A 143699-nucleotide genomic window follows, 5' to 3' on the forward strand; every position below is an offset into this window, starting at 1 on the left:
TCTTCAAAAAAATCGGCATCCCAACAAGCAGCATTGCACCGAGAAATTTTCTGGCTGCTTAAATGCACTTCTATTTTTCCCTTCTTTTTTATTCATTTAAGAATTTAAGAAATCTTTCCCCCCGTTTTCCACTGGTTTTGCCTTCGTACCATCTTCTTAAAGTGTCCGTCGTCTTGAGCTATGCTTGTTTATTATTATTTATTACTATTATTAGTTAGCAAGCAGGAATACAATAAAAACATTGCTATGAATCGCACCTCTTAAAATTTATGTAGTCAATTCCAGCACTAAAAAAAAAAGATTGCAAGGTAGCATAAAATGACTGAAAAGCCAGACAGGAAGAAAAACAGGTCACGTTGGAGGAAAACATTGACCTCCCAATCAAGTTGCTGAAAGACACAGATTTAACATTGTGGCTATTTTTTTAAGTGCTGGTAAGATATAACCCCAGTATTGCAGCCAAGCCAGTATTTCAACCATCTTGTGATTCACCAACAGAAGCTGAACTCACCTAACACGCTAAGCCAGGGGCCCCCAAACCTGGCCACCCTAAGACTTGTGGACTTCACATCCCAGAATTCTCCAGCCAGGTAGAGTATAACCCTGTAAATACCACCTGACTGGCCCCACTCCCATCTATTATCTGCCTCCTGAATCCCAGCTGATCAGGAGGGGACTTTGCAAGAATCTTCCCTTGGAGCTGGGAGAGAATGTAGACTTTGCAGTATCCTTTCCCTCCCTCGCCCACCAAGCCATGCCACACCCACAAAGTTGGTAGTTAAAAAAAATTGAAACCCACCACTGGATGGAATAATGACAGATGTCAATGTAGAGTGTTTGCAAAATGTTTTAGGGTGAACATGTTGTCTTTCAAGCCAAGGGCCAGAAGCTGAATCAAATGTATGGGCAAAATATATACAGTTCCAAGAAATAAAGGGGACGCTCAAAGAACACCTCCTAGATCTGAATAAATGAAATATTCTCATTGAATACTTTGGTCTGTACAAAGTTGAATGTGCACAACAGCAGGTGAATTTGAGTGGACAATTTGATTTACTTGGAGTTACATTGTGTTGTGGGTCCCCTTTATTTTTTTAGCAGTGTACTTTTCAAGCATTAGGCCCCCGTTCTGGTCTCTGTATGGCATGCCATAACCTTAAGGTAAATTAAATAAGATTATCAGTGGTGACATTAGATGATAAACATGCATAACAGATGGGGAGGGGAGCATATTTCAGCTCCTGCTCAGTTGAAGGTGTTTTTCGAACATGGACAAGAAGAAGATGGAGAAAATGCAGCCTCTGGAAACTACGAAGTATTTTTCTTCCCCCGACTCCCAGGCCCATCATCCCCGCCCTCTGCCTTCCCCTCAGGCGCGCCCCCATTTCCCACCTTTCCTACAATCCTGACACTTGTCCGAAATTCATGAGGAAGGGGGGCTGCCCTCTGCGAAAGGGAGCAAACTCCGGGCACACCCCATTGGTCCGCTGGAGGGGGAACGTCACGGCTGGCTTGGGGAAGGTGGCGACGGCGAAGGAAGTGACGTCAAGGAGCCTTACCTCTCTCCTTCACCTCCGGGGTTGGGCAGCAGGCGAGGAGACTGGCGGAAGGAGATCCGGATGTGTCCGAGGTGCGGGGGTTGGGATGGAGTTCTTCCCGGGTCCCATGCTCCCCAGCCGCCGTCTTCCTGCAGGGGAAAAAGCGGATGCCAGGAAGGGACAGGGAGAGGATCAGTGCGGGGGAGGGGGGGCTGGGGCTTGCTGGCGGCCAGCTAGAGTAAAAGCCGGGCGAGGAGGAAGAGGCAGGATTCGCACCTGGCTCTCCGAGGGCCCGATCCTGTCCCGGAGAGAGGGGGGTAGTGAAAGCAAGCGGGGCGGCCTCTCCAGCTGCCTCCTTTTGGGCTCTGCCTTGGGATGAGCCTTTTAGGGCTCCGGGCATGATGGGAGAAAGTGGCTCAGTGGCTGAATTCTGTTTTCTAATTCTTGGCCTTTGTTTTTCTTTCTAACTCAGATACAGAAACTGGGTCACGGCAATTTTTTCTCTCCAGGGGATTTGAAAAAGAGAGACAGCATAATAACTTGCAGGGGTTAGTCCTGCTGCACTCGAAATGGTCCTGGGAAGAAAATGGTATCTGTAGACCCACAACAGTCCTTGGACGCGTTTGGAGTGGCTCTGTTGGACAGAGAAAGGATGGACATCCCACCTTTTCCAAAGGAGCAAAACAGAAAAGGCCCTTCAGCTGCTCAACCCTGGAACTTCATCCGATACCTGGAAGCTGAGGGGCCCCGAGGACTTTGCAGCCGACTCCACAACTTTTGCAGAGGATGGCTGAGACCAGAAAAGTGCACCAAAGCCCAAATGCTGGACCTGGTGGTTCTGGAGCATCTCCTGTTCCTTCTGCCACCAGAGATGGAGAACTGGGTGCGGGAGTGTGGAGCAGAGACCAGCTCCCAGGCGGTGGCCCTGGTGGAAGGTCTCCTCCTGAGCCAGGTGGAAGAGCAGAAGGAGCAGGTCCAGTTGCAGGTGAGAAATCTTGGGGAGCTCAGAAGGGAACAGAGAATGCGTTTGAATACTTCACCCCTCCTTCCCAGACTTTTCTGGTGTTCATGATATACTGCAACTCACCAATTCTTGTAGGACATTGTTCTATTGTTTTCTCACTCAACGTCATGGAGCTTTGAGGTTTTATTCCGATTATAAGAATCCGCTTTATTTCGTGTGAAGTACATTAATTCTGCTGCTTTTTTCCTTCCTCCTATTTGAAGTGCTTTACTATGGAGACCAGAGATCCTGAAGGAAAGAAGCTTTATGGCTTTTATGAAGGAGATCAAACAGCGGTTGGACCTCCAAATCAAGTAAGAAGGGGGGAAATTATTACATTTGTATTCTCTCTTCAGGAAGTGGAGCTGGTGTGCCCAGTGCTCTCTATTTTCCTCTCTTGTCCGGCCAGGATTATTTTTCTTCCACAACATGGAGAACAGAATAGCAGGTTCATGTTCCTGGAGTAAACAATACAAGATCAAACTTTCCTGCTTTGTAAAGGCTGAGAAATTACTTTCCCAGGGAATTTTCTCACTGTTGATTTCAGTTTGTTAGTGTTTTGAGTGGTCCACCACCAGCTCACTTACTCATAGATACTGAGGAGGATGAACCGGGTCCATCTTGGTACCCGAGGCCAGTGTCCTTGACAGCTGTGTCAGATAGTGTGAGGGGGGATTGGAACCTGGGGAACCACCAGAGACTGTAGAAACCTAAATGATGGTAATGCCTGACTCAGAGGAGGAGGGGGACATTGGGGACCAGAAGGCCCTATTAGATGTCAGGTTGAGAAGGTCATGAAGCAGAGAGGAATATCTTTATGGGAAAAGTTCTAGAAGGTGAAATCTCTTTGGAAGAAAGTCTAGACATTGGGTACCTTGACCAGACCCAGACAGTATATAGGTGAGAATTTATGAGTAATATGGTATAGAGAATCAACGTTTGTAATGGTGGAGATCCTTGATCCAGGGTTCTAGAAATGCTGTGTTGGCAAACTGCTGTTATCCCTTTAAGTTCATTGTGCGGAGATGCAGCTGTCTCATGAAAACCGGAAGATTCTTGAGTGTGTATTTAAAAGACATTAGAGCTAAATTGAATTTGGCTCTCAGCCACAGCCCAACGTTATCTGTTAGCCAATTGGACCCGGAACACCACAAACATGGACAAAAATACTGCCCTTATTTTGTACAAATCATTCTTAAATATAGTGAGTTTTTTCTTTGAATTCTCTGCAAGTGGGTGCTTTTGTTCCGATCCGAGTAGGCCCAAGCAGAACATTTAGATGGGGCCCAATCTGTCGATTTTTCTATACCTTGATCTTATCTTCTGGAATGTTGTTGTGTTGTTTGTTCCTGACTGGGACAGTCAATCAGAACATGGTTCATCAATGAATCTTGTCTGATGAATTAGTCAGCCAATCAAAGTGAAGTGTTGACTGAGCATGTCCAGAAACTTAGGAAAGAACATGTGGTATTATAGAAATCTTTTTGTTATGCTTATAAAAGGTTGTTTGAATAAGCAAAATGCAGTCGTTTATGAAGCCTCTGGTTTATTTTGCTACACACAATGCAATAGCTTATTCCTGTTGATTTGGTCTTGTCTGCAAATTTGATGAGTCCCCCTTCAATCCTTTTGTTTCAATCATTGATGAAGATGGACAGATCTTGCTAATCCTCCTGTTCTGTTCTTTTTTCCGGGTTCAGGAGAGTCTCGTGTCCTTCGAGGAGGTGGCTGTGTATTTTTCTGAGGAGGAATGGTCTCAGCTGGACCCTGACCAGAAAGCGCTGCATTCGGAAGTCATGCTTGAAAACCATAGGAACGTGGTCTCTCTTGGTAAGATTTTCCCAGTCGCCAATCAGAGAGTTCAAGAAGACAGATTATAGTTAATTTTTTTAATTATAGAACCACCATTACGGGAGATCATCATCTATGAGGGAGAAGAAAACGATTCGGTCTTCTCATGCTCCAAGGAATGAAAGAGTCAATGTCTCTTTTCTTAGATGCTTTCTGTACCATTTCTTATCTGTATTTTTCCATTTTTATTTGAACGTATGCGTGCGGACTAAAACGGAGGATATGTACTTTTATGTGTGTTTCGGAAGTTATGTAAGAGGACTGTGTTGTCATTTGTCCCTTGAAACCTCCCAAATTGTGTGAGAACAGAACTTTCACACCCACGCCACGGAAGAGCATTCTCCCAATCCAATTCAAGAACAAAGGCTTCGTGCAATGTCACTCAGAGCATCCTAGAGTACAGGTAGTCTTTGTGTTACCACAGTTCAATTAGCGACCATTCCAAGTTGTGGCGAGCCCTCCCCCAAGTACTTGAGACCCAGTTCCAAAACTACAAGTGTTGCAGCACCACAGCCATTGTTCACACTTACTAATTGCTGGGACTTAATGTACTCCGAGTCTTCGGAGAGGAGCGGCATACAAGTCTAATTAATTATTATTATTATTATTATTATTATTATTATTATTATTATTATTATATCACACCGTCTTAGGTGCTTGGGAAGCGCCCAACTGGTGATGAAATACAAAATCCAGCATAATAGTGATCTCGTTTGCTGTGTTGTATTGACATTATCATCATTATTATTATTATCATTATTATTATTATTTTTACAACCATTAGACGCACTGTCCCTCCCCCACAAAAAAGTTGGTGGAAATGTCTTTGTGTCTTATAGAGTGAACAGGGGCTCCCAAATCCTCCCCGGATCTGGATTTTGTCCTTCCTGGCATCAAGAAAGTTGAAAATGGAACAGGCAGATGATTTCAGAGGCAAAAAAAATATTTATTTTATTTTATTTTATTTATTAGATTTGTATGCCGCCCCTCTCCGGAGACTCGGAGCGGCCCATTTATGGTCTGCAGTGTGCTTCTGGATACCAGGGAGGACAAAAATGGGATGCCGAGAAGGCAACCCCCTTTTTTCTTGTTTTCCTTCTCCAAAACTAAGTGCGTTTGAAAAATGTGGCATTTACGACAATGTGGCGAATCATCAGTTCCGTTGCCTACTTTGGTGCATTTACAGAAAAAAAGAGGCCTGAAATAGTGAAAGACACCTAAGATCAGCAGTGAGAAATGTAGCACGATTGATTTTAAGTGATCTCGCACTACCATGCTTTAGGCCTCTGTTCTCTGCTAACCAAGGCCTGCACGAGACCCTGGACAAAATGCTTTGCTAAGAGATTGTTTTGTCTTAGGTCTAGTACAATCCTCAATGTTTAAAAGAACGCAGGCCTAAAGTACTATAGTGTGAGATCATGCTAGATTATTAGCCAGCGATCTTGCACTACCGGTCTCGTGTGATATTGCACCAAATAATTTTAAAGCCTCCGTTCTCTGGGAACTGACTCCTGAACAAAATTCCTGCACAATTAATCAGTGAAACAACTAGCCTCTAGGAGTTATAGATGCTCCAACACTGGAAGTTTTAAGAAGATGTTCTATACCATTTCAGATATAACCATTTGCCTGAAGTGGTAAAAGGGTTGTCTGCCTAAAAGATCTCCAAGTCTGCCTACTTCAAGATCTCCAAGATCTCTTCCAACTCCTTTAATCAATTATTTTCTTTAAATCAAAAATAGACTGAGTGAAATTTGCATATATATAGATAATTGTAAAGAAAGAGGTATTTTATAGATTTTTTTCAAAGCTTTCTCAACTCATGAATATAGAAATCATGCCCATATTACACCTCTGTAAGCATGCACACATACAACCTGATGGCATTTCAGAGAAATTCAGAAGGAAATTCACTTGACATTTTGTACACTTTGATCTTTATCATTTTCATTTCCCTTTTGCTTTGAAGGTAATAATGGGCCCGAGAATCAAGATTCCTGTGAACTGTTCCAAGTGATCAATGCTAAAGATGGAACCAAGAAGTTTGGAATTCGAATGGAATTCAAAAGCCATGAGAGAAACCAGTCAAAGAATTGGAATCAGAAAACCTCATCTTCCACTGATTTTCCAATGCAAGACTTTCTTGCTCAACCAGAGGAACCATATAACTTCTTTATATCTCAAAAAGTGATTGACACAAAAGCGAAGCCTTATAAATGTTTGGAATGTGGAGAATGTTTTAGAACATGGAGGCACCTTACTTCCCATGAAAGAATCCACACTGGGGAGAATCTGTACAAATGCATGGAGACTGGTAAGGTGCTCAAAAAACTCAGTAATACTCTTTCCCATAAAAGGATCCACTCGGGAGTGAAACCATACAAATGCATAGAGTGTGGCAAGACCTTTGCTTATACCAAAAGTCTTATTATCCATAAAAGGGCCCACACAGGGGAGAAGCCGTACAAATGCCTACAGTGTGGCAAGACCTTTCCTTATAGCAGTAGTCTTATTTACCATAAAAGGATCCACACAGGGGAGAAACCATATAAATGCATGGAATGTGGAAAGATGTTTGCTTATAGGAATTCATTTACATTACATGAAAGGATCCACACTGGGGAGAAACCATATAAATGCATGGAGTGTGGAAAGACCTTTGCTCAAAGGAATAAACTTACTTTACATGAAAGGATCCACACAGGGGAGAAACCGTATAAATGCATGGGGTGTGGAAAGACCTTTGCTCATAGGAATACACTTACTTCACATGAAAGGATCCACACAGGGGAGAAACCGTATAAATGCATGGACTGTGATAAGACTTTTGCTACAAGAGATGGTCTTATTTCCCATAAGTGGATCCATACAGGGGAGAAACCCTATAAATGCATGCAGTGTGGAAAGACTTTTACAAATAAAGGTAGTCTTACTTACCATAAGATGATCCACACCGGGAAGAAACCATATGAATGCATGGAGTGTGGAAAGACCTTTGCTCAAAGAGCTACTCTTACTTCCCATACGAGGATCCACACGGGGGAGAAACCATTTAAATGCATGGAGTGTGGAAAGACTTTTACTGAAAAACGCAGACTTATTTCCCATAAAATAATCCACATGGGGGAGAAACCGTATAAATGCATGGAGTGCGGAAAGACATTTACTGAAAAAAGAAATCTTACTTCCCATAAGATGATCCACATGGGGGGGGAACCGTATAAATGCATGGAGTGTGGAAAGACCTTTGCTTATGCCAATAGTCTTATTTATCATAAAAGGACCCATACACGGGAGAAACCGTATAAATGCATGGAATGTGGAAAGTCCTTTGCTAATAGGTTTTCACTTAGTTCACATGAAAGGATCCACACAGGGGAGAAACCGTATAAATGCATGGAATGTGGAAAGTCCTTTGCTCATAGGTTTTCACTTACTTCACATGAAAGGATCCACACAGGGGAGAAACCGTATAAATGCATGGACTGTGGAAAGACATTTGCTAGAAGAGCTACTCTTACTTCCCATAAGATGATCCACACAGGGGAGAAACCGTATAAATGCATGGAGTGCGGAAAGACCTTTGCTAAAAGATCTAGTCTTACTTCCCATAAGAGGATCCACACAGGGGAGAAACCATATAACTGCATGGAGTGCGGAAAGACCTTTGCTCAAAGAGCCAATCTTACTTCCCATCAGAGGATCCACACGGAAGAAGCTGTATAAATGCAGGGAGTGTGGAGAGATCTTTGCTGAAAAATGTAATCTTGTTCCTAAGATGATCTACACGGGGGAGAAACCATATAAATGCATGGAATGTAGGAAGAGTTTTACTCAGAATTGTGATCTATCTTATCATTAAAGTATCCATGCTTGGGATAAACTATATAGCAATAGCAATTCCATTATAACATATACCAGTCCACAATGTTTTACAAAACTCTTGAGCAGTTTACCAAGTCAGCATATGGTCTTCAGCAATGTGGGTCATTTTAGCGACTTCAGAAGATTAAAGACTGAATCAACCATGAGCTAATGAGGATCGAACTCCTGGCTGTGGGCAATTAGCAATCACCACTGACCCATCATGTCTATAGGTTTGTATGTGTATGCATATTGTGCCTTTCTGATCCAAATGAGAGAATGTTGAATCCAATAAAATGAAATTTTAATTTGGAAAAAAGTAAAGATTTTACACCTGGGCAGGAAAAACATAATACGAAACCTGGCTGAACAAGTTGTCCAAGCCCAAAATTTCAAGCCTTGTAGCATAAGGTATTCTGTTGCTAGCAGAGGAATGGAGGACTCTAATGAAATATCTTTGGGCTCTCTCAATTGTATTAATGTCTGATATGCAGTTCACGTTCCAGACAGATGAGCTGTATTCGAGAATTGATCTAGCAAATATTTTGTGTGCTCTAGTTAGCAGTACCATGTTACCAGAGAAGAAGCTATGCAAGATTAGGTTAACTACTCGTAATACTTTTTTTTGGGGCAATATTGTTATAGTGGGCTATGGCACTAAGGTCATTAGAGATGAGTACTCCAACATCCTTGACAGAGTGAGGTTCGTTTACAAGAGTGCCCATCCAGTTTTCCTTTTTGTAAAAGAAGGGAAGATGGGATGAGAGCAAGGAAGGAAAAATGAGGAAAGAGAGAAAGGAGAAGGGCTGGAGGGAGGAAGAAAGGAAGGATAATAAGAATATGAGAAGGTCAGAGTCCAACCCCCTGCTTAGGCGGGAAACTATTCCATTTCAAGCAGGTGGCTGTCCAATAGTTTTCCCTCGATTTTCGCGGGTTCGAACTTCGGGAATTGCCTATAACACGTTTTTTCAAAAAATATTAATTAAAAAAATACTTCGTGGGTTTTTTTCTATACCACAGTTTTTCCTGCCCGATGACATCATAAGTTATCGCCAAACTAATAATTTTTGCAAATAACAAAAAAAATAATTATTGTTAATAAATATTTATGTTTATAAATATCAGGATCACTAAGTGTCTTATTCAACGGTGAATACCAGTAATAATGATTGAGTAAATGGTTGTTAAGGGAATGGGAAATGGTAATTTAGGGGTTTAAAATGTTAAGGGATGGCTTGTGATACTGTCCATAGCCAAATATGCTGTATTCACTTCCGCATCTCTACTTCGCGGAAATTCGACTTTCGCTGGCAGTCTCGGAACGCATCCCCCGCGAAAATCGATGGAACACTGTATCTTCTTAAGAACTTCCAGTGTTGAAGAATTCACTACTGTTCTAACTGTTGAGATATTTCTCCTTAGTTTTAAGTTGCTTCTCTTCTTGATTAGTTTCCACCCATTGCTTCTTGTTCTAATCTCACGTGTTTTCGAGAATAATAATTTATTAGATTTGTATGCCGCCCCTCTCCGAAGAATAGCTTGACTCCCTCTTCTTTATGGCAACTCTTGAGATATTAGAAAGCTGCTATCATGTCACCCCTGGTCCTTCTTTTCATTAATGACTGACGGCCACCTAATATCTTCACTTCTGCAGATTCTCAAAGATTTCTGAGGCCGCTATTGAGTACTTCTCTTCACTAGAGTCTAGACTAATCATGCCCACTTACTGCAACAGTTCTTTGTATGTTTTAGCCTCCGATCCCTTAATCCTCTTTGTTGCTCTTTTTTACATCGCGGTGACCAATTTTTACAAAAAAGTAAACCCATTTACCTGATTGTGGCTTCCCTTCCAGTGCCGCCTTCCTCCCTTTTCAGGCCAGAGTTGTCGCAATAACCTTAAGACATGAGTTGTATTTGCCCAGAGAGCCTCCTGGTGCTTGTCTTCTGACCAGTGTCTATTTCTGACAGGATTTGGGCCCTTTTGTGGCCTCGTATATCCCCCCCAGCCTTCAGGGTGGTTGTTCTTGAGGGAAATGACTTCAAATCCTCCACAGAGGTATATCTCCATCTCCACAAACCTTTCCTGGACAAGAAGGAAAAGATGGAGAAATTGCAGCCTCTGGAAACTACAAAGCTTTTTTTTTTCCTTTTTCCCGGCTGACAGCCATGGTGAGGGCCCTTTCTTCCCCTGACTCCCATGCCCATCATCCCCGCCCTCTCCCTTCCCCTCAGGCGCGCCTCTTTCCCACCTTTTCTACAATCCTGGCACTTTGCCCAAAATTCATGAGGGAGGGGGCGCATCTACCAATCGAATGGGAGCTCCAGGCGCTCCCCATTGGTCCGCTGGAGACCGAACGTCACGGCTGACTTAGAAAAGGAGGCGGAGGCGAAGGAAGTGACGTCACTGGATCTTGCCTCTCTAGGATGCCACACTCGCTCTCGTTAGCCTCTCGGAAGGCAGGCGTAGAGGCTGGCGGAGGGTATCGGAACGTGCTCCGGTTGAGGGGGTGGGGGTCTTTTCCCAGATCCCATGCTTCCCAGCCGCTGTCTCCCTGCAGGGGTAAGTGGGAATGGCGAGGGGGGGCATCCAGGGAGGGGCGGGGGGCCAGCAAGAGGAGAGAAACCGGGCGAGGTGGAAGAGGCAGGATTCGCACCAGGCTCTCCGAGGGCCCGATCCTGTCCCCGGGGTGCGGTGGGGCAGCCCCTCCAGCTGCCTTTTTTCGGGCCCTGCGCTGTGATGAGCCTCTTAGGGCTCCGGGCAGGTTGGGAGAAAGTGGCTGAATTCTGTTTTCTAATTCTTGGCCTTTGTTTTTCTTTCCATCTCAGATACAGAAAGTGGAAGCTGTTTGTGGTCTTCATCTGGAGACCCATAGGAGTCCTTGCACCCGTTTGGAGTTGCTCTGCATGGCAGAGTATGGAGACCCCACCTCTTGCAAAGGAGCGAAACGGAAAAGGCCCTGCAGCTGCTCAGCCTAGGAAGGGTGGGGAGATCTGGAGAAGACCAGGGCAGAAGATCCTGGAGGAGGAAACCATCCTCCCTTCCGAGGTTCAACCCTGGAACTTCATCCGATACCGGGAAGCTGAGGGACCACGAGGACTTTGCAGCCGACTCCACGGCTTTTGCAGAGGATGGTTGAGACCAGAAAAGCTCACCAAAGCCCAAATGCTGGACCTGGTGGTTCTGGAGCATCTCCTGTTCCTTCTGCCACCAGAGATGGAGGGCTGGGTGCGGGAGTGTGGAGCAGAGACCAGCTCCCAGGCGGTGGCCCTGGTGGAAGGTCTCCTCCTGAGCCAGGCGGAGGAGCAGAAGGAGCAGGTCCAGTTGCAGGTGAGAAATCTTGGGGAGCTCAGAAGGGAATAGAGAATGTGTTTGAATACTTCACCCCTCCTTCCCAAACGTTTATGGTGTTCATAATATATATCAATTCACCAATTCGTGTAAGACAGTGTTCTATTGATTTCTCACTCAATTTCACGGATGCATATTGGGCTTTGAGGTTGTGTTCTAAATATAAGAATCTGCTTTATTTCATGTGACATACGTTAATTCTGCTCCTTTTTTCATTCCTCCTATTTGAAGTGTTGCACTGAGGATACCAGAGATCCTCAAGGAAAGAAGAACCCATCAAATCCCCCTCAGGAGCCATTTTTCTGGAGGATCCCTTGGGAAGATGAAAGTCAAGACACCTCAGAAGGTATTGGAAGATTCTCCGATTACCCAATCTTCTTATCTTCGCCCTCTCTTCTGTTCTATAGAATATCTCCTCCTATTTTGTTAATTTTGCATTTTGAAATTGTTTATTCCTAACAGAGAAACAAAGAATGAAGCTCTCTGGTTTTTATGAAGGTGATCAAACAGCGGTTGGATCTCCAAATCAAGTAAGAAAGGGAAAAAATACGAGATTTGTATTCCTCCTTCATGAAGTGGAGCGGGTGTGCAGAGTGCTCTCTCCTTCTATTTTCCTCTCTTGTTTGGCCAGGATAGTTATGGAATTATTCCACCACAAGGAGAACAGAATAGCAGGTTGAAGTTCCTGGAGAAAACAAGAGAACATCAAACTTTCCCGCTTTGCAAAGGCTGAGAAATGACTTTTCCAGGGAATTTTCTCTTATTTGTGGCTCGGACTACCAGATCAATCAATGATAGTGGGAGCGATAAATCAGTTGATCCAGAAGTGGGATTACTTTACTGAAAGGCACTGAAGGTTTTGCAGAATCAATGAATTTGATAAAACCTCCCCAAATATTTCTTCACTGAAAGCAATTTTCAGTTTTGCCCATATTCTCATCTAAAATTGATGAGATGAAATAAAATGACCCGGATTGTGGGGGCAATAGCCTAGCTCTGTTAAAAAAGTGCTATTGCTAACGTGTTGTAAGCCGCCCTGAGTCTAAAGAGAAGGGCGCCATAAAAATTGAATGAATGAATGAATAAATAAAATGTGAATATTCTAAAGTGGTACTAACACTTAATGTCATCTCAACACTATCCCTCTTAGTGTGGCCTAGGCTGTTGTTGTTTTGCAACGGTAGCATTCTGCTGACTCATGTTGTTCACTAGGATTCCAAGATCCTTGCTGCATTAACTACTATCACCTATTCTATGCCAATGCATTTTGTTTTTCTTTCCTAAATGTAGAACCTTACATATCTCACTGTTGATTTCATTTTGTTACTGTTGTGAGTGGTCCACGACCTGATCAGTTAGTCATAGATTCTGAGGAGGGTGAACTGGGTCCATTTTGGTACCCGAGGCCACTGTTCTTGACAACTGAGTCAGAGAGTGAGAGTGAGGGAAAATTGGAACCTGAGAAACCTGCGGAACTATCAGAGACTGTAGAAACCCCAATGACTTAGAGGAGGAGGGGGACATTGGGGACCAGGAGCCCCTATTAGATGTCACGGTAAGAAGGTGACGGAGGAATATCTATGGGAAAAGTTCGAGAAGGTGAAATCTCTATGGAAAAAAGTCTAGACATGAGATATCTCTAGGAAATAGTTGACCACACCCATACAGTATATAAGTGAGGATTTATGGGTAAAGAGACATGGAGAACCAATGTTTGTAATGGATGTCCTAGATCTGGAGTTCCAGAAAGGCTTTGCTGGCAAACTGCTGTTATCCCTTTAAGTTCATTGTGCAGAGATGCAGCTATCTGGTGAAAACGTGAAGATTCGTGAGTATGTATTTAAAAAATATTACACCCCTGAAGAATGTCAATTTGGTCTTGTCTGCAAATTTGATGGGTTCCCCTTCGATCCTCTTGTCTAAATCATTGATGAAGATGAAGAGATCTTGCGAATCCTCCTGTTCTGTTCTTTTTTCCGTGTTCAGGAGAGTCTTGTGTCTTTCGAGGAGGTAGCTGTGTATTTCTCCGGGGAGGAATGGTCTCAGCTGGACCCTGACCAGAAAGCGCTGCATTCGGAAGTCATGCTTGAAAACTATAGGAATGTGGTCTCTCTTGGTAAGATTTTCCTAGTCACCAATCAGAGTTCAAGACGACAGATTATAGTTAATTTTTTTAATTATAAAACCACCATTACGGGAGATCATCGTCTATGACGGAGAAGAAAACGATTCAGAATGAAATTCACTTGACTTTCTACACTTTGATCTTTATCATTTTCATTTCCCTTTTGCTTTGAAGGTAATAATGGGCCCGAGAATCAAGATTCCTGTGAACTGTTCCAAGTGATCAATGCTAAAGATGGAACCAAGAAATTTGAAATTCGAATGGAATTCGAAAGCCATGAGAGAAACCAGTCAAAGAATTGGAATCAGAAAACCTCATCTTCCACTGATGTTCCAATGCAAGACTTTCTTGCTCAACCAGAGGAACCATATAACTTCTTTACATCTCAAAAAGTGATTGACACAAAAGCGAAGCCTTATAAATGTTTGGAATGTGGAGAATGTTTTAGAACATGGAGGCACCTTACTTCCCATGAAAGAATCCACACTGGGGAGAATCTGTACAAATGCATGGAGAGTGGTAAGGTGCTCAAAAAACTCAGTAATACTCTTTCCCATAAAAGGATCCACTCGGGAGTGAAACCATACAAATGCATAGAGTGTGGCAAGACCTTTGCTTATACCAAAAGTCTTATTATCCATAAAAGGGCCCACACAGGGGAGAAGCCGTACAAATGCATACAGTGTGGCAAGACCTTTGCTTATAGCAATAGTCTTATTTACCATAAAAGGATCCACACAGGGGAGAAACCATATAAATGCATGGAATGTGGAAAGATGTTTGCTTATAGGAATTCATTTACTTTACATGAAAGGATGCACACTGGGGAGAAACCATATAAATGCATGGAGTGTGGAAAGACCTTTGCTCAAAGGAATAAACTTACTTTACATGAAAGGATCCACACAGGGGAGAAACCATATAAATGCATGGAATGTGGAAAGACCTTTGCTCATAGGAATGCATTTACTTTACATGAAAGGGTCCACACAGGGGAGAAACCATATAAATGCATGGAGTGTGGAAAGACTTTTGCTCAGAGGGGTACACTTATTTCACATGAAAGGATCCACACTGGGGAGAAACCGTATAAATGCATCGAGTGTGGAAAGACTTTTACAAAAAAAGGTAGTCTTACTTCCCATAAGATGATCCACACCGAGGAGAAACCATATGAATGCATGGAGTGTGGAAAGACCTTTGCTCAAAGAGCTACTCTTACTTCCCATACGAGGATCCACACGGGGGAGAAACCATTTAAATGCATGGAGTGTGGAAAGACCTTCACTGAAAAACGTAGTCTTATTTCCCATAAAATAATCCACATGGGGGAGAAACCGTATAAATGCATGGAGTGCGGAAAGACATTTACTGAAAAAAACAATCTTACTTCCCATAAGATGATCCACACGGGGGTGAAACCGTATAAATGCATGGAGTGTGGAAAAACCTTTGCTTATGGCAATAGTCTTATTTACCATAAAAGGACCCATACAGGGGAGAAACCATATAAATGCATGGAATGTGGAAAGTCCTTTGCTCATAGGTTTTCACTTACTTCACATGAAAGGATCCACACAGGGGAGAAACCGTATAAATGCATGGACTGTGGAAAGATGTTTGCTAGAAGAGCTAATCTTAATTCCCATAAGATGATCCATACAGGGGAGAAACCGTATAAATGCATGGAGTGCGGAAAGACCTTTGCTAAAAGATCTAATCTTACTTCCCATAAGATGATCCACACAGGGGAGAAACCGTATAAATGCATGGAGTGCGGAAAGACCTTTTCTCAAAGAGGAAATCTTGCTTCCCATAAGATGATCCACACAGGGGAGAAGCCATATAAATGCATGGAGTGTGGAAAGACCTTTGCTGATAGGAATAAACTTACTTTACATGAAAGAATCCACACGGGGGAGAAACCATATAAATGCATGGATTGTGAAAAGACCTTTGCTCAAAGAGCTCAGCTTACTTCCCATAAGAGGATCCACACAGGGGAGAAACCATATAAATGCATGAAGTGTGGAAAGACCTTTGCTCAGAGGGGTACACTTACTTCACATGCAAGGATCCACACAAGAGAGAAACCATATAAATGCATGGAATGTGGAAAGACCTTTGCTCAAAGAGCCCGTCTTACTTCCCATCAGAGAATCCACACGGAAGAAGCTGTATAAATGCAGGGAGTGTGGAGAGATCTTTGCTGAAAAATGTAATCTTGTTCCTCATAAGATGATCTACAAGGGGGAGAAACCATATAAATGCATGGAATGTAGGAAGTTTTACTCAGAATTGTGATCTATCTTATGATTAAAGTAGCCATGCTTGGGAGAGACTATATAGCAATAGCAATTCCATTATAACATATACCAGTCCACAATGTTTTACCAATCTCTTGAGCAGTTTACCAAGTCAGCATATGGTCTTCAGCAATGTGGGTCATTTTAGTGACTTCAGAAGATTAAAGACTGAATCAACCATGAGCCAATGAGGATCGAACTCCTGGCTGTGGGCAATTAGCAATCACCACCGTCCCACCATGTCTATAGGTTTGTATGTGTATGCATATTGTGCCTTTCTGATCCAAATGAGAGAATGTTGAATCCAATAAAATGAAACTTTAATTTGGAAAAAAGGAAAAGATGTTACACCTGGGCAGGAAAAACATAATATGAATCCTGGCTGAAAAAGTTGTCCAAGCCCAAAATTTCAAGCCTTGTAGCATAATGTATTCTGTTGCTAGCAGAGGAATGGAGGACTCTAATGAAATATCTCTGGGTTCTCTCAATTGTATTAATGTCTGACATGCAGTTCACGTTCCAGACAGATGAGCTGTATTCGAGAATTGATCTAGCAAATATTTTGTGTGCTCTAGTTAGCAGTATCATGTTACCAGAGAAGAAGCTATGCAAGATTAGGTTAACTACTCTTAAAACTTGTTATAGTGGGCTATGGCACTTTGGTCATTAGAGATGAGCACTCCAACGTCCTTGACAGAGTGAGAATCCTCTACAAGAGTGTGCCCATCCAGTTTCCCTTTTTGCATTTGGGAATGTAAAGGAGAGACAGGAAAGAGGAAAGAGAAAAAGAAGGAAAGATGAGATGAGAGCAATGAAGGAAAAATAAGGAAAGATGGACAGAAAGGAGAATGGGGAGGGAAGGAAGGAAGGAATTTGCCCCAACAATCTGGGTCTTCAATGAAGTAGAAACCCCTGTTGTAGATGATTCAGAAAGAGAAATCCCATTGAAATCACCTTTAACTCTGAGGAAATGCAGGTTATAAATGTAACCCACAAGATACAAATGAGCAACAAGGGTAAAAATGTGTTCACTATCTTCTCTAGAATCATGCAGAGAATCATTAGAGATAAGTATTCCAAAGTCCTTGATATAGTGAGGATAGTCTAAAAGGTCGTGTGAATGCAGTTTTCCCTTTTGCATTTGAGCAAGGGATAGAGAAGGAGGAAAGACAAAAGTAGGGAAGATAGGATGAGAGCAAGGAAGGAAAAATGAGGAAAGAGAGAAAGGAGAAGGGATGGAGGGAGGAAGAAAGGATGGATAATAAGAATATGGGAGGGTCTTGCATGGTGATGAGGAAATCTTTTCTGCCCGTGATGAATGCATTTACATATTTTATTCACAGCTTTGAAGCTTTCCAGAATGTTCTTTCACTTCCTGTACTTTGCAGCTCCAGACAATATTACTAGGCTCATATGGAGCCTAGCAACAATGGAACTTTTTAATATCGTGAGCTTCTGGTTTGCCAGTATATTGTTTATTATTGTACATTTTAGTGTGCCCAAGCAAAGAAATGGCAAAGAAAGTACTCACTTTTTAAAAAGTTAAGGCATCTTTCAAATGTTTGAATGGGTTTTCCCATTCGACATAATTGCCATACATTTATGATTGTAATTCTCTTATTTTGTGGCAGGCTTCTGTTGCTTCCATTGCCTTGATCTGTTTTAATTAAAATGAAAAATTTTGCAGGTGGAGGTTTGAAAAGTCAAATTTATTGAGGCCTATATCTGCCATTTCTTAAAAAGTTGTTCACTGTAAAGTTGTAGACGTGTAAAACTGTACATTTGTTTCTTTTACAAGTAATTCTCTTGGTTTGGGAAAATGAAGCAGCATCCTTATGAATTCAGGGGAGCTGAAAATACGGTCCAATTACCCCCTTTAAGATATTTGGAGCTTTAAGTGCCAAGAGCCTCACTAAGCAAGTTCAATGGCCTGGGTGTGTGGCCACTATAATTATAACTACTGTTTTACCTGCTAATCAGTTGGAATTGTAATTTCTGACAATAAACCTCTTTTGAGGGGAGCTATTCTCCCAAGATTGCAGTATTGGTTCTCAAAAAAAAAAAGAATATGGGAGGGTCAGAGTCCAACCTCTGCTTAGGCAGGAAACCCTATTCCATTTCAAGCAGGTGGCTGTCCAATATCTTCTTAAGAACTTCCAGCGTTGAAGAATTCGCTACTGTTCTAACTGCCAAGACGTTTCTCCTTAGTTCTAAGTTGCTTCTCTTCTTGATTAGTTTCCACCCATTTCTTTGTGTTCTAATCTCACGTGTTTTCGAGAATAATAATAATAATAATAATTTATTAGATTTGTATGCCACCCCTCTCCGAAGAATAGCTTGACTCCCTCTTCTTTATGGCAACTCTTGAGATATTAGAAAGCTGCTATCATGTCACCCCTGGTCCTTCTTTTCATTAATGACTGATGGCCACTTAATATCTTCACTTCTGCAGATTCTCAAAGGTTTCTGAGGCCGCTATTGAGTACTTCTCTTCACTAGACTAATCATGCCCACTTGTTGCAACAGTTCTTTGTATGTTTTAGCCTCCGATCCCTTAATCCTCTTTGTTGCTCTTTTTTACATCGCGGTGACCAATTTTTTTTAAAAAGTAAACCCATTTACCTGATTGTGGCTTCCCTTCCAGTGCCGCCTTCCTCCCTTTTCAGGCCAGAGTTGTCGCAATAACCTCAAGACATGAGATGCGTTTCCCCAGAGAGCCTCCTGGTCCTTGTCTTCTGACCAGTGTCTATTTCTGACAGGATTTGGGCCCTTTTGTGGCCTCGTATATCCCCCCCCCCCAGCCTTCAGGGTGGCTGTTCTTGAGGGAAATGACTTCAAATCCTCCACAGAGGTTTATCTCCATCTCCACAAACGATTTATAGAGGAAGATGGAAAAACTGCAGCCTCTGTAAACCACAAAGCTTTTGTTTTTTCGTGCTGTGGTGAGGGCCCTTTCTTCCCCTGACTCCCATGCCCATCATCCCCGCCCTCTCCCTTCCCCTCAGGCGCGCCTCTCTTTCCCGCCTTTTCTACAATCCTGGCACTTTGCCCAAAATTCATGAGGGAGGGGGCGCCATCTACCAATCGAATGGGAGAAACTCCAGCCACTCCCCATTGGTCCATTGGAGGCCGAACGTCACGGCTGACTTAGAAAAGGAGGCGGCGGCGAAGGAAGTGACGTCACTGGGTCTTGCCTCTCTAGGAAGCCATACTCGCTTTCGTTAGCCTCTGGGACTAGGCAGGAGGCGTAGAGGCTGGCGGAGGGCATCGGAGCATGTTCCAGGTGAGGGGGGGGGGTTGTCTTTTCCCAGGTCCCATGCTTCCCAGCCGCCGTCTCCCTGCAGGGGTAAGTGGGGATGGCGAGTGGGGACATCCAGGGAGGGGCGGGGGGCCAGCAAGAGGAGAGAGACCGGGCGAGCTGTAAGAGGCAGGATTCGCACCAGGCTCTCCGAGAGCCCGATCCTGTCCCCGGGGTGGGCGGGGGAGGGAAGGGTGGCGGCCTCTCCAGCTGCCTCCTTCTGGGCCCTGCGCTGGGATGAGCCTCTTAGGGCTCAGGACAAGCTGGGAGAAAGTGGCTCAGTGGCTGAATTCTGTTTTCTAATTCTTGGCCTTTGTTTCTCTTTCCATCTCAGATACAGAAAGTGGAAGCCGTTTGTGGTCTTCATCTGGAGACCCGCAAGAGTCCTTGCACCCATTTGGAGTTGCTCTGCAGGACAGAGAGAAGATGGAGACCCCACCTCTTGCAAAGGAGCGAAACGGAAAAGGCCCTGCAGCTGCTCAGCCTAGGAAGATCTGGAGAGGACCAGGGCAGAAGATCCTGGATGAGGAAACCATCCTCCCTTCCGAGGTTCAACCGTGGAACTTCATCCAATACCGGGAAGCTGAGGGGCCCCGAGGACTTTGCAGCCAAATCCATGACTTTTGCAGAGGATGGTTGAGACCAGAAAAGCTCACCAAAGCCCAAATGCTGGACCTGGTGGTTCTGGAGCATCTCCTGTTCCTTCTGCCTGCAGAGATGGAGGGCTGGGTGCGGGAGTGTGGAGCAGAGACCAGCTCCCAGGCGGTGGCCCTGGCGGAAGGTCTCCTCCTGAGCCAGGCGGAGGAACAGAAGGAGCAGGTCCAGTTGCAGGTGAGAAATCTTGGGGGGCTCAGAAGGGAATAGAGAATGTGTTTGAATACTTCACCCCTCCTTCCCAGACTTTTATGGTGTTCATAATATATCCCAGTTCACCAATTCTTCTAGGACATTGTTCTCTTGTAATCTCACGGATGGATATTGGGGGCTTTGAGGTTGTGTTCCGAACATAAGAATCCGCTTTATTTCATGTGACATATGTTAATTCTGCTGCTTTTTTCCTTCCACCTATTTGAAGTGTTTTACTATGGAGACCAGAGATCCTGAAGGAAAGAAGAACCCATCAAATCCCCCTCAAGAGCCACTTTTCTGGAGGGTCCTTTGGGAAGATCAAAGTCAAGACACCTCAAAAGGTATTGGAAGATTCTCCGATTAACCAATCTTCTTATCTTCGCCCTCTCTTCTCTTCTATAGAATCTCTCCTCCTATTTTGTTAATTATGCACTTTGAACTTATTTATACCTTACAGAGAAACAAAGAATGAAGCTCTCTGGTTTTTATGAAGGTGATCAAACAGCGGTTGGATTTCCAAATCAAGTAAGAAAGGGAAAAAATACGAGATTTGTATTCCTCCTTCATGAAGTGGAGCGGGTGTGCAGAGTGCTCTCTCCTTCTATTTTCCTCTCTTGTTTGGCCAGGATTGTTATGGAATTATTCCACCACAAGGAGAACAGAATAGCAGGTTGAAGTTCCTGGAGAAAACAAGAGAACATCAAACTTTCCCGCTTTGCAAAGGCTGAGAAATGACTTTTCCAGGGAATTTTCTCTTATTTGTGGCTCGGACTACCAGATCAATCAATGATAGTGGGAGCGATAAATCAGTTAATCCAGAAGTCGGATTACTTTACTGAAAGGCACTGAAGGTTTTTCAGAATCAATGAATTTGATAAAACCTCCCCAAATATTTCTTCACTGAAAGCAATTTTCAGTTTTGCCCATATTCTCATCTAAAATTGATGAGATGAAATAAAATGATCCGGATTGTGGGGGCAATAGCCTAGCTCTGTTAAAAAAGTGCTATTGCTAACGTGTTGTAAGCCGCCCTGAGTCTAAGGAGAAGGGCGCCATAAAAATTGAATGGATGGATGGATGGATAGATAGATTAGAGAGATAGATAGTATAGATAGTATAGATAGATAGATGATAGATAGATAGTATAGATAGATTATAGATAACAGATAGATAGATAGATAGATAGATAGATAGATAGATAGATAGATAGATAGATAGATAGATAGATAGATAGATAGATAGATAGATAAAATGTGGATATTCTAAAGTGGTACTAACACTTAATGTCATCTCAACACTATCCCTGTTAATGTGGCCTATGTTGTTGTTGTTGTTGTTGTTTTGCAACGGTAGCATTCTGCTGACTCATGTTGTTCCATAAGATTCCAAGATCCTTGTTGCATTAACTACTATCAGCTATTCTGTGCCTATGTTTCTATGCACTTGGTTTTTCTTTCCTAAATGTAGAACCTTACATATCTCACTGTTGATTTCATTTTGTTAGCGTTGTGAGTGGTCCACGGCCAGATCAGTTACTCATAGGTTCTGAGGAGGATGAACCGGGTCCATCTTGGTACCCGAGGCCAGTGTCCTTGACAGCTGTGTCAGAGAGTAAAGGTGAAGGGAGAATTGGAACCTGAGAAACCTGCAGAACTATCAGAGACTGTAGAAACCCCAATGACTTAGAGGAGGAGGGGGACATTGGGGACCAGGAGCCCCTATTAGATGTCACAGTAAGAAGGTGACGGAGGAATATCTTTATGGGAAAAGTTCGAGAAGGTGAAATCTCTATGGAAAAAAGTCTAGACATGAAATATCTCTAGGAAATAGTTGACCACACCCAGACAGTATATAAGTGAGGATTTATGGGTAAAGAGACATGGAGAATCAATGTTTGTAATGGATGTCCTAGATCCGAGGTTCCAGAAAGGCTTTGCTGGCAAACTGCTGTTATCCCTTTAAGTTCATTGTGCAGAGATGCAGCTATCTGATGAAAACCTGAAGATTCGTGAGTATGTGTTTAAAAAACATTACACCCCTGAAGAATGTTGATTTGGTCTTGTCTGCAAATTTGATGAGTTCCCCTTTGATCCTCTTGTTTAAATAATTGATGAAGATGGAGAGATGTTGTGAATCCTCCTGTTCTGTTCTTTTTTCCATGTTTAGGAGAGTCTAGTGTCCTTCGAGGAGGTGGCTGTGTATTTCTCTGGGGAGGAATGGTCTCAGCTGGACCCTGACCAGAAAGCGCTGCATTCGGAAGTCATGCTTGAAAACCGTAGGAACGTGGTCTCTCTTGGTAAGATTTTCCTAGTCACCAATCAGAGAGTCCAAGAATTAATTTAATTAATTCGACTTCTATGCCACCCAATCCCGTAGGACTCAGGGCAGCTTACAATAAAAAAAACAATACAATAATACAATGAAAAGTCAAACAACAATAGTAATTAAAACCCCATAACCCTAACAACCCATTAAAAAACTCTAAATCAATCTAACAACGAAACATAATTCGGCCCAGGTTTTAACAGCTTTTTGAAAAGCCAGTAGAGTGGGAGCAGTGCAAATATCAGGGGGCAGTTGGTTCCATAGAGCTGGGGCCGCAACAGAAAAGGCCCTCCCTTGCGGTACTGCCAACCTACATTGTTTAGTCAATGGGACCTGAAGGAGGCTGATTCTGTGTGATCTAATTCGCCTCTGGGAGGTATGTGGTAGGACGTAGTTCCTTAAATAGTCAGGTCCTAAGAAATGTAGGGCTTTATAAGTAATAACCAACACCTTGAATTGTGACCGGAAACTAATTGGTAGCCAGTGCAGCACGCGGTGTGTTGGTGTTATGTGGGCATTAAGTATCTATCATCTTTATTTAATGGCTGTCTAATTATTCCTAAAAGGAATAATTCTGGTTTTAAGGGAATTGTTTTTCTGTATAATTTGATCAAGGTATTTTTTAATCTTTACCCAAAAGGTTCTAGCTTTGGGGCACGTCCACCAGATGGGGTAGTAGGTCCCTATTTTTTGTTTGCCTTTCCAACAGAAAGGAGATGAAGTTGGAAACATTTTTGATAGCCGGGCTGGAGAAAGGTGCCAGCGGTAAAACATCTTGTACATGTTCTCTGTAAAGTTAGTTGCTATAGTTAATTTGTAATTCTGCGTCCAGATTTTATCCCATTCTGATAGATTTATCGTGTAACCAAAGTTTTGGGACCAAACCACCATATTTCCTTTAACCTGTTCTTCAAAGAGGTCATATTGTAAAATAAATTAATAAAAGCTTGAGATTATCTGGACCGAGAATAATTTTGTCTAAAATATTCACTTTTTGCAAGGTTTGCGTCGTTCTGTTTTGCGATATCTAGATTTGATTTGGAAGGATTGTAACCAGTTCAGATTAATACCTTTAAGATGTAGGGTCTCTTTGGAAGAAAGGAAATTCCTTGATCTTTTTCTCTAACCTTGTTATCATTTTCATTTCCCTTTTCCTTTGAAGGTAACAATGGGCCCAAGAATCAAGATTCCTGTGATCTGTTCCAAGTGATCAATGCTAAAGATGGAACTGAGAAAATTGGAATTCGAATGGAATTTGAAAGCCATGCGAGAAACCAATCAAAGAATTGGAATCAGGAAAGTTCATCTTCCATTGATGTTCCAGTGCAAGACTTTCTTGCCCAACAAGAGGAACCATATAACCTCCTTATATCTCAAAAAGTGACTGACTCAAAAGCGAAGCCTTATAAATGTTTGGAATGTGGAGAAAGTTTTAGAACATGGAGGCAACTTACTTCCCATGAAAGAATCCACACTGGGGAGAATCTGTACAAATGCATGGAGTGTGGTAACGTGTTCAAAAAACGCAGTAATCTTCTTTCCCATAAAAGGATCCACTCGGGAGTGAAACCATACAAATGCATAGATTGCGGAAAGACCTTTGCTTATAGCAGTAGTCTTATTTCCCATAAAAGAGTCCACACTGGGGAGAAACCATATAAATGCATGGAGTGTGGAAAGACCTTTTCTCATACATCTAATCTTAAGTCCCATAAGATGATCCACATGGGGGAGAAACCGTATAAATGCATGGAGTGTGGAAAAACCTTTGCTCATAGAGCTTATCTTTCTTCCCATAAGATGATCCACACAGGGGAGAAACCATACAAATGTATAGAGTGTGGAAAGACCTTTACTGAAAAAAGTAATCTTATTTCCCATAAGATGATCCACACTGGGGAGAAACCGTATAAATGCATGGAGTGTGGAAAGACCTTTGCTCACAGATCTAATCTTACTTCCCATAAGGTGATCCACACAGGGGAGAAACCGTATAAATGCATGGAGTGTGGAAAGACCTTTGCTCATAGGAATACACTTACTTTACATGAAAGGATCCACACAGGGGAAAAACCGTATAAATGCATGGAATGTGGAAAGACCTTTGCTGATAGGAATACACTTATTTTACATGAAAGGATCCACACAGGAGAGAAACCGTATAAATGCATGGAATGTGGAAAGATGTTTGCTTATAGAGCTATGCTTGCTTCCCATAAGAGGATCCACACTGGTGAGAAGCCGCATAAATGCATGGAATGTGGAAAGACCTTTACTGGAAAACATCATCTTATTTCCCATAAGATGATCCACACGGGGGAGAAACCATATAAATGCATGGAATGTGGAAAGAGTTTTACCCAGAATTGTCATCTTACTTCTCATAAAAGAATTCACTTAGGAGTGAAACCGTATAAATGCATAGAGTGTGGAAAGACCTTTGCTCATAGGAATACACTTACTTTACATGAAAGGATCCACACTGGGGAGAAACTCTATAAATGCATGGAATGCGGAAAGACCTTTACTGAAAAACGTAGTCTTATTTGCCATAAGAGCATCCACACAGGGGAGAAGCCATATAAATGCATGGAATGTGGAAAGGCCTTTGCTCATAGGAATTCACTTACTTCGCATGAAAGGATTCACACAGGGGAGAAGCCATATAAATGCATGGAGTGTGGAAAGACCTTTGCTCAAAGAGCTCAGCTTACTTCCCATAAGATGATCCACACGGGGGAGAAACCGTATAAATGCATGGAGTGCGGAAAGACCTTTGCTCAAAGAGGTAATCTTATTTCCCATAAGAGGATCCACACGGGGGAGAAACCGTTTAAATGTATGAAGTGTGGAAAGACATTTGCTCATAAGGGTACACTTACTTCACATGAAAGGATCTACACAGGGGAGAAGCCATATAAATGCATGGAGTGTGGAAAGACCTTTGCTCATAGAAGTACACTTACTTCACATGAAAGAATCCACACAAGAGAGAAACCATATAAATGCATGGAGTGTGGCAAGACCTTTGCTCAAAGAGCCCATCTTATTTCCCATCAGGAGATCCATACGGGAGAAGCCGTATAAATGCAGGGAGTGTGGAAAGACCTTTGCTGGAATACGTAGTCTTATTTCCCACACATGGAATACGGCATCCAGTTTTGTCCCTCATATTAACAAAAAAAAAATATTAGACTTTGGAGAAAGTGCAAAGAAGAACAGCTAAGATTATTAAAGGCCTGAGGACTAAAACCTCCAACCGTCATGAACGGTTGGAGGATTTGGGTTTGACTAGTCTCCAGAAGAGAAGGATTAGGACTGACATGATAGCAGAATTCCACACACTCTCACAAAGAGGAGGGGGTGAATTTATTTTCCAGAGTACCAGGAGAAGAAACAATATATACAAAATAATCAAGGAGAGAAGCAACCTCAAAAATAACGAGAATCTTGTACTGAAGAAAATTATCCAGTGGAACAACTTTTCTTCAGACATTGTGATTGTTTCATCACTGGATGTGTTTTATTTTAAGAGACTGGATAGTCACTTGTCTGAAAGAGATCCTATAGGAATATCAATAGATCCTGAAGTGGTCTGTTTGAACCCAAAGTGCACATGGACTTCCAGCCGCTGATGCTTGAGACTTCAGGCACCAGGGCTCCATCAATTCCTAGATGGACAGAAGGAGAATGTTGAGTTGCGGGGCGGGGCGGTGGGCAGGGGTTCTTTTTAAAAAAGCACCCAACTTCTTTCGATTCACTAGTGGATCCAGAAGTGAATTAAAATCTCTCTCCAGCAACTCCTAACTCATGAAATTGGAGCCCCAACCTCCGGAACCGCCTGCTACCGCACTAATCCCAGCGGCCGATAAGGTCCCGCAGAGTTGGCCTTCTCCAGGTCCCGTCGACTAAACAATGTCGTCTGGCGGGCCCCGGGGGAAGAGCCTTCTCTGTGGTGGCCCCGGCCCTCTGGAATCAACTCCCCCCGGAGATTAGAACTGCTCCCCCCCTCCTTGTCTTCCGTAAACTATTTAAGACCCACCTATACCGCCAGGCATGGGGGATTTGAGACACCTTTCCCCCAGGCTTATTATAATTTATGTTTGGTATGTATGTGCTGTTTGTTTTTTAATTATGATAGGGTTTTTAGTTATTTTTAATATTAGATTTGTGCCATTATAATATTGTTTTTATCGTTGTTGTGAGCCGCCCCGAGTCTTCGGAGAGGGGCGGCATACAAATCTAATAAATTCAAATTCAAAATGTTATCAGTTTTTAATCAAAAATTTGGTTAATTTTGAGTTAGCCCATAGAAATGATTCTTGCCATCTGTTTGTTTACCTACTGAAATTAATCTATACATGTTGAAGATGTTTTCAATAAAAAGACAAATTGAAACATTTCAATTTCCACTTAATGCTCTGTCCTTTTTCTTGCTGAAATATTTTTTCTCATCCAGAATTTGCATTTTTTTAATGCAAATAGTCACGATTTTCACTATGTAAAGGCACTGCCTTTTTTTTTAGCTATTCCACAAAGATCTTTAATGTTCCTAGATGTAAAGGGGTGGGGGAGAACTCATATCGGAAATGTTGTTTATTTATTTATTGGATTTGTATGCCACCCCTCTCCGTAGACTCGGGGCGGCTAACAACAATAACTAAAAAACAGCATGTAAATCCAATACTAAAACAACTAAAAAACCCTTATTGTAAAACCAAACATCCATACGTGCAAACATACCATACATGAATTGTAAAGGCCTAGGGGGAAAGAATATCTCAGTTCCCCCATGCCTGACGGCAGAGGTGGGTTTTTAGGAGCTTACGAAAGGCAAGGAGGGTGGGGGCAATTCTAATCTCCGGGGGGAGTTGGTTCCAGAGGGCCGGGGCCGCCACAGAGAAGGCTTTTCCCCTGGGCCCCGCCAAACGACATTGTTTTGTTGACGGGATCCGGAGAAGATCCACACTGTGGGACCTAACCGGTCGCTGGGATTCGTGCGGCAGAAGGCGGTCTCGTAGATAACCTGGTCCGGTGCCATGAAGGGCTTTACAGGTGATGACCAACACTTTGTTGTTCATTGTCTGGGTGGCAACCCGATTAGATCCTGGCTTTAAATTACAAATTGAATGTCCTTCAGCATTATAGAATTAACACTTATTAAAAACAATCCTTCAACAAAGCAGGACATTGTTAGCAAAGTACTCTGTGATGAAGAGACCCTTTAAAGGACCTTTTTGGGCTTCTCACCCAGAGACCACCATCCCTCAATCCATGCAAGAGCTGTGCCAGTTGTGGCATATTTGATGACGGGGAAGATCAAACCAATAAAATGAAATTCAACACGGAGAAATGCAAAAATACACATACGAACTGGGCGAAACCAGACTTAGTACCAGTGACTGTGAGAGGGATCTTGGAGTTTTGGTGCACAGCCAACTAAATATGAGCCAACAGTGTGAACCTTTTCAATTACAAGGTTCAGTTACAGTGCTACCCCACCTTCAGGATTACCCAAGACAGGCCACTAGATGGCAGTGCTTCCCCCCACCAAAATATCAAATCCATCTGGTTGTTTGTTTGTTTATTTATTTATTTATCATTTAGATTTGTATGCCGCCCCTCTCCGCAGACTCGGGGCGGCTCACAACAGAATAAAACAATTCATGACAAATCTAAATTATACTTTAAATTATTTTAAAAAACCCATTTACTAAGCAAACATACATAAAAACATACCATGCATAAATTGTATATGCCCGGGGGAGATGTCTCAGTTCCCCCATGCTTGATGACAAAGGTGGGTTTTAAGGAGCTTACAAAAGGCAAGGAGAGCAGGGGCAGTTGTAATCTCTGGGGGGAGTTGGTTCCAGAGAGTCGGGGCCGCCACAGAGAAGGCTCTTCCCCTGGGGCCCGCCAACCGACATTGTTTAGTTGATGGGACCAGGAGAAGGCCCACTCTATGGGACCTAGTCGGTCGGTGGGATTCATGCGGCAGTAGGCGGTCTCGGAGATATTCTGGTCCAATGCCATGAAGGGCTTTAAAGGTCATAACCAACCGGAAATTGATCGGCAACCAATGCAGACTGCGGAGTGTTGGTGAAACATGGACATACCTAGGGAAGCCCATGACTGCTCTCGCAATGTTGCAAATTTGGGCCAAGACTCCCTTTAAAAAGCAGGGAGGAATGATTAAAAATAACAATAAATTAGAGTAAAGCAATATTTAAATGGGTTGAGAGCTTCGTTTCACAATTTTGCGGTCTTCTTCATAATTTTTGTGGATTTCAACTCCAAGAATTCTGGGAGTTGAAATCCACGCAAGTTAAAATTGCTGAAATTTAGAAACGCAACGCAATGGGTGGATAGAATTAGCGGGATTCTCTTGTACGGTCTCTGGGTTTGTAATTTTGGGGTCTTCCTCTTCCTTCCCCTCTCCCTTAATCTACAATTAAGTAGACACAAAAAGCCCCGCCTTGTGAGAACCTAAACAATTAAAACACATGGGGTTTTTTTTTTTAATTCTTCTATGTGCAATGTTAAACGCCAGCCTTACTTCCTGTGACAGAAACAGAATTGCCCACAGAACAATTAAAACATCTGGAGGAGGAAGACGAGCAGGAATTCCAAAAAGCAAAGTTTGAAATCTCCATCCGGGGGGGGGGGGGGTGTTTCCTCACCCGGGACATTTTCCCTCTGGCCTGACGGATTCGCTGAATTGAAGGAAATGACACCAGCATGGATGTTCTCTGACGGATGCGCTCAAGAGGCGGGCATGCCCCAAATGCTGCAACCTGCTCTGGGGCTCACATACAGGTAGTGCTTCTCACTTTACAATTTCTGCTGTAGAATGCTTGGCTGCATAGCTAGAGGTATAACAAGCAGGAAGAGGGAGATTGAGTTCCTGCTGGCGAGACCCCATTTGGAAGCCAAATTTGTAAACCAGAAAGCAAGATTTATATTTTCAGAATGAAATTAAACTTGAAGGGCCTCTGGGTTTGTTTGTTTTTTTTAATGTACGTTGTTTTGGATTTTCTGGAGGGGTGTCAAATGAGTGTCTTCTTTATTTGGAAATAGATCATGAGTTCAAGTCCCACCTTGGGCATGAAAGCCATTGCTGAGTGACTTTGGGCCAGTCCCCCCCCCCCCCTCTCTCAGCCCAATCCAGGGTTGGTTTGTTTGTGTTGGGGAAAATAAGAGGAGGGAGGAGTATTCGGAGAGGGGCGGCATACAAATCTAAGTACGTAATAAATAAATAAATTAGGTATATTTGTCACTTTGAGTTACTTGTGCAGTAATAAAAATGGGATTAACATCTATATTAAAAAAATCTATCAATAAAAAAACAACCAATTGGAAATGAGGAATTGGAATAAGTGTCAATGGTTGTTATCACACAGAAGCAGCTAAATGAAACAGAGCAACAATGCAATTTTCCAATCTGAAGCCCTTTATGCGTTTTGGATTTTAATTTTCAGCTTTTTCTCTCCAGCCTGGGGAAATCTGAAAACCTCTGTTCTAGAAAAACCAGAAGGCATCAGGCTGGCAAAGGTCTGGAGTGGATAAAAGCAGGCTCAGCAAGTCACGAGTGTAAGGCAGAATCTCTACACGGCATCACCTTGAGGCTCGACTACTGTAATGCTCTCTACATGGGGCGACCTTTGAAAAGTGTTGGGAAACTTCAGATCGTGCAGAATGCAGCTGTGAGAGCAATCATGGGCTTTCCCAAATATGCCCATGTTACACCAACACTCCGCAGTCTGCATTGGTTGCCAATCAGTTTCCAATCACAATTCAAAGTGTTGGTTATGACCTATAAAGCCCTTCATGGCACCGGACCAGACTATCTCAGGGACCGCCTTCTGCTGCACGAATCCCAGCGACCAGTTAGGTCCCACAGAGTGCGTCTCCTCCGGGTCCTGTCAACTAAAGAATGTCGCTTGGCGGGACCCAGGGGAAGAGCCTTCTCTGTGGCGGCCCCGGCCCTTTGGAACCATTTCCCCCCAAAGATTAGAATTGCCCCCACCCTCCTTGCCTTTCGTAAGCTGCTTAAAACGTCAGGCATGGGGGAATTGAGACCCTCTTACCCCTAGGCCTTTACAATTCTATGCATGGTATGTATGTATGTATGTATGTTTGGTTTTTTTATATTAATGGGCTTTTAATTATTTCTAACATCAGACTACTATTGTACACTGCTTTATTGTTGCTGTTAGCCGCCCCGAGTCTCCGGAGAGGGGCGGCATACAAATCCAATAAATAAATAAATAACCCCTTGCAGCTTACCTGTATGATTATACCTGTATAACACCTAGCTTTCACTGCTGCAAAACTGCTTAGTAGTTAATGGAGAAAAATTTACTTTCCTGCTACTTAGAAAACAGGCACCAAAGAAATAGGCATGCCCTTTTTCCACATCATTTATTTCTGAAGCATCATCACATTTTACCAGAGAAGAGGGAGGATAGGTAACAACACACACCCTTCCAGACACATTCAGAGAAACCTTTGCGCGTTTTCTGGTTTTGAGAGAGAGAGAAAGAGATTGGAGTAAGATTCCTGCATACACTGAACTAAGTAGCATGCTACAAAACAAAAAATAAGCTGGACTACAATGCACGTGAAGAAGATCTTGTATTTTTAACGTTGGTCCTCTTCCCTCCAAGCTGGTCGGTCTTCTCACCAAAGGAAAGCCCAGAGATTTTGTCTTGGGCCACACAAGACTGAGATGAAGGAGCTTAAAGAGGCAGGGAAGAAGAATTCTTGAGGAAGAACCACTTCCGATCTTAGTTTTTGTTGGCAGCGAAAAAATACAACAATGTTGACTCGAATGAGAACGGAGCATAGCCATTGCGTTTGTTCAATGCAGTCAGTCCATGGCTGGCGGATAAACGATAAGGGATGGAGGACCGGGCGGACAAGCTGGGCCATTATCGCAGGTTCTCAAAAACGAGCTTTTAAGGAAAGAACTGGAGTTTATCTCCAAATTTTTGCCTTTTATTTCTTGGCTTAATTCCAGACCATGGGTCTTCTTTCGGACTTCTCTCTCTCCCTTTAAGAGTAAAAAAAACAACAACACCTAGAAACTGCAGAGAAAACAGAAGAAGAGGAGAAAGGTGGATTAGAAGGTGGACTGGAGTTTTGTGAAGGTATCATTGAAGAGTTAAGGCCAACCCAACTAAGCTCCATGAAGACATTGTGCCTTGAGAGAGAAGTTAGCCCTAGTAGTCACACTTGCTAGCAGATATGAACTGTTAACCCTGCTTTGAAAACTCCTGCACCATCTCCTAGATGGGAGGTCTCCAACCTTGGCAAATTGAAGAGTTGTGGACCTCAACTCCCAACTTTTAAGACTTGTGGACTTTAACTCTCAGAATTTCCATGCTGGCTGGGGAATTCTGCGACTTGAAATCCACAACTCTTAGGGTATATTTTTTGTTATTTGTTTCTCCGACCTGAAAAACATACATACATAAAAACACATGTACCCCAATACCTAATAATATGCTTATACAAAATTAACAACACATACAAAAACTTATTTTCATTTCATCCTTCATTATTCTGTCCTTCTAACAACCAAAGTTAAAAGATCTCTTATTAAAAAAAAGATAATAAAACATTCCAGATCTTATTGTTAATTCATCAATAATCGCTTCATCAATCTAACTTTGAAGTCACCTGCACCATCTCCTAGACCAGAGGTCTCCAACCTTGACAACTTTAAAGAGTTGTGCACCTCAACTCCCAACTTTTAAGAGTTGTGGACTTCAACTCCCAGAATTTCCATGCTGGCTGGGGAATTCTGGGAGTTGAAGTCCACAACTCTTAAAAGTTATCAGGGTTGGAATTCCCTACCCACCCACCCCGCTCTACACGTTCTCCTCCTTCACTTCTACTATCACCCGATCCCCACCCATTGGGAGCCAGGACCGTTAACAGTCTTGTTTGGGTTATTTTTTAGGTAGTGGTAACATGTCATCGATAAGGATGGGTGGGGTGGGGACTGTTTTTAATATACAGTAGTCCCTCGCTATACCGCGCTTCACCTACTGCGGCTTCACTTCATCGCGGGTTTCTGAGGAAGTCGATCGGCAGATTTAAACAGCCCGCCGAACTCGATCGGCAGGTTTTTCCAAAAAAAATATATATCTAAAATTGTAAATACTGTATTTAAATACTGTATCTAAAGTAAATACTGTGTGGGAAGGGTTTATAAACACTTAAAACAATGAAAACTTACCAAACAGTTACAATATAAATACTTAAATAATTACTATCAGTCGATAAATTCCCCATCGCGGATTTCACCTATCGCGGCCGGGTCTGGAACGTAACACCAGCGATAGGTGAGGGACTACTGTAGTGGGAACTATAGTTTTAATTAATTAGATTTGTATAGACATTGTTTTTTATTCTACCCTGTGAGCCATCCAGAGTCTTCGGAGAAGGGCGGCATACAAGAATAATAATAATAATAATAATAATAATAATAATAATAATAATAATAATAATAATAATAGAAACATAGAAACATAGAAGTCTGACGGCAGAAAAAGACCTCATGGTCCATCTAGTCTGCCCTTATACTATTTCCTGTATTTTATCTTACAATGGATATATGTTTATCCCAGGCATGTTTAAATTCAGTTACTGTGGATTTATCTACCACATCTGCTGGAAGTTTGTTCCAAGGATCTACTACTCTTTCAGTAAAATAATATTTTCTCATGTTACTTTTGATCTTTCCCCCAACTAACTTCAGATTGTGTCCCCTTGTTCTTGTGTTCACTTTCCTATTAAAAACACTTCCCTCCTGAACCTTATTTAACCCTTTAACGTATTTAAATGTTTCGATCATGTCCCCCCTTTTCCTTCTGTCCTCCAGACTATACAGATTGAGTTCATGAAGTCTTTCCTGATACGTTTTATGCTTAAGACCTTCCACCATTCTTGTAGCCCGTCTTTGGACCCGTTCAATTTTGTCAATATCTTTTTGTAGGTGAGGTCTCCAGAACTGGACACAGTATTCCAAATGGGGTCTCACCAGCGCTCTATATAAGGGGATCACAATCTCCCTCTTCCTGCTTGTTATACCTCTATTTATTATAATAATAATAATAAATAATAATAATAAATAATAATAAATAATAATAATAATAAAGTAAGGAAGCAAGAGAAGAGGTTGTTTGGGGACCTATTTTTGTGGTTGTCATTTCTAGTAGTAGTTGAAACCACTTTTTTCCCCCCAAGAAGGAAGACCTGCTTGCCTTTGGATGCCCCAAGGAATGTTCTTAAGTCTCCCAGGAGTCATCAATGGGGCGTCTGAAACCTTGGACAGGCCTCAGGAGAAACCAGGAAGGAAAACGTGTGGCCCGGAGCCTCGGCTGCCCATCCCGAGCCCGTCTAAACGGAACTTCACCAGAAGAGCCCTTCACTCCTCCACTCGAAACCGAACACCCTACGAAAGCAGACTATCAATCCTGGGTCTAGAAAGCCTAGAACTACATCGCCTAAAACACAATCTAAGTATTGCCCACAAGATCATATGCTGCAACGTTCTACCGGTCAATGACTATTTCAGCTTCAATCGCAACAACACAAGAGCACGCAACAGATTCAAGCTTAATATTAACCGCTCCAAACTTGACTGTAAAAAATATGACTTCAGCAACCGAGTTGTCGAAGCGTGGAACTCATTACCTGACCCAGTAGTGTCAACCCCTAACCCCCAACATTTCTCCCTTAGACTATCCACGATTGACCACTCCAGGTTCCTTAGAGGTCAGTAAGGGGCGTGCATAAGTGCACCAGTGTGCCTTCCGTCCCCTGTCCAATTGTCTCTCCTTATCTCATTTATCTTTTCTTCCTTTCAAATATGTTCACCTATACTTTTATATCTTTTCTTCTATTCTTTTCTTTATTTATATTATTACATATCTATTCTCTTCAATGTGTATTATGTATTGGACAAAATAAATAAATAAAATAAATAAAAACTGACACGTTCTGTCACAGCACAAATCCCTCAAGTCTGCCTTGGCAGCTTCCGGGCAGCATAGCCACCACCGTCGCCAGCATCCCCCTGCTTTGTCAAAAGGACAAGGCTACCAATTGGCTGTGGAAAAATCCCAGGCTGGCATCCACAAGCTTTTTCCCTTCGACAAAAGAGCAGCAGAAGTGCGGCTGACGCAGCATCCCTGCGGGGAGAGCGGGCTTGGCTTGCTTGTTCCATCTGGCTGCTCCCTGGAAGGACGGGCGAGAGGCTTTCCGCCAACGCCCGTCCAGGGATAATGGGCAGCGTGCAATTAACAGCACTCGGCGGAGATGACCAAAGGCTGGGCACAGAAAGGTTGGGCTCCTCTGGCTTCTCCAGCGCGGGTGGACCTGGACTGAAAAGGGCATTTTATTTCTTCCCACCACCCCACCCGGCCACCGACTGGCAATTCACAATGGAGAAGGCAGGAATTGAGCCGGATGGATGGAGAGGGAAGTTGGGAGGGGAGGGGAGGAGATGGAGCGGAGAGGAAAGGGGAAGAGAAGGGGGAGGGGAAGAAAGGAAATGGGAGGGGAAAAAGGGGAAGGAGAGGGGAGGGGAGGAAAGGAAATATGAGGGGAGGGGAGAGAAGGAAAGGAAATGGGAGGGGAAAAGGGGAAGGAAATGGGAGGGGGGGAGGGAAGGAAAGGAAAGGGGAGGGGGAAAGGGGAGGGGAGGAAAGGGAATATGAGGGGTGGGAAGGGAAAGAAAGGATTTAGACTTTTTAGATTTAATTGGATTTGTATGCCACCCCACTATGAGGACTCGGGGCAGTTCACTGCATGTACAGAAAAACAGGAAACAACAATAACAATCCAATTTATAACTTGAAAACAATCTTAAAATTCTAATTTTTCTAGAACGTACATTGTTTGGAATAAACATTACTGAAACTAAAGCATGGAGGGAGGATTGCTTCTCTGTGTGAAGCAGTGCTAAGAGTCCACACAGCTGCACATGGCTTTGTACCTTCTGGGCCCAGAGTTCCAGATGTCCTGACCAGGGACTAGAGACTCACCGAGTGATTAACGCTCAAGATGGTTTACCACCTCCCGGACGGTGGCTATCAGAGTCTTATTCTCCTGCGGGTTGGCCAGGATGAGGTGGTGCAGCCGGTTCATGTAGGAATCAATGGTGTCTAAGGTGGGGATGTCTCCGCTCCCTGGAAAACAGAAACAGAAGACCAGCCACTCGGCCACCGCCTTCCCAAGGAACGGAGGCGGCCTGCAGGCCAGCTAAGCAGCAGATACGGTGCCTAAAACACGATTTGAGTATTGCCCACAAGATCATATGCTGCAACGTCCTACTGGTCCATGACTACTTCAGCTTCAACCGCAACAACACAAGAGCACGCAACAGATTCAAACTTAATACGAACCGCTCCAAACTTGACTGTAAAAAATATGATTTCAACAATCGAGTTATGGAAGCGTGGAACTCATTGCCGGACTCAATTGTGTCAACCCCTAACCCCCATCACTTCTCCCTTAGACTCTCCACGATTGACCTCTCCAGGTTCCTAAGAGGCCAGTAAGGGGCGTACATAAGTGCACGGGTGGGCCTTTCGTCCCCTGTCCAATTGTCTTTCCTTTCTCTCACTTGTCATATATATTCTCTTCCTTTCATATATCCTCTCCCCTAAGTTCACTTTTACCCTTATATATATTACTACATCTCTATTTTTCTTCCTATGTATTTGTGTATTGGACAAATGAATAAATAAAAATAAAATTAATAAATAAATGAAGACCCAGATTGCTGGAGGCAAATATGCTGATTCTGTAAACTGCTTAGCGAGGGCTGTAAAGCACAATGAAGCGGTATATAAGTCTAAGGGCTATTCCTTCCTCCCTCCCTCCCTCTCCCTCCCCCTTCCCACCCAGTGGCTAGAATGCAGCATTGCAGGCTAACTCTGCCGGCTGCAAGTAGTTCAATTCTCACAGCTCAAAGTTGACTCAGCCTTCCGTCCGCATGAGGTCAGCAAAATGAAGACCCAGATTGTTGGGTAAGGGCGATTGTTCACCTGGTAAGGGGACCCCGGCAAAGCTACTGGCTAGAGCCTGTCGTAAGGTTTCCAAGTGCTGCTGCAACACGGTGTTGCGGCTGCGCTCGTGGATCACGTCCACCTCCAGCTTCTCCACCGCGGTCCTCATACTCTCCACGTGTTTCTGGAGGGCCGCGTTCCTTTCCTCAAACTCCATGTTGGACTTGCGGAGCTGGCGCAGCTCGGCTTCTCGCGCTGACAAGAGAGAAGGGTGTTAGGTAACCACGGTATCGAAAACTCAGGAGATTTGGCCCAAGCAAGGGAAAGGTTTGGTCCCACAGGTCATTCCCCTCGTTTCTCGTCTCTCGATCGCCCACGGAGCCACAGGATCGGTTCAAAGACAAGACAAGACAAAGGGATGAATCAAATTAAGAGTTGTCGTTATTAAGAAGGGAAAGATTTGCCCTCGCCAGTCTTTCTCTGACATCTGGGAGGAGGATGTTTATCTGTGTCTTGCCCGAGGGAGCCAGCGTTGTCCAAAGACACTTCCATGTTATCTTCCCACCAAAGTGGTACCTATTCATCTACTCACATTTGCATGGTTTCAAAACCGAAGGGAATTTCTGCAGAGCGACTGAGAAATGCCAACAGTTTCAAATGAAATAAATGGAACTATTTCATCTTAAACCAGGTTTCCCAACCTTGGCAACTTTATTTATTTATTTAATTTATTTATTAGATTTGTATGCCGCCCCTCTCCGTAGACTCTTTAAAGGTGGCTGGACTTCAACTCCCAGAATTCCCTGGCCAGCCAGTTGAAGTCCATTTATTTTAAACTTGTCAACATTGGGAAAGCCAGTCTTAAATTCTTCCTACTATCAGGAACAGTTGCAGAACCTCAATGATACAATCTAGAACAGGGTGGGGAACGACGGGCCCTTTATGACTTGCGGGCTTCAAATTCCTGGCTCAAGAATTCTGGGAGTTGAAGTCCACAAGTCATAAACGGGACACCGTTCCCCACCTGGACTACAAGCTTTATATCAAATTCTCCCAAGAAGTTCTCTTTCAGGTCTTCAAAAGGTAGAGGAAGAAGACTTGGGGTTTGGCTCAGATGAGTCATTTTTGAAATTCTATTGAGGATAAAATTACTTTTAAATTAATTTTAGCAAGCAATCAAGAACTTATTATAAGAAAATGTTCAGAGGTGGTCCTACATGCCCTTATCATTTGATTAGATTAAATGAAGGGTGGTTCCCCCCCCCCTAAGCTGTGTTGGAGGAGTTATAATCAAACAGTGACGTATTATCGACTTTGATCAAAGGGTTTCTAGGGAAACTGAGGGAGGGGAGGAGAATCACATAGTAGATTAATGCTAGTGTAATTTCGCTGCCCATCTTTCCTGGCAAAATGGCAAACATTAAAGATGCATATTTCATTTTTCATTTCATTTTATTGGATTTGTATGCCGCCCCTTTCCGTAGACTCGGGGCGGCTGGCAACAATGATAAAACAACATGTGACAATCCAATAATAATTAAAAAAACAACTAAAAACCCTTATTATAAAACCAAACATACACACAGACATACCATGCATAACTTGTAATGGCCTAGGGGGAAGGAATATCTCAACTCCCCCATGCCTGGCGGTATAAGTGAGTCTTGAGTAGTTTACGAAAGACAGGGAGGGTGGGGGCAGTTCTAATCTCCGGGGGGAGTTGGTTCCAGAGGGCCGGGGCCACCACAGAGAAGGCTCTTCCCCTGGGCTCCGCCAAATGACATTGTTTAGTCGACGGGACCCGGAGAAGGCCAACTCTGTGGGACCTTATCGGTTGCTGGGATTCGTGCGGTAGCAGGCGGTTCCGGAGGTAAAGTGAATACATTCCACGAAGGAACTTTTCCTGCAGTGAACTGAAGAAAATCTGTGCTTCCTGGATTTAAGAGTGTGTAATTCCTAGGCCTGCACAACTATCGTGTGAGCTCAGGAATTGGCGCAGCTGTTCTAAGAGAGACACGATGAGGGTGACACAAGACTTCTGGCAAATGCATTATCTTAATTCAGCTGTGGTTAGCTGCAAGATTTACTGTAATAAAGCAACAGAAAAAAACATGTCTTCCTTTTTAAAAAATGAAGTCATCTTATAGGTTTTAACCCAGGGGTGTCTCCAACCTTGGACTTCCATAAGTCTTAAAAGTTATCAAGGTTGGACACATACACGACCCCCGTTTAAACATTTGTGTGCTCTTGACCCAAGGGCAGTATTTCCTGGGCAGTTAACCTGTCTACTTCCACAGAGCTGCAAAGCCCGAACAAATATATATTTCCCTGGTCCTGAAAAGATATTGGCAGCATTGCTCTATCGCATGCCAAAACTTTGAGATCACACAAAATGTGAAGTGTACGTTTTATGTATGTTTTGTCTTTTAAAAAAAATTCGTTTAATAAATAAAAAAACTTTTTAATAATTTTTTTTAAAAAAGAGAATGTGAGTTTTCACTTCATTCTGCTCACCTTTACTGTGGTTTAAAAACTCCTCGGTAAATATTGGGATGTCGAACACTGATCTCTCCTTTGTATCCGGTTCCTTCTGCAACCAGACAAAGTTGCATCTTAAAAACTCACAATTTGAAATAACTCTGAAGACCATTAAGGACATTATGATAATTTACAGAATAAAAGAGTTGGAAGGGACCTTCTAAGGTCATCTAGTCCAACCCCCCACCCAAGCAGGAGACCCTACACCATTTCTGACAGGTGGCAGTCCAATGTCTTCTCAAAAGCCTCCAGTGATAATGCTCCCACAACTTATGAAGGCAACTTCTGTACCAGTGATTGATTGTTCTCACTGTCAGAACTTTTCCCCCCTTATTTCCAGGTTGAGTTTCTCCTTGTTCAGTTTCCATCCGTTGTTCCTTGTCTGGACAATAGCTTGACCCCTTCCTCCTTTCTGTGGCAGCCCCTCAAATACTGCTATTATGTCTCCCCTGGTCTTTCTCTTCACTAGAATAGCCATGCCCAGTTCCTGCAACCATTCGTTGTATGTTTTAGCTCCCAGTCCCCTAATTAACCTGGTGTATATATGTTTATATGCATATTTTTTTAAATTTACATTTTTCTACGTTTGTATAGCGTGTAATGGAGTGGGAGTGACCCTTTGAGAGCTGTATGCAATGAAATTTCATTTTAGTGTATGATGTTGTAGTATATGTTGTAAGCCGCCCTGAGTCCATGGAGAGAGGCGGCATATAAATCCAATTATTTATTTTATTTTATTTATTAGATTTGTATGCCGCCCCTCTCCGAAGACTCGGGGCGGCTCACAACAGCAATAAAAACAATATAACAGTGGAACAACTCTAATATTAAAAACATATAAAACCCTATCATTACTTAAAAACCAAACATAAAACAAAGTATAAAAAAGCCCGGGGGAAAAGTGTCTCAACTCCCCCATGCCGGGCGGTATAAGTGAGCCTTAAGTAATTTACGAAAGACAGGAAGGGTGGGGGCAGTTCTAATCTCCAGGGGGAGTTGGTTCCAGTGGGCGGGGGCTGCCACAGAGAAGGCTCTTCCCCTGGGGCCCGCCAAACGACATTATTTAGTCGATGGGACCTGGAGAAGGCCAACTCTGTGGGACCTAACTGGTCGCTGGGATTCGTGCGGTAGCAGGCGGTTCCGGAGGTAATGCAAGCCATCAATAATAATAATGATGATGTTTAATGTACATTTAAAGTGACAATAAAGTCATTCGAAGTCAAAATCTCCCTTCTAACACGCAGGTACTGAATGCACTCATCGCCAAAGAAAATACTTCCACAAATGTCCAGCTAGGTTACCCCAGCTGTGAAGATTGCAAACAGCCCCCTCTCCAGAGAATTGGAGACCCTATTCAAACAAACCCACCCGACACAGAGTTTTGAGGACAGAGTTGCTAACTAAATCAGGGACGAGGGGAAAAGACTGAACTACAAGCCCAAGTGTGCACAGGGTTCAGGAAAACAGCTTGACAAAACCCCCAAATATTTCTGTTTTTCCAATTCTCGGAATCTCCGGTCAGGAATCTTGGCTTGCGGAGCTGGCCCTGGCAATTCCTCTGTTACCTTTGCTGTAACAACCGCAGTCAAAACACAGTTGTGCAAGAAGGAAAGAGATTGGAAAGGACTTTTAAACAGCTAAAAGCACTCTGGCTGCCAGCGAGATGGATCAAGCAGGGGGTGAAGTCTTTTGTTTGGTTTGGACTCTGGCCTTTTTTTAGATTGAACACTTCAGGTTTTGAACGAAGCGTCCAATGTGACTGGGAGCCAAGCTAAGGGCTTTAAGACCCCGCAAGGGAGTTTTGGCAGCTCAATCTCAGGGCTTCACACGGGGTCTTGTAAGAGGGAGACAAGCTTCCATGCAACACTTCAAAGCTCTCGTAGTGTTGGTGGACTGAGTCACGCAAGGCAAGCCATTCATCGCCTCCTAACCAATGGAGGACGCAGCTAGAGACTGAGTCACAAGGGGAGGCTGAGCGAAAGGAAAAACAAGCCAACCCTTCCAAAATTAGAGGAAGTGGAAAACTTCCTGTCTGAGGTCCACAATCTGTCAATCATAACCATGCTGACCCAAAGTGGTCTCTGAGGTAGGTTGTTTTCTTGCAGTCGTTTCATTAGCCAGCTAGGTAATATTATCAGTGCTAGAAGAGAGTTTGGGGGGGGGGGGGAGAAGGAAAGAAGGAAGGAAGGAAGAAAGAAGAGGAGGAAGGAAGGAAGGAAGAAGGGAAGGAAGGAAGGAAGGAAGGAAGGAAGGAAGGAAGAAGAAATAATATTTGGGGGACCCAGGAGGAAGAAGAGGAAGAAGAAGAAGAAAAGAGAAGAAAGGAGAGGAGAGGGAGAAGGAGGAGAAGGATAAAGAAAGAAAGAAAGAAAGAAGAAGAAAAGAGAAGAAAGAAGAGAGGAGGAGGAGGAGAAAGAAAGAAAGAAGAAGAAGAAAAGAGAAGAAAGAAGAGAGGAGGAGGAGAAGAAGGAGAAAGGAAGGAAGGAAGGAGAAGAAGAAGAAGAAGAAGAAGAAGAAGAAGAAGAAGAAGAAGAAGAAGAAGAAGAAGAAGAAGAAGCAGCAGCAGCAGCAACAACAACAACAACAGCAACAACAACATCTGCCTTTCCTGGGCCCTTGGGAATAGGTGGACCAAATGCTAAATCCAGCCTAGACATCTGGTTGACTGTACAATGAACCAAGATCAATAAATTTTAATACCCATAAATATAAAACTGGATGCTGTCTCCAAAGGGCATGCGAGAGCCCTCGGATGTTGGAACTCTGCTATCACACCACCCCTAGTCCTTCTTTTCCTTAAATGAGACACAACTTACCCAATTCCTGGAATGGAGTGGAAAAACATTGGGGAAGGGCTCATTTTGCAAAAGCTCGCAACAACGCACAACATCAAAACCCAGGAATGAAAATGATTGACTTGGCCCTCTCCTTTCCATTTCTGTTTCAGGAACCGTCTCAAAAGTAATGAAAGGTCCAGAAGAAAACAACCAAGCTCGGAGATAACTACGGACTCTCAATCCGGACAGTATCAGCAGAGCTTTCAGAAAGCTTTTTAAAGGAAGAAAACAGCGGAACAAAAAATATTTTCTTCCGTTAAGTGTATTCTGACGTTATGCTGGCGATGGAAACAGACCAATTCGCTTTTGGAGAACGGCTGTTAAGTTGGGAGAACCAACTCCAGCTAGATAAAGGAACAGCTATCAACACTTGATGTGTCTCTTTAATATACTTTAAAAAATGGAATTAACGGAATCGAGAACACCAAACAAGATTCTTAAATCTTAGGAATAAATGTGGAATATATGGAAAATATTTACTGACCCCTCACATCCTGGACACAAATTGTTTCAACTCCTACCCTCAAAACGTCGCTACAGAGCCCTGCACACCAAGACAACTAGACACAAGAACAGTTTTTTCCCGAACGCCATCACTCTGCTAAACAAATAATTCCCTCAACACTGTCAGACTTTCTACTAAATCTGCACTTCTATTCTACTAGTTTTTCTCATCATTCCTATCACCCTTTTCCTCCCATGTTGACTGTATGACTGTAACTTGTTGCTTATATCCTAAGATTTTTATTAATATTGCTTCTTCATTGCTTATTTGACCCCTATGACAATCATTAAGTGTCATACCACATGATTCTTGACAAATGTATATTTTATTTTATGTACGTTGAGAGCATCTGCACCAAGACAAATTCCTTGTGTGTCCAATCACACTTGGTCAAAAAAAATTGCTATTCTATTCTATTCTATTGGAATGCGTTGCTAGAACCCTGCTGTTTCATTTTGCTCTGTGAAGATTATTATTTGGCCCAACAGCTGGCTGCAATGCTCCTGGGTTGATTTAGGACTGTTATGAGTGAATACACTCCCAAACCAGGAATGTAAATGCAGATTCCATTTTAAATAGATACGCAACTGCCTCTAAGGCACACCCAGCACTTTCAAAACCGATCAGAAGGATTATAGTAATGTACTAGAAAATGCAATGCTGGTATAAAACAGTGAAAAGTGAGAAGCTTTTAAACACTTGAGCCAGGAGTTCGAAGAGGATGAGCCCACCACCGATATCACCAGAAATTTGCTACTGGTTCAGGCAAACCAGTTTGAACTGGGAGGAACCCATCTCTGTATTATAGTCAAAACAAAATACAGTGGTACCTCTACCTACAAACGCCTCTGCTTATGAACTTTTCTAGATAAGAATCGGGTGTTCAAGAATTTTTTGCCTCTTCTCAAGAACCATTTTCCACTTACAAACCCGAGCCTCCGAAACTGTAACCGGAAAAAGCAGAGAGAAACCTCCGTGGTGCCTCTCTAGGAATCTCCTGGGAGGAAACAGGGCCAGAAAAGGCAGGGAGAAGTCTCCATGGGGCCTCTCTAGGAATCTCCTGGGAGGAAACAGGGCCAGAAAGGGCAGAGAGAAGTCTCCGTGGGGCCTCTCTAGGAATCTCTTGGGAGGAAACAATGCTGGAAAAGGCAGGGAGAAGCCTCTGTGGTGCCTCTCTAGGAATCTCCTGGGAGGAAATAGGCCCAGAAAAGGCAGGGAGAAGCTTCTGTGGGGCCTCTCTAGCAATCTCCTGGGAGGAAACAGAGCCTCCATCCTCCCAGTGGTTTCCCCAGTCGCACGCATTATTTGCTTTTACATTGATTCCTATGGGAAAAATTGCTTCTTCTTACAAACTTTTCTACTTAAGAACCTGGTCAAGGAACGAATTAAGTTTGCAAGTAGAGGGACCGCTGTACTTTCTCTTTGGAACCAAGTACATTCCTGCAGAGGTTCGGAAGGAGGGGAGTGATGTCACCTAGCAACTGGATTATATCCTGATTGGACCATGTGACGGGTCGTTTGGGAAAGTGCCACGATGGCGCAGTGATTAGAGGGCAGTACTGCAGGCTACTTCTGCTGATCACCGGCTGGCAGCAATTTGGCAGATCGAATCTCACCACTGGCTCAAGGTTGACTCAGCCTTCCATCCTTCCGAGGTGGGTCAAATGGGAACCCAGATCGTTGGGGGCAAGAGGCTGATTCTGTAAACTCCTTAGAGAGGGCTGGAAAGCATTGTGAAGCGGTATATAAGTCTGAATGCTATTGCTAAAGTGAACAACATTTACTTTTAATTAGGTGAAAACTGCAGGAATGTTCAGAGTTGGGTTTCACCAACGTGTGCCAATATGACACAACCAATACACTTATTCTTTGAGGAATCTACCCGCCTCGGAGTTTTGTTTGCTACGGGTGTGTTACTTGGAACCCTGACAAATACTTAATGAGAAAATCAGCTCCAGATATTATCATAAATAACAAGGTATTTACCTGAAGGTCGTGGGCAGCTGGGCGTGTTCCTTCTGAAAGAGACAGACAAGGAGTAAATTTGCAATGTGGTTACAACGACTGCAGCGTCCCAGGATCATGGGATCACCATTTGCGACTTTCCCAGCCACTACTGACACGCAAAGTCAATGGAATGTTTTGCTTTAGAGCTGCAGTAATTCGCTTTTAATGTCCATAGCAAAAAACCCCAACAACCCATAAAATCAGGGGTGACTCGGGGGTGAATCTACCCGTCCCGAGTCTACGGAGAGGGGCGGCATACAAATCTAATAAATAATAATAATTTAATCATGCTACTCTCTGGAGTTCTGATCCCAATTGCAGTTGTTAACTTAAGGTGGTGCTGTAATTGTTGAATGTATGCATGAGTAGATGTAGGTAAATTAAAAAATACAAGCAGAAGATCACCGTGTTTCCCCGAAAATAAGACCTCCCTGAAAATATTTAAATGCACGCACAGCCGGTCCCCGCCATTTTGCTCCGCGCACCCCAAAATAAGACCTGCCCAAAAATAAGGCCAAGTGGTTATTTGGGGGCTCAATACATATATATATATATATAAGATAGGGTCTTATTTCTGAGGAAACACAGTACTCTCTGAAACTGTGATTGAAATACAGTGTTCCCCCGATTTTCGCGTTCCGAGACCGCCCGCAAAAGTCGAATTTCCGCGAAGTAGAGATGTGGAAGTAAATACACTATGAACAGTATTCCAAACCTTCCCTTAACACTTTAAACCCCTAAATTGCAATTTCCCATTCCCTTAGCAACTATTTAGATTACTACTCACCATGTTTATTTATTAAAGTTTATTAAAAAAAATATTTATTAAAGGTGGACGAAAGTTTGGCGATGACATATGACGTCATCGGGCGGGAAAAACCATGGTATAGGGAAAAAACCCCGCAAAGTATTTTTTTAATTAATATTTTTGAAAAACCGTGGTATAGACTTTTCGCGAAGTTCGAACCCGCGAACATCGAGGGAACACTGTACTACTCAGAAGAAATTCCAACTGCTTCTGCAGTCAAGGAAGAGGAACACAATTCACCCAGGTACCTTGGAAGCCTCCTGCCACCCAACTCAACCTCTTAGCACAGTGATGGTGAACCTATGGCATGGGTGCCACAGGTGGCACGCGGAGCCATATTAGCTGGCACGCAAGTCGTTGCCCTAGCTAAGCTCCAACGTGCATGTGTGGGCCAGCCAGCTGATTTTTGGCTCACACAGAGGCTCTGGGAGTGCGTTTTTGGCTTCCAGAGAGCCTCGGGGGGGGGGGGGGAGGCGTTTACACGTACCCCCGGCTCCAGGGAAGCCTTTGGAGCCTGAGGAGGGTGAAACATGAGCCTACTGGGATCACCAGAAGTTGGGAAACAGGTCATTTGTGGCCTCCGGAGGGCCTCTGGGGACTGGGGGGAGCTGTTTTTGCCCTCCCCAGGCATTAAATTATGGGTGTGGGCACTCACACATGCACAATAGCACCCAAGGAAAAAAAGGTTCGCCATCACTGTCTTAGCAGGTCAGCAGCAGGGGTGGGCTCCAAAAATTTTAGCAAAGGGTTCTCTGCTCGGTTGCTGGGTGGGTGGGGCCATAGTGGGTGTGGCCTAGTCAGCTTCCTGTATCATGGCGGAGGTGGTGGTGGAGACGTTTTAGCCCTCCCTAAGCTGCAGAGCTCCAGGAGGGTGAAAACGGCCTCCCCAGACTCTGGAAGCCCTCTGTTTCCAGCCTTGCCAAGCTCCAGAGGGCCCGTTTCTGGCCTAACTTCTAATAGGCCCAATTTTGCCCTCTGGAGCCTCCACGCGTGCCCTACACTTGCCTGCATCTCACTCATGCCCTCATCACCTCGAGGCTCGACTACTGTAACGCTCTCTACATGGGGCTACCTTTGAAGAGTGTTCGGAAACTTCAGATCGTGCAGAACGCAGCTGCGAGGGCAATCATGGGCTTCCCTAAATACGCCCATGTCACACCAACATTCCGCAGTCTGCATTGGTTGCCGATCAGTTTCTGGTCACAATTCAAAGTGTTGGTTATGACCTATAAAGCCCTTCATGGCACCGGACCAGAATATCTCCGGGACCGCCTTCTGCCGCACGAATCCCAGCGACCGGTTAGGTCCCACAGAGTGGGTCTTCTCCGGGTCCCGTCGACTAAACAATGTCATTTGGCGGGACCCAGGAGAAGAGCCTTCTCTGTGGCGGCCCCGGCCCTCTGGAACCAGCTCCCCCTGGATATCAGAGTTGCCCCCACCCTCCTTGCCTTTCGCAAGCTCCTTAAAACCCACCTCTGTTGTCAGGCTTGGGGGAATTGAGATATTCCCTTCCCCCTAGGCTTATAGAATTTATACATGGTATGCTTGTTTGTATGATTGGTCTCTTAAATTGGGGTTTTTTAGATTATTTTTTAATATTAGATTTGTTACATTGTCTTTTTTTATTGTTGTTAGCCGCCCAGAGGCTTCGGAGAGGGGCGGCATACAAATCTAATAAATAAATAAATAAATATTTCCAAGGTGGGTCAAACAAGGATCTAGATTGTTGGGGGAAAGAGGCTGACTCTTTGTAAACAGCTTAGAGGAGGCTGGAAAAGCACTGTGAAGAGGTATAGAAGTCTAAGTGCTATTGCTATAAAAGGAGCCTGTCTGTTACTTCTAGAGGTCGTACCTTGCCGATGTGTTTTGCCTTTCTGTCTGTCCTGGGTCTTCCTGCTAAAGACCTTGTACGCTTCCGTCTTCTGGTACTGCTCCAACTCCTTCATGTAGCGCTCCTTATCTCTGTCGGCTTCCTCAAGGTAGTGCTGCAACGACAGAACAATCGCGCCACTGTTCTTGGCCAACAAGGTGGAGAAGCCAGAGAGTTGAAATTCAGCCGCCATCTCTGGTTGCCCCAAGAATGTAAAGTGGAGCTGAATACCAAGAGCTGGCAAAGCTAAAAAGCAGCCGAGTTCCTTCTCGGTACCGTCCGTACTTTCATCTCAAACTAGAATTGGACATTTTCTTCATAGTTGGGTCAGTTGTGACCCACTCAGCTTCAGGATGTGGACCGTGCCTAACATTTCCCTGCATGCATAAAGCAATCCTACATGTTTCCCAGTGAATGGCCACGAGTAACTCAACAGCAGATCCATCTAGGTATGAAGTGTCTGGACCTCTGGCTTTACTACGGGTTTAAACTACAGAAATCTTGGGAAAGAGGGAGAGGAAGGGAGATATAAAGGATGGATGGATGGATGGATAATTGTAACTATGAAAGACGGTATCTATGGATTGGGAGGGTGGGAAGAAGGGAGGGAGGAGGATATAGGTGATGGATGGATGGATGGATGGACGGACAGACAGAGACAGATAGACAGAAATAGATAATAGACAGAAGGTAGATAGATAGATAGATAGATAGATAGATAGATAGATAGATAGATAGATAGATAGATGATAGATAGATGATAGATAGATGATAAATAGATAGATAGATAGATAGATAGATAGATATAGATAGATAGATAGATGATAGATAGACAGACAGACAGACAGACAGACAGATTAAAAATAGATAGATAATAGGGACAGACAGATTAAAAACAGATAATAGACAGAAGACAGACAGACAGACAGACAGACAGACAGACAAGGTGTTGGTATAAATGGAGATCAAAAGACACTTATTGCAGGTTTAATTGTATGTCTATCCTCCTGCCTCTGGATGGGATGGATCGAGCACAAAAGTTGAGCTTCCCGATCAGGGATGTGTTTGAATCTGGTTCTAAAGGAATCCTATCAAAGTTTGCCTGGAGCTGCCTGTCACTTTTTCCTTAATGAATGGATCTGGGCTGGAACACTCTTCAAAGGGAGCTGTTAACTGGCAGAAAACTTCAAAAAGAGACGGGAGCCTGCAGAGAGGGGGTGGGGCCCCTGTCGGATTCAAAGCCCCCTCTCCCCACGCCCCCCCCCCCGTCCTTTTTCAGTTCGTATCCTGCTGCTGTCTGCCCCTCCTCGGTGTTAGAAGGGAATGGAGTTTGTAGGAGAGGAGGAGTAAAACCACGGGGTTCCTTGATGATCTCCGAGCTTGGTGGTTGCAAGTGAGGATGCAATCAAATGCCACATAAAAAGGGCTCCCCAACCTTGGCCCCCTTTAAGACTGGCAGACTGAGAGGGCTGGGGAATTCTGGGAGTTGAAGTCCATCAGTCTTAAAGGGGCCAATGGTTGAGTGAGCCTCGCCATAAGGTGTCAGAAGCAGGAAGAGGGAGATTATGATCCTGCTGTATAGAGCGCTGGTGAGACCACATTTGGAATACTGTGTTCAGTTCTGGAGACCTCACCTACAAAAAGATATTGACAAAATTGAACAGGTCCAAAGACGGGCTACAAGAATGGTGGAAGGTCTTAAGCATAAAACGTATCAAGAAAGACTTCATGGACTCAATCTGTAGAGTCTGGAGGACAGAAGGGAAAGGGGGGACACGATCGAAACATTTAAATATGTTAAAGGGTTAAATAAAGTCCAGGAGAGGTGTTTTTAATAGGAAAGTGAACACAAGGACAAGGGGACACAATCTGAGATTAGTTGGGGGAAAGATCAAAAATATTATTTTACTGAAAGAGCAGTAGATGCTTGAAACAAACTTCCAGCAGACGTGGTGGGTAAATCCACAGTCACTGAATTTAAACATGACTGGGATAAACATATATCCATTGTAAGATAAAACACAGGGAATAGTATAAGGGCAAACTAGATGGACCATGAGGTCTTTTTCTGCGGTCAATCTTTTGGATTCTATGTTTCTAAAAAATTCCCTAAGATGGGAAGGCGAACAGAGCGTTACCCGTTTCTCCTCCGGAGGGAGCTTGCTCCATTCGTTGCCCAACATCCGGGTGATTTCAGGGAACGGGACTTCAGGTCTCTTAGCACGAAGCTGCTCCCGCCGCTCGTTCATAAACCTCACGTAGCCCGTCAGGGGGGACTTGGGGGCGTTGCTGTCCCTCAAAGGCTTCTTCCTCTTCCTCCCTTTAGACCAGCTTCCTCGCTTGGCTCTCTGGTTGTAGAGGAGACAATTCAAAACCCATCGCATTGTTTTGTTTTGGGTCTGTTTTTTTTAAAAAGACATTATCATCTCTTGTGTTTTGATAAATCTGCAGGTAGTCCTTCACATGACTGCCAACAGAACCCCAAATATCCATCCATCCATCCATCCATCCATCCATCCATCCATCCATTTATCGGTTGGTCTGTCAGTCTGTCGGTCTGTCTCTCTCTCTCTCTATCATCTATCTATCTATTTGTCTATCTATCTATCCTATCCTATCTATCTATCTATCTATCTAATCTATCCTATCTATCTATCTATCTATCTATCTATCTATCTATCTATCTATCTATCTATCTATCTATCTATCTATCTATCTATCTATTGGATTTATATGCTGCCCCTCTCCAAGCACTCGGGGCAGCTTACAACACATAATAAAACAATGTAAAACATATTAATCCAATTAATTAAATTAATCCAATTAATGAACTAAATACCCAAAGAACCATAAAACAATCATTTCACCCAATCAGCTTTCTCTCCACACATTCATTGGCCACGGCGCAAGAATCTAATGGCCCCAAGCCTGGCGGCATAAGTGAGTCTTAAGTCTCTTGTGAAAGGCGAGGAGGATGGGGGCAGTGCGAATCCCTGGGGGGAGCTGATTCCAGAGGACCGGGGCCCCCACAGAGAAGGCTCTTCATGCGGCAGAAGGCGGTCCCGCAAGTAATCTGGTCCGATGCCATGTAGGGCTTTATAGGTCATTACCAACACTTTGAATTGTGTCCAGTTACGTGAATCACTGCGGTTGTCAAGTTAGTAAACCCCGGTTGTTAAGTGAAGCTGATTTCCCCATTGACCTTGCTTGCCAATGGTCGCAAAATGGGGTCACATGACACCCCCCCCCCCCCTCACTGGGATGCTGCAACCATAATAAATGCTCACAGTCACTCATGCCCTCATCACCTCGAGGCTCGACTACTGCAACGCTCTCTACATGGGGCTATCTTTGAAAAGGGTTCGGAAACTTCAGGTCGTGCAGAATGCAGCTGCGAGAGCAATCATGGGCTTTCCCAAATATGCCCATGTCACACCAACACTCCGCAGTCTGCATTGGTTGCCAATCAGTTTCCGGTCACAATTCAAAGTGTTGGTTATGACCTATAAAGCCCTTCATGGCATCGGACCAGAATATCTCCAGGACCGCCTTCTGCTGCACAAATCCCAGCGACCAGTTAGGTCCCACAGATTTGGCCTTCTCCGGGTCCCGTCATCTAAACAATGCCGCTTGGTGGGACCCAGGGGAAGAGCCTTCTCTGTGGCGGCCCCGGCCCTCTGGAACCAATTCCCCCCAGAGATTAGAATTGCCCCCACCATCCTTGCCTTTCGTAAGCTACTTAAAACCCACCTCTGCCGTCAGGCATGGGGGAATTGAGATACTTTCCCCCTAGGCCTTTACTATTTTATGCATGGTATGTCTGTATGTATGTTTGGTTTTTTATATTAATGGGTTTTTAATCATTTTTAGTATTGGATTATTAGTGTACACTGTCTTATTATTGCTGTTAGCCGCCCTGAGTCTCCGGAGAGGGGCAGCATACAAATCCAATAAATAATAATAATAATAATAATAATAATAATAATAATAATAATAATAAAATGTGAGTCAGTTGCCCACTGTTTGAATTTTGATCCCATGACCGGGGAGGGGGCTACATTTGAAAAAAATGGCCCCATGTCCCTGTTTTCAGGCCTGTTGGAAGGTCAAATGATCACTAAACGGACCATTGTAAGTTGAGGACTAGCTGTGCAGAAGGCTTTCATTCCCCTGTGTCGAAAGACGAGCTTCCGTTCCAGCTCAATCATCGGAACCTGCTGGAGGCGGATGGGGGGGGGGGGGGTGTTGGTTATATTTTTGAATGACAGCCCACTACCGAACCCCTTGCAAGGGGCAGGATTGCTGCAATTAAAATATAAATAAAAAACGATCCCCCCCACACACACACACCCCCCGCTTGGAGGAGAAACTATGAATGGAGAGAACCGGCAGGCGGAGGAGGAGATCTTTCACAGCCGCGTTTCCGCTCACCTCCTCCTCCGTCCTCAGCTCGCTATTTTCAGCCGTATGAAATGCCTCGTTGCGCAACAGTTGGCTTTGCAAGACGTCTTCGGCGAAACCTGGGTGGCTGGCAGACTGGGAGGCGCTGCCGCAGAACGATGCTTCCGAATGGTTTACCCTGAACGGGGGGAAAAAAGAGAGAAAGAAAGACTCCGATTAGGGGCGTACATAAGTGCACTGATGTGCCTTTCGTCCCCTGTCCAATTGTCTTTCCTCTCTTCCACCTATATATTCTCTTCCTTTCATATATCCTCTCCTCTAGGTTCACTCTCACCCTCATTTATATTATCACATGTCTATCTTTCTTCCTATGTATTTGTGTACTGGACAAATGAATAAATAAAAATAAATAAATAAATCACTGGAGATACTCCCACCCTCGTTGCTGCAAAACTCCCAAGCTACTCGGGGGCGCAAATGCACCCCACCCGCTCCGCTCTCGGCCCCCAAAATGTCATAACGGAGAAATGTTCAGAGGCAGGCAAGGCAAAGGGAGGCTGATAAAATACTTCAGAAGAGAAGGATTCAGGGGTCGTGATTTCTGACAGTCTCAAAATGGGTGAACAGTGCAGTGAGGCGGTAGGGAAAGCAAGTAGGATGCTTGGCTGCATAGCTAGAGGTATAACAAGCATGAAGAGGGAGATTGTGATCCCCTTATATAGAGCGCTGGTGAGACCCCATTTGGAATAATAGTGTTCAGTTCTGGAGACCTCACCTACAAAAAGAGATTGACAAAATTGAACGGGTCCAAAGAGGGGCTACAAGAATGGTGGAAGGTCTTAAGCATAAAACGTACCAGGAAAGACTTCATGAACTCCATCTGTATAGTGTGGAGGACAGAAGGGAAAGGGGGGACATGATCGAAACATTTAACTACGTCAAAGGGTTAAATAAGGTCCAGGAGGGAAGTGTTTTTAATAGGAAAGTGAACACAAAAACAAGGGGACACAAGTTAGTTGGGGGAAAGATCAAAAGCAACGTGAGAAAATATTATTTGACTGAAAGAGTAGTAGATGCTTGGAACAAACTTCCAGCAGACCTGGTTGGTAAATCCACAGTGACTGAATTTAAACATGCCTGGGATAAACATAGATCCATCCTAAGATAAAATACAGAAAATAGTATAAGGGCAGACAAGATGGACCATGAGGTCTTTTTCTGCTGTCAGACTTCTATGTTTCTATGATAAGAATTTCTAAACAGTTTCCCTTGCTTGTTGCAAAGGATAAGGAGGGTTCCTGACCTTCAACAGGGTGTGTTATCGGGGAAAATAAATTATTTGTAAGAAGAGCAGAAGCTCCCTGTCTCCTCCGTGTTATAAAGGGCTGAAGGCTTCACAGGAGGAAAGAAAAATATTGTTCAGTAGGTTTCAGGCAACATTTCTAAGCGGGTTTGCGATGCTAACTTTGATCTGCACTGCTTTCATTCATTGTCACACCACCGCTGGCTGGCTGTTGCACTGGGGAAGCGGGTGGGAGGGGAGGGAGGATTTTTCTCTTAAAAACAAAGCAACCTTGGAGTGATAGGAAACACCACAGTGTGTTCCGCAGCCGTTCTGGGCCTGGCGTAATAAATTGCTGGCCGCGGCACATTTGTCTGCCTCAAAACAGCTCGCAGGAAAAACGTGTGCAATGCAGCTGCCATGGCTCAAGGCTTGGGCGTTCTCTACCTTCCCCCTCACCCCCCCAAATCAGGTCAGAGGGAGAGGAAGGTAGGCGACAACATGCCGAATTAAATCCTTTTTTAAAAAAAATTCCTTCCCCACAAATCCTGAAAGGCCTGAACTGAAACGAAGCATTCGGAGAGAATAGCCAATAAAGAATAGCCTATAAAGCCCTGCATGGTATCGGACCAGAATATCTCCGGGACCGCCTTCTGCCGCACGAATCCCAGCAACCGGTTAGGTCCCACAGAGTTGGCCTTCTCCGGGTCTCGTCGAATAAACAATGTCATCTGGCGGGACCTAGGAGAAGAGCCTTCTCTGTGGCGGCCCCGACCCTCTGGAACCAGCTCCCCCAGATATCAAAGTTACCCCCACCCTCCTTGCCTTTCACAAGATCCTTAAAACCCACCTCTGTTGTCAGGCATGGGGGAACTGAGATATTCCCTTCCCCCTAGGCTTATAAAAATTTATGCATAGTATATCTGTATGTATGATTGGTTCTTTAAATTGGGGTTTTTTAGATTATTTTAATATTAGATTTGTTTTCATTGTATTTCTTATTGTTGTTAGCCGCCCCGAGTCTTCGGAGAGGAGCGGCATACAAATCTAATAAATAATAATAATAATAATAATAATAATAATAGCCAAACTCAATTTATGCCACTGTAATCATTCATTCATTCATTCATTCATTCATTCATTCATTCATTCATTCATTCATTCATATGATTATTTATTTATTTATTTGTTGGTTGATTGATTGATTGATTGGATTTCTATGCCACACATTTCTATGTCACAATAAGAGTAGGGAGAGATCTAGTCCTGTGATGGCGAACCCATGGCACATGTGCCACAGGCGGCACGTGGACCCATGTCGGACGGCACATGAGGCATTGCCCTAGGTCAGCTCCAGCGCATATGCGCATGCTGGCCAGCTTATTTTTGGCCTTGAGGAAAGCCATTTTTGCCCTTGCCTTGAAGCCTCCAGAGTGCGAAAAATGGATAAACCAGAAGTTCAGAAAAATGGACTTCCTGTTTGCCCTTAGGGCCGTTTTTTGCACTAGCTCAGGAATGCAGGCTCAGGAATTATGGGAGTTGAAGTCCACATGTCATAGAAGAGCCAACTTTGCCTGGCTTTGCCCTAAACATCTCTGTTGCTTTTTTCCACACTCTTTCAAATCCCACACGCTTACTTTGCATCGGCATCCGTCAGTCTCGATGCATGATGCATGGTATCATGCTCTGGATTCCCCAGGCTTACTTTACTGCACATGAAAAACGTAAAGGCGGTAAGAACTGGAAGACTATTTTTATCACCTATGCGATGTGCTCCTCAAGTTGGGAAAAGAGATGAGAGGGAGAGAGAGAGAAAGAAAATGGTGACACATGCCTTCATCTAAAGTTAGATAATACGCTACTCACCCAGATGGCACATCAATGTCCTCCTTTGAACCATCGTCTTCTTGAATACGTGACGGAGGGGAGGAGTTGCTCATCGGATTCTCCATTTTCTGTTACAAAAGGAGATGGAGAGGCAATTGTCTATTAGCATCTCTGGAGATTCTCCATCATCCATCCAGGCCTTGGTTGCCCCGAAGGTGCTTTTCAAAGAGGCAGCTGGGCCTTTTTTTTGTGTGCCTCTACCTACAAATTGTTTTTATTATTGTTGTGAGCCGCCCCGAGTCTTCGGAGAGGGGCGGCATACAAATCTAATAAATTGAATTGAATTGAATTGAAACGCTTCTACTTACAAACGTTTCTAGATAAGAACTGGGTGTTCAAGATTTTTTTGCCTCTTCTCAAGAACCATTTCCCACTTACAAACGTGAGCCTCCGAAACTGTAACCGGAAAAGGTAGGAGAAGCCTCCGTGAGATCTGTAATTGCCATGCTTATATATCATCATTTATACAGGCATCCGAAATACCCTCAAATGTCAATCCTCTGGTTATTATGAAAAGCATAAAGAAGGGTTAACAAAAACAAAAGGTAAAGAAAAATGAATAATTGTGTAATGTGCTGCAATCGATAGCAAAAACAACAAAAGCAAATGTCAATTTTACATCTGCGAAAAAGAAGCAGATGGAATGGGTCAGACATTTATTTGACCGCTTCCTATTTCTGTTCTGTTGGAGTCTCTTGAAAATGACCTCTTCGTTGAGCCTGAATAATAATAATAATATATTGTATATTATTGTATATTGTTCATGATTGTTGTTAGCCGCCCCAAGTTTTCGGAGAGGGGCGGCATATAAATCCAATAAAACTTGAAACTTGAATAATAATAATAATAATAATAATAATAATAATAATTATTATTATTATTATTATTATTATTATTATTTATTGGATTTGTATGCCGCCCTTCTCCGCAGACTCGGAGCAGCTAACAACAATACTAAACACAACATGTACAATCCAATAATAAAAAACAACTAAAAACCCCTATTATAAAATCAAACATACACACAAACATACCATGCATGACTTGTAATGGCCTAGGGGGAAGAGCTATCTCAACTCCCCCATGCCTGGTGGTATAAATGAGTCTTGAGTAGTTTACGAAAGACAGGGAGGTTGGGGGCAGTTCTAATCTCCGGGGGGAGTTGGTTCCAGGGGGCTGGGGCCGCCACAGAGAAGGCTCTTCCCCTGGGGCCCGCCAAACGACATTGTTTAGTCGACAGGACCCGGAGAAGGCCAACTCTGTGGGACCTTATCGGTCGCTGGGATTCGTGCGGTAGCAAGCGGTTCCGGAGGTAATCTGGTCCAATGCCATGTAGGGCTTTAAAGGTCATGACCAACACTTTGAATTGTGACCGGAAACTGATCGGCAGCCAATGAATGAAAAGGGAGCAGGTTTGCTTTCAAGCACATTTTGATGCAGCTGACCTCCAGGTGGGCTGCGGGAAAATGCTTTTTTAACCTTCTTTTATTCCAGTAAATGACACTGAAGGCCGGCAGAGGCTCAAGTGGGGGATAAAGGCATCGTTTAAGCGCTCCAACCCTGGCAGCTTTAAGACCGGTGGACTTCAACTCCCAGAATTCTTCAGCCAGCAAAGCTAATCACCATTGAACATGTGGATAGATTATCTGTTTTCCAATTCTGGGCCAAATCCCAGCCCAATTTTTATTTACTGTCCGAAGAAGGGAGTTGTGAGGCCTTGTGCTAATGAACCAACAACCACAACATCTGCCTGGGATGCAGAGAAGCAATTTGTGCCTTTCCACCCCAACCTCGTTCAAGAGAAGAGAGAGCAATGCTTAGTAGCTACTTTCAGGCTTGGTTTAGTTCCCAAGAGTCAGAAGGATGGGGAAAAAAAGCATAATAAGGTCCTGATGTTTTTGTTTTGTTTCCTTGTTTTGTTTTCCCATTTTATGTATCCTGCTTTGAAAGAAATTTGGCAAGGGGCTCTCTTTTTCCCCCCTTCCCCTTCCCTGAATACAATGCTAGGCTTGCCAATGAACAGGACGGCAGACTGTAAGGATAGTTCAGTTGTCAAAATATACCAGCGCTTTAGCTCTTAAAGTCAAACCTCCTAGTTTACACTACAGTACAGTGATACCTTGTCTTACAAACTTAATTGGTTCCGGGACGAGGTTCTTAAGGTGAAAAGTTTGTAAGACAAAACAATGTTTCCCATAGGAATCAATGGAAAAGCGATTAATGCGTGCAAGCCCATAATTCACCCCTTTTGCCAGCCGAAGCGCCCGTTTTTGCACTGCTGGGAGTCCCCTAAGGCTCCCCTCCATGGGAAACCCCACCTCTGGGCTTCTGTGTTTTTGCAATGCTGCAGGGGAATCCCAGCATTGCACAAATGAGCGCTTCGCCGGCAACGGAAGTCCAGAGGTGGGGTTTCCCAGCGAAGGGAGCATCAGTGAAATCGCAGCATCGCAAAAACACCGAAGTCCTTGAAACCCCACCTCCAGACTTCTGTTGCCAGCGAAGCGCCCGTTTTTGCACTGCTGGGATTCCCCTGCAGCATCACAAAAACACAGAAGTCCGGAGGTGGGGTTTCCCATGGAGGGGAGCCTCAGGGGAATCCCAGCAGCACAAAAACGGGCGCTTCGCTGGCAACAGAAGTCTGGAGGTGGGGCATCCCAGCGGCGGCGGTGGGTTTGTAAGGTGAAAATAGTTTGTAAGAAGAGGCAAAAAAATCTTAAACCCCAGGTTTGTATCTTGAAAAGTTTGTATGACGGGGCGTTTGTAAGACGAGGTATCACTGTATTTACATTTCCCGGCTGGTTTTAAGTCAGGATGCTTTTGCACAGACAAATTTATCAACCTTTTACTGAAGACAAAGTCATCGTCTTGAGCTGTTTGGATCACTTACAGGTACTTACAGAGGCACAGAACCAAGAACTACAGGGAGTTACAGAGGCATAGAATTGAGATCATGTGAAGTACAGTGATACCTCGCCTTACAAACGCCTCGTCATACAACCTTTTCAAGATATACTGTCCTATATGTTATATTCCACAGGCTTCTCTTCTTTTCCCCCCATTGGCCTTCAGACTTGACAAGCAACCTTGCAAGGTCGACCTTGCTTTCAATTCCGCGTGGGAAGCAGCTGGACACCAGGGTTACCACCGGGCAAAAGAGGCCATATAAACACAGGAAGTTAGAAGAATGCAATCCTCTTTCTTGCTTTAAAGGTTTGTTTTATTTAATCCATATGGCTTGGACACTCAACATCGAGGTCAAATATTTCTGAACGTGGAGAAGTTATTCAACTCTCCCAACCGGCAGGATAAGGGAGGGGGAGGCAGAGCGGGTTCCCACTGGAAGCAGCTGGGAAAAAGGATTTTTTTTTTTAAAAAAAAATGTGCATAGGATGCGCGGGGTCAGAGGTTGTTCCGCTGACTTCAAAAACCATTCCTGCCTTTATGGGCCCTTGCAGCTGTGCTCCCAACCCACGGGCTGGGTGGTTTTAAAGAACCTCCGAGGCCTCTAAAACATAGAAACATAGAAGTCTGACGGCAGAAAAAGCCCTCATGGTCCATGTAGTCTGCCCTTATACTATTTCCTGTATTTTATCTTACAATGGATCTATGTTTATCCCAGGCATGTTTAAATTCAGTTACTGTGGATTTACCAACCACGTCTGCTGGGAGTTTGTTCCAAGGATCTACTACTCTTTCAGTAAAATAATATTTTCTCATGTTGCCTTTGATCTTTCCCCCGACTAACTTCAGATTGTGCCCCCTTGTTCTTGTGTTCACTTTCCTATTAAAAACACTTCCCTCCTGAACCTTATTTAACCCTTTAACATATTTAAATGTTTCGATCATGTCCCCCCTTTTCCTTCTGTCCTCCAGACTCTACAGGTTGAGTTCATTCAACAATTCACAGAAACGCCAAAGATGTTTATTCCTGCATCAGGTCACTATCTCCGTCCCCCCCCCCCCCCCCGGGTGCCTGGCGTTGAGTTCCCCTCTTCAATTTTGAGCCCTCTGGGGTCAGGTGAGTAAGTGATGGGACCGGTTTTATCCAGATATTTCCTTCCGGTGTGGATGAGAACAATCCTTGAGCAGGATGCTGAGAGAGGAAATAGCCCCTTTGTCCTTCCTTGCTCGGGTTTGCTAGGACCCTGCAGGTCAAAAAGCAGTTCCAACGTTCACTGAATTTGTAAAGTCATCAAAAAAGAGATGATTTCTTTTACCTGAAGGATATAGTATATTATATTATTTTATATATATATATGTACGTGTGTATGTATGTATGTATTTACTTACTTACTAACCTACTTACTTATTTTATTTATTTATTTATTTGTTTGTTTATTTGTTTATTTGTTTGTTTGTTTGTTTGTTTATTTATTATTTATTATTTATTTATTTATTTATTTATTATTTATTATTTATTTATTGTTTGTTTGTTTGTTTGTTTGTTTGTTGGATTTGTATGCCGCCCCTCTCCGCAGACTCGGGGCGGCGAACAGCAACAATAAGACAGTGTACAATAATAATCCAATACTAAAAATGATTAAAACCCATTAATATAAAAACCAAACATACATACAGACATACTATGCATAAAATTGTAAAGGCCTAGGGGGAAAGAGTATCTCAATTCCCCCATGCCTGATGGCAGAGTGGGTTTTAAGTAGATTACGAAAGGCAAGGAGGATGGGGGCAATTCTAATCTCTGGGGGGAGTTGGTTCCAGAGGGCCGGGGCCGCCACAGAGAAGGCTTTGGGAGTTGAAGGCCACAAGTCTTAAAGTTGCCAAGTTGGAAGACCTCTGGCTTAGACAAATGGTTGTCATACGACAGGCCTGGCCACGCCCACAGAACTGGTAGTAAAAAAAATTGAATTTCACCACTGCTAAGGATAGAATTGTCATCTTTTTTCTCAGTTTCTTCCGCTTCCAGAAATGATCTGCCAGCCTTCCCAGAATCAAGAACGTCTATTTTTATCCCCTGGCAAATATTTTCGAGTTGGAGAACATGGAGCATCTTAACCTTGGAAGGTGCCAGCGTTTAAATGCTGTTTGTGGTCTGTGGACATGAGGCTTTACTGGAAAGGGGTGACCCTGGGCCTGCTCTTTTTGACTCCCCACCCAAAGGGCGAACAAGAGGATGTGTGCATTTCAAACCCAAGGGACATTTGCACAAAAGGGACAGCAGAACCTGGCTGGCTGGAGGATTTTTCAATCCTTTTATCAGCCAATACAACAAACACAGTTCGCTTTTTCTGTGTAACAAAGAATAGTAATAGTGTGATTGAAGCAGGAGGAGAGGCTCCTTTTGGGCAGAGACGAAGATTGTAGGTTTATGTCTTTGAAGGTGTAAACAAAAACTATAGAGAAAGAGAGAGAGAGACAAAAGAAAGACAGAGAGAGAGAGATGATAGATGATAAAGATAAGATGGATGGCTGGATGGAGGTACGGTAGGTAGGTAAGTAGGTCAGTAAATATATATATGATAGGTAGGTAGGTAGATAGATAGATGGACGGACGGACAGACAGATGATGGAGGTAGGTAGGTAGATATATAAGATAGATAAATAGATAGATAGATAGATAGATAGATAGATAGATAGATAGATAGATAGATAGATAGATAGATAGATAGATGCTGGAGGGAGGGAGATAGATATATATGAGAGAGAGAGATGATAGATGAGAGAAAGAGATAATAGATAGATGATAGAGGGAGAGAGGGAAGTAGAGCGATATAAGAGGAGAGAGGGGGGGAGAGGGAGAGATGAGAGATATAGATAGAGCCTAAAGGTGGGAATGATTGAGGGCAAAAGAAGAAGGGGATAACAGAATGAGATGGATGGATGGAGTCACTGAAGCAGTGGACATGAGCTTAAATGGATTCGAGGGATGGTAGAGGACAGGATGGTCGGGAGGAATGATTTATTTGATTTTGCACAGGATTTAATAGAAACTTTACATGGGATTTGAAAGAGGAATTGGTTTGGTTTCAGCTTCGTACCCTAGGTAAAACTGGACGTGATAGATTATAAGCCTCAGCTTAGCCGTATGAGATAATTATGAACCAATTAATGAATTATGACTTATGCCAATGTGGAGTCGTTCTTCAAAAGGGGTTCAGAGCTGCTTTAATTTTTGATGTACATGTTTCACATTCAAGTAAAGCCTTAGAAGAGCCGACTGCAGACGTCTAATTACGTTCACTAAAATGTCTAAGGAAAAACCCTTTGCCTTTTTTTTTATGATGCTGATCAAAAACATAATTGTTGATTTTTATATTCCTTCAAAGAGCTCGAAATTCTTCTGTAAAGGCAGAAATATGCCCCACTGATTTGCCTGGGCTGCTTGCCATTAAATGTTCAAAATTCATTTCCTGTAACCTACTTTCCTCAACAGTTGGGCCCTCCCCTTATCCACAAGCACAATCACCCCCTCCCCTCCCTTTCCCACCTATACAGGTTGCCACCTGCACTCAAAACCCAACCGCTCTGCCACTAGACAGGTCATAAATAAATATCACCGATAGTCCTTGATTTGCAACTAGAATTTCTGTCATACAGTCACAATGGTTTTAAGCTGAGGCATCCCACAGACCCAATTTTATGAGCGCTGCAGTTGTTAACGGGATGTTGTGGTCATTGTGGGTCAAACACAGAAACACAGAAGATTGACGGCAGAAAAAGACCTCCTGGTCCATCCCGTCTGCCCTTATTATACTACTGTATTTTATCTTAGGATGGATATATGTTTATCCCGGGCATTTTTAAATTAAGTGACTGTGGATTTACCAACCACCTCTGCTGGAAGTTTGTTCCAAGCATCTACTTACTCTTTCAGTCAAATAATATTTTCTCATGTTGCTTCTGATCCTTCCCCCAACTAACCTCAGATTGTGCCCCCTTGTTCTTGTGTTCACTTTCCTATTGAAAACACTTCCCCCCTGAACCTCATTTAACCCTTGAACATATTTCAATGTCTCAATCGTGTCCCGCCTTTCCCTTCTGTCCTCCAGACTAGACAGATTGAATTCATGAAGTCTATTCTGATAAGTTTGATGCTTAAGACCTTCCACCCTTTTTGTAGCCCGTCTTTGGACCCGTTCAATTTTGTCAATATCTTTTTGTAGGTGAGGTCTCCAGAACTGAACACAGTCCTCCAAATGGGGTCTCCCCAGCGCTCTATACAGCGGGATCACCATCTCCCTCTTCCTGCTTGTTATACCTCTAGCTATGCAGCCAAGCATCCAAAATCAAGTTGTTGGCCAACACTTTTATACACAGACTTCCTTTCTCTTGGCTGTGGAATCATGCTGAGCTAGCTGACTCATAAACTGACACAGCCACGGCTGACTTGCTTCCAGAACTTGTGGGCGCCCCAACACTGGAGGTTTTTTAAGAAGAGACTGGACACACCCTTTGTCTGAAATGAGCACGGGGGCACGGGGTTCGACTAAATGACCTCCAAGGCCCCTTCCAACTCTGTTCTTCTGGAAAGCCAGCCAGTCTACCTCACTCATGCAGCTGTCACGCAGGCAAACTTGATTGCGTTGTCATGGGGGAATTTTTTTTTTTGCAACCCTTTATTTTTTATTTATTTATTTATTTATTTACAGTGTTCCCTCGATTTTCGCGGGTTCGAACTTCGCGAATAGCCTATACCACAGTTTTTCAAAAAATATTAATTAAAAAATACTTCGCGGTTTTTTCCCCATACCACGGTTTTTCCCACCTGATGATGTCATATGTCATTGCCGAACTAATAATTTTTGCAAATAAATAAACAAAAAATAATAATTATTGTTAATAAATAATTATGTTTATAAATATCAGGATCACTAAGTGTCTTATTCAATGGTGAGTACCAGTAATAATGGTGAGTAAATGGTTGCTAAGGGAATGGGAAATGGTAATTTAGGGGTTTAAAGTGTTAAGGGATGGCTTGTGATACTGCCCATAGCCAAAAATGGTGTGTTTACTTCCGCATCTCTACTTCGCGGAAATTGGACTTTTGCAGGCGGTCTCGGAACGCATCCCCCGCGGAAATCGAGGGAACACTGTACTGGATTTGTATGCCGCTGCTCTCCGTAGACTCGGGGCGGCTAACAACAGTAATAAAAACAGCATATAACAATCCAATATTAAAACAGTTAAAAACCCCTATTGTAAAACCAAACATACATACAGACATACCATGCATAGAATTGTAAAGGCCTAGGGGGAAAGAGCATCTCAGTTCCCCCATGCCTGGCGGCAGAGGTGGGCTTTAAGTAGCTTACGAAAGGCAAGAAGGGTGGGAGCAATTCTAATCTCTGGGGGGAGTTGGTTCCAGAGAGCCGGGGCCACCACAGAGAAGGCTCTTCCCCTGAGTCCCGCCAAGCGACATTGTTTTTAACCATCCTTTGAAGTTCCGGCTTTAAAATCCAGTTTCTAAGGAGCTCCCCATGCCGGTACATCTGACAGGATTCGCTGCTGGGAAAAAGAACGTGTGGCGATGCGGCTTTTGCATTTTTTGCCAGGAATGAATGTCGGAAAAGCAACAGCCAGAATATTCTGGCTGAAGGCTGCACTGTATGAGGAGCGGAAAAGAGAGGGAGGGAGAGGAGAGTGCAGAACACTAATTGTGCCTATGTTCACAACTAGGACAACTACCGCAAACGACGTTTACTTGGCTGGGAGAAAGCAAGGGGACACAGGAAGCCGCAGAAAGGCACAAAAGAATCCGATTATGTGAAACAAAAGCTGCGCAGATGGAAATGTCCACCTTTCTGTCGAATGAAAAGCCTTTTGACGGTTCTTTCCCCCCCCCCTCCCTCCCCCAGTTAAATGGGCCAGTAAACTCAGACAATGTTCACCGGTTAATTACCGCGCTCGAAGGTGAGAGAAGAGCGGCCGAACATTTCAGCTTCATTATATCCAAGTTAAATCAACTCGTGTTCAAAGCGGACAACTTGGCAATGAAAGGCGTTAAAAGCCATTTGGACGACACAGACTGCCAAACAATGGAATATGAATTGGTCGAGAAATCAATTTGCTATAATGTCCAAAACGACTTGGGGGGGAGGGAGGCAAACTGTCGGCCTTTGTATTCCAGTAGCTAACATTGTCACTTCTGCATGTGCATGGGGAAGAATTTAAAATGGTTTGCTTCTGGAAATGCCTATTTCATTCATTCATTCATTCATTCATTCATTCATTCATTCATTCATTCGATTTTTATGCCACCCTTCTCCTTAGACTCAGGGCGGCTTACCACATGATTTAATTAGACTTCTATGCTGCCCAATCCCGAAGGACTCAGGGCGGCTTACAACTATATAAATTACAGACAACCATGAAAAGAAGTTGAGAAAAAAACAATCTAAGTTCTAAGCCCTAATTAAACCTCGTAGTAGAACAACTCAACAGCACGCCTACTTGCCATTCATACAGATTCATACACGTGGTCAAGCTAGTGGTTGATTTAGGGTCCCCAGGCCTGTCGGCATAGCCAGGTCTTCGTGGCCTTACGAAAAGCAGTACATTGGGGGGGGGGGGAGTTGGTTCCATAGAGCCGGGGCGGCAGCAGAGAAGGCCCTCCTCTACATTCCCGCCAACCTGCATTGTTTAGCCGACGGGACCTGGAGGAGGCCGACTCTGTGTGCCCTTATTGGCCTCTGGGAGGTATGTGGCAAGAGGCGGTCCCCTTATACTATTTCCTGTATTTTATCTTACAATTGATATATGTTTATCCCAGGCATCTTTAAATTCAGTTCTTGTGGATTTACCAATCACGTCTGCTGGAAGTTTGTTCCAAGCATCTACTACTCTTTCAGTCAAATAATATTTTCTCACATTGCTTTTGATCTTTCCCCCAACTAACTTCAGATTGTTCTTGTGTTCACTTTCCTATTAAAAACACTTCCCTCCTGAACCTTATTTAACCCTTTAACATATTTAAATGTTTCGATCCTGTCCCCCCTTTTCATTCTGTCCTCCAGACTATACAGATTGAGTTCATGAAGTCTTTCCTGATACGTTTTAGGCTTAAGACCTTCCACCATTCTTGTAGCCCGTCTTTGGACCCCTTCAATTTTGTCAATATCTTTTTGTAGGTGAGGTCTCCAGAACTGAACACAGTATTATTCCAAATGTGGTCTCACCAGTGCTCTATACAGAGGGATCACAATCTCCCTCTTCCTGCTTGTTATACCTCTAGCTATGCAGCCAGGTCTCCAGAACAGCCTTCCACTCATTTCTTCCTTCCAGCTTTGGTTGATTCTTCCCAGCCATGGGAACTCCCTTGCTTATCATCTACAACATGTCTAGCTCCTTTGCATGACGTTAAAACCAAAAACAGACCTCTCTTCTCCATGAGAAAAAACAGCCAACGACACAACAAAGTCAACCTCAACATTCCACCCACGGTATTTATTTTTCCATGAAGGACACAGCTCTTCCCATCAGCTCTTACTCTTCCCTGAGGTTTGGTCCGCTGAAGGAATCCTTCCCAGGGATTTGCTCCCTAGTTAAGGTCCCCTTAGGAGGACATCTACTGTCCTTCCAGGTCTAGTCAAGTCCTTAGTTTAGGAGGTTCAAACAGGCACAATGTCAAGGGTTGAAGACACTATCGCTGGGAAGAACGTATGTAATTTTAACCCAGAAATTCTTAACCTTGAATATATGATTATGTTTAAGTTAAGACGCAATATACGGTTCATCTGTTATTTCGCAGACGTCTTCATGGAGTCAGGCAATCACTGGTCGGGCATGAATGCACGGGTGGTTGGAGCGCAGGCTGGGGGTAGGGAGTCGCACGTGCATTGCATTATGGGTTATAAGTGCAGGGAGGCCTACTAGGCCCAAAACAGGGCGCAGGGCTGCTGCACAGCTCCCCCATTACCTCTTTTTGCTCCCAGGAGGCTGCAGGGAGGCTTACTAGGCCCCAAAAAAGGACATGGGGGTGCAGCACAGCTTCCCCATGGCCCGGTTTTGCTCCCAGGAGGCTGCAGGGAGGCCTATTAGGCCCAAAAAAAGGGCATGGGGGTGCGGCACAGCTTCCCCATGGCCCGTTTTTGCTCCCAGAGGCTGCAATGAGGCTTACTAGGCCCAAAAAAAGGACATGGAGGTGCAGCATGGCTTCCCTGTGGCCAGCTTTTGCTCCCAGGAGGCTGCAGTGAGGCCTACTAGGCCCAAAAAAAGGACATGGGGTGCGGTACAGCTTCCCCACAGCCCGCTTTTGTTCCCAGGAGGCTGCAGTGAGGCCTATTAGGCCCAAAACAGGATGTGGGGCAGTGTTAAGGGTTTGTTGCACATGCACAAGGGGCACAGCATTCAGGGGGGCTCATACACACATTGCATTGTGGGTAAGGGGGCGCACGCTTTCGGCACGTGATAACAAAAAGGTTAGCCACCACTGGTTTAAGATATTCCTTATGGAGGCATCTGGCAAGTTTGTGGTGGTAGCCGAAGCGGCAGGACAGACCAACATGTGCTTCGAACTCCTAAGTGGAAGGCGAGATCTGCATTGGTACAAATGAGTATTGTATAAACCAAGGCCTGTGAAAAAAAAGAATGCTAGTTCATACCTATACCCTTTTTATGTTGATTATACATTATGTTCAAGGTGAGGTATTCATAAAGAGATTCGGGGAGGTGGGGGGAAAGCGAAGCACTGCTAACATCAGAGAATTTTGGTGAAACAAGAAAACTAATAATCTTTGGGTCCGTGACTCACCAAAGTCAATGTGAGCTCAAGTGGTTCTGCCTCCCACCATCTCTTTAATCGTCACACTCCACATTCTGGCAAGATTAAAATCTGTTCTCTCCATTCATAAACAGAGCTTCTGGCATCTGAGTCACTCAAATTAGGAACTTCAAAAGGTTATTTCGCACAATTTAGTTTGTGCTTGTTTTAACGTTCCAGCAAAACTTTTAGGAAACCATCAATTTCCTAAACTTTAAGAATTTCAATCTTGTTTTCTTGGATAAATCGGAGACTCAATTCAATTCAATTCCATTTATTCTATTTATAAGCCGCCCATCTCCAAAATGGACTATGGGCGGCATACAACAATAAAAACAGTTTACAATGAATAACACCCCAAAATAAAATAAAAAATTCATCCATCAATCATTCATTACTTCGGGCCAAAGCTGTATGTTGTTGCTTGGAGAGGGGCGGCATACAAATCCAATATATAAATAAATAATAAATAATTTGTGTTACAACTGCAGTGATTCAATTAACAATTGAGGGAAGAAAGCTCGTAAAATTAACAAATGTTTCACTTAGCGACAAAATTTTGGGGCTCAATTGTGGTTGTAGGTTGAGGACTGTCTAGCTAAATGACCGGCCAGTTTTCCTTCCCTTCCCTTCACACACAGAACAGGTTCACACATCACTCAAAGCTACTATGCAGTTTATCAGTGTGAGACAATGCTGGGTAAGGCGCCACTTTATGGTTATGATGTAGTTTGGTAGGGGCTTAACATAAGTGTGCCCTCAATTATGTGGTTTGTAATCCATACTGCATGGTTTAGCGTGATGCAGGAATCCAGCCAATTGTGGTTTATTCAACAATTCAATAATTCGAGGCTTAGTATGGTGTTTATATGCAGGCACTGCATTTAAACAAGCTCGGAAGACTGGAAAGACAGCGTTCTATTTACTCTTTATGTAATCAAGTCAGTAAAAAAAATAGAATGCGTAGTTGTAAAATTATTAAGGTGAAACACAAGAAGCCACAGGAATAAATGTTTTGAGTATTTGGGGAAGTGAGATAATTAAAGCAGGCAACTGAGACTGAAGTGTTAAAGAGAATTCCCATTTTAACATCCATTCTGAAAGTTCAAAAGCAATAACTAAAACAGAGATTACAATTTCTGGGGAGGGGAAAGAACACATTTCACAAGTTTTTATATGGCTCTAACAACAAATATCACCACAGTTGGTTTCAGGACAGTTCCTTTCCAGACGGCAGCCAGACGTCCATATGGTCAAATGATCATCCCTAACCCATAAAATCATAAACTCGTAAGAATTCTGAATAAACTTCTTGTTGCTATGCAGTAGCAGGTTTGCAATTTCCCAGAGTGGATGGGTTGCCAAACCATGCACTTGGGGAAAAGGACTCCTCAATCTGAGTATTGCATTGGCAGGATTTAGGGGTAGTGATTTCTGACAGTCTCAAAATGGGTGAGCACTGTGGTTGGGCAGTAGGGAAAGCAAGTAGGATGCTTGGATGCATAGCTAGAGGTATAACAAGCAGGAAGAGGGAGATTGTGATCCCGCTATATAGAGTGCTGGTGAAACCACATTTGGAATACTGTGTTCAGTTCTGGAGACCTCACCTACAAAAAGATATTGACAAAATTGAACGGGTCCAAAGACGGGCTACAAGAATGGTGGAAGGTCTTAAGCATAAAAAGTATCAGGAAAGACTTCATGAACTCCATCTGTATAGTCTGGAGGACAGAAGGAAAAAGATCAAAACATTTAAATATGTTAAAGGGTTAAATAAGGTCCAGGAGGGAAGTGTTTTTAATAGGAAAGTGAACCCAAGAACAAGGGGACACAATCTGAAGTTAGTTAGGGGAAAGATCAAAGGCAACATGAGAAAATATTATTTTCCTGAAAGAGTAGCAGATCCTTGGAACAAACTTCCAGCAGACATGGTTGGTAAATCCACAGTAACTGAATTTAAACATGCCTGGGATAAACATATATCCATTGTAAGATAAAATACAGGAAATAGTATAAGGGCAGACTAGATGGACCATGAGGTCTTTTTCTGCCGTCAGTCTTCTATGTTTCTATGAGTATGAATTACTAATCAGCATTAAACAGCTATGCTTTTTTTAAATGGAAGTATGTCTCTCTGCAAAGTCACCACAAAAATTACTGGAAAAAGACACACAATGGGATTCATTATTACAATATTCTATTGAATATCATCATACAGTAGCATATATTACTCCTTCTTCAACTATTCTTCAGCTCAATCGCTCGCTCTCCTATTGGCAATGGACAGTAATCCTCAAATATCTGCGTCTAGTTACTAGAGAATAGAATTTCCAGTTTATTTATGCTAAATTAATCTTAATACTGCTAAAAATATACTGTAGCACAGGAGTCCTCCAACCTGGAGAACTTCAATTCCCAGAATTCCCCAACCAGCTGGCTGGAGAATTCTGGGAGTTGAAGTCCGCCAGGCTTAAAGTTGCCACGGTTGGAGACCCTTGCTATAACATATGGTCGGACGGTAGGGAAAGCAAGTAGGATGCTTGGCTGCATAGCTAGAGGTATAACAAGCAGGAAGAGGGAGATTGTAATCCCCTTATATAGAGCGCTGGTGAGACCACATTTGGAATACTGTGTTCAGTTCTGGAGACCTCACCTACAAAAAGATATTGACAAAATTGAAGGGGTCCAAAGACGGGCTACAAGAATGGTGGAAGGTCTTAAGCACAAAACGTATCAGGAAAGACTTCATGAACTCCATCTGTCTAGTCTGGAGGACAGAAGGGAAAGGGGGGACATGATCGAAACATTTAAATATGTTAAAGGGTTAAATAAGGTTCAGGAGGGAAGTGTTTTTAATAAGAAAGTGAACACAAGAACAAGGGGGCACAATCTGAAGTTAATTGGGGGAAAGATCAAGAGCAACATGAGAAAATATTATTTTACTGAAAGAGTAGTAGATCCTTGGAACAAACTTCCAGCAGACGTGATTGGTAAATCCACAGTAACTGAATTTAAACAGGCCTGGGATAAACATACTGTATATCCATCCTAAGATAAAATACAGGAAATAGTATAAGGGCAAACTAGATGGACCATGAGGTCTTTTTCTGCCATCAGTCTTCTATGTTTCTATACATACTAAAGCAATGTTTAAGCGTTTGCAGTTTTGCATTATTGCGACATCATCTTTTTAAAATAATAATAATACTTTAGATGTATTCTTTATTTGCTCTTCAGACTCACAGCAGTGTGTTTAAGCCCTGGGAACAAGCTCAAAATGCCCATGTACTCAGTTACACTCTGTATGCTTTGAAACCATCATAAACATATCCTCATAGAGTTCCCTCAGTAATTGCTTCTCTGGAATAAGCTCTTAGAACAGAATTTCGGGAACTTAACAAGAACTGTTACATAAGCTCTGAGCAAAAAAGAAACCTAATGCCGAACTTTAAAATGCTCAGTGGCAAATTAAATAAATGAAATTTAAATTCAAAAAGTCCCCTTTGCATTAAAGATAAGTGCTCTAATATTTCAAAATGTACTTTTGCGCATAAAAAAGGTTTGACACATAAAAGGGGTTTTGGAAACAAAACCAGACTTCACCGACAAAGTTACCTGAAATAATTAAGATACCTTTTGAACTACCTATTAATTTTATTTCTAAGCTTAGCTTGTGCACCAAACATTGCAAAGCTCACCTTGACAGGGCTTCCGCTCACAATTCTCTTTCTTGGAAAGAATAGTAGACAGCGGTCTCTTTCCTCAACCGTTGCCAAAGGCTAGTGGACAGATTTTAGCCCTTTGCAAATTAATTTCCAGCCATTACTATTACATACATTCTATGAATAAACAAATCTTACATATCATAGCATTAAAGCAATGACAACGGCATCATATCTTCCAATATAAGTAGACCTTGTTAAAGATGTACATGTGGCCATTCCCACATTTTTCAGAAGTTTGTTTGTTTATTTATTTGTTTATTTATTTGTTTGTTTATTTATTTATTAGATTTGTATGCCGCCCCTCTCTGTAGACTCGGGGCGGCTCACAACATATAATAAAACAATTCACAACAAATCTAATAAATTTTTTTAAAAATTAAAAACCCATTATTAAACCAGACATACACACAGACAGTTGAAGGAATAGTCTTCATTTTTCACACACCCGAATTCCCCGTTTGTTCAGAATTTATTTTTAAAGCCGAACGCAACACTGGAATAGTTGGAAATATGATGCATACTTTTAATTGTCTGTGTATATCATTATCTTTATAAATAGTTATAACAGATTATTTGCATTTGGAAGGTTAGCAATGAGCTCATTTGAGAGAAGGGCAGAAAGTTCCAGTCCAACACCCTATTATGACACAGATTTTTTCTTCAAAACAATGTTCTGAGATGGGATTGCATTATCTGCCTCCACCCAAGCAAGTTTAAAACATCCCATAAAATCAGCTCACGATCTGCAGTTTTCTCCTGAATAGCCTTTACAGCAGAAGTCTTCAAACTTGGCAATTTTAAGACTTGTGGACTTCAATTCCCAGAATTCCCCAGCCAGAGTAGCTGGCTGGAGAATTCTGGGAGTTGAAGTCCGGAAATCTTAAAGTTGCCAAGGTTGGGTGCTGGCTGAGGAATTCTGGGAGTTGAAGTCCCCAAGTCTTAAAGTTGCCATGTTTGGGCACCCCTGCCTTAGAGGTAGTCCTCGACTTACAACAATTCATCTAGTGACTACAATGTAACTGTAAAAAGTGACTTATGAGCATTATTCACACTTATGACCATTGCAGAATCCCTCCCCCCGGTCACATGGTTTACATTCGGCCGCCTGACAATTGACTCCCATTTACGACTATTGCAGTGTCCCATTGTCATGTGAACAAAGCCCTTTTGCGACCTTCTGGCAAGCAAAGTCAATAGAGAAGGCGGATTCGCTTAACAACAGGGTTACTAATTCGGGAATTGCAGTGATTCATTTAACAACTGTGGTGAGAAAAGTTGCAAAATAAGGCAAAGAACAAATTTCTCACTTAGCAACCTGGATTTTGGGTTCAACTGGGGGTCGTATATTGAAGACTACTTATATCCACTTTTTACTTAAAGGAGCTCAATTCTGCTTGCATTATATTCTTTTAATCACCATATTTTTTAATTCTATCGTCACAATTCAAAGTGTTGGTTATGACCTTTAAAGCCCTTCATGGCACTGGACCAGAATATCTCCGAGACCGCCTTCTGCCACACGAATCCCAGCGACCGATTAGGTCCCACAGAGTGGGCCTTCTCCGGGTCCCGTCAACTAAACAATGTTGGTTGGCGGGCCCCAGGGGAAGAGCCTTCTCTGTGGCGGCCCTGACTCTCTGGAACCAACTCCCCTCAGAGATTAGAACTGCCCCTACTCTCCCTGCCTTTCGTAAACTCCTTAAAACCCACCTTTGTCGTCAGGCATGGGAGAACTGAATCACCTCCCCCGGGCATGTACAATTTATGCATGGTATGTTTGTGTGTATGTTTGTTTAGTAAATGGGGTTTTTTAAATATTTTAAATTATATTTAGATTTGTCATGAATTGTTGTATCCTGCTGTGAGCCGCCCCGTCTGCGGAGAGGGGCGGCATACAAATCTAAATAATAAATAAATAAATAAGCATGTCAATCACCAAATAGACAGACCCACTCAATGTTGAGGCAAAACCATGACAATCCCCCTCCTCTCAAATGACAAACATATATTTCAAAGTGGTGGCTGCAAAAACCAAAACTTTCTTATTTTTATCCATTGCAGCGAAAGTGGAAAAACTCCAAAGAAGTTACATGTTGATAAAAGACCGAGCGAGATTGGTTTCCTTAACGTGGGCTAGTTTTGACAACAACACATTTGCCTTGTAAATATAACACTGAATAATCATGTTACAATCCCAGATTCTTCTAAATCAGTGACGGCAAACCTATGGCACGCGTGACACAAGTGGCGCACGGAGCCATATCGGTGGGCGTGTGAGCTGAGGTCAGGCGTGCATGCGTACGACGGCCAGCTGAGTTTTGGGCCTTCTGGGCCCACTGGGAGTCAGGAAAGAGGCTGTTTCCAGCACCTGGAGGCGGGCCCCAGGGGAAGAGCCTTCTCCGTGGCGGCCCCGGCCCTCTGGAACCAACTCCCCCTGGAGATTAGAACTGCCCCCACCCTCCCTGTCTTTCGTAAACTACTCAAGACTCATTTATACCGCCAGGCATGGTGGAGTTGGGATAGCCCTTCCCTCTAGGCCATTACAAGTTATGCATGGTATGTTTGCGTGTATGTTTGGTTTTATAATAGGGGTTTTTAGTTGTTTTTTATTATTGGATTGTACATGTTGTTTTTATTATTGTTGTTAGCCGCCCCGAGTCTACGGAGAGGGGCGGCATACAAATCCAATAAATTATTATTATTATTATCATTATTATTATTATTATTATTATTATTATTATTATTATTATTATTATTATTAGGAAGGCCCATTTTTCGTTCTTTCTAGGAGCCTTGGGAGAGTGAAAACAGCCTCCCTCCCCCAGGCCCTCCGGAGGCCAGAAATGGACCATTTGCCAAATCCTCCTTGGAAAACAGGCCATTTTGGGCCTCAAGAGGGCCTTGGGGGGGAGAGGCTGTTTTCACCCTCCCAAGGCTCCTAGAAAGACCGTGGAGCTTGGGCAGAGTGCAAAAACAGGCATGCCATTGTGTTCCAGGAGTGGGGTGGGCACACGTGCATGCATGGCCCCCCCCCATGGAATTATGGGTGTGGGCACAAACACAGCGTCCCCCCCTTTTGGCATGTGAACCAAAATAGGTTCACCACCACCGTTCGAAATCTTACACGTAAGACGGCCTTCTTTAAAGCTTTTCTAAAACTGGAGATTTTAACCGTTGAGCTCAGCCGAGATTTTCTGGTAGGTAGGAAAACCAGTGTACTGACGGGAGGAAGAATGGCAGGAAGTAGGATCTCACTCCTTTCGCCAGAACTTTTAAAAGACTTCCCAGGCGGCAGCGTCCTTCCAAATTATACCAAGATAGCTGCCAGAGGATGCTGACTAACGAGATGCTAAATAATGGGAAATGAGTAAAAACAAGCTGTAGGGCATCTTGAAGCTTCCAGGGTTGAGATGCACTGTTGTACTACAACAAGGTCCCGGAGAGGAACAGAATAATAGAAACATAGAAACATAGAAGACTGACGGCAGAAAAAGACCTCATGGTCCATCTAGTCTGCCCTTATACTATTTATTTCCTGTATTTTATCTTACGATGGATATATGTTTATCCCAGGCATGTTTAAATTCAGTTACTGTGGATTTACCAACCACGTCTGCTGGAAGTTTGTTCCAAGGATCTACTACTCTTTCAGTGAAATAATATTTTCTCACGTTGCTTTTGATCTTTCCCCCAACTAACTTCAGATTGTGTCCCCTTGTTCTTGTGTTCACTTTCCTATTAAAAATATTTCCCTCCTGAACCTTATTTAACCCTTTAACATATTTAAATGTTTCGATCATGTCCCCCCTTTTCCTTCTGTCCTCCAGACTCTACAGATTGAGTTCGTGAAGTCTTTCCTGATACGTTTTATGCTTAAGACCTTCCACCATTCTTGCAGCCCGTCTTTGGACCCGTGAAACCAGTGAATAAGAGGAATCTATGCCTCTAGTTCAGTGATGGCGAACCTTTTTTTCCTCAGATGCCGAAAGAGCATGCGCATTCACTCTCGCGCATGCCTAAGTGCCCACACCTATAATTCAATGCCTCGGGAAGGCGGAAACAGCTTCCTCGGAGGTCCTCTGGAGGCCGGAAATAGCCTGTTTCCCAACTTCTGGTGGGCCCAGAATGCTCGTGTTTCACCCAGAGCCTCTGTGTGAGCCAAAAATCAACTGGCCGGCACACATGCACATTGGAGCTGAGCTAGGGCAACCCATATCATAGGTTCACCATCACTGCTCTAGTTCTTTTACCCGAGTGTACATGTTCACATACTGGTAGCCCTGAACTTACAACCATTTGTTTAGTGGATGTTCAAATTTACGATAGCCCTGAAAAAGTGATTCACCATCCAACCACCGCATCATATCCGAGTCTCCGGAGAGGGGCGGCATACAAATCCAATAAATAAAATAAATAAATAACAAATAAATATCTATGAGATAAAAATGTGGGCATTTCACAGTTGTTCATATATCAGAAGATGGTTGCGGCTGGGTTGGGTCCCTTGACCACCGTTTGTGTCCTTCTCAGCCAGCTGCCGACGAGCAAAGGCTATGGGGGAAGCCAAATTTGCCTAATGACCACTTGGTTCACTAAATAACTTCAATGATCCCAATGACCAACACTGTGTGGGAAAATGGTCACAATACGGCTCATTTCACAACCGCCTCACGTTAACCACACAGATTCCGGTTCCAATTCTGGTCATAAGTTGAGAATTGCCCCCACTGGGCTAAATCAAGCTTGATTTATTCAGTAAACAATCTAAACAGCTGCCTTGAGTTCACCTAGCTTACTCAGCAAAAAACAAGTACACAATATTTATTATACACAGTGTGATGTGTGGAACGTGTTTGTCAAAGGAGTGCCAAGGTGCTTTGGCTCTAGGGGAACTCAATTATTTTTGCCAGTGTTGACTTCTGTCGGAGTTTCTGGCTACATTACTTGGAATATGCCTTTGCTCAACAGTCTAACTTGGATTAATATTTACATTAGAACTTCTAAAGTACTGTAAAGAATTCCTCAAATCGCTAAACACAGATCATCATCCTTCTGTTTGCAGAAGCATGTTATTTAAAATAATTCTTCCTGTGAAATTAAACTAAATTCATAGGAGGATTCTCATAATACAATATTAATCCCCGATTTGCTTTATACGGGCCTGAAGCTTTCTCGTAAAACATTTCAAGATCACCACTGCAGGACAAAGTATAAGGAGAACAGGGAGTCTGGGGGGGGGGATAATTTTGAAATTCCCTGACATTTCCCTGTAACTTGCGATCTAATTAAGGCGTGGCCGTAGATAATGTCATACCAAACGGCTAAGCTATGGAGAAAAATCGGTAGCTGAGGAAGCAAGTTGTTGCCACAGTTATGCTCATTTTCGCTTGACAGTGCCAGGCGGTGCGATCTGTTGTTTTTTTTAACATGATTTCCCCCTGACTTTTAAACATTTTAATACAGTTTTTTTCCCCCTGATTTATTCCATTTTTTCCACAAATTTCCTGATATTTCTCAATTCAATTCATTAGATTTGTATGCCGCCCCTCTCCGAAGACTCGGGTTGGCTCACAACAATAATAAAAACAGTATAATAATGGAACAAATCTAATAATAAAATTATATTAAAAACCCCAACAATTTAAAAACCATAAAACACATACATACCAAACATAAAATATAAGAAAGCCTGGGGGAGATATCTTAATTTCCCCATGCCTGGCGATATAGGTGGGTCTTGAGTAACTTGCGAAAGACAAGGAGGGTGGGGGCCGTTCTAATCTCCGGGGAGAGTTGATTCCAGAGGGCCGGGGCCACCACAGAGAAGGCTCTTCCCCTGGGGCCCGCCAAATGACATTGTTTGGTCGATGGGACCCGGAGAAGGCCAACTCTGTGGGACCTCATCGGCCACTGGAATTCGTGCAGTAGAATGCGGTTCCGGAGGTATTCTGGTCCAATGCCATGAAGGGCTTTAAAGGTCATGACCAAAACTTTGAATTGTGACCGGAAACCGATCGGCAGCCAGTGCAGGCCACGGAGTGTTGTAGAAACGTGAGTGAATCTAGGAAGCCCCATGATAGCTCTCGCGGCCGCATTGTGCACGATCTGAAGTTTCCGAACACTTTTCAAAGGTAGCCCCGCCAATTTCACTGATAATCCCCATTATTAGTGTCCGCACGCGATTTCGCTACCTGCGCAGGTGCAGAAGCAGAATTGCACTGGACTACGCTAGCACTCAGAGCCATGGGGGCGAGCACAGGTCACCCGTTCCACCTTAGCAGCCCACCTCTGATGTTATTACATAAATAGGACGTTGCTTGAACCCCCCCCCCCTCTGTTTTGTACAGAGAGCACAGACAGATCTTGGCCCCAGCATCTTCAAAGAGAAAAGGGTGAGATCTGTAGAACTCTCCGAAAGAGCTAATTAGAATTGCCCCCACCCTCCCTGTCTTTCCTAAACTACTCAAGACTCACTTATACCGCCAGGCATGGGGGAGTTGAGATATTCCTTCCCCCTAAACCATTACAAGTTATGTATGGTATGTTTGTGTGTATGTTTGGTTTTATAATAAGGGTTTTTAGGTGTTTATTATTGGATTGTTACATGCTGTTTTTATCATTGTTGTTAGCTGCCCCGAGTCTACGGAGAGAGGCGACATACAAATCCAATAAATTATTATTATTATTAATGCCAGGTGACACACGGGAAATGCTGTTTACAAAACTAACTTTCTCTAAGATACAAATGGGCTGGACCACACCGCCAAAGAAGCTAGTTATTGTGTATGTTTAGATGGCAAAACCCAGAGATTAACAAGCAATAGATCCAAGGGAGATTTGCAAGGATTTGTAAATCAGCACAGATTAGGGCAGATTGCTGTGTGTGCAGGCTGCTGAAATGATAATGGAAGTTGGAAAAACTGGGAGGTGAGTTTGTCCACGTAGGGCTGACTTCAGCTCAGCCACGATGCCCGAAACAAACGCCTGGGTTCAGAATTGCTCTCCTATATTTCCTATACCTTTCTTCTATTCCTATACTGTATCTCTTCTTCTACTCTTTCATTGATATGTTATATTACTATATATTATTTCTTAGATATATTTTACTATGAGTATCTCCTCTATAACCTTCATCATGTATTTTACTATGTGTATATAGATATATACCCACTAAAACCCTCATTGTGTGTTGGACAAAATAAATAAATAAATAAAATAAATAAATAAATTAGTAAAAGAAAAAAGAAAAGTCTATAGGCCCTGGCATTCAGGAGTCTACTCAAAAGCAAAGTAAATTTTGTGAGCCTAAAACTTACCCACTTTTGAGATGACTTACAACATTCCAGGGATAGGAGGTCAGCTAGGAACAGTACAAAAATCAGCTGTGGCAAGCATCTAATTTATTATCTCACACTATGCTGAAGATTAAATGCTACCATAAAAGGCATTTTATGCGCATTTATGGTGGTCACTCTTTGCATAACGCAAAACAGCCAGAGATGCAATGAGTAATAACGCCATGTGCTTTGAAACAGGAAGGAGGCTTCGCAGCTTAGTTACTTATTATTTTTATTTAAAACATGAATGTCTTCTTCATGTCAAGTCATATTAATTAGCTATTGAGCTGGTATTCCCATGCACGATTCCTCCCAAGTAAGTCACATTACATTCAATAGTTTTACTCTCAAGCATTTGGGTAATAATAGCCAAAAGCAGCATTTCCCTTTGGCCATTGAGAACAAACCAATTGCAATGGGGGATACTTGTCTAATGAGAAAATTTTAATATATGAGAGAATTTGGCCTTTCCAATATTCCAATGATTATCTCAGGGGCCGCCTTCTGCTGCAAGAATCCCAGCGACCAGTTAGGTCCCACAGAGTGGATCTTCTCCGGGTCCCGTCAACTAAAGAATGTCGCTTGGTGGGACCCAGGGGAAGAGTCTTCTCTGTGGCAGCCCCGGCCCTCTGGAACCAACTCCCCCCGGAGATTAGAATTGCCCCCACCCTCCTTGCCTTTCGTAAGCTGCTTAAAACCCACCTCTGCCATCAGGCATGGGGGAATTGAGACCCTCTTCCCCATAGGCCTTTACAATTCTATGCATGGTATGTATGTATGTATGTTTGGTTTTTTATATTAATGGGTTTTTAATTGTTTCTAACATCAGACTACTATTGTACACTGCTTTATTGTTGCTGTTAGCCGCCCCAAGTCTCCGGAGAGGGGCGGCATACAAATCTAATAAATAAATAAATAAATAAATAAATAAATAATTTTCAGGGAATTGCAAATTGGGCTCATAACACTGCAAGGAGCAAAGAAAAATGCCGTGATTATCATTCTGGCAGGTTCTCCCCAAGTTATAGATTCTCTCATTCCTTAAAGATTGAGCAAATCCAAGAACTCTCAGAAGAAAAAGTACAAGCAGCTGCATATACTTGTTTTTCCATCAGACCATCTGGAAAAGAAATCACCCAGAGAATGCAAAAAGTATGTTTAAGTGCTTTACCTTAGGAAAAACTACTGCCCAACAACAGAATTCCTTTCCCAAGAATTCCTTTTCTAAGATTGGTGATAAAAATGAGAGAAGACTGCTTATTCACCCTACAAAAACATGGCTTTTCTCTTGTTTGCTTCCTAAATCACAGCACCGAAGGGAAAAGTGATATCCAAATAGCTTACAATCATAAACATATCAACTGGTAAATTACGTCCTGATCAGTATTATTAGAATTATAAATTGTAAAATACATTTCTCTGGTTCCTATTACTTCCTGTTCACTGTTTAAGAATTTGCTTTATGGAAAGCATTATACACGTCTTTGAATAAATCATTAATATACTGTAAACCACTTGGATGAAATGAATTCCTATTATGTTCAACAAATAGCTTGCAACTAGGACAAATGCAAATATATTGCATAACAGAATTCTGGAAAGAGCATTCATTTCACAACTTGATACTTGGCAAATGGCACGCAGAGAGCCACAACATTTAAGAAACACAGGTAGTCCTCAACGTATGATCACAACTGGGCCAAAATTTAGGTTCCTTGCATTCGCTGGCTGGGGAATTCTGGGAGTTGAAGTCCAGATCTCTTCAAGTGGCCAAGGTTGGGAAACACTGCCTTAGAGAGAATTTGTTAAGTGAATTTTGTTTCATGCCTTCTTGCCACATTTGCTAAGTGAATCACTGCAGTTGTTAAAGTTACTAACATGTTTGTTTAATGAATCTGGCTTCCCCATTGTCTTTGCTTGTCAGAAGGTTGGAAAAGTGGTTCACATAACCCCCTTGGGCAACCGTTTTGTATATGAACCGGTCGCCAAGCATCCAAAATTTGATGCTGCAGTGGTTGTGTTAAAAAATAGCGTCACGTTTTTCAGTGCTATGGTAACTTTGAACAGTCACTAAATGAACTGTTGTTAAGTTGAAGACTACCTATATTACAGGTAATACTGGGACACCGATTAGCAGACAATACAGATAGTTTCTGAGTAGTCTCTAGAGCAGTGATAATGAACCTTTTTTCCCTTGGGTGCCAAAAGCGCAAGCATGCGTGCGCTATTGCGCATGTGTGAGTGCCCACACTCATTACCCAATGTCTGGGAAGGGCAAAAATGGCCTCTCCCATTTATTTATTTATTTATTAATCAGATTTGTATGCCGCCCCTCTCCGCAGACTCGGGGCAGCTCACAGCAATAATAATACAATGTAAACAAATCTAATATTTAAGTTAATTTAAAACCTCAATTTAAAACCAATCATACATACTAACATACCATGCATAAATGTTATAAGCCTAGGGGCAGGGAAAGTCTCAATTCCCCCATGCCTGACGACAGAGGTGGGTTTTAAGGAGCTTACGAAAGGCACAGAGGGTGGGGGCAACTCTGATATCTGGGGGGAGTTGGTTCCAAAGGGTCAGGGCCGCCACAGAGAAGGCTCTTCCCCTGGGTCGCGCCAAACGACATTGTTTAGTCGACGGGACCCGGAGAAGGCCAACTCTGTGGGACCTAACTGGTCGCTGGGATTTGTGCGGCAGAAGGCAGTCCCAGAGATATTCTGGTCCGGTGCCATGAAGGGCTTTATAGGTCATAACCGGGGGCCCTCTGGAGGCTGCAAGCAGTCAATTTCCCGACTTCTGGTGAGTCTGATAAGCCCATTTTTCGCCCACCCCTCCACCTAGAGGTCCCTTGGAAGCCAATAAGGCCCACCCAGAGCCTCTGCATAAGCCAAAAATCAACTTGCCGGTGGGGCAACAGCTCATGTGGCAACAGATATGGCTCCGCATGCCATCTGTGGCTCATGTGCCATAGGTTCGCCATCACAGCTCTAGAGCATACACAAATCCGCCAAACCAGCTCTATAAAGTGAGCACTCAGTGAGCACATCCGCCAAGCCAGCTCCAAATAAATAAATAATCTTCCAAAAAGCAGAGAGAGAAGTTACTTTAAGACGTGCTCCTGCATTGTCTGCAAAGGACGCGTATATTTATAATGCAAGAAGCTGCATCAGTCATTAAAAAGCACAAAGTCGAGATGCCACATGACATGATTATTTTGAAAGTATTTGAACATTATCTTTCTACGGTATCTTACCGGGACATGGAATGCATGCAAAGGATGTTCCAACTTAATTAGGCCAAAACACAAATATCCAAACAATTTAAAACACCAAGTGGTAAGAACACAGAGGGCAACTTCAGGAAAACTCTACCCACAATTAAGGCAACAAGAGTTCCACCCTAGGCATTCATTAAATAGAAACACTGTGATTTAAAGCTGGGGAAACAAACGGAGGTGATAGAATGTCAAATTTCTTTCTTGTTAAAGTTACTGGTTAATGTCTTATATAATTAATGAACTAAACAGAGTTGCTGGGAGGGGTGCAAAGCATACAATTCATACATAATAATAATAATAAGACCAACTCCTCTTTCAAGGTAGAACAGCCCCTTGATAGCTTTCCTACCAGGACAGAGTGGCAACCACAGGATAGCATGCAACCCACAGTCTGTTTCCGGCAGCCCTCAGAGGCCTTTTTTATTTTGTGATTTTGACACTCTGAGAGGGAAAACAGTTGGGCTGTCTGTATAAAAAAATAAAAATAAAGAAATCACTCCAAAATTCTTCTCCAGCCAGGTACGTTCACCCATTCTGGATCCTCAAGTCTCCCCAAAAAGTAGAGCACAGACTTTGCTAAGTTCATATCTTATCTCTTATCTATCTATCTATCTATCTATCTATCTATCTATCTATCTATCTATCTATCTATCTATCCATCCATCCATCCATCCATCTATATATTCTATCTATCTATCCAGGCATCCACCCACCTATCTTCTCTATGAATCTACTGTATCAATTTATCTATAGATCTATCTATCTACCTACTCCCCTTACCTTCTATATCCACCTTTCATCTATGTACCTATCATATATCCATCCATCCATTTATCTCTATTAAATTGATGTAGACCCCTCCCCCATCTCATGAAAGTGACTCTTCACTTTGCTGGGCTTGTTCTAAACATTAAAAAAAAAAAACACTGAAGGGAGTAAGGCCCCAAGGAAAGAAGAGCAAAAGAAAGAAAAGGGGAGGGGGGGATCATAACAGATGATGGTGATGATGATAGTAGTAGTAATAATAATAACAACAACAACAATAATAATAAACAACGTGCCCTTTTAACAAAGGCCATAACAGCGAGCCATATGCAACTAACAAAGACAGACAGTAGGCAATACACACACTTAACTAGAAGATATCTAATAAAACCACAAACCTAGAGTTGCATTCTCTATTATGTGCTTCTCCCAAGAGAGAGAGCTATTTTGGGGGGGCTCTCCCACCTGATGTGGACCCCCTCCCCGGAAGCAGCCTCTGGGAAGGAGGGAGGGCTCTGGATGAGGAGGGGGCAGCCAGGGTGCGGGGGGGGGGAAAGACACAAGATAATAAATGATGGTAGAAAAGGAATCCGCGGGGTTTTGAGAGGGGGAGCGGAATGGCAGCCCCCCCCCAATGGATGTGCTTTGTTCAAAAGGCGGGAAAGGGAAGAATCAGGGGGAAGGAGCCCCCTCCCCAAGATTCCTGTCAGCATTCTCCTCAGGCATTCTCCTCAGGTGGAAGGGGGGGCTGCACATTTCCTCCTTCTCTCTCTCCCCCCCCCCCGGAAACTGACCTGTTGCAGAAGGGCGGGACGGGGAGGGGGCTCCCTTAGAGACTCCTGCCCCCTTCACCCCCACTCAGGCGCCTCCATCCTCTCTTTCTCTTTCTCTTCCCCCCCCCCCCCCCCCCTCAGACACTCGGCCCTCTCGCCGCCCCCTTGGATCCCTCCGCCTCTCCTCCCTCGTGTATCTCCCGGGAGGGGGGAAATAACCCAGCTCCTCGTCTTGACGAGTTCTGAGAGGATTGTTACAACCTCCCCCCACAAAAAAAATAAAGGAATTCTAATCCAAAAAACAACGGTGGGATTATTTTTCCGGCCCGAGGCGGAAGGATCTCTCGCGCTGGAGTGGAAAGATACGCAGAGCATGCCGGGGATCGTAGTTCTCGGATTGGCGTGGTTGATATTTTTGGTGGTGTGTTTTTTTTCACCCCCTTTTCCTCCGCGCTTACCCGACTCCGAAGCAGGCAGAGGAGCTGATTGGTTGTGAAGGGAAGGCGCGCCCCTCTCCTCGCCTGGAGAAGAAGAGAGATTGGGCGACACGTGCGACGCTCGCATTAACGTCCCCCCCCCACGCACACACCCGGCGCTGTCCGCCTCCCTAAGCCCCGCCCATCCACTCACCCACCCTCCCACCCACCCTCCTCCGGGCGCGAGCCGAAGGAGTTGGCGGCGCGCGCAGCCCGGTGCGAGTGGGCGTGGCCTCGCTGGAGCTCTGCCTCCTTGGCAGGCTGCCGGTTCTTCGCCCGCCAGCGAGCGAGTGAGCGAGGGAGGCAACCAGCCAGCGGCCGCCGAGTCCCTCCGGCGGGGAAGGAACGGCGGCGGAGCGCCGGGCGCCCGCGGAGAGCCGTCCCTCCGCCTCCCCGGACCCGTGCAGGTCGGTCTGCATGCTTTTCTCCTCACTTTGCGAAAAGTTTTACCTCAGGCGTGAGGGGAGAGACAGGCCCGTGAGGGGAGAGGAGCCGCTTTGTGTCGCTCCGGGACGGACGGGGGATATTTTTTTTTTTTGCGGGGGGGGGGTCTTTGTCGAATGGGGCGAAGGAAGGACGGGAGCCCCCCTTCTTTTTTTTTGCTCCCCCGGGACCTTCCCGCTCCGCGGCGGGGGTGTCTTGAGGGGGAAAGGGGGGCGCAGCGAGCGCGGCTTCCTGGCGGAGGGGAGGGGGAGGGGGCCCAGGGGGGGCGAGGGAGGGAAACGAGCAACAACCTCCCCCCTCCGAATGGCCTTGAGACAAATTTGGCGCTTCTCCCCATCCCGTTTCTTTGGATGGAAAGTTTGGGGCTGGACGGTGAAGGGGGGGGCAGAAACACAGGGCGGTGGTTTCTTACTGTTTCCTTCGCTATCTTCTTTATTTTATTTATAGAAACATAGAATATTGACGGCAGAAAAAGACCTCCTGGTCCATCTCGTCTGCCCTTATACTATTTCTTGTATTTTATCTTAGGATGGATCTATGTTTATCCCAGGCATGTTTAGATTCAGTGACTGTGGATTGACCAACCACGTCTGCTGGAAGTTTGTTCCAAGCATCTACTACTCTTTCAGTCAAATAATATTTTCTCACGTTGCTTCTGATCTTTTCTCCCCAACTAACCTCAAATTGTGCCCCCTTGTTCTTGGGTTCACTTTCCTATTGCAAACACTTTCCTCCTGAACCTTATTGAATTTATTTTACTTTTTTGAAATTAATGAATTATTAAACTGCACAACTTTTTAAAAACGTATTTATCTTCTCTATAGAGTTTATATCTGTATTTATTGTCTGTAGGTTGTAAGATCTTTGGGTTGAACGGGCTTCATCCTTGCTATGAAGTTCTGGGACTGCCTCTTAATTGTTCTTTAAGAAGGGGGTTTTTTTAATTAAAAAAATCATATGCTTTTGACAACAGAGGATGCCTTGATTTCCCAAGGATGGAAGCTGTTATGGTACCGATAGATAAAGGAGACATATTTGTAGCTCAGAGTTGAACTGTGGGGTCCTTGGTTTTCTCTGAGCTGGGTAGATTTCTTGCAGACTTTTCATGAGTAGACTAGGTAACAACATCAGTGTAAGAACTGAGGAGGGTTGTGCAGAAGAAGAAGGGTGGGGGCAAAGGACTGGGGGGTCCTTGGTTCTCTCTGAGCTTGGTTGTTTCCTTCCAGATGTTTCTTTATCCAAACCAGGTAACATCAGTGCTAGTAAGGAAAAAGCTTTGCTCTCTGTTTAACATTGACAGGGCAAGCAACTAAACTGAGAGCAAACTCTTCTCCCTCCCAGCACTGAAGATATGCTACCTAGTTTGGGTAACGAAGCATCTGTAAACAACCAAGTTCAGAGAGCACCAAGCACTCCTCATCTGTTATGGTTCTGGAGACTGCAGCATACCTCCCTAAGGGACCAAAAGGGAAGCCAGGATTCTTTTAGAGAAGCAAGGATTTGTGTTTTTGTTCAACATTTTACTATTTTACACTCAGAATTTGGGGAAAGAAAGCAAGGTAGAGCTAGCATTTGGAGAAACATTAGATTCCTCTTCCACTTAACTGTATAATTTTTTATTTGTATCCCATCTTTCTTTGTTTTTACAAATAACTCAAGGCAGTGAACATATCCAACACATCTTCATCCTATTTCCCCACAAGAACAACCCTATGGGATGGGGTGGAGTGGGCTGAGAAACTGACTGGCCCAAGGTCATACAAATCCCACCTTAGCTTCCATGGCTAAAGTGGGATTAGAAGTCACGGGTCCTGTTTCTAGCCTATGCCTTAACCACTACATCAATCTGGAATCTGGTGATCTTACTCAGTTATGTATTTAATATATAGCAAACAACTATTAGTCTTAGTCCCCCCCTTTAATAAGATAATATCAATCTGATATGGTTAATGAATACTGTACACATTTTGCCGATGTTCAAAGTGCTTCAAAGTTATGTAAATATTAAATATTTAATTTTATAGAGAATAGAAGTATATAATTCTTAGTTATACAAGAGTTGAAAATGTGAATGCAAAACTTAGAATTTTTCTTCTCCAGAGACATTCTTCTTTAAGAGCTCCCTCCTTCCCCTAGCAGTTTCCATTGTGCTTTCTAGGATCAAATAGAAATACTCTTTGTATTATATTATTATTGAATATATGCACAAAGCAATTGTGCTTTGTTTTTTAAGGCTTTATTAATTATTTATAGAAAGCTGACTGGTTCTCACATGTCTTTTCTGCTTGTTTTGAATTATTTTATAGTGAAATGCATTGCATTATAAGAGCATAGAAGTTATAATTGATGGACAATGAGAACTAAGGAAACAAGGTTTTTGTGCAGCTCTTTATATCTGCTTAACTCATTTTCATAATTTTGACCATAGGAATTTTCAGAAAGTAATAGATGTTTCTATTGGCTTAAAAAGGTGAATGTTTTCCAAAACAAGCATAATTTAAATGCTCCACAAAGCTAAAACAATTGTATTGAGCTAGTCTTATTTTGAAAATCTGAAAAACCCTTTTTAAATGCATATGACAAATTCCATTACATTTGAAAGGCTCAATATAGTTCATTATTAAATGTTGCACCAATAGATTGTTTCTGCTGAAAATACGAAAAACTTTTTAAAACAGAAAACTGCTAATGACTTAAACAGACCAAAAACAGTCTTGGTAAAAGTTTGATGCTCTTTTCAGTTCTCAAATATATTAGAAAAGATTGACCCACAAAGTAGAATTGTATGTAATTTCCATTCATTTTATGGTAAGTCGTATTAGAGACGTATCTAAATATGCTGTTTTCTCAAAATATTTATTTACTATAGTGAATTTTTTTTTGAATGAGATAATTTACTGCTTACTTAGAATGACATCTTTTTGAAATATTAGGATGAATTGTTTAATTATATTTTGTGGATCTTGTTATTAAGATTCCCTCATATTAATATTTTTTTATATTGAGTACTATAGGTTTCTTGATACGTAACTTTTAAGAAAGTTCAGTCCAGTGTAGGTTTAATTTAATTGAGTTAGGGTTAGGGTTAGCTTTATCTAAAAGTTAATATTTAAAGGACTGAATTATACATCTTTATTTCAGTTAAAGGTTCTGTATGGAACCTTTAGTAACATTGAGTATAACCTGAATACTGTTTTAAAAGCTGAGTAATTCATCACAAATAACTTTATTTCATGTTACTATTGAAAAATTACATTTTTAATAATGCTTAACTCTGCGTATAATATAACCAGTTAAGCACATAAAACAACTTATATCCACTTTATTTCAATGGTGCACATTCTTAAGTTTCTTTAATTGAAATTAGTGTACTGTATAGTCTGTACAGTACTATTATTGCACTTATACTTTCATAAAGATACATCATTTGCTTGCAGAATTGGGACAAAAGTAGAAGATATGTTAAGCGTATTAGAAGCAAAGTGTGCTACATTTTATCTAAAGTATAATACTGTACTGCCAAATGAGAAAAAACAATACTGTAGTTGCTTCTCTTCATAATCTTGTTTGGAAATTATAGCATAATACAGTTCCATTGTTTCTTTAACATAAAATGTTAGTAAAGATCTCTCTTTGAAACTGTCAAGATAGTTTATTTTAAACAAAACATTAAGTAATTAATTTTCCATTGATGCATCTACATTTATAAATGTACATAATTTAAAGTGCTGTTGTCCAACGTTTTATGCCAGTATCTGCATAGAATTTCTTCTAAAGTTTATGTATCTCTGCTCAAAGAAATAAATAGGATACTCTATTATAAGAAATGTTTTTCTGTAGCTTTTAAAACATCCGTTCTTACCATTAAACACTGTTAGTAACAGTTGCCATGCAAATGTTCTGTTGGAGCATTGCGGATTTAAGGTGAAAATTTTGAATGGTTAGATGCAGTCTTCTTAAGAGATGTGTGGTAAGTTACTGCCCCATCCTTTGTTGCTGAAGCTATGTTTATGTAATAAATAAAACAATGATTTCTTATCTCTTTAAAGCTTTTAGAAAGGATACTTGCATAACATTCAGTATGATGCAGTTCATGATATAATGCTGAAGATGTAGAATATTTATATGCAAACATTGTTTCTTGCATTCAGATAGGATTGCATTTTTCTTTACATTTTGTAAGGCAAACAAATTTGTTGACCTTTACCATGAAAACAATACACAGTGTCACTATGGAATAGAGAAAATAATATACTGATATGTTTTTAATGATAAGCAGCATAAGATCTTTGTCACAATATCTTCAATATTTGCTTATTTATTAAAAGAGTATGTCCTGTCTATTGTTACTAAATAAATGTTAATATGACTTCCCTGATTCAGATGTTTTAGCCAACTCAGAAATGCACAATTATGATAGAATAAAATGATAAAATTCTAATAAGGGAGGAATGTATGGGAGCTAAGAAGCACCTCTATTCCACACATAATTTTTTGTCAGTGCTATATTACCTGTAGACAGATTTTTATCCAGTCATTTTTAAATGCAGACTGAAATATAAGGCCTGGGCCTATAAGCACTGAGTATATGTAGAGACTCACTTTGTAGTTAATGTGGTCATTATAATGGATACTTTATTCTTGGCTGCAATGGTTTTTAGTGTTTACAGTATATTTTAATTCTTTTAAAATTTTTGTCTGCTGCCCATGTCTTTTCGTAAGATGGACAGCAGTATTAAACATTTATGCATTATGTATACTAGATACATCAGGCAAAGTTGATAAAGTGAATATGTAACAAATGTAAAATATACTTTCAATAAAGAATAGATAAGGAATACTGTGTTATAATTCACCCCAAGATGTCATTGATAGTTGTTATTATTTTTCATTTCAAATGAACTACCAAAAATTAATTGGAAATAACCTATTAAAATTTAAGAAATAGAGCTAGTGCAGTCTCTTACAAGTCACAAAATCACAGTACTGCTGCATTTTGGAGCATTCCAATTTCAACATAAAGTAGATTATTAATGCAACAATTAGGCCTGACTTATTGATGACTATATATACAAATGTTCCACATCCAGCCTGTTCCCAATGAAAGCTTGTGGCTCTTCTGGGGATATTTCAGTGATATCCTTGCTGCTCCTCCTGAGCTAAGCATAGTTATTGTTTTTAGGCCACTATCACACAAACCCAAATAAATGAATGACTTATTGGTAATCATGTTCTGAAGTTGCCCATCCCGGTCTAACTTGCTGTTAAAATATCATTTCAGACAAAGTTTGAAATTTTCATCCAAAATGAACTTAAAAGATTCAGTACTTAAGAGTATATTATTTAACATTGTAGAAGAAAATTATAATGATAATACTGTACTTCTGCATATTAATCAAAATTTTCTTGTTTTATCTGCACAGGGGAGGAAAATATCTTGGTGACCTATGAATAAAAAAAGACAATTGCTACAAAGGATTTATGATAATCCCTGAAATTCAGAGGCCAACTAAAAACTAGTGCTAATATATGCACAATTTTGTGCCACATATTCAGGTATAGTTAAGACTATTGTTTATTTATTTGTCTAGAATGTCAGTGTTCTACTACATAATTTTAATATTTGGCTCAGAAACAAAATAGGGAAACAATTCAATACAATAACTACTTGATTTCCGGATAAATCATTTATAAATATATTTAAAACCTTCCCATCATGGTATTGTATATAAATGCCAAAACCAGCTTTAGAGAATCCTGAAGTTCCAGAGAGATGATTCAGGATTGGAGCTTCATTGAAAATTAGAATGGACTAGTTTCAGTCCCACTTGCTTCATGCCAGAGAAATGAAAGTAATTCAGATTACGGCTTTTATTCCCATTGTTTTGTTATTCAACAAAAAAATTATAAGGAATGGGAAGAGAAAAGGAGCTGTAAAGATAGGAAATCCCTTGTGCTTTCTATAGTACTAATAGTATTGTTATGAGTGCTAATATTATTGTTATGAGCCTTTCTGTGCTTGGTGTTATTTTACACCATTCATTAAACTGAGAATGCAAATATTGCTACAAAATAGTATTAAAATTATGACACTGCATAAAAGAGTAGGTCACGCTTACATTGGGTTTTTTTTTCACAGATCCTACACAGTGTTTCATTATTTTAAATAAATTATTCATGGGCAGCTAAATGCTCCTTCATAAACATGAACTTAACGTTAATGGAATATAAATTCCCACAGCTTTATATCCATTACTAATAGAGCCAGGGTTAATGAATCTCTTACTGCTAATAAGAGGTACTGATTTGTATGGTTGTTGTAGGAGTTGCTTAGTGGAAATCTTCTGTTTTTGTCTTTTACCCTTGGAACTAGTACAAGTAGTCCTCACTTATCTAATGCAATTGGGACTGGCTAAGTGATGTGATCATTAAGTAAAAGTCATGTGACTTTCTAGCTGTAGTCATTAAATGAATCACAGTGGGTCATGAGGCATATAATTTCATAAAAAGGTATATGTAATGCTATCTTTTACCTATGTTTTATTATCTTTAAAACAACCAGGATACATTGTAGACAACTCTGGCAATAGCTATATAATGCTTGTAAAAATGATGTTGGATCATTTAATCCTCCTATAAAGCTTTTAGAAAACACATGTTGAAGGGATGTAGCTGTTGCTGGCTGACATATTTGGATTTTGTCCAGACTAGGTGAATTCTACTAAAACAAAGGAAATGATTTCAGACAATTCTCTTGGCTGAGCAAGGCTACTGTAAAAATAGTTGCTAACTATCATTTAAGTGCTAGATGATACTGCATGGGAAGATTTCCTCCTAGCATGGGAAGGGTCAGGAGTACCATTTGGGCAGCACTTTCTCAGATGATTAAAAAATCTACAATTTGGACAGGAAATGGTAAAAAGCCGCTATTTAAGTTTTCTTCTTTTTGAGAACTACTGTCGGGTATTGTATGAAAATACTTTGGTTTAGATGCATTTTACGAGTTGGGTTCTATGGTTGCAATGACATTTTTCCCACTTGACTCATAGTGAGAAACTAAACTTCTAAATCTATATTTGGTAATAATATATACTTTTATCAGAATGGATAAAAGCATAAAAAGTTTAAGAGTGATGAATTTTGTCTATCATCAGATCCAGCTGTACTTAATAAGTAGGAAATTGAAAAATATGCAAAATAGACTAGAGGAGAAAGAATTTCTATACTGTATAGGCTAAAATTTGGTGTAGCTATTTTAAATATGAACTTGTTATATGACAGTGTAGATTTTGTTTTAAGTACATTGTTTTTTAAGAGTACTACTTTTTAATTTGACAATTTTGGAATGAGTGCATATACATAATTTACACATTATGTTTTATAAATCTTTTGAGCAAAGTAGCTCCCAACCTCTGCAACAAACTTAGATTGTATTATTTATATATTGATGAGGTTATAATAAATTTAAGATATACTTCAGAAATATTTTAAATGGCATTAAGTATAGCAATCTCAGGAACACCCAACAGATGGTCTCCACTTACCAAGTGCCTCTTCCAGTAACTGTTCAGAGTTAGTGCTGAAATGTTTTACAACAAATGCCCACCTTCACAGTGCCCCTCAGTCACATGATTGCCATTGCAGTCAGTATAAATTGTCCTGTGCTTGACCCATCGTTCTTTTTTCTCCCCTGACGGGTAGAGAGATGGAGAGGAAGAGATTACAAGAGAGCAAGCAAGCACACCACAGGGAATACACCAGACTGATGGCACTGGCATATTGCTTTCGTATTTCCCCAGTGGGTGCCTGCTTACTCTTCTTGTAATCCCTTCCTCTCCAAAAAATGTAAATACAAACATTAATTCCCTCCTTGCTGATTTTCCCAGGATGTGTGTGCATTCCAAAGGGAGAGTATGTGCATGTGGATGATTTCCTACTTAGCAACTGTTTTGTTTAATGACAACTGCTGTTTCCAGTTGTTGCTAACTGAGGACTACTTGTGTTTAAAAAAAGATGATGGACTGTAGGAGTGCCTGAGAATGATTCATAATCATGAGAACAAGTACAATCTTCCCGTCTGGGCTCCATCCTTCCCTGTCCCTTCCAGTCTACTACCCTTTAGCAATAGCATTTAGATGTACAGTATATACTGTTTCATAGTGTTTTTACAGCCCTCTCTAAGCGGTTTACAGAACCAGCATATTGCCCCCGACAATCTGGGTTTTCATTTTACCCACCTTGGAAGAATGGAAGGCTGAATCAACCTTGAGCCGGTGGTGAGATTTGAACTGCTAAACTACAGCTAGCAGTTAGCTGAAGTAGCCAGCAGTGCTGCACTCTAAGCACTGCACCACCCCGGCTCTACTTCTCTTTAAGTAGAATGTAAGCATTTAGATATGATTGATAAGTAAATGCCATTTGACTGAAGAATAAAAGCAGCTAAGAAATGTCTTCAGACAATTATAGCATATGATTAATACTTTTCCTGGGTTTTCTTGACTTATCAGCATCAAAAATGTCAACAAGTATAAATGTTACAGCAAGTATTTGTTAAGCCTGGCATCTGCTACTCACTTCTGGTTTCCCTTCAGATACTCTGTCGCTGATGCTTTTTTAAACTTTTGCTTTTAAGGCTCTGGAGTTTGCTCTCTGGTTAATTCATCTGCCATTGATTCAGTTTCCAATAAAGATGAAAAGATATTCTAGAGCTGACAAAAGCACAGTTTCCATTTCCAACTCTTTCATAAACAATATAAAAATATAAATGGAAACAGTAAAACGATGCTAACATAATTTGTATCTAGTTACTATAGCAACTAGACTCACAGACACGGAAAAACAGCCCACAATATATAGTCTGACATTATATAGGATTTGTATTGACTCCTTTTTTAATTAGGAAACATTTAATAGCACATTAAACATAGGTTAGGCATGTGAGTTCTAGGAGAGTAAAGAGATTAAAATAACTGAAGAAGCAAAGTTGCTGAAGTTCTGAAAGAATTAGCAGGATCAGTGATCACAAGTAGAGAAATATAACTTTGGTGATCACAATTAGGATAATATCATAAAAGGAAAGAAGAATTGGATGAGGCAATGTAGAATGATTTAAACTCAGAAGAGTATGAATCTGAATTTTAAACCTTACATTTTATGGCATGCAGCATGCTGGTTGCTATTAGAAACTGCTTTGTCTATTATTATTTCATATAGAGCAAGGATTCTTTGGGGGAAAGCAATGAGAGCAATTGTGACATTTATAGAAATGTTGGTTTCTGGCTATGACTTTTGGAGTCTGACTGTGGCTTTCATGTCCTCAGCATTCTGATGAGATTTTATTCCAGATTGAGATGGCTTTTTCCAGGAGCAATATATAAATATTGGGATGTATTAGACCCTGGAGCAAGGCAGAAATTTAAGATTCCCCTTATAAAATTATGAGAGATGTTGCTGTGTCAGTCGTTAGAAAAGAAATTTAAGATGATTCTGAATATATATTTAATAGTCATCATAATAAACCTTAGATGTGACTCCAGGAGAGCATGATGAGACTGTATAAGAAAAATGCTTCTCAAACAAGGCAAATATACAAATGTACTAGAACAAAATAGCTGTGGGAACATCTTGATCCGTTGAGAGGTTTTGGAATGTTCAACAGCAATAGATTGCAAGACAAATTGCATTAAGATATGCTAACTGAAATCAAATGTGTTTTCCCTTATATAATGAAATATTCACATGGAACCAGGACTTTTGTTATTTGTGTGTACTTGTGCTGCTTTTTCTAAAATGCAAGTTTTTTTTCCTAGATTCCAAATCTTATCTGATCATTCTATAATTTTGCTCTGATAATGAACCATGGCTTCTTTTTTTCACTAGAAATGCTGATGAAAGGCCGGGTTCTTTGTAAGAGCCTTTTATTGCTCTGAATAGTGATTAGCTAGCTGTACCGAGAGCTGTCAGGGATGAAGTTGAATGCCTGCAGAGCATTCTGGAACATGCCAGTACTAAGAAACTCCTCCCAAACCGTGGAAGTAAAAAAATATTCATTTTCTTCAGTTGAATGAAAACAAAATTAAGATTGGTATTGGCCTGAAATATCTATTGATAGAAATTGATGAGATAATCTTGCACTGTCAGATGCCATCAGCACACACTTGTCTATATTGCTCACTCGATGAATCAAGTGTTCCTTTAAAGGCAGGCTTTTGCAGCAGAGTGCATTAAAAACACATGTCTAATAGGTGCATTCATTTTAATAGGCTCATTCATTGAGCTACTCTGATTAATTAGTGCATGTCGCCATCTGGTATTTACTGAGACCATTCATTTTTAGAATACTGAAATTGCAGGGAATGTTGCACACCAATTACGTTCCTTTTAACTGGATTGTGTTAGTATATAGTATTAGTATAATATAGGAGGTTTTCTTTGTGCTGCAGCCAACATGCCTCTGAAGGAACCTGTCAGCCTGAAATTTAGAACAGAGAACTAGTCCCTTAAAATGCATGGTGGATAGAAGGCGGCACCGTGTATATTGTTTCTTGGACCAATGCACAATCCCAAGAGAACCAAACATAAGAAATTGTATAAAGATATGCGGCCAAGGTTTTCCTTGATGTTATGATTATCGAAAGAGTAGCCTGATATTCTTTGCTTTGTCTTCCTCTGTAACATAAAACAAGTCTCAGCCAGCCTTTCCCTGCAGTGGGATGTAAGACAATGTGATATAGGTACAATGCGCCACATTCAAAATAATTTATAAAATAATGCTATAAAAGATCAAAGGGAAGTATTAAAATTAAGGATAACTTTCTTTTGTTCTTGTATAACCTTTAGATTATAACATCCGTAGGTTTCAGAGTAAATTGCAACTGTCATACTTGCTCTGTTTCAGGTCTTGGTAATTGGCAATTGCATTTACAACTGTTGCAGCATCCTGCTGTCGCATGGTTGCATTTTGTGACTGTGTTGTTGTTTTCCAGCAAAAAGGACCCATTGTTAAGCTTAAGACCACACTATTCACTTAACGTTTACAAGATTTGTTTAATCACAACATCAAAAAAACAGTTATAAGACTGAGTTCGAATACATGATAAGTCAGCTTGCAATCAAAATTCCAGACTCAGTTGTGATTGTAGCTCAAGAATTACGTGTATCACTCTTTAAACAAAGGCAGAAATTCATTAAGCAAATTTTTTAAATATTATAAGATGCCTTTCAATGAAATATTATGCAAAGCTCTTTTAGTTATGTTACAGCTCCCCCTGGTGTTCAGTAAAAATGCTTGCCTGTCTTTAATTAACTTGACATGTAGATCATTATTCTTATAGATCATTATTCTTGTTGACTGTGTATTAACATGAGATGAAAATTTTCCTTTGTACTTTTACTGTATTTGAAAACATAACTGGCTACCTATAAAAACATTTAACTGTTTTATCTTATAACATTATTGTGGAATAGATGAAGCTTAAATGTAGTTCCTATTTTGTCAGTAAAAAGATCAACTAATGAAGTTGAGAAGATCAGCTTCTTGAGTGGCAGTCTGTACATTCACTTCTCACTGATTTTTAATGTCTTTCTTTTACTTTCCTAGGATGAACCAGATTTGATTATGCAAGCAAGACAGCATTAAATAATAAGGAATGATCTTACCACGCACTGAACAATCTTTAACCTCAGAAAATGTCTGCTTGCAATGCCTTCACTGAACATGTGTGGAAACCTGGTGAATGTAAAAATTGCTTCAAGCCAAAAAATTTGCATCAGCTGCCTCCAGGCCCTGAAAAAGCTGCAGTCTCAAATTCAAATATAAAAACCAATGCAATTCACAGCAACCACCATAATAAGAATACAGGAAATTTTCGGCCACCTGTGGCAAAAAAACCCACCATCGCTGTGAAGCCCACCATGGTGACAATAGATGGACAAAGTATTTGTGGTGAAATCGCCTCACAAGATGTTTGTGAGAACAAACCAGCTCTCGTAGGTTGGAATCAAAATATAACTGTTTTGAAGAAAAAGCCACTGAATAATAACAATAATAATGAAGAGGAAGAAGAAGAGGAGGTTGAAAATTACAGTCATATTCATAGATCTTTTGGAAATAATGATGATACAGATAAAGTTCCAAGCAACAATAATGGACTCACTGATGTATTGAAGGAAATTGCTGGCTTAGGTGATTCAACTTTCCTAACAAGAAATGAAATTAATTCAAGAGAAGTATTTTTGGGACGAATAAATACGTGTTATAAGAAGTCGTTAGAAAGAAAGATCCCTCCAAGTTGCCTGATGGGTGGAACAAAGTCACAAAATAAGCATGTTGTATTAAGTGGAACTACTGCTGTAATAAGCAGTGACGGTGGTCGTTTTTGCTACCCTGAATTCTCCAGTGGAGACGAAAGTGAGGATGACCTGTTTTTTGGCAGCATCCATGATGATCATGAAAGCTGGGATGAAAGTGATGAAGAGTTGTTAGCAATGGAAATTCGCATGAGGGGACAGCCACGTTTTGCTAACTTCAGGGCAAACACGCTGTCACCTGTTCGATTTTGTGTTGACAAGAAATGGAATACAGTGCCTTTAAGGCATAAGTCTCTTCAGAGATTTTGTGCAGTAGACTACGATGACAGCTATGATGAAATTTTGAATGGCTACGGAGATGACCCTGTAATTCTTTTTGGACCAGAAGGTGTGCAGAGCATGGTTTCATCCGATTCGATGTCCCCTGATTCTTCTCTGACTGAAGAATCTCATTCTGGAACGGCCAGCAGTTCTTCCCAAAAGCTTTGCAACGGTAGAGTGTCTCCTCACAGTCCTAAAGGTAGCATATTAATGGAAGGAAGAGGTGATAACAGGTTTTCTGATGATCAGCAACTTAAAGTTTCAATTAAAAACACTCAAAACGCTGCCCAGATTGTAGAGACCCACAAAGCTGTGCTTGCTGTTAGGCTAGAAGAAAAAGATAGCAAGATTGCTATCCCCAGTGATAACCAAGAATGGAAAAGTTCCTTAAATATGCCAGTTCAGACAGCTACAAATTTGATCCCCCTGGAAGAACAAGCAAAGCCTTACAGGGTAGTAAATATGGAACAACCAGTGTGCAAACCTTATACGATAGTGGATGTATCAGCAGCCATGACACATGAAAATATAGAGAATCGGGCAAAAAAACTGGATACCAGATACATTCAGTCTAATCCAAATTCACCAGATGCCCTCAGTACAAATGCTATGTCTCATTCTGTGTCATGTGGGCAAGTCACTCCTAATCTTAAAAAATCCAACACTGCCAGATACCAGGAAGTTTGGACTTCCAATACAAGTCCTCGACAAAAAATCCCCAAAGTGGAATTAACTGCCAATGTTCCAGGGCCTTCTGTTCCTGTAAGGAGAGATATCCATAAATCTGCTCCCACTTCGCCTACATCAACACACATTTCTACGAAAACAATCCCGGTCAAATCCCCTAATTTGTCTGAAATAAAATTCAACAGCTACAATAATGCCGGCATGCCCCCCTTCCCGATTATTATTCATGATGAGCCAACTTATGCTAGATGTTCCAAGAATGCCATCAAAGTTCCTATTGTAATAAATCCCAATGCATATGACAACCTAGCCATCTACAAAAGCTTTTTAGGCACTAATGGAGATCTGTCTTTCAAAGATAAAACCACTAGTGTCATCAGCCATACGTATGAAGAAATAGAAACAGGAAGCACCGCATCTGAAAATATACCTAGTAGGTCTGCAGAATTACCCCAAGCGAAAGCTTCAGGCAATAACCCTGAGAGGAGGCTGGGCTCTGTAGCTCAGAAGGTTCAGGAATTCAATAGCTGCCTCGGGAAAGGTCAGTCTTCACCCAAAACATCTTGCCGTGGCTCCCCAAGAAAAATACAAAGTTTTCAGGATTCTTTAGCCGAAGTAGATAATAACCAGGAAATATCTAATGAAGGTCGAGAAAATGCCTGTGCAGTGCTGTCGCAGATTGTAGCGTCAATCCAACCTCCACAGTCTCCCCCGGAAGCCCCTCAGACTGGCCCTAAGTCTTGCAGTGTTGATGAACTCTACTCTCTGCCCCCTGATGCAGACCCAGACAAGACCACCCCGGTGCGACCAAAATCCCTTTTTTCAATGCAATCTCATCCTAATGCTGAGGGTATCAAATCCGCGGAGGTTACGTCCAAGGAAATCCCTTCAAAACCCATGGCAACGTCTCCAAGTCCCAAAACTGAACAGGCCCCCCCTTTCCCACCTCCCCGGTCCACCTCTTCGCCTTATCATGCCAGCAAAGTGTTGCAAAAACATTTCGGCAATTGGAGCAAACCCCTGAGCTCAGCTAGATCCACTGAGGCTGAATCCATTTTGCATTCGGAAGGTAGACGAGCAGTTGATGCCAAACCGAAGCGATGGATATCCTTTAAGAGCTTCTTTCGCCGCAGAAAGACCGAAGAAGAGGAGGACAGAGAAAGAGAGAAAGGGAAACTTGTGGGTCTTGATGGGACTGTCATTCATATGCTTCCGCCACCACCTTCCGAACGTCACGATTGGTTCAGTGAACCCAGAACAGATTCCAGTGAGAAACAGTCTGTTGTTTTTATGTTTAAATGTGATCAAGCAAAGTTGGAAACGAAAACAAATCAAGCCAAGGCTGAAGTGGAAACCACCACAGAAGTTTTGACAGCAGAGAGAGGAGAGACTGAAAATCACCCAGAGACATCAGAAGAAAACTTAAGGAGTCACCCCTCTTCACCTCAACTTCCAAAGGAAATTATCAGGTAAAATTTAAATCCCTAATTAGCCACTGGATAAGTTTGTCTTGTTACAGCTGCACCTTCCTTGATAACTGGGGGCAAAGAGAGACGCACTACCAGAGAAAGAGAGAGAGGCAATGGGGCATGGTTATAAAATTATGACTCAATCTCCAGGCAGAAGGACAAAGTCATTACCCATTCCTGGGCTGGCCTGCAACCATCATTGAGAAAAGGTGTTCAGGTAGGACCAACCCTCCTTTACAGTTAATTCAGATTTGTTCGAACTGCATATTCAAGCTGAGTAAAACACATTAGAAGATCTTGATGAAAATACAGTACAACTTTCCTTCAGTTTCCTTTATATGGTTGCACTGTAGAAGCAGGAAACAGATTAATATGTCTTAGGTATTGCTTCTTTTTTATTTCCTTCCTTCAAAAGGATTCCAAAACTTAAATATTTGGCAATAGCATTTACGCTAATTTATTTTATTTTATTTGAAATGAGAGAATTCTGCCCCGTTGTGCAATAGGAGCTGAGTAACTGCATATTTATCATACAACTACATCCTCAAAATCTCTGGTTTTTTAATATAGCTGTGAGCAACTAAAGTATTATGTTTTTTCTTCCATTAGCCCAGCTTCGTTATTGGTCCAATTCCCAAACAGGCCAATTACCACAATTTTAAATAAATTCATGTTTGTTCCAGCATTCTCCAAATGAAGAGTAAAAATATGTAAGGTGTGCATGGTATTCTGTAGTAAGGAAAGGGTTAACGAAACAAGCTTTGCACTTCGCTTGTGCTAGAGTTTCTACCGTGTTTTGGCACATTCCCCAGACCTGCCCCTGAAGGTAAACCTCAAGGTGCAGGAGGTGATATCATTCTGTGCAGACTTCAGGCTCTGTTGCTCACTGCTTTGCACAACTTATAGCTCACCAGACCCCAGTGGAATAAATGCTTCGGCAGAGTTTCGAGACATGATTAAAAGGCTCAAGAAGGCTCTGAGAGAATTTCCTTTAATGGGGAACTGTGTGAGTGAGTATAGTGGGTGAGTTTCTCCTTCTTGTTTACTTTCTCAGTTGATGAATTTACTTTGGTAGCACATTTCTCAAAAGAGCGCACTGAAGAGATTAGAAGCTGCGGTGTTCTCAACATATCAATCCCGGCAAATTTGTTTATAGAGATTACTATTCCACAACAGGAATTCTTCCTTCAAATTAAGCAACTGTTAGGTGGGGTTGTTTTGAATGGAGCCGCTACAGTGCAGTTAATGAGAGCAAAGAGCAAAGTTTGTTAAACAGAAGGCATTTTCCATACCTGCAGTTCCCAAAGTGAATTTACAACTCCACAGTTTTTAAGTTTTGAATGTGTAAAATTACTTGGGCTAACCTTTTAATGGTTTCACTTTTTGTGTAATTTGTTACGTTTACACTGTTCTGCCGCATGTTAATAAAATGCCAAAACTGATAAAAAGATGAGACTTTTTAACTCCACCTTTTTATCAGTACTAACTTCTGTGGATGACTTTACGTCAGCATTATAAAATTCCATGAATGTGGAAATGTATACGTGTGTATTGATAATGTTATTGTGTTGGGCTGAAACTGCAGAGGCACTAAATATTTATTTTTTAATATTGCAAGATGTTCAGCTGGAACCTGGGACCCTGATGTGTTGTTCAGTGATGGGGTCTATATTCTTTATTGTAAATCCTGTGTAATGTTTGTAAGGCACATTAACTCTTCTAATTTGAAGCTCTTTTGTCTTGGTTCCACACTAAGTTTTGAAATGTGGCATAAATAACTACAACTACTGTCATTGTTTGCATAGTTTGGAATGCTTGCCTTGTGTATTTTAAAACATTCTAGTTTATAACCAAATTATCTGATTTGTTTGTTTTTTTAATTCCCTGTAAAACACAGTTCATTAAAGATGACTGATGTTTGCCAGGCAGGTGAACTATACTTTGCTTTTCTTTCAGTCAAGTGCCTGAGGAGAAAACAAAGCCTGTGGAAAATGTGTCCCCTCCAATTCCAACTTCTTCATTTGAAAAGCAGGACTTTGACAGCCCTATATTCCATGCTCCAGAAATATTACAGTTGGAAGATGAGAGAGAAGAAATGTCTGATTCTTCTGACGTGAGTGCCTGCAGTGCAACCTATAGTAACTTGGGTAAGTACCTTCCCTCTGCACAGAATATAAATTGTGGCTTGGTTATTAGCTGAGTTTACAGACTCTATACTAGGCTGGAACAGTATTAGGCAAAGGCTGTTGGATTTGTTTGTTAAAGTTATATTGACTCACGGGTCGTGATTTCTGGCAATTCCCAACAATTATGCAGTGTAGAAATACAACATTGACAGAAAAATTAAATTTAAAGCACACACGGTTGTTGCTTCTTCACCAGACCTCCCAGCTTGTCACTTTTCCCTTTTAGAGCCATAGATGTTTCTCCCCTATTCTGTCAAAACAAGTTTAATTGGAATAATTGCACATTCTCCCCTTCATTATCCTCTTCTGCTACTTCCTTTATTGCTTTCTTTTTGTTGAATTATCAGTAATAAACTTCCTTGGAGCAGGGATGTTTTGTGTCCTGCAAAAGGGCTCTGCATGCAATATAAGCAAACGTAATTGTGACCATAATTAAGCTGTGTGGAATATCATGCTTTAGTGTGAGAAGCGATTTGCTAAACCAGCTTGGCTTGTCATATGGGATTGTAACTTCCTGAATCTTCCATCAGCAAGCCAAACAGCTTTCTTTCAGTTAACCTCTGTTCAGCAAAATACATTCTTTAAAATAGTGTCATACGAAAAAGATGGGGCTTGGCAAAAAATATTGCTTTCGGGAAGACGGGATTACAAGGCATGAAAGGAATGTACAGGGGGAAAACACCCAGTACGTGAGCTGCTGACTTCAAGGGAAGGCTTTTTAGCTGAATTGAGAGTACGTGTAACTGGTGAGGTGTAAAAAGAAAATAGCTATATTATCCTGGGTGAAGACTACAACACTTTCTTTTAACGTAGTATATATAGTTCCTAATGTTCCCTCTTATCAGCACCTATCCTATGTATATAAACAACGTTATATCTATGTATATTACCAATACATACTTGACAGCCGCTCCGAGTCTCCGGAGAAGGGCGGCATACAAATCGAATAAATGCAATGAAAATAAATAGTTTTGAAAAAGAAGCAAAACAAGTTGAGATGAATGCTATTCACTTTTTGAACAATATTATAGGATTCAGTTCCAAATATTACATTGTCACAGGAAGTCTGATGTTCAGCTGAATATAGTTATTGGAAGAAGGTGACCTAACTTTTATGGTACATTTAACCTATGTTCTGTGTAAAGCAGTGGTTCCTAACCGTTTTTTGGCCCTGCCCCACCTAAGCATCTCATATAATTCTTACTATTCAAAAAGTGAATTCCTACTCAGCGGGGGAAGCCTAAAAGGCCATTAATTTGGTTTAAACAAGGTTCCAATTGCCCCCCCCCCCCCATGAGCCAAGGGCCTCATGTTCGGAACCACTGGTGTGAAGTAAATATGTTTTGCATCTTCAAAGCAATAATGCACAATAGCATATGGTAGTAATGTAACCTTATTTGATTTTCTCACATTTGGAGGAAAGCATAGGGGTTTGTTACAAAAAGTACTCTTGTTTCCTGGCCAGCTACCTAACTATAAAATACTGTTGTGTGTTACCCTTGTGCACAGTATTGAGTCGCACCCCCCCCCCAAAATTGTTTTAAAAACATAGAAACATAGAAGTCTGACGGCAGAAAAAGACCTCATAGTCCATCTAGTCTGCCCTTATACTATTTTCTGTATTCTATCTTAGGATGGGTATATGTTTATCCCAGGCATGTTTAAATTCAGTTACTGTGGATTTACCAACCACGTCTGCTGGAAGTTTGTTCCAAGGATCTACTACTCTTTCAGTGAAATAATATTTTCTCACGTTGCTTTTGATCTTTCCCCCAACTAACTTCAGATTGTGTCCCCTTGTTCTTGTGTTCACTTTCCTATTAAAAACACTTCCCTCCTGGACCTTATTTAACCCTTTAACATATATAAATGTTTCGATCATGTCCCCCCTTTTCCTTCTGTCCTCCAGACTATACAGATTGAGTTCATGGAGTCTTTCCTGATCAGTTTTATGCTTAAGACCTTCCGTTTTGTTATTCCACAGGGCAATCCAGAGCAGCAATGATGCCTCCAAAGCATCCCCGGCCACTCAAGGGAGGTTTGGAGGATGCCATTGCGTTTGGCGGGATATCCGATCCGGAAATATCAGCCCTCTTAAACCCCACCCCACCTCCACTGCCACGGAAGACCATTTTGAGAGCGCACACCGAACCCCTCCCGAAAGACCTCCAGAAGCAGGCTGTTGAAAGTAGCCTCTGTGTGATGGCTAACCCGACCTACGACATAGACCCCAACTGGGAAGGAAGCAGCATCTGCTCTTCGGTCAGTTCAGAATTCAAGGCAGTGGACAATGAATCCGGGGATTCTCTGGGCAGACCCCCAGAAAAGGCAGCTTCTCCTAGCGTCCACCTCTCCACGATCAGTATGAAGAAGAGCGGTTCCACCACCACCACCACGGAGTCTGTCTCTGTTAGGCCTGTTGCCCACAGCAAGCAGGGCAAAGCTGGCCCAAGGCCCCATCAGCAGGCGCTTTACAGAGGGATTGAAAACCGAGAAGAGGTAGTGAGCAAGATCAGAAGCCTCCACGCAGATTCGCTGAAGAAACTGTCTGTCAGGTGTGAGGATCTTTTTATGGCTGGGCAGAAAAATCAGCTTCGGTTTGGGCTAGACAGTTGGTCGGACTTCAGGTTGACCAGCGACAGGCCGTGCTGCGAGGCAGGAGACGCTATATATTACCCTGCTTCTTATGCGAAAGACTCACTCAACAATTATGCCGTCAAGGTAATGAAGATCTTTCAGCAAGAGCCATTGCGCTGCTAGGTTTAATCGCTTTTGTTAGCAGCCTATAAATATAAGTCCATGCGATAAAGACCTTTTTGTAACTTTTATATTCCATATGTTTACAGAATGTTCCCAGGGAAAGTTTTCCAGTAGGCCTTCAAAGTTGCATTCCTTCTTTATAATGTGAATAATTTGACCTTGAATCTCTATCTGCTTGGTTTATTTCTATTACAAAATATTTGTAATAGAAATAGTTTTCTTGTTACTATTTGCTTTCTACAAAACATGCCTGAGAGAGGGATAGATTGTAGCAGATAAAGAAGATGTTGCCTTAGTACGCAGCAAATACAATACATTGCCGAATTAGGTCTCCTTTTCTGTCCATGCCTTTTCAGAATTCTTTATGGATCACTTTTCAATAGCTGCTTTTCTTTATTTATTAAGAGGCACATGTCAGTTTTTCATTAACCTGAAACCTAGTTTTCTTTTCATTCCTTTTCCCCCCTGCCTTCAGATTTGCAAGAGCAGAGCTAAAGAATCCCAGCAGTATTACCACAGCTTGGCCATTCGCCAGAGCTTGGCCATTCATTTCAACATACAGCAGGACTGTGGCCACTTTCTGGCAGATGTACCTGTTCGTCTCCTTCCGTGGGAAGACCCCAGTTCACCTGAAGAAGAGGATGAGGATGAACAGAAAAGCGAAGAGAGCCTCTCTTCGGCGGACATTTCCCAGGACAGTCCGGGTCTCCATAGCGCCATCAGTAAACAGCGCAGCAGAGTGGTGGTTATTACCCGGGAGGTTCCTTACCTGTCAGCGGCCGATTTTGTGCGAAATTCTGGGGAGCACCACTCTAGATGTCCCGATTTGTATGAAAGACAAGTGTGCCTGCTCCTCTTACAGTTGTGTTCCGGTCTAGAGCACCTAAAACCCTACCACATCACCCACTGCGATCTGCGTTTGGAGAATCTTCTGCTGGTAGGTTGCCGGCCAAGCAAAAGCCTTCTGAACCCTGACTCAGCAGAGCTCAACCCCGGTGCCCCTTACCCCACCCGGCTTTTGGTGAGCAATTTCTCCCAGGCCAAGCAAAAGAGTCACATGGTGGACCCGGAGATTCTGAAGGACCAGTCTCGCCTCGCCCCAGAAATCATCACCGCCATGCAGTATAAGAAATGTGACGAGTTCCAGACTGGCATCCTCATCTATGAAATGTTGCACCTGCCCAACCCTTTTGATGAGAATCCAGAGCTGAAAGAGAAGGAATACACTTGGGCTGACCTACCCCAAGTCCCTCGCCGGTCACTTTACTCCCTGGGGCTTCAGAAGCTGGCTGCTTGCCTGCTGAACCCCAACCCATCCGAAAGGATCCTGATATCTGAGGCCAAGGGCGTCCTCCAGTGTTTGCTTTGGGGCCCTCGGGAGGATGTGTTTCAGAGCCTCAGGGCCTCTGCTAAACCTTCCCAAAGGGAGGCCGTGCTCCAAAACTGGCTGGACATCAAACGGACCCTGTTGATGATTAAGTTTGCTGAAAAGTCTTTGGACAAGGAATGTCAGGTCAGCCTTGAAGACTGGCTTTGTTGTCAGTATCTGGCTTTTGCCACTGTAGACTCGCTCAGTCGCCTAGTGAAAATTATGCGGCAGCATTAGTTTTCTAGGAGCGGCTGCTTCACTTGGATAAGCCCAAATCCTTTCCTTGGCACACGTTTCATGCTGGGTTAACATTCTTATCTAGGTCTTGAGGTCACCAGCACTGAGCAAACAGATTTCGACAGGAAGTCCCATTTCCAGTCTAGTGTGCATGGGAGAGGTCTGAAAACCACCACACCGCTGTGAGTGGGCGAGGAAGGGGAAAACGTAGTAAGGAAGCCATTATTTCTGACATGCCTGAGTCATTTTGCTATAATGGCTGTGGACAGAAGTGAGTCAGCACTAATCCAGCACCAAAATCTAAAAAACAAAGAAAAAATGACCCCCCCGATCCTGTGATCAGTTCATCCCTGTTTTTAATCCAACTTACTAGACACATTTCCTGGATGCATTGCTTTTACAGGATTTGGGAGCAGGGGTCACATTTTTCATCTAGGATTTAATGGTACTCGGTGCCTCCTGAATAATTATCTCTCTCTCTCTATAACGGAAAAAAAAAGGTTATAGAATTGAGGGGTGGAAGAATAAGGGCGATTTTCCCATTGAGATTTAGCCCCTGTCCACACCCTTTCCCCGAGTTCTGTTTGTAAACGTATTTTTTCCTTTACTGTGTCATTTTTAATCTGATTTCTCAGATTTAGACATCACCTTAATATACTGCCAGCTACTTCCTTTAATGCAGTGAGCAGGGTCAGTTAAGACTATTGATGAAATGTTAACTCACAATGTTACTATGTGCAGCATAAGAACCTAAGGGCAACTGAAGCCCACACATGTTTAAAACAGCCTGTTCTTGTATTCTTACCCACTTGATGTATATATGAAACCAAGTGTGAGTTGGTTTTTGAAAAGTATTCAGTATTGCACTGCCATTTTCCAAAGCAAAGTGAAAACCAGCTACGCTGACAGCTGTAAATGTTTCTTAAAGCTCAGCTAGCTGCACGGCTAGAACATTGGCTTTCCACAGCCATGGTTCTGAGAAGGGAGTGGTCACAGGAGCAAATATATTGTGTGAGTTCTCTGAGAGCTGATTTATTTGGGCAGACACAATGAAATTGTGTCCCATTGAAATTGACCTCATAGCTGCTATCAGGATTTTTAAGTGATTACTTTTAAAATTCAAAAAATGTTGAGATATCACTGACTCTTATTGATTCTGAAGATGTTTTTGCACATGAAGGTGACTTTAGTAGAGAACTATAACTGCCTGGAGGTGCGTTTGGCCTTCAGATCTCTCTTCTGACTTTCTGAACCCATCACACTGGCCTTTCCCTGCATTGGCAGTTTAATCCCACTGTATCCAATCTGTCTGCTCAGTATGGTTAGGGTTGCTTGAATTAGCTCTGAAACGGTGGAGCTGCTGACCAGTATTGAATTCCCAAATCTGGGGATGTTTGTTGGGACATGGATAGCTCTTGTGTTGAGCCTGTGCTTCTCTTCTGGATATATGTGCAATTTGTGAATATATTATATGAAAAACTGTTTATGTTTACGTTACATGACATATGTCACCATATATTAGACCTGCCTCCCCCCTCTTTTTTTCCCCCCTTACAAGGCACATAGATGCACAAAGTTGTGTGTTCTTTCTATGGATTGGTGTTTCTGTTTCTTTATTGTTAAAACTGTGACTGATGTGTTTACTTCAGCCTTTGAGACAAAGAGCCACTTTGAACAGAATATTGCAGGTTTGGACCAGAAATTAAAAGACAATCTGCAGAAACTGCATCTGACTATAGGCTCATGGAATACAACGTGGCCCCCTCCCTTGATGGAGACTCAGCCCAGCATAGAATATGTGGTGGCTTCTTAAAATGTTTGAAATTTTTCTGATTGGGGAAAGTTCGGTTAGAATTCAGGATGATGTGTGTGAATGTTTTATTACTTTAATAACAAAAGTGCAAAAATTGTTTGAATACAAAGAGCCAGACACAGTGTGAGTTGTGGGCGTTGTAAAAATTGACCACCAGAACAATAATTTGCTATGAGTGCACTACAGAACTGTTCAGAGTGTCAAAAATTTGAATTGTGGTCCTGCTTAAAATATATACACCTTTGTGAGAGTACCTTGCTCACAGCCTGCTGCCTATTCTGTAGGCTGGGCTTTTTTCTCCAATTAGGTATGCTTCTAATTGATATCTGCATGTACATAAACATTCATTTAGCTTACTTACTTACCATCAGGGTGGGCTATATTCCATAAGGCTACTTTACATAGTTTTGCGTGTAAGATAATTGCATTGTGTCCCTGTCATGTTGATATAACCTGTAAAATAGACTATTGAATGTTTTAAGATGGCCATGCATATTTTATGCAGCAGCTCCCAAATGTCATATGTTATCTTTCAGATATTATTAGCCTTGTGCATTCTATCCAAGCAGAGGTATGTGCTCACTGCCATCTCCTTTTTTTATATAATACATGTACTAGCTGAACTTTGAAAATGAAGGATAATAATGTGATTGCTCGGTATCGGTGAGTATTTGTGTGAGAGGGAGGGAGGGACATATAGAGGGATGTATAAAAGATACAATATAGCTGAAACTTCCATGTTTGGTGGACTCTGGGACTACTTTTGAAAACAATCCTATTGAAACACATGGATATTCTGCCATTTAAAAGATTAGCAAGTCCAATCCGATAGACAAATAATAAACTGGAACAAAATGTTGCAGTATCATTTCTGAACAAAATGAAATTCTTCCTCGTTTCAATAATTAGCTGCTGTGCCCATAAAGCATTAACTTAAATATAAACCTACTTTTACTGCATTTTAAATGTATTAATGGAATGTAAGGGATTGTAATTTTCAAATAGCCATAACTGACTGTAAATAGATATTTTTCTTATATGGATATATTTACAAATTGTAAATATATTTTTGGAAAGCTGCTGCTAATTTTATATTAGCACAATATCTACAATCTTCCTAATGGCAAACAAAAATTATCTGAAATTCACTTTAAATTTAAATATTTGAATACATCTTTCCTGGAACATTTAGTGTCATTAAGCCTGGATCAGTAATTAAGTGTGCTAAGAATATTGCCTCGTCACAGATATAAAGATATTAAGAGGATAATTCTTTGCTGGGAATTGACCAAGTGCCAGCTATGGATTTAATAAGACTATATTTAAAATAGAATAAAATTACCTGTTCTGCATGAAACTAATAATCTCATCAAAAGGGCACTATTTGGTTATGTAAATTCAAGAGTCCTATGGACATTATTGAAAAAGAAAATGAAATCTGTAATTTCTATAGCCGTGATGGCGAACCTATGGCAGGTGGCATGCAAAGCCATATCTGAGGGCACATGAGGCGTTGCCCTATGTCAGTTCCAGCTTGCATATGTGCGCTGGCCAGCTGATTTTTGGCCTTCCAGAGGGCATTCGCCTTCCCCAGGCTTTCCTGAAACCTGGGGAGGGCGAAAATGACCCAATGGGCCTACCAGAGGTTCAGAAATGAACTTCCATCTGGAGGCTTTCCTGAAGCCTAGGGAGGACAAAAACGGCCCAACGAAACCTGGGAAGGGTCAAAAACAGACCCATGGGCCTAACGGAATTCCGGAGGCTTCAGTGCGGCCTGCGCGCATGCATGGGGGGAAGGGCATTGCATTATGAGTGTGGGCACACGCTTTCACACTATTGCTCACTCACGCCCTTTTGACACCCAAGCAAAAACAGGTTCACCACCACTGTTCTCTAGAATAAAGCCAGCTATGGTTTTAAAATTGTCTAGATAAAATAAAACTCGGGAAATTCTTAACGTTTTCCAGATGACAACCAATAGGGAAGATGAACTGCTAATGCTGTTAAAGATGGATTGGACCTTTAGCCACCTTACACAGTGCTGTAAAACCTTAAATGTGGAGCGCAGCTGAGTTCAGAGAAGTGGCAAAATATTCAGAAGAAGCTGAAGGACAAAACTTGGCATCATTTCCAGTACACCTTTTCAATATTAACAAGGCCTCACTGGGTCCCTTTCCCGAAATGTGTTAAATGAGGCTTCCTGCCTTGAGTGATTAATTATGTAGCAATTTTAATGTCTCCCAACCTGTTGCCCTGTTCAAGCATAGCCTTCCCTATATTGATGCCAAATCCCAGAACCCGTGGCCAGCATGATATTAGTTTTAGAAAAACTGCTCTAGCCCGATAAAGAAATGACTCTCGGGCCACATGAGAACATAATTGTTTCTAAACGGCTTTGTTCTTAACTGCTATGTAGCGCTCCAGTGCTTCCCCAAACACCTTCCTCATAAAGGAACAGATGTAGTCTTGGAAGTGCGGAATGTGGAGAGCTGAACATGGAAATAATAGCCATCTCTTCCATTTAGAACCCCCCTCCCCTGCCCTATAAATATTCTTGCCTTTAATAGCACACAATTTTGCAAGTATGTTTCCACATTTAAAGAACAGGTGGTCCTGGGCCACAATTGAGCCCAAAGCTTCTGTTGTTAAATGAGACAGTTAAGTGGGTCAATGCAGTTGATAAGTTAGTAACCTGGTTGTTAAGTGAATCTGACCTCCCCATCAAAGGCTGCAAAACACAGCAGCCTTCTCGGGAAAGAACCAGTTGCCAAGCATCTGAATTTTGATCAGAGGATCATGGAAGTGCTACAAAAATAACAGTGAAAAACAGACATAAATGATTTTTTTTGGCACAGTTGTAACCAGTGTTCCCTCTAATTATTTTTTTTTTGGGGGGGGGCAGAAAAGTATAGTGTCTGAGCAGCAGTCCCTTTGGGACTGGGCGGCACAGAACTAATAAACAAACAAACAAACAAATAAATAAATAAAAAACCCACCCTGTTTTGCCTCAGAGAATTTCAAAATAAAATACTGTACTGTGTGTCTATAACAGTGAGCTCATAATAGGGCAACTCTATCAATATCAAAATGCCACTTAAATAGTTGAGCTAGTTTCAAACTAGATTTTGATTTTCTTTCTCTCTTCCTTACTCCCATTCTTTTTCTTTCTCTTTTCCTTCCTCTCTTTTTTCTATCTGTTTCCCTTTCTTCCTCTCTTCCTCTCTCTCTCCTTCCCTCTCGGCTTCTGGGCAGGTTTGGAAAACTCTGAGTTGATGATGATCTTTAAGTGAGCGATTGCTCACTGCTCAGCTTAGAGGGAAATACTGTATGGTTGTAACTTTGAACAGCAACTAAATGAACCGGAAAGGCAAAGACCACAAGGGAACGTCTGATTAATATTCCCTGAGTATTCATGATACTGCCGTTGTATAATAAAACAGCCGGGCCTCTGTCCGGTTTTATTAAAGTCGCATAATTTAATGTTTGGCAAAAGCAAGGGGAGAGCCAATTTGGCACCGGGCAAGAAATTGGGAGACCCGTGAGTTCTTAGGCATAACATCAACTGACTGACCTTGAGCCAGTGACGGTCATTCTCAGTCCCAGATAGGAGACAATAGCTAACTTTGTCTGAAAAACCTTGCCAAGAAAACTGCATGGACTTGTCCAGACAAGTCTTGAAACACAATTGAATGAAAGGGGGGGGGGAGTATGGGAGGGAAATTGCCTTGTTTTGTTCCATTGTACAAATGAATGTACTTGTGGATCCTCTAATCTGCGATTTTACTGATTTGAGCTACACTTCGTTATTTGTATTGTAGGATTGCCATCCCTTATGCCCAGGAACTTTATTGAAAATTATTAATTCCTAACAACATTCTACCCTAACATTTCCCTTTCCGTCCAACTTTTGGTTGGAAAGCTGTTTGCTACAACCGCTTGAAGCAAGGTAGAACAGATGGAGGTTGGTGAAACTGAGCGTGTTCCAGAGTGCTTCCTTTAGCTTTGCACCGATGCTGGCTTCCAGTTCCCCGACTCTTCCTCCAGTCGCGGAATTAAGAAAGTTTGATATATTTTTAATAACAGAAGGAAATTGCCGAGTGTCTATATTTTTATAAACGAATTCTACTGAACTGCAAGCATAATCCAATTGGTTTTTATGCTAAGTGTATTATATATTTGAATATACATTTCTTGAATTTTAAAAATTCACATAGTTAGGCCTCTCTTTCCAGGTGTTTGGAACAAGCACCTCCATAATCCAGCTGAACCTTCCTTAACCTGATGCTGGAGATGCTGGCTGGGGAATCTGCGATTTGTAGTCCCAAGCAAGCTAGAGGCGTCAGGCTGGGGAAGGTCTACTCTAGAGTAAATTCCTCTGCCAGCCTGCAGCTTGGTGCATATTGTTACTGATGCAGATGGGCCTTTTCCAAAAATGATGTTTCCAATGTACCATTTGTTGACTTGAATTCAGACTTGAAAAGATTTTTATCATGAAGTGGTTCTCTGCATGTGATTTTTTTTTTAAATGAATTACGTTGAGAAGTATGTGGAAAGATACGTTTTACTTTTATTTGGGAAGACAAATTATGTTAAAAGTTCCTATTCAAATCTGGTTTTATATGGTATTTCTTTTCCAGTGCCTCAAGGATGGCGAAGCTGGGGTAAGGTTCTGTGCCCCTTCAGCAAACCCATTGTATTTGGAGTTCATTGCATTGTTCTGTTGGGTGCTTCATCATAATTTATGTTTATCCATTCTTATAGCTATCTTATACCGTTTTTGTGTTCAGACGGCAGTTACACTTTGCTGTGGTACTTTGCAGTGTACTCTGTGACATACATGTTACTATGTAAATAAACCAGTTTTATTACACCGAAAAATCCAGGCATAGCATTCCTTTCATTTTCTTAGCTTGATGATTTTAATACAAAGGAATTTAAATCCCTGCGCAAAACTCTCTTCTTTTAAGGATTCCTCAGTTTAAAATACGGTGGTACCTCTACCTAAGCCTCCGTGGGGCCTCTCTAGGAATCTCCTGGGAGGAAACAGGGCCGGAAAAGGTGGGGAGAAGCCTCCATGAGGCCTCTCTAGGAATCTCCTAGGAGGAAACGGCCTCCGCTGCAATGATTATTATTTTGAGCAAACAAGCTAAATTTTGAAAAAGAATTCTTGGCCCACTTTCAATATGGCCCTTCAAATTGTAATAGACTCAGAGCCGAACGGTTTTCCTTGCAGAGAATTTTCCCAGCATCTTACAGCTACGAAACCTCCCTGGGAAATGTTAAAATCTGTGGAATGAGAAACTAGTCAAGCCCACCAGATTTAAAGGATGAAGCCTCCCCATAGCAATGCAACTTCTCTTCACATTTTGACATATCTAGGTTGCACCCGTTTTTGATCCACCGGGTGAGATTTTAAACTTAGCTTTTTTTGGTCCGCTTTTTTTTTTTCCTCCTGGGAGAAAGTAGAAAAATAACCCTGGAGCAAAAAGAAAGTAATCATGCTGGCTGGGGAATTCTGGGAGTGGAATCTTAAAAGTGGCCAAATTTGGAAAAATACTGCAGTGTTATGAAACATGAAATGCTTAATGACACTAGTGATTAAGCCAAGGATCATCATATCCTGCCCAAAATTCAGGAGGGAACTTAATCTTAACTTCATCTTCAATTAGTATGAATTGCTTTCCTGTTTTCTGTTTCAACCTGTTGAAAAGAAAAGGAGCAACTCATTCATAATCTAGTTAGGCAAGATTTCTTTTATGTGTTTAGCTGCATTGAAATACTGTACAGCTGGTGTTGGGAATTGTTTTGCTTTTAAAATTCACCTTCCTTCCAAACGTATTGACCGAGTGCCATCTAGTGGACGCAGAAGGAAAGATCCCACAACACATTTTTCCTGCCCCTATTTTGGTGTGAATTTTAAATTTAACAGAAATACGTTTTTCCCTGTTAACCAACTACCTTGTTAACTTGCTCAGCTTATCTTTGTTCCTCTTGTTAACTTTTATTGCAGACATTTGTTATGTTTCCCTATTGGGAAGTTTGTTTTTTTCTTCTATATTTTTAACAGCAGCCTTCCGCCCTTCCCTGCTGTTGGAAGAAATAGAAACATAGAAGATTGACAGCAGAAAAAGACCTTATGGTCCATCTAGTCTGCCCTTATACTATTTCATTTATTTTATCTTAGGATGGATATATGTTTATCCCAGGCATGTTTAAACTCAGTTACTGTGGATTTACCAACCAGGTCTGCTGGAAGTTTGTTCCAAGCATCCACTACTCTTTCAGTCAAATAATATTTTCTCACATTGCTTCTGATCTTTTCCCCAACTAACCTCAGATAGTGCCCCCTTGTTCTCGGGTTCACTTTCCTATTAAAAACACTTCCCTCCTGAACCTTATTTAACCCTGTAACATATTTAAATGTTTCAATCATGTCCCCCCTTTCCCTTCTGTCCTCCAGACTATACAGATGGAGTCCATTACGTCTTTCCTGATACGTTTTATGCTTAAGACCTTCCACCATTTTTGCAGCATTAACTCATGACATATATTTTTTTCCTTAGAACAGTAGGTCAAGCAGCTAAAAATATAACTTATTATTTATTAGATTTATATGCCGCCCCTCTCCGAGGACTCAGGGCAGCTTATAACATATTGTATGTATGTTTGTTTTTTTATATTAATGGGTTTTTAATCATTTTTAGTATTGGATTATTTTGTATACTGTTTTATTATTGTTGTTGTTAGCCGCCCCAAGTCTCCGGAGAGGGGCGGCATACAAATTCAATAAATAATAATAATAATATTTAAAAAAATAGTATACATCAAGATACAATTAATTTAAATTACAAGGTACATTTAAAAACTAAATAATCTATTAAAATACACACATATCCATTCAAACAAACCCACTATACATTCATCGACCAGGAAGCAGAATCTAATGACCCCAAGCTTGGCGGCATGGGTGAGTCTTTAGACTCTTTCGAAAGGCGAGGAGGGTGGGAGCAATACAAATCCCTCGGGGGCCAAGTTGATTCCAGAGGCCGGGCCCCCACAAAGAAGGCTCTTCCCCCAGGTCCCGCCAAGCGACATTGTCTAGTTGATGGGACCTGGAGAAGGCCAACTCCATGGGACCTGACCGATCACTGGGATCCATGTGGCAAGAAGCGGTCCCGTAAGTAATCTGATGGGAAGATTCCCAGCAGGACCCATTCCAGAGGTGGTATTCAGCCGTTTCGGACCGGTTTGGATGAACCAGTAGTAGCAACTTGTGGGTGGGCCTGGCTACCAACCCTGGCACTATGCTGCCTTACTTGGGAACATTTTAAAGCCACATGAATGTGTGTGTAAGCCCTTTCCTGTTTTATTTTTTAACCTGTCGACTTTTATCATCAACATCAGGCACAGCAGTCGGAATTGCTTCACACAAGCTACACTTCAAACTCTCCCTCTCCAATTCTTGACGGAAGAGTACATCCTATTCCTCTTTTATTTAAATGTCAGCTTCCTCTTGGCAGTAATCAGATTATCCCATAATCACTTGCTCAAATCTGTCAGAAGTAATTAAAACACAGGCTATACGCTACCTCCCTCCCACACACACACACATCTTCCCTGCTTATAAATCCTTTGATTCTCGAAGTTCAGATTGAAATAAACGGGAGATAAAATTATCCAGGGAATAAATTTAAATTTGGAAGTAGAATTTGCTGGAAGCAACCTGCATCTTTTGATGGAAGCTGTGAAGGCTCTGTCTCTTTTTTTTTTTTAGCCATGTTTTCCTAAATAAACCATGAGTGGGTTTACACATTTTTATTAAGCTATAACTCTCATTAGCGTTTGGGAATTAGATCTAAAGACAGGCTGTATTCGGAAAGTGGTAAAGTAAAAACTGCCCAAGGAGCTGCTGATCTAGTTCAACAGAGGAATCACTGAGTCTGTCATCTGCACCTCTATAACTGTCTTGTTTGGTGCTGCAACCCAACAGGACCGACAAAGAGGAGAATCAGAACTGCAGAAAAAACGATGGCTGCCAACCTGCCTTCCATTGAGGACCTGCAGACTGCACAAGTCAAAAAGAGGGCAGGGAAAATATTGATTGACCCCTCGCATTCTGGACATAAACTCTTTCAACTCCTACCCTCAAAACATCGCTACAGAGCCCTGCACACCAAGACAACTAGACACAAGAACAGTTTTTTCCCCAAACGCCATCACTCTGCTAAACAAATAATTCCCTCAACACTGTCAGACTTTTTACTAAATCTGCACTTCTATTTCTACTAGTTTTTCCTCATCATTCCTATCATCCTTTTCCTCCCACTTAAGACTGTATGACTGTAACTTGTTTGTATCCTAAGATTTTTATTAATATTGATTGTTTCTTCATTGCTTATTTGACCCCTATGACAATCATTAAGTGTTGTACCACACGATTCTTGACAAATTAATCAATTAATTGATTGATTGATTGAATTTGTATGCCGCCCCTCTCCGCAGACTCGGGCCGGCTAACAACAGCAATAAAACAGCATATAATAATAATCCAATACTAAAACAGTTAAAAACCCTTATTATAAAACCAAACATACGTACAGACATACCATGCATAAAATAGTAAAGGCCTAGGGGGAAAGGGTATCTCAATTCCCCCATGCTTGGCGGCAGAGGTGGGTTTTAAGCAGCTTACGAACGGCAAGGAGGGTGGGGGCAATTCTAATCTCTGGGGGGAGTTTGTTCCTGAGGGCCGGGGCCGCCACAGAAAAGGTTCTTCCCCTGGGTACATATTTTCCTTTATGTACGCTGAGAGCATCTGCACCAAGACAAATTCCTTGTGTGTCCAATCACACTTGGCCAATAAAATTCTATTCTATTCTATTCTACAGCAGGTACCCCTGGAGCGCTCCACAGCCTTTGATACCATCAGTCAGCTAACTTGCTGAGCTGGTTTTGCAGGTCGGATGAAGCATTGCACTGGTTCAGAAAATTTGCAAGGGTTCAGTTTCACCCCCTGACATTTGAGTTCAGCCACCCTAGCAGGAGAGCCCTCTCAATTCAACATCCCCTCTGTTCTGTGCACGGCCCTCAAGAAGCCCACCGACTCAGAAATCCCTTATTTTATGACAAAATATTAATTAAGAATATTAAATTTTAATATTATCTATCTACCCAGTGAATGGCTACCAAAACTTTTACTACCACACTGTGGACGTGGTTTAGCCGGGATGCCCTGCATTTTCTTTCAACATTTTTCAGTGCAAATTGGGTGCTCTGGGGTGGAGCTCAATTTTTGCTACCCCACTGCACCCCCCCCCCCAGTCCGGGCAGCAGCCCATCCATAGCTGTCTGTCTGTCTGTCTGTCTGTCTGTCTATCTATCTATCTATCTATCTATCTATCTATCTATCTATCTATCTATCTATCTATCTATCTATCTCTATCCTATATCTATCTGTCTGTCTGTCTATCTAATCTATATCTATCTATCTTATCTATCTATCTATCTAATCTATACCTATCTGTCTGTTTGTTTGTCTATCTAATCTATCTATATCTATCTAATCTATATCTATCTATCTGTCTGTCTATCTATCTATCTATATCTAATCTATATCTGTCTGTCTGTCTGTCTGTCTGTCTGTCTGTCTGTCTGTCTGTCTGTCTGTCTATCTATCTATCTATCTATCTATCTATCTATCTATCTATCTATCTATCCATCGTATTAATTGGATTTGTATGCCACCCCTCTCCGAGGACTCAGGGCGGCTCACAACAAATATTAAAAACATAATAATACATCTAAAATCCAATTACGGTACCTATCTACCTACATATCTATTATTTATCTATTTTTCTATGCCGCCCAACTCCCCTAGGGTCTCAGGGCGGCTCACAACAAAAATAAACAGGGATCAATATAAAAACATTTCAAATTTAAAATCATTACAGCCATCCACCCATTCATTCCAAGCTACTCCAGCTAGGAATGCTGGGCGTCGCAGTCCCAACTTCACGCAGCTCAAAAGCGTCTTCCATTCCTCCGGGACTACAATTCCCAGCATCCCTCCGCGGGCCGGTCGCCTTCTTCCTTCATCACGTGTGCTAGAATAAGGCGGGGCCGCCCTTCGCGTCGCCAAGCTGGGCCTCCGTCACGTGATGCCGCGACCGGCGGCCATGTTTTAGGTCTGGCCTTCCCTCCCTCCTTCTCCGAAGCGGATCCGCCTCCATCCGGGTCCTGGGCAGGGGCGGAGCTTGAGAGAGCGGCGGCGGCGGTGGCTGAGGCGGCCCGAGCGGGGCGGGAGGCCGCGGGACGGCGGGGGCCATGGGGCAGTGCGGCATTACCTCCTCCAAGACCGTCCTCGTCTTCCTCAACCTCATCTTCTGGGTAGGCCGCCCGGGGACCTCCACAGCTTCCCCCCCTCCCTCCTTCCTTCCTGTCTTTCCGCCCTCGCCCCCCCCCCCTGAGGGGGACAAGGCCTCACTCGAGCCCCCGCCTCAGGTGGCGGGGGAGCGGCCTCGTCTCCGTTCAACACCCCCCCTCGCCCCGGGGGCTTCTCCTTCCCGCCGTCCAAGGGGTTTGGGACCGAGGAGGCCGGGGGACACCTCCCCCCCATTATTTCCTGGCCACGGGGGGAGGGGGGGCAGGGTCGACCTTTTGAGGGAGGGGACACCGGATAGGGGGATATAAGGGGAAGGAGGGGGGAGAAAGGAGGATCCTAGTGAAAGTCCCATAAGGGGGGAGGGGGCTGACCCTTCTTAATTGCAAGTGTTTCTGCATTTATGTAGGTTCGGTGAGAGTTCATTAGAGTTTATTATGGGTTTTACTGTTCTTATTACCATCTATATCTATCTATCTATTTATATCTATAATGTATCTATTTATATCTATCTACCTACAGTTTAACAGTAACTGAAGTTAAACATGCCTGGGATAAACATATATCCATCCTAAGATAAAATACAGGGAATAGTATAAGGGCAGACTAGATGGATCATGAGGTCTTTTTCTGCCCTCAGTCTTCTATATTTCTGTGTTTCTATCTATTTATATCTATCATCTATCTGTCTATATCTATGCTGCCTAGGGCGGCTTACAATAAATTTCAAAAATCAATAAAAAGAAGTCAAATATAAAATCTAAACTATAAAACCTTAACGAAAAGCCATAATAAACTAACTAATTATTTGACTTTATTTATGTGCCATTTACAGTTAAATTATTTCCCCCTTTTCATCTCCCTCAGATCCCTCTGCTCAGGGAGGGGGGGGGGCTGCCAGCCTTTTATTTTCTTCTTTTGTTTTGAGTTCATTGCTGGATTGATCTGGTGGTGCTGGATGGGAGGTGCACAGAATTGGCTTTATTTTAAGGGGGGGGCTGTAGTCAGGTTTTAAGTAAGTAAATAAATAAATGCATAAAATAAAAGTTGGAGAGAAGCCCCAGGTATTAGCTTAAGAAGAGAGTGGCGGTATCCCCCCCCCCCCGAGACTCCCATAGGAGGGGTTTTTTTGACCCTTCTAAATGTCCTCTTTGGATCCCCTTGGATATAGGGAAGTGTGGTTTTCTTTTATATTTCTTTTTGAGTTCATTGTGGCTGGGTTTATATCATTTTGCTGGTTGTGAATCTCACAGAGTTGTACGACTGCCTATTTATAGGCGAGATCAAGGATAGCTGCAGCCATCTTTTAAGCAAAATAAATGCAGATCCCGACCATCCTTGCTTTTGCAGCATTTGGGGAAGAGAGAGAGGCATGGACTGCAAGTTAATAAAAATTATTATGTTTGTTATACAAACCTTTCCTGTTCGAGGTGAGATCACACTGGGTCACTCCCCACAAGTCAGGGATGGATAAATCATTGTGTCCTTTTGATTGCTGCTGTTTTGAATCTTGTTGGGGGATATTTTAAAGAAAGAAAGGGAGTCCCCCCCCCTTCCTTGGGGAGGGAAGATGGATATCATGGAGAATTTATTTGTTTGTTTATTTATTTATTTATTTATTAGATTTGTATGCTGCCCCTCTCCGAAGACTCGGGGTGGCTAACAACAATAAAAAAGACAATGTAAACAAATCTAATATTAAAAATAATCTAAAAAACCCCAATTTAAAAAACCAATCATACATACAAGCATACCATGTATAAATTCTATAAGCCTAGAGGGAAGGGAAAATTTCCCCCATATTTACTACTCTAGCTCCGTTCCAGCTTGTGACCCACTCACCCACCCACCCCCAAAAAAACATGGGATGTTGTCTCTGGAATGGGAGTCATAGAACCTAGAAAATGAGAGCAGGAGGGTGTCATGTGCAAACCTCAATTTGTTACAGGAAGTACGCAAAAGGATCTGCCTGTTCCAAAATGGTCAGCTCAGATGTGATTTGGGAACTGGACCAAGGACAAAAGACCCGAAAAGAAAAGACAACACCACTTTTCTTGGTTGGGTCAGCCTCTCCTCAAACAAATAGCCATAGCATTTAGACTTATATACCGCTTCACAGTGCTTTACAGCCCTCTCTAAGCAGTTTACAGAAAATCAGCCTTTTGCCCCCAACAATCTGGGTCCTCATTTTACCGACCTTGGAAGGCTGAGTCAACCTTGAGTCTACTAAGTGATCAGCAGAAGTAGGTGAGACGAGAAGATTCTTGTCTGCTTTTAAGAGCAGGGTTCCCACTGGGCTGAAAGCTTCTTTAAGGCTGCAGGCATGCTTAGCCCTGCATTCAGTTCATCCTTAAATAGATCAGCTGGTCTCCAACTTTAATCTGGCCTCCACAGATCTGGGCAGGCACTGCAGGAGGGTGGTGGGGGTGGGTGGTGGAAGGAGATGAAAGGGTTTGAAAAAAAGACTCAAAAAGCTGCCTTTTCTTCTGGGACTCCTTTCATTGTGGCAACAAGACAGCCATCATTCAGGGTGGGTTTAATTTAGAGTTTGGGCTTCTGGTCCTCTTGATAGCCTAAATGGCCCTTTGTTATTCTGGAAGGAAAATTCAGAAGTCTCCACAAGGGAGAATATTTGTAGCTCAGGTTTGAAATGTGGGGTCCGTGGTTTCTCTTTGAGCTTGGTGGTTTTCTGGCAGAGCTTTCATCACCCAAGCTAGGTAACATCACCCCTACACCAGAGCACTGATGTATTATCTTGTTTGGGTAATGCAACCTCTTTTTTTTAAATATAATTTTTATTTACAAATATACATTAAAACAATAACAACTGACAATACATTTACATCTAAACAATGTACAGAACACACACGAAACTTAAAAAGACGAATCTATTTTGTCACCCCTCCCCTCCTACAGCTGGCTCTATTGACAACCAACATTTGGTTCTTAACAGTATTTATTTATTGATTGATTGATTGGATTTGTATGCCGCCCTTCTCCGGAGATTCGGGGTGGGTAACAGCGACAATAAAACAGTGTACAATAGTAATTTGGTATTAGAAATGATTAAAAATCTATTAATATAAAAACCAAACATACATACATACATACATACAATGCATAGAATTGTAAAGGCCTAGGGGGAAAGAAGATCTCAATTCCCCCATGCCTGGTGGCAGAGGTGGGTTTTAAGTTGTTTACGAAAGGCAAGGAGGGTGGGGGCAGTTCTAATCTCTGGGGAGGAATTGGTTCCAGAGGGCCGGGGCCACCACAGAGAAGGCTCTTCCCCTGGGACCCGCCAGGCGACATTGCTTAGTTGACGGGACCCGGAGAAGATCCACTCTGTGGGACCTGACTGGTCGCTGGGATTCGTGCAGCAGAAGGCGGTCCCTGAGGTAATCTAATATTGAGAGCAGTGATTTAATTAATAACCTATATTTAATGTTTTGTGTTGTATATTAATGCATGTAAATTCTTTTTATACAGTTAATAATAAAACATACCTAACTCGCTTTCTATTGAATAGACAGAAAAGAAAGGTTATATTAATTCTTGGTGTTTTTGCCTTTATAACATTTCTTTATCACGCAGCACTACTAGTAATTGTTCTTTTATTCAACCACGTATAGAAGTCTTTCCAAATCTGATAGTAATGCAACCTCTGCAAGGAAACTACCAAGCTCAGAGAGCATCAAGGGCCCTTCATTCGGAAGTCTGGGACCACATTTTGGGACCCTTTTACAATTTTTAAAAAAATCTGCAGCACACTTCATTGGCTACATAAATAATGGTGAGCTGCATATTGCAGAAGCTGATGCCTTTTAATAAAATGTGTTGGTCTGAAAAGGTGCTGCCAAGACTCCTGGTTTTTTTTTTTCTGACCAGGGGCTCACAGGGCTGCATGTAGAAGGTTGCAGAAATTGTTAAAGAGCAACTAATTGAAAATAGCTATGTATGAGATCACAAGAGTACATTTTCTCCTAGTTAGTGATGTCATTTGAACTTTACACTGTGCCGGAGATACTGCTGTGATCTATACCAGCGGTCCCCAAACTACGGCCCTCTGAGGTCTTTTAACCGGCCCGCGGCAGCACACGAGATTTTACCGATCGATATAATAAGAGGGAGAAATAGAGAGGGAGAGAGAAATGAAGAAGAGAGATAGAAAGGGAGAGAGAGAAAGGGAGAAATAGAGAGGGGGGAAGGAGAGAAAGTGTGAGAGATACAAAGAGGGAGAGTTAGAAAGAGAGTGAGTGAGAGAAAGAGAGAAGAGAGAAAGAAAGAGGGAGAGAGAAAGGAAGAGGGAGAGATGGAAAGAGAGAGAGAGAAAGAGAAAAATGAGAAAATGATGGAGGGAAAGAACGAGGGAGAGGAAAATGAAACAAATGAGAGAAAAGGAAGAGAGAAGAGAGAAGTGGAGAGGAAGGAGGGAAGGAAGGAAGGAGAAATGGAGTTTGTTGATTTAAGTTTAAATGTACTTGTTAATAAAGAAGTATAAATTACTTTATTACTTAATTATTAATTACTTAATTACTTATTACTTCTTTATTTTAAATATTGTATTTGTTCCCATTTTGTTTTTTACTTTAAATAAGGTATGTGCAGTGTGCATGGGGATTTGTTGATAGGGGTTTTTTTATAGTCCGGCCCTCCAACAGTCTGAGGGACAGTGAACTGGCCCCCTGTGTAAAAGGTTTGGGGACCCGTGAGCTTTACTATGGGTATGATTCTCATTTCCTAATTTCCTTGCCATTTTAGAGGAACCCTAAAATGTATATATGGAGCTGGGAAGAAAGGCTGAATAGTAAACAATGCTATCAAAGCTGCCCAGGAAGGCTGATCCCCTTCTGTGAATCCATCTGGGCCTCTCCCGTTTAGCTTCGCATTTATGCTCCAGCTTTTCTTTCCTGAGTTTGGAGACCAGAAACCCACTGGTGGTTGCTTAGTAACAGATAACTTCTGGGGTTAATCCCAGCCTAGAGAAATATGAATGGATGAAGGGCCAGCATAGATAGACCTCGTTTCTCAAGGATCGGCCGCTTACACAAGTTCCTTCCAGTCAAATTTCAGTTTGTTCCTTGAGATTTCAAAATAGTTGTCGAAATTGAAGTGTTCTGCCTTTGCAGAGCATATTAAAATAGTGCGTGCAGGTTAGTACAGCAACGGTTCAGCAAAGCTGGATAGTAGAAGGGAGGAAGAGCGTGGTGTTATGAATTGTGCATTTTGGGTGGTCACAATTCAAATTGTTGGTCATGACCTTTAAAGCCCTACATGGCTTTGGACCAGACTACCTCCAGAACCGCCTGCTACCGCACGAATCCCAGCGACCGATAAGGTCCCACAGAGTTGGCCTTCTCCGGGTCCCATCGACTAAACAATGTCATTTGGCGGGCCCCAGGGGAAGAGCCTTCGCTGTGGCGGCCCCGGCCCTCTGGAACCAACTCCCCCCGGAGATTAGAATTGCCCCCACCCTCCCTGTCTTTCGTAAACTACTCAAGACTCATTTATACCGCCAGGCATGGGGGAGTTGAAATATTCCTTCCCCCTAGGTCATTACAAGTTATGCATGGTATGTCTGTGTGTATGTTTGGTTTTATAATAAGGGTTTTTACTTGTTTTATTATTGGATTGTCACATGCTGTTTTTGTCATTGTTGTTAGCCGCCCCAAGTCTACGGAGAGGGGCGGCATACAAATCCAATAAATTATTATTATTATTATTATTATTATTATTATTATTATTATTATTATTAACTTAGGAGCAACAAGAGCTGATTGGGAGAGAGGACATAGCTCCAAACCATGATAGTAAACACAGTGCAGACTTTTGGAGCTGATGAGTTGGAATTTAATTGCTGTCTTTCCAGATTCATCCTCCCAGCTATTTTAAAAATAGATCTTAGAAAGCGAGAAACAGTGCTTTAACGCCATACAAACAAAAATATTGCTATGAGTAATGCTTATTTGTTGTTTATAAAAACAGTTGTTGCTGGTGTCCAGCTTTTTCAGTGATAAATGAGTATTCCCATAGATAGATTCTTTATTTGTATTGATAAGTAAATATCACATAAAGACCTAATTGGTCTTCTAGTTTTTTGATTGCACTTTTGAAATTCCATAAAAGGAAAGGAGCTCTGACAGCAACTTCGTTTGTTGGGTTTCTATTCCATTTTATTTTCAGGACTTCATGGTGATCTACAGATCGCCTCTTCCTCTAATTTTTCCCTGTAACAGCCCTGTAAGTTGGGCTGAGTAAATGTAACTGGTCTAAAGTTAGCCATGATCTTCCATGATTGAAAGAGACATAGAAACCTTAAGACCTTCTAATTCAACATCATTACCGTTACATCACACCGATTGTTAACGATGCACTTATGCAAGATTATTCTGAACAGGTTTTTTTAAAAATTCCCTTTCAACATAATGTGGACTATGTTCTAAGTATGCCAGATAAAGGCAATTAAACCTGGATTGTGACGAAACACATATTTGAGATTTGAGCTACATTCTCTAGAACAGGGATCTGTAACCTTGGCCATTTTAAGGCGTGTGGACTTCAACTTCCAGAATTCCCCAACCGGTCATAATGTAGAGATGTTAAGATAGTGTATGAAACACCCAAGCATTTGTTTTGTATGATTGTGTAATTTTAGCCTTCTTGGTAAGGCTTATGAATAAGATTTGTGTGCTTTGCAAAAATGAAGAAAAAAACCCTGCACATTCAGCTGTTAAAGGGTTAAATAGGGTTCAGGAGGGAAGTGTTTTTAACAGGAAAGTGAACACAAGAACAAGGGGACACAATCTGAAGTTAGTTGGGGGAAAGATCAAAGGCAACATGAGAAAGTATTATTTTACTGAAAGAGTAGTAGATCCTTGGAACAAACTTCCAGCAGACGTGGTTGGTAAATCCACAGTAACCGAATTTAAACATGCCTGGGATAAACATATATCCATTGTAAGATAAAATACAGGAAATAGTAAAAGGGCAGACTAGATGGACCATGGGGTCTTTTTCTGCCGTCAGTCTTCTATGTTTCTATGTTTCTACTCTTTAAGTGGAAACGCATGTGATTTTTTTTCTGGCTTTTGTTCTTATGACCATGGAGGCAGTTTTGGACAGAATTATTATAAGCCAAATGAAATTTCATGAGTTGAACAAATGTTTAATACTATAAAAAGTTAAAACTAGGCGCCCTGTGCTTTAAGAACTAAATAAGGCAGAAAGTACTTTTAGATGTGCTTAAATCATTCTGAAAGTGCTAAATGGTACCTTTCTGTGAGGATAGTTATCAACAGTGGCCTATAATATAGATTTACCTTCACAGAGTAGTTTATTTACTAGAAAAACAATGACCAGGGCATTTTTCTAAATTCATTTTCTCTTACTCTAGTATTCCTGAAGTGAATTATATGGTATAATTTCCAGAAAAATTCAGTAATGCTTGAAAGTAGCAAGCAGATATCACCAATATCAGTTAATGATTTATTTAAAAAAAATACTGCATTAAAGCCTAATTACTGCTGCTAATTTTCCACGTAGCTTGCCAAAATGTGTGAAAACTAGATTTTTGAATGAAAATATAGTAACTGCTTCTAAGTGGAAGAAATAATAGAAATTGATTGCTAAAGATTCAGATCATTTCGTTATAGAAGTCACTTGTGGCAAAATGTGATAAAAGGAAATGAAAGAACAATAAATGGTAAGAGGTACAAATTCTTTCTCATTTTTCCTTGTAGCTAATGAAGTGGACTGGGACCTGCGGAAACGTCTGCAGAAATAAATTGTTACGACTTTTATGATGCCACAAGATTTACAGTGTTTCACTGCGGGAATCTTTAATTCTTTTGAGTAATGGTGGCCTGGCTGTATAATTCTATAAAAGTCATAGAAACCTGTAACAGTTGTAGGAGATTAATGAAATAGCAGCCATAAGTCACAAGAGCCCATGTGATATTGAATTATCATATGCTGGGAGCACCAATCCTTCTTTTGGGGGTTAGGAAGGAGCTATCACTTGCTCAACAGCTGTGGAAAAACTCATCTTGATAGTATAATCCAATAGGGGTCCTTTTTATATTAACAAATGCGTTAATATAAAGGAAGCATGTTCCCTCATAGAAACATAGAAGACTGACGGCAGAAAAAGACCTCATGGTCCATCTAGTCTGCCCTTTTACTATTTCCTGTATTTTATCTTACAATGGATATATGTTTATCCCAGGCATGTTTAAATTCGGTTACTGTGGATTTACCAACCACGTCTGCTGGAAGTTTGTTCCAAGGATCTACTACTCTTTCAGTAAAATAATATTTTACCTCCTACTCTTTTATCAGTCAGTGTGCCCAAAGTTAGGCCCAAATTGTTGGAGGCAATGACTCTGTAAACCACTTAGAGAGGGCTTTAAAACATGTAGGGTGGTATATAAGTCTAAATGCGATTGCTATTTTATTTAATTGTTTCATAAATGAAGCATGTTCCATCTTGACTTCCATTGACCAGCATGCCTAAGGTCTTATTTTATTTATTTTTTATTGAGATGTTATTTTATTTGAACATAGGTTTAACAGCATGGCCAGGTTAGTTTTCATAAAGGATGCAACAAAATTTGAATGGTACCCAGCCACTTTGGGTTGCTGTTTTCTAGGAAGAAAATGTATAAATACTGTCACATGTACGTACTTCAACTCACCATGGAACTAAAGCCTACTGCTGCATTGATACACAGGTTTCATTGGGCTCCAAACCCATGAATTATTACTAGATAGAAACTTGAGAGCCGCTGCTAATGTTCTCACCCAACGTAATTTGAACCCGGTTTTGGAGAGGCCTTAATTGGAAACAATGGGCCCTAGTTGCTTGAAAAGCATCAGTAAATGTGTCAATCGTAGCATTTCTCCAGGTACTTTTTCATGGCCGTTTGGAATTGCATAACTGTCTTAGAAGGTGGTTGGTTGCCTTTGTACAATCCAGGGACCTGGCAGCGCTGAAGATTCAAATCACATTACAAAGCCACGTGATGGAGCACAGCGGAGAATAAGAGCATTGTTAAGGCCTCTTCACTCTTCACTGCATACCTTTCTCTCTTATTTTGCTCCACATCTCTTCTGCCACGCATTGGGGCACTTTATCTCGGCTCTCAACAAAGTGGGCCTGTCTTGAGAGAAATTCCTTTGTAACTGATAACTCTTCTGAGCGATGGTGATGATTTAAACCCCTTTTTCCTAGTACTGGAGTCCAAAAACATTGCGTTTTGGAATGCCAGTTGCTGAGAAAGATGGTGAAAGGTTGTTTTGTGTGTTGGCTTTCCAGAAACTGGTCGGTCACATAAGTAAAACCAAATACAGTGATACCTCTACTTACGAACTGAATTCGTTCCATGACCAGATTCTTAAGTAGAAAAGTTTGTAAGGAGTAGCAATTTTTCCCATAAGAATCAATATAAAAGCAAATAATGCGTGCGATTGGGGAAACCCCAGGGAGGGTGGAGGCCCTGTTTCCTCCCAGGAGATTCCTAGAGAGGCCCCACGGAGGCTTCTCCCTGCCTTTTCCGGTTACACTTTTGGAGATTCGAGTTTGTAAGTGGAAAATGGTTCTTGAGAAGAGGCAAAAAAAATCTTGACCACCCAGTTCTTATCTAGAAAAGTTTGTACGCAGAGGCATTCTTAGGTAGAGGTACCACTGTACTGACTGGGCTAGGCCTTTGATCATGTACAGATGAATTCATCTTCAGGAATGTTTTCTTTTTAAATTTTCAAATAACACCCTTCAAGTAGTTCAGAGATAAGAGAGGTTTAGAATAGGATATAGGTATTCTGCCCAGTTGTAAAATAGGCAAACAAATGTGTATGCATTTGTTAGAAACAAATGAATGTTTTTCCATAAGATGCTCTGAGTCCAGTACTATATTAAGGCAAAGTCACAGATTCTGCATCTTTTCCAGTTGACCTGTTAAAAAGAGAACATTTTGTTAAATGTTCATTATTTATATGTTACACAATGAAGTGGTCATTACTTTTTTCTTCTATTGAATTCTAATATATTAGGACTGATAAATTTAGACTTAAATTATAGAGACTGATAGTAAAAAAAATATATACAGTGTTCCCTCGATTTTCGCGGGTCGAACTTCGTGAATAACCCATACCACGGTTTTTCAAAAAAATATTAATTAAAAAGTACTTCGTGTTTTTTCCCTATACCACGGTTTTTCCCACCTGATGACATCATACGCCATCGCCAAACTAATAAATTATGCAAATAAATAACAAAAAAAATTATTGTTAATAAATAATTATGTTTATAAATATCAAGATCACTAAGTGTCTTATTCAATGGTGAGTACCAGTAATAATGGTGAGTAAATGGTTGTTAAGGGAATGGGAAATGGTAATTTAGGGGTTTAAAGTGTTAAGGGAAGGCTTGTGATACTGTCCATAGCCAAAAATGGTGTATTTACTACCGCATCTCTACTTCGCGGAAATTCGACTTTCGCGGGCGGTCTCGGAACGCGAAAATCGAGGGAACATTGTACAGGTATGTTGTTAAAGTAAAGAAGGAAGAGAAGAGACTGCTCCAGAATCTATCTAGGCTTCCCCTCCCCCCTTCACCCACCAGCATCTCTAATGATGAGGGAGGTGAGATCATTAACAAGCTATTTTTGTGCTCCATTGCTAGGCAACCATTAATAATTATAGTATTCCCCATCTCTTGGCTGGTTCTCGACTCCAAAAGGTCTTAAAATGCTGCCCTCTAAAAACCTGAATTTCTTGGTTGACTCTGCAGAAAAACCATTGGCTGCACTAATTAGTGCTCACGGGAATGGTTCCGTTCCATTGATGTCGCTGTCATGATACTAGAAATAAAAAGAGAGATTAGAAGCCTCAAAAAGCTGATTCACGACCGATGAATCATCGCTGAGTTAATCTTTGATCCTCGCTTAGCCACCACAGCTGCTGCACCTTAGTTGACTCACCCGAAATGCACGAGGTTGGCTTTGGAGTTTGGCCTGCCCTACTTACTGTGTTGTGTGAACTTAGTGGTTGTATCTCACAAAGGGTGCTTGATGATTATTTGTGCCAGTCAGGGTTGATATATTCAATTAAGTTGTGGCATAATGTGTATGAGCACAGCCTAAGTTGGAACACGGCTCCAATAACACCTGGAATCATTGGCAACAGATCTAAGGCTTAACTGGCGGATTTTTCCCAGCCCGGTCCAGGATCTGATTCTGGAACTATATACATTTATTTTATTTATTTATTTATTGGATTTGTATGCCTCCCCTCTCCGCAGACTCGGGTTGGCTAACAACAGTAACAAAACAGTATAATCCAATACTAAAAACAGTTAAAACCCATTATATAAAAACCAATCATACATACAGACATACCATGCATAAAATTTTAAAGGCCCAGGAGGAAAGTGTATCTCAGTTCCCCCATGCCTGGCGGCAGAGGTCGGTTTTAAGTATCTTATGAAAGGCAAGGAGGGTGGGGGAATTCTAATCTCTGGGGGGAGTTGGTTCCAGAGGGTCGGGGCCGCCACAGAGAAGGCTCTTCCTCTGGGTCCCGTCAAGCGACATTGTTTGGTTGATGGGACCCGGAGAAGGCCAACTCTGTGGGACCTAACTGGTCGCTGGGATTTGTGCGGCAGAAGGCGGTCCCGGAGATACTCTGGTCCGGTGCCATGAAGGGCTTTATAGGTCATAACCAATACTTTGAATTGTGACCGGAAACTGATCGGCAACCAATGCAGACTGCGGAGTGTTGGAGTAACATCGGCATATTTGGGAAAGCCCATGACTGCTCTCGCAGCTGCATTCTGCACGATGTGAAGTTTCCGAACACTTTTCAAAGGTAGAGAGCGTTACTATGATGTACTTACTGCGTTGTGTGAACTTAGTGGTTGTATCTCACAAAGGGTGCTTGATGATTATTTGTGCCAGTCAGTGTTGATATATTCAATTAAGTTGTGGCATAATGTGTATGAGCACAGCCTAAGTTGGAACACGGCTCCAATAACACCTGGAATCATTGGCAACAGATCTAAGGCTTAACTGGCGGATTTTTCCCAGCCTGGTCCAGGATCTGATTCTGGAACTATATACATGCACGTTTATACAAGTCTGCACACCCTGATTGTTGTGGGGTGATTTAACCCCTAATCCTGAAAGTTCTCTACCATATAGGGAAATGAAATGTTGTTGCTTTAATATACACTGCTCAAAAAAATCAAGGGAACACTCAAAGAACACACCCTAAATCTGAATGAATGGAATATCCTCACTGAATACTTTGTTCTGTACAAAGTTGAATGTGCACAACAGCAGGTGAAATTGACTGTCAATCTGTGTTGCTTCCTAAGTGGACAGTTTGGTTTCACAGAAGTTTGATTTACTTGGAGGTATATTGTGCTGTTTAAGTATTCCCTTTATTTCTTTGGGCAGTATAGTTTTCTGCAAATGGAGCCCGTCAACCTTTGATGCCTTCCCAGGTCAGAAGAGGGTGGTTTCCCTCCAAACATACTTTGAAATTAGTGGTGTGAATTTTAAGTCTACGCCTGTCCTAGTTGTAAGAAGGGAGCTAATTGATGTTTTTCGTTAGGTTGAAAAATTACTTCTCAGTAGTTAGGGTAGTACGGTAACTGTTTAGGCTGTGTGTCCTTGTTTCCAGTAATATTGAATAAAAAATGCACTGAAGAGGTGTCTCTGTGTGTGTGTGTGTGTGTGTATTTATTTAATTACGGTAATTAATTTGACTTCTTTGCCGCCCAATCCCGAAGGACTCAGGGCAGCTTACAATAATATAAAATTAAAAGTACAATAAAAATAGAAGTCAAATATAAAGTCTGAAACTATAAAACCCCAATTAAAACAAGACGCCATGAACGGAATATCTCCGTTCATGGCATCTCCATGCAAATTCAAACAAAATTCAAATTCGGCGCCTAAAACACGATTTGAGTATTGCCCACAATATCATATGCTGCAACGTCCTACCGGTCAATGACTACTTCAGCTTCAACTGCAATAACACCAGAGCACGCAACAGATTCAAACTTAATACGAACCACTCCAAACTTGACTGTAAAAAATATGATTTCAACAATCGAGTTATCGAAGCGTGGAACTCATTACCGGACTCAATTGTGCCAACCCCCAACATTTCTCCCTTAGACTCTCCACGATTGACCTCTCCAGGTTCCTAAGAGGCCAGTAAGGGGCGTGCATAAGTGCACTGGTGTGCCTTTCGTCCCCTGTCCAATTGTCTTTCCTTTCTCTCACCTATCGTATATATTCTCTTCCTTTCATATATCCTCTCCTCTAAGTTCACTCTCACCCTCTTTTATATTATCACATGTCTATCTTTCTTCCTATGTATTTATGTATTGTACAAATGAATAAATAAATAAAATAAATAGGTCATAGTTACATTTAACCATGAGCTTGTAACTTTAAGCAGGCTGTACTTGTCACTATGGATATGATGTGAATTACAAAGCATGGAACAGGAAAATCCCCCCCCCCAATCCCAAACCTTAGCTTACAAAGCCACAGAGGCCAGGCCTTTGTGGTAAACGAAGGGACCCCTTCCGGGTGGCTCTTATATTTTTCTTACGCTTTGTTTTCTAGGCTGCTGCAGGCATCCTGTGCTATGTGGGGGCTTACGTCTTCATTACCTACGATGACTACGATCACTTCTTTGAAGATGTCTATACGCTCATCCCTGCAGTGGTCATCATAGCCGTGGGGACCCTTTTATTTATCATCGGTCTAATTGGCTGCTGTGCCACAATCCGGGAAAGCCATTGTGGCCTTGCCACGGTAAGCTTAATACCAGGATGCCAATTTCCTTCCTTTTTTTAATGGGCTTAACTGTGTTTTCTTGGCTGAGTTTGTACCTTTTTTGCTTGGCCTGTGTGAAATGCACCATGTCGGCTCCTGCAGCTGATTGTAGCTCGGCTAAAGCAGCAGAGTGATGCATCTGACACCAAAGACCTTATTAATGGACAAAGGCCTCAGCCTGCCTGCAAGGCCTATCAGATTCCATACAGGTATCTCTAGTTCAAGGGGGAATAAAAGCATCTGAAACACTAGAAAGCCATTATAGATTAATGTAGGCAGTCCTGCACCGTTCTGCCCATCTCCTGGACAAGTTAGTCAGCCTTTTTTTGTTGTCCTTGTGATATGAATAATAAAACAGCCCTCCCTTTTTTTTAAAAAAAGAGCAAAGCAGAACAAGAAACATAGAAGTCTGACGGCAGAAAAAGACCTCATGGTCCATCTAGTCTGCCCTTATACTATTTCCTGTATTTTATCTTAGGATGGATCTATGTTTATCCCAGGCATGTTTAAATTCAGTTACTGTGGATTTATCTACCACATCTGCTGGAAGTTTGTTCCAAGGATCTACTACTCTGTTTTTATCAGCTCTTTAGATTGGAGGTCTGCAACCTTGGCAACTTTAAAACTTGTGGACTTCAACTCCCAGAATTCCTCAACCAGTAGAGCTTTGCTGTCTGAGGAATTCTGGGAGTTGAAGTCCACAAGTCTTAAAGTGGCCTAGGTTGCAGACCCCTGCTTTAGATGATCAATACATAAACGCTTTCAAATACCTTAAGAACGTGGTCCTATAAAAGAGGTTTGTAGACAGAGGCTCCTTCGCATTACAATCCCAGAAATAAGAACGTACAAGGAATCGGGCCGACAGTGGACGATTAGGAACACAGTGAGCAGCTTAGCTTCTTATGTTGTCACGACAGCTTCCTGATCAGTAGAAGCAGCCTGTTAAATCCCTGGCTCTGATTCCCCATCCCATCGGCTTCCTAGGTATTACTGCAGCCAGCTTCCTCTGTGTCATTTTTAAGTTGAAAGATACGGTTCAGGTAGAGAGCTTGGTCTGCCTTTCTTCCTCTCGGAGGGAATGGACCAATAGCCAAAGATAACAATGCGTACATTTGCTTGTTCTGATGAATGAACATAAGCTTTATTTTTGTCTTCCAGTTTGTGATTATCCTTCTGTTGGTCTTCATCACAGAAGTGGTGGTAGTGGTTCTGGGCTACATCTACAGAGCGAAGGTAATTAGCCTCTCTTCTGAAGTGCTAATACATAAAGCTTTATTCAAGGTTTGATACGAGTGATTTGTATTTGTATTAGATTTGTATGCCGCCCCTCTCCGAAGACTCGGGGCGGCTAACAACAATAAAAAAGACAATATAAACAAATCTAATATTAAAAACTATCTAAAAAAACCCAATTTAAAAAACCACTCACACATACAAACATACCATGTATAAATTCTATAAGCCTAGGGGGAAGGGAAATTTCAATTCCCCCATGCCTGACGACAGAGGTGGGTTTTAAGGAGCTTGCGAAAGGCAAGGAGGGTGGGGGGAACTCTGATATCTGGGGGGAGCTGGTTCCAGAGGGTCGGGGCTGCCACAGAGAAGGCTCTTCTCTGGGTTTACTCGACCGGACCCGGAGAAGGCCACCTCTGTGGGACCTAACCGGTCGCTGGGATTCGTGTGGCAGGAGGCTGCACGAATCCCAGAGTGAGGGTTCTGTGAAGCAAAATTGTGAGAGGTTATCGGACCAAATTAAAACCACACACCTCTTGAGAAGTCATCCAAATCCTCAAGAGTGAAATAATGTGGTAAACCAAGCGGTTGAATGCTTTTAACGAGGGTTAAAAATACGGATTTCCCTCCCCCCCCCTTTTTTTTTGGAAGGTATTAAAGTCCTGCAGAAAATGTTTGTTAAAGCTTTGGAATAAATCCTTGGGGGCTTTGCTGCTTGTAAGGGAACATAGAGACTTTGACCAGCTTCAGAAATTTAGCAAAATGAATAGGAGAAAATGCCCAGGGTTCAATTCATTTGTCCCTCAAACTCAATTTCATGGAGGGACGCATCAGGGTTGTGTTTGACCCGGGCGTGGCCCACTCGATGTCACTCGTGTTGGGGTGACCCAAGCTCTGTGCCAGTGAAAACAGGCTCCCGAACGCCATATTCACTGGCAGAAGCACCGCGGGTCAGGCGTTCGCTGTTTCCAGGCTGCCCCGCCAGCCTTGGTTTTGACACCCCTGAGGGATACCAAAAACCCCTTGGCTAGAAGATCTCAAGAAGACAAATAGCAATAGATCCTCGGTGGTGCAGTGGTTACAGTGCAGTACTGCAAGCTACTTCTGCTGATCACCGGCTGCCAGCAGTTTGGCAATCGAATCTCAGCAGGCTCAAGGTTGACTCAGCCTTCCATCCTTCCAAAGTCGATAAAATGAGGACCCAGATTGTTGGGGGAAACATGCTGGTTTAGAGAGGGCTATAAAGCACTGTGAAGCAGTATATAAGTCTAGATCAGACCTGGGCAAGATGCGGCCCGAGGGCCGGATGCTGCCCGCCTGCTTTCTGTGACCGGCCCGTGGAGGTCGGTCCAACTTTTCTAGATAAGAACCGGGTGTTCAAGATATAATATATACAGTGTTCCCTCGATTTCCGTGGGGGATGCGTTCCGAGACCGCCCACGAAAGTCGAATTTCCGCAAAGTAGAGATGCGGAAGTAAATACATCATTTTTGGCTATGGACAGTATCACAGGCCTTCCCTTAACACTTTAAAACCTTTAGAACTTAGTGATCCTGATATTTATAAACATAATTATTTATTAACAATTATTTTTTTTGTTATTTATTTGCAAAAATTATTAGTTTGGCAATGACATATAATGTCATTGGGTGGGAAAAACCATGGTATAGAAAAAAAACCCGTGAAGTATTTTTTAATTAATATTTTTTGAAAAACCGTGGTATAGGCTATTCGCGAAGTTCGAACCCGCGAAAATCGAGGGAACACTGTAATATATAATTATATATATAATATACATAATACATAATATATAAAAGATAATATATTACATAAAATATAATATATATTTATTTTATAATTATAATATAATTAACTCAGTTCTACCCAATAATATATAGTATTGGGTAGAACTGAGTTAATTATATTAGTCCGGCCCTCTAAAACAGGGGTCTCCAACCGCCGGTCCGCGGACCGGGACCGGGCCGTTGGGGGTTTTCAGCCGGTCCGCGGCACCAGGGCCCCCTCGGCCTTTCCGCGCTGCCCACCGCCCGCCCGATTTGCCCCCTCTGCTCCTCTGCCACCTCCTGCCTTTCACCGCAGCTCCTCCCGCACCCGGAACGCACGCCCTGCCCGCCTCACATTTGCCGAGAGGACTTTCGCCCCGGGCTCTCAGCAAGGGGGCTGCATGAGAGGCGGGGCCGGCGGAAGGTGATATTCAATGTCGGGGGCGCACGGGCGGTTTTGCGCGCGCTCCCTATCTCCCTGCTAGCCCACTCGGAATACTGTATTCAAAATAAGAAAAGCCTTCGCCGGCAAAGGCTTTTCTTATTTTGAATACGTATTCCGAGTGGGCTAGCAGGGAGATAGGGAGCGCGCGCAAAACCGCCCGTGCGCCCCCGACATTGAATATCACCTTCCGCCGGCCCCGCCTCTCATGCAAACCCCCTTGCTGAAAGCCCGGGGCGAAAGTCCTCTCGACAAATGTGAGGCGGGCAGGGCGTGCGCGCGTCACCGCTGAGAAGAACGGAGAGAGAACGAGAGTGAGTGAAAGCAACAGACAGCAAGATAGAGAGAAAGTGAGAAAGAGAGAGTGAGAGAAAGGGGGGAGAGAAAGAGATAGCAAGAGAGAGAGAACAAGAGAGAGAAAGAGCGTGAGAAACAAAACAAGAGAGAAAGAGTGAGAGAGAGAGAAAGCAAAAGAGACAGAAAGAAAACAAGAGAGAGAAAGTGAGAAGAAGAGAGAGAAAGAGGGGGAGAGAGAGAGAAAGAGAGAGGGGGGAGAGAGAGAAAGAGAGGGAGAAAGAGAGGGAAAGGGGGGAGAGATAGCAAGAGAGGGAGAGAGAAAGAGAGAGGGAAAGGGGGAGAGAGGGGGAGAGAAAGAGGAGATAAAGGAAGAGGAGAGAGAGAAAGGAAGAGAAAGAAAGAAAGAGGGATAGAAAGAGAGAGAGAGTGAGAGATGCTCAGTGAGCCTTTCTTTGAAGTTGCCTTTCTTTCTTTCTTTCTCTTTCTTTCTTTCTTTCTTGCTCTTTTTCTTTCTCTCTTTTACCTTTCCTTCCTCTATTTCTTTTCTTTCTCCTTCCTACCTTCTTCCCTCCCTCCCTCCCTCCAGTCCTTCCTCTCTTACTCTCCCCTTTCATAAGTTTCCTTGCTTCCTTCCTCTGTTCCTGTCCCTTCCCTCTTTCCTTCTTTCTTCCTTCCTTCCTTCCTTTCCTCCCTTCCTTTCCTCCCTCCATTTCTTGCTTTCCTTTTCCTTCCTCCCTTCTTTCCTCCCTCATTCCCTTCTTTCACTCCTTCCTCTCTTACTCTCCCCTTTCACACCTTTCTTTGCTTCTTTGCACCCTTCTTCTGTTCCTGTACCTTCCCTTTTTCCTTCCTTCCTTCCCACCCTCCGTCCATTCATTCACCCATTCCTCTCTTGATCGCCCCTTTTACGGCGCCGCTGACAGCTAGCTCCCCCCCCCCACCGGGCCATGGAAAACTGGTCTAGCTGAAAGCCGGTCCCTGGTGCAAAAAAGGTTGGGGACCTCTGCTCTAAAACCATCCCAATTTCTAATGCGGCCCCCTGGCAAAATTAATTCCCCACCCCTGGTCTAGATGCTATTGCTAATAGCATTTAGACACCTATACAGCCTCACAGCCCTCTCTAAGTGGTTTACAGAGTCAGCCTCTTGCCCCCAACGGTCTGGGTCCTCATTTAACCCACCTCAGAGAAACGGGTGGCTGAGTCAGCCCACTACCAATGATGGCATTCCAGGAGCCCTGTAGAGCCAACCACCCACAGAGAATTTCTGCAAATTTCTGGGTCGGTTTGGTGGAGCGGCAGGCTGCGTTTTCAGGCTCCTCCTGTCAACGCAGAGAAAATTTTGAAGCTGTGTTTGTTTTCTACCAGGTGGAGGCCGAGGTGGATCACAGCATCAAGAAAGTGTACGACACGTACAATGGCACAAACCCGGATGCCGCCAGTCGGGCGATTGATTATGTGCAGAGGCAGGTGAGAGCCAATACAAACACAGCTGTTGGGGCCAAATGTACACAAGTTGTTTTCCGCCAGCACAGGGCCTTCTGTTGACACCACAGCTACTGGCTGGGTGATGTAAGGGAGCTTCCTTCCTTCCTTTTCTGCCTTCAGGAGACCTGGCCTTTTTTCCCTCTCTTAGCACTTCTTGCTGGGTTTTTACATTTCACCCCATGAAACACGCTTCTCTGCTCCAGTCCAAAGCAGCGTGGGGCAGCCCCAGGTCTTAGTGGGAATTGGGTATAGATTTGGGGGCTGGAAGCCAGATTATGCTGCATGTATTGATTCAGGTTTTCCCTGCTGTCTCATTTAACAACTGTTTAAAGTTGTGACGGTGTTAGAAACAACAGTTTTGCAACAAGCCCTTGCATTTATAGGCATTACAACACCCTGTGGTCACCATTCTTGTGGTTCCTAACCTGCTTGCGACAAGCCCTTAACAGAGAAAGCAGAACCAAAGTCCCAAGTTGTTGTTGTTGTTGTTGTTATTATTATTATTATTATTTATTAAATTTGTATGCCGCCCCTCTCCGTAGACTCGGGGCGGCTAACAACAGTGACAAAAAACAGAATGTAAAAATCCAATACTACAACAGCTAAAAACCCTTGTTATAAAGCCAATCATACATACAAACATACCATGCATAAATTGTAGAAGCCTAGGGGGAAAGAATATCTCAGTTCCCCCATGCCTGACGACAGAGGTGGGTTTTGAGGAGCTTACGAAAGGCAAGAAGGGTGGGGGCTATTCTAATCTCCGGGGGAAGTTGGTTCCAGAGGGCCGGGGCCGCCACAGAGAAGGCTCTTCCCCTGGGCCCCGCCAACCAACATTGTTTAGTTGACGGGACCCGGACCTAATTGGTCGCTGGGATTCGTACGGCAGAAGGCGGTCCCTGTTGTGTCACTTTGGCCCCAGGTGATTCGCTTAACAACCAAATGCAAAATTAGGTTGTAAAGCCTGACTTTCATCTAGCCACCATGGTGCTGAGCAACCGAGATGCCTGTCACAATGGTAGTCTCTAAGCGAGAACTATCAGTACGGAATAAATTTATGAAGCAATGTGTGCATTAAGATGTTATTATTAATCTTATTTCTGGTTTAATTTGATTTTAATGCATTTTTTAAAAATCCCCTTTCTAAAGATTTGCTGGGGCGTTAGAGTACACTCCCCTCCTCCCCTGGAGGAAGATCTTGCTTATTTGTAGGTTTGCTAAGAACCCCCCCTTGAGGGGCTGGGGGTGGGGAGAAAGCAAGGCTTGCCACTGGCAGATTCTTCAATTGGATTGGAGGGCAACCCCGGTGAAAATGACAGACTTTCCAGAAACGTTGCTTGGGTAGAAAACTTAACATTTTCCAGATGATATACTCTGGTTCCTCTTCAGATCGTATAAATCTTTTGCCTTTTACCAGATGACATGACAATGTATGGTTTGGAACCAGCCTTTGTTAATGTCCTGAGTCATTTTGAAACGAGAGAAGATGTATAATTTGGGCAGAATTAGATGAGGACGGAAAATAAGAGAGATGCAGTACTCCTTCCCTCCCTAAACATTGAGGGGGGAGAGTTGTGCTTATTTATATTTATTTGGCTGGCCAGGGAATTCTGGGAGTTGAAGTCCACAGGTCTTAGAAACATAGAAGACTGACGGCAGAAAAAGACCTCCTGGTCCATCTAGTCTGCCCTTATACTATTTCCTGTATTTTATCTTAGGATGGATCTATGTTTATCCCAGGCATGTTTACATTCAGTTACTGTGGATTTATCTACCATGTCTGCTAGAAGTTTCTTCCAAGGATCTACTACTCTTTCAGTAAAATAATATTTTCTCATGTTGTTTTGATCTTTCCCCCAACTAACTAACGTCTTAAAACGTTGCAAAGGTTAGGGTATCCGTGGTTTGGTTAAATGTTGTGCCTGAAAGCATCGCCCAACTTATTTCTAAAACTCTTGACTTTTCTGCCTGCATTCTCTCTTGAAGCTGCACTGCTGTGGGATCCACAACTACTCAGACTGGGAGTCGACCGCCTGGTTCAAAGAAGCGAAAAACCACAGCGTGCCCCTCAGCTGTTGCAAAGCCACCATCAGCAATTGCACGGGAAGCTTAGCTCGTCCAGCAGACCTTTACTCTGAGGTGACGGCCTTCTCTTCATTTTGATGGGTTTCCGATAAAAGCTCTTACACGTGAGATGGAAACTAAGGGTTTGTGCACGATCCCCCCACCTCCAAGTCCAAATCTCCATTTAAATCCAGAACAATTTAAATATTTATTTATTTATTGGATTTGTATGCCGCCCCTCTCCGTAGTCTCGGGGAGGCTAACAACAATGATAAAAACAGCATGTAACAATCCAATAATAAAACAACTAAAAACCCTTGTTATAAAACCAAACATACACACAAACATACCATGCATAACTTGTAATGGCCTAGGGGGAAGGAATATCTCAACTCCCCCATGCCTGAAGGTATAAGTGAGTCTTGAGTAGTTTAGGAAAGACAGGGAGGGTGGGGGCAGTTCTAATCTCTGGTGGGAGTTGGTTCTAGAGGGCCGGGGCCGCCACAGAGCAGGCTCTTCCCCTGCAGCCCGCCAAACGACATTGTTTAGTCGACGGGACCCGGAGACTCAATTTAAATCCATCCCCACTTCTTGTTAATCAAGGATCCGTTGTTTAATGAGAAATAAAGTCATTTGTATGTAGGTTGGACATGCCCTCTCTCTTTTAGAGGAATTAATTTTGAAAATATTTTTGTCCCACTTTGGAGAACTGGGACATTTATAAGTTCTTAATAAGAGGCAGCATTCGGGGCTATTTTCCCGCTGTTGTCATTCTGATGCTGTTCCGGCCCTTTTATAATATGCCGCAAATCAAACTGCCTTTTCTGACCTTGTAATCCCTTAAATTGGGGTAAAATTGGGACAACTGAATGAGCATTTACTGGCCAGATGCCCTTCCCGATGCCTAGGTGGAGTTCACAGAAGATATTTTTTTTCTTTGCAGTCTAGGAGAGAAACCTACCTAGGATTTGAACTCTCAACCTTCCTAGTGGGAGGCAAGCATCTTCACCACTAGGCCATCCTGCTGCCCTTATAATATACTGCACATAATATAATTCCTGCCCTCATGCCCAAATTTTGCATTTGGCAGTAATTGAATTTGCGTTCTATTCTTACATTGTATCAGGAAATGTCTTGCCTCAATTATATTTTACTAGAGCCTCTTTATGTTGTGTGTGTTTCCCTTTATAATACTTGTGTTGCATGTTTGTTTTAAATTTACCTTTACAACAGTTCAAAACAACTGTCGCTACTGCCCCACACATACAAAAAATCCAATAAAATGTATGTTTTATAAATGACGTGGCTATCAGAGCGTTGGGAGATTGTAGCTGTTCCACCATGCAGCATTAATGAGCTTAAAAATAATGGTTTCCTCAACTGATGGACTCCTTTGTGTTGCAGGGGTGTAAAGTCTTGGTGGTAAAGAAACTGCAGGAGATCATGATGTACGTTATCTGGGCTGCCTTGGCATTTGCTGCTATCCAGGTAGGATTCAACACTCTGGTTCATCCTCCTCAGGATTAAAAATTATTATTATTATTTATTGGATTTGTATGCCGCTCCTCTCCGTAGACTCAGGGCGGCTAACAACAGTAATAAAAAACATCATATAAATCCAATACTAAAACAACTAAAAACCCTTATTGTAAAACCAGACATCCCTACAAACAAACAACATGCATAAATTGTAAAGGCCTAGGGGGAAAGAATATCTCAGTTCCCCCATGCCTGACGGCAGAGGTGGGTTTTAAGGAGCTTACGAAAGGCAAGGAGGATGGGGGCAATTCTAATCTCCGGGGGGAGTTGGTTCCAGAGGGCCGGGGCCGCCACAGAGAAGGCTTTTCCCCTGGCCCCCGCCAAACGACATTGTTTTGTTGACGGGACCCGGAGAAGACCCACTTTGGGGCGACCTTTGAAAAGTGTTCGGAAACTTCAGATCATGCAGAATGCTGCTGCGAGAGCAATCATGGGCTTCCCTAGGTATGCCCACGTTACTCCAACACTCCGCAGTCTGCATTGGTTGCCGATCAGTTTCCGGTCACAATTCAAAGTGTTGGTCATGACCTATAAAGCCCTTCATGGCACTGGACCAGGATATCTGCGAGACTGCCTTCTGCCTCACGAATCCCAGCGGCCAGTTAGGTCCCACAGAGTTGGCCTTCTCCGGGTCCCGTCGACTAAACAATGTCATCTGGTGGGACCCAGGGGAAAAGCCTTCTCTGTGGCGGCTCCGACCCTCTGGAATCAGCTCCCTCCAGAGATTAGAACTGCCCCCACCCTCCTTGCCTTTCGTAAACTCCTTAAAACCCACCTCTGTCGTCAAGCGTGGGGGAACTGAGACATCTCCCCCTGCCTATGTAGTTTTTGTGCATGATATGACTGTATGTAAGTTTTTTATATTGGGGTTCCTTGCTTTTTAGACTTTTTAAACGTACTATTGTTATTTTAGATTCTAATTATTAGATTTGTCATTATGTATTGTTTTTATCACTGTTGTGAGCCGTCCCAAGTCTGCGGAGAGGGGCGGCATACAAATCTAATAAATAATAATTTATTCAGAAGAAAAGGATTTAGGGGCAGTGATTTCAGACAGTCTCAAAATGGCTGAGCAGTGCAGTCAGGCGGTAGGGAAAGCAAGTAGGATGCTTGGCTGCATAGCTAGAGGTATAACAAGCAGGAAGAGGGAGATTATGATCCCGCTATATAGACTGTTGGTGAGACCACATTTGGAATACTGTGTTCAGTTCTGGAGACCTCACCTGCAAAAAGATATTGACAAAATTGAACAGGTCCAAAGAAGGGCTAAAAAAATGGTGGAAGGTCTTAAGCATCAAACCTATCAGGAAAGACTTCATGAACTCCATCTGTATAGTCTGGAGGACAGAAGGAAAAGGGGGGACATGATTGAAACATTTAAATATGTTAAAGGGTTAAATAAGGTCCAGGAGGGAAGTGTTTTTAATAGGAAAGTGAACACAAGAACAAGGGGACACAATCTGAAGTTAATTGGGGGAAAGATCAAAAGCAACATGAGAAAATATTATTTTACTGAAAGAGTAGTAGATCCTTGGAACAAACTTCCAGCAGATGTGGTTGGTCAATCCACAGCCACTGAATTTAAACATGCCTGGGATAAACATACTGTATATCCATTGTAAGATAAAATACAGGAAATAGTATAAGGGCAGACTAGATGGACCATGAGGTCTTCTTCTGCCGTCAATCTTCTATGTTTCTATGTTTCAATAATAATAATAATAATAATAATAATCCCCAGCCAGCTTCCCCCGAAGCCAATTCTTAAAAGTTTGAAATCATGCTGGTCCACACTCCGTTTCCTCCTCTTCCTCCTCCCAGCTGCTGGGCATGCTCTGTGCCTGCATTGTGCTCTGCAGAAGGAGTCGGGATCCTGCCTACGAGCTGCTCATCACCGGCGGAACCTACGCCTAGGAGATGGTCTGCAGGCGAAGCTGGGAGTCTCGTTTTCCTCCGCTCAGAAGCCGGCTTGGCGGCGTCACCTGCCGCAGTAGTTTCCACTGACTCTGACCGGGCAGCCACGGCCCCTTTCCTAAATCTGGACACAATTAGCCCCTGCACCAGGGATGGGCAAAGCTTTCGGTCCCTTTTCCATATTACCGACTCCCTCTCCTTTGGGCAGCTCCCCACTTATCTATCCATGGTAGCCACCGAGTAACACTAGGTTTTGGTTTTTTTAAAAATCCATTTTATTTTAAACGGCATGAAAGCTGTGGGTGACCTAACTCTGGCTTTAAAAAAAAAGGGTGCGGTCATTTATCCTTACATCCTTGAGCGTTCGTTGGCGTGGCATCGCCGGTCAGTTGTACGAGGAAAGTCACTTATTCTTAATTTTGTGGAGTTTAATTCCTCTGCTTGCCTCTCACCGGTGTTTTCTGTCTTGGTTTTTTTTTTTTTCCTTTTTATAAAGCGAAGCATTAAGTCCAGTCCAGAACACTACGAAACGACTACTAATCAGAATGTTAGAATCCAATTAGTGCATCTCTTTGACTTCCTTGAATTCAAATGAACAAAACGTCCGAACTTTTAGCGTGTTTTAAAAAAACACACAATACGAGCTGGCTTTTTTTTTTTTTTTTCAGGAGTGTGATGTCTTGCACTACCGATTCTATAAGGAAATTTTCATTTTTTACTATAATGGGTCTGTTTCTGTATCGAGTGACTTGTTATCCTAGAGTAGCGAAGTAGAATGTGATAAAGTGAAATGTAAATAGGAAAATAGGAAAGCAAATTAAATAAATCTTCTGTACATCTCCCCCAAACCAAACCATGGTTAACCTTTTTTCATCGTCGGCGTTTTTGAGAGTTTTATCCAGAGCTGCACACTGTACGGTGAGTTATGTGGGTGAATTGTAACTCTGGGCCTGTCCTAGCTGCACTAAAGGGTGGGGAAGTCAATTGAGGTTGGTTTTCCTTCGTTTTAAAAAGATTTTCAATAATTAAGTCGGTTATGTTTAGATTGTTTGTCCTCATTTCCACCAACATTGAATGAAAAATGATATTTTTTTGCAGTCTACAGGTTATCAGAGCTGATCATACTTGCTCATTAACCCACTTAAATTTCCTGTTACCTGATCTATATAAGGGTGCTGTGTTGTGGTCAGTATCCATTAGCCTCACCTTAAGCGTTAGACCAATGATATCCCACCTGGGCAACTTTTTTAAGACTGATGGACTTCAACTCCCAGAATTGCCCAGACAGCCATGCATGACTGGCTGGGGAATTCTGGGACTTGAAGTCCACCAGTCTTTAAAAAATTGTCCAGGTGGGACATCCCTCCGGTTAAATATTCTCCATCCCATCCAAGGAGCTGGAGAACTTTGAGACCTCTCAATATAAAGTCATGGAGAAGACGAAGAGCATTTTTTCTTCCCTAACTTCTGCCGACAGGTCTCTCTGAAAAGCAGAGAAAACCCTGGAACCTCCCCCTTAAAACCTTTCGATCTGTTTTTGGCTAAAGCAGTGTCCCCCTCCAAATCCTCCGTCCTTTTCTCGCTGGGCATATGTGTCTGGTGTTTAAACGCCCCTGTTTCCTCACTCGCATTGTTTTTTTTAACTCCGTAGAAATGTGAGAAGACGGCCCCCGGTTGGTCTTCCTGTTGAAAGATAAGCAGCCGACTAGGAGCTTGATCGAGCTGGAGATGCAACATTTGAACAGGTTTTGCGTAGATCGTTTGTAAGAAAAGAGAGAGTGAAGGAAGGGGGTTTTTTCCTGCCTCGAAAACATCCTCTCCCCCAGGTTCCCCCAGCTTTTGCAAATCCCTCTCGCTTTTAACAATGAGATGTAAAGTGCCTGCTCTCTTCTCTTGAAAGGCAGCGGGTTTTATTCCCACATGACCAGACAAAGCCACTAGCAGAGACGGGAGGGTTAAAGGTTGCAGCTTTCCCACGAGGCCCAGCCTTGGGGTCCGCCAGCCCCCTCCTGCAGCATGAATCCTTCCTTGGTTGAATGCAGCTGCTCCAGACAAATCCCCCAAAGTAAAGGCCTCCTTTTCAGGCAGCCCCTTCCTCCTCCCACCCTCCCTCCAAGTCAGTTACAACCCCCCCCCCCTCAACAAGCCATCTCACTTAACTTGTTTCTGGCGGTAAAGGATCTCTTATTAGCATCTCTCTTAGCATGAAGGAATCAAGTGGTCCAGATGGGATCGATGTGAGCTAATCAAGGCCTTATGGTATTAAAAAGCAAGGAATGTCATCGTTAAGCTCAGTTACTAGAAGGAAAATTGGTGCTTTCTGGAGAATACCCAATGTGAGACTCCAACAGATAGTCCTTGATTTATGGCAGGCTGCA

At 42.4% G+C, this 143699-nt stretch overlaps 5 protein-coding genes and 1 pseudogene across 9 annotated transcripts; 5 read left to right on the forward strand and 1 right to left on the reverse strand.

The window, feature by feature from the left end:
* Nucleotides 1–1566: 1566 nt before the first annotated feature.
* On the forward strand, nucleotides 1567–9378 carry LOC139173205 (zinc finger protein 665-like; annotated as a pseudogene).
* A 1307-nt stretch (nucleotides 9379–10685) lies between these two features.
* Nucleotides 10686–25697, forward strand: LOC139173209 (zinc finger protein 208-like). Its single transcript, XM_070762823.1, has 7 exons — nucleotides 10686–10816; nucleotides 11083–11584; nucleotides 11837–11951; nucleotides 12068–12135; nucleotides 13592–13721; nucleotides 13905–15907; nucleotides 23910–25697. The coding sequence occupies exons 2-7, from the start codon at nucleotides 11171–11173 to the stop codon at nucleotides 25593–25595; spliced, it is 4416 nt and encodes a 1471-aa protein (XP_070618924.1). The 5' UTR covers nucleotides 10686–10816; nucleotides 11083–11170; the 3' UTR covers nucleotides 25596–25697.
* On the forward strand, nucleotides 15969–22442 carry LOC139173145 (uncharacterized). The gene is made up of 7 exons (XM_070762737.1): nucleotides 15969–16008; nucleotides 16682–16734; nucleotides 19262–19319; nucleotides 19669–20165; nucleotides 20410–20524; nucleotides 20641–20708; nucleotides 20810–22442. Exons 1-7 carry the CDS (start codon nucleotides 15969–15971, stop codon nucleotides 20909–20911), a joined length of 933 nt encoding a protein of 310 aa, XP_070618838.1. The 3' UTR covers nucleotides 20912–22442.
* Nucleotides 25698–30915: 5218 nt separating the features above from the next.
* HMG20A (high mobility group 20A) lies at nucleotides 30916–82870 on the reverse strand. Of its 4 annotated transcripts, none has more exons than XM_070762817.1 (10): nucleotides 82728–82870; nucleotides 54644–54732; nucleotides 51526–51673; nucleotides 49233–49442; nucleotides 47077–47209; nucleotides 44396–44427; nucleotides 39044–39119; nucleotides 36569–36784; nucleotides 35564–35707; nucleotides 30916–31594 (listed from the first exon to the last, which is right to left on the reverse strand). In XM_070762817.1, the coding sequence occupies exons 2-9, from the start codon at nucleotides 54727–54729 to the stop codon at nucleotides 35571–35573; spliced, it is 1038 nt and encodes a 345-aa protein (XP_070618918.1). In that variant the 5' UTR covers nucleotides 54730–54732; nucleotides 82728–82870; the 3' UTR covers nucleotides 30916–31594; nucleotides 35564–35570. The 4 variants fall into 4 exon arrangements, with proteins under 4 accessions (XP_070618918.1, XP_070618917.1, XP_070618919.1 ...); XM_070762816.1 differs by lacking the exon at nucleotides 82728–82870 and adding an exon at nucleotides 82291–82471; XM_070762818.1 differs by lacking the exon at nucleotides 82728–82870 and adding an exon at nucleotides 81895–82278.
* A 149-nt stretch (nucleotides 82871–83019) lies between these two features.
* Nucleotides 83020–106990, forward strand: PEAK1 (pseudopodium enriched atypical kinase 1). Of its 2 annotated transcripts, XM_070763060.1 has the most exons (7): nucleotides 83027–83152; nucleotides 88613–88745; nucleotides 94789–97975; nucleotides 98882–98998; nucleotides 99932–100122; nucleotides 102146–102882; nucleotides 103397–106990. In XM_070763060.1, exons 3-7 carry the CDS (start codon nucleotides 94878–94880, stop codon nucleotides 104525–104527), a joined length of 5274 nt encoding a protein of 1757 aa, XP_070619161.1. In that variant the 5' UTR covers nucleotides 83027–83152; nucleotides 88613–88745; nucleotides 94789–94877; the 3' UTR covers nucleotides 104528–106990. The 2 variants fall into 2 exon arrangements, with proteins under 2 accessions (XP_070619158.1, XP_070619161.1); XM_070763057.1 differs by lacking the exon at nucleotides 98882–98998 and having other exon boundaries at nucleotides 83020–83152.
* A 9556-nt stretch (nucleotides 106991–116546) lies between these two features.
* On the forward strand, nucleotides 116547–142169 carry TSPAN3 (tetraspanin 3). The gene is made up of 7 exons (XM_070762290.1): nucleotides 116547–116726; nucleotides 130350–130541; nucleotides 131721–131795; nucleotides 135685–135786; nucleotides 137791–137943; nucleotides 139273–139356; nucleotides 141229–142169. The coding sequence occupies exons 1-7, from the start codon at nucleotides 116664–116666 to the stop codon at nucleotides 141319–141321; spliced, it is 762 nt and encodes a 253-aa protein (XP_070618391.1). The 5' UTR covers nucleotides 116547–116663; the 3' UTR covers nucleotides 141322–142169.
* The last annotated feature ends 1530 nt before the right edge of the window (nucleotides 142170–143699 follow it).

The sequence above is a fragment of the Erythrolamprus reginae genome, chromosome 10 (genome assembly GCF_031021105.1).
Source record: "Erythrolamprus reginae isolate rEryReg1 chromosome 10, rEryReg1.hap1, whole genome shotgun sequence".
NCBI lineage: Eukaryota > Metazoa > Chordata > Lepidosauria > Squamata > Dipsadidae > Erythrolamprus > Erythrolamprus reginae.

Excerpts from the sequence above, each read along its gene's own strand:
- LOC139173209 (XM_070762823.1), top strand. The coding sequence starts at position 11,171 with ATGGAGACCCCACCTCTTGCAAAGGAGCGAAACGGAAAAGGCCCTGCA. Across the intron at positions 11,952-12,067 it reads AAGTCAAGACACCTCAGAAG|AGAAACAAAGAATGAAGCTC; the intron begins GTATTGGAAGAT and ends TATTCCTAACAG. Across the intron at positions 13,722-13,904 it reads TAGGAATGTGGTCTCTCTTG|GTAATAATGGGCCCGAGAAT; the intron begins GTAAGATTTTCC and ends TTTGCTTTGAAG.
- LOC139173145 (XM_070762737.1), top strand. The coding sequence starts at position 15,969 with ATGATCTACAAGGGGGAGAAACCATATAAATGCATGGAAT. Across the intron at positions 16,735-19,261 it reads ACTCCAACGTCCTTGACAGA|CCTCTGGGACTAGGCAGGAG; the intron begins GTGAGAATCCTC and ends CGCTTTCGTTAG. Across the intron at positions 20,166-20,409 it reads AGGAGCAGGTCCAGTTGCAG|TGTTTTACTATGGAGACCAG; the intron begins GTGAGAAATCTT and ends ACCTATTTGAAG.
- HMG20A (XM_070762817.1), bottom strand. The coding sequence starts at position 54,729 with ATGGAGAATCCGATGAGCAACTCCTCCCCTCCGTCACGTATTCAAGAA. Across the intron at positions 47,210-49,232 it reads TCCCTCCGGAGGAGAAACGG|CACTACCTTGAGGAAGCCGA; the intron begins GTAACGCTCTGT and ends CTGTCGTTGCAG. Across the intron at positions 39,120-44,395 it reads CAGCTGCCCACGACCTTCAG|AAGGAACCGGATACAAAGGA; the intron begins GTAAATACCTTG and ends GTCTGGTTGCAG.
- PEAK1 (XM_070763060.1), top strand. The coding sequence starts at position 94,878 with ATGTCTGCTTGCAATGCCTTCACTGAACATGTGTGGAAACCTGGTGAA. Across the intron at positions 97,976-98,881 it reads CTTCCAAAGGAAATTATCAG|CTCACCAGACCCCAGTGGAA; the intron begins GTAAAATTTAAA and ends CACAACTTATAG. Across the intron at positions 100,123-102,145 it reads TGCAACCTATAGTAACTTGG|GGCAATCCAGAGCAGCAATG; the intron begins GTAAGTACCTTC and ends GTTATTCCACAG.
- TSPAN3 (XM_070762290.1), top strand. The coding sequence starts at position 116,664 with ATGGGGCAGTGCGGCATTACCTCCTCCAAGACCGTCCTCGTCTTCCTC. Across the intron at positions 130,542-131,720 it reads GCCATTGTGGCCTTGCCACG|TTTGTGATTATCCTTCTGTT; the intron begins GTAAGCTTAATA and ends TTTGTCTTCCAG. Across the intron at positions 131,796-135,684 it reads GCTACATCTACAGAGCGAAG|GTGGAGGCCGAGGTGGATCA; the intron begins GTAATTAGCCTC and ends GTTTTCTACCAG.